The 120,339-nt window shown below is 57.1% G+C and overlaps 3 protein-coding genes across 4 annotated transcripts; 1 reads left to right on the top strand and 2 right to left on the bottom strand.

Moving 5' to 3' along the window:
- Nucleotides 1-3,895: 3,895 nt before the first annotated feature.
- EVA1C (eva-1 homolog C) lies at nucleotides 3,896-40,468 on the top strand (the record flags this gene model as incomplete). 2 transcript variants are annotated; one of them, XM_081087170.1, is made up of 9 exons in its annotated part: nucleotides 4,004-4,157; nucleotides 16,861-17,019; nucleotides 22,267-22,460; nucleotides 23,056-23,179; nucleotides 25,749-25,898; nucleotides 32,942-33,085; nucleotides 35,894-35,980; nucleotides 37,494-37,583; nucleotides 39,264-40,468. In XM_081087170.1, the coding sequence occupies 9 exons, from the start codon at nucleotides 4,004-4,006 to the stop codon at nucleotides 39,638-39,640; spliced, it is 1,479 nt and encodes a 492-aa protein (XP_080943296.1). In that variant the 3' UTR covers nucleotides 39,641-40,468. The 2 variants fall into 2 exon arrangements, with proteins under 2 accessions (XP_080943295.1, XP_080943296.1); XM_081087169.1 differs by lacking the exons at nucleotides 16,861-17,019; nucleotides 32,942-33,085 and having other exon boundaries at nucleotides 3,896-4,157.
- Nucleotides 40,469-47,692: 7,224 nt separating this feature from the next.
- Nucleotides 47,693-53,886, bottom strand: LOC308516274 (cilia- and flagella-associated protein 298-like). The gene is given in 9 exon segments (XM_081087171.1): nucleotides 47,693-47,978; nucleotides 48,248-48,343; nucleotides 49,073-49,204; nucleotides 49,927-50,085; nucleotides 50,407-50,474; nucleotides 52,046-52,213; nucleotides 53,056-53,166; nucleotides 53,169-53,177; nucleotides 53,602-53,886. Coding segments are annotated over 9 exon segments (993 nt in total). The 5' UTR covers nucleotides 53,741-53,886; the 3' UTR covers nucleotides 47,693-47,867.
- A 2,044-nt stretch (nucleotides 53,887-55,930) lies between these two features.
- On the bottom strand, nucleotides 55,931-115,934 carry SYNJ1 (synaptojanin 1). Its single transcript, XM_081087172.1, has 30 exons — nucleotides 115,867-115,934; nucleotides 114,774-114,915; nucleotides 102,739-102,825; nucleotides 102,289-102,556; nucleotides 101,375-101,600; nucleotides 100,330-100,413; nucleotides 99,473-99,534; nucleotides 98,647-98,743; nucleotides 96,598-96,767; nucleotides 95,116-95,197; nucleotides 92,788-92,940; nucleotides 90,119-90,275; nucleotides 84,828-84,851; nucleotides 82,146-82,337; nucleotides 81,404-81,488; nucleotides 79,566-79,706; nucleotides 79,201-79,393; nucleotides 78,818-78,976; nucleotides 77,620-77,776; nucleotides 76,734-76,851; nucleotides 76,431-76,646; nucleotides 74,503-74,581; nucleotides 71,709-71,871; nucleotides 69,320-69,529; nucleotides 68,389-68,541; nucleotides 67,563-67,601; nucleotides 65,213-65,283; nucleotides 63,993-64,119; nucleotides 63,705-63,895; nucleotides 55,931-58,672 (listed from the first exon to the last, which is right to left on the bottom strand). Exons 2-30 carry the CDS (start codon nucleotides 114,895-114,897, stop codon nucleotides 57,881-57,883), a joined length of 4,620 nt encoding a protein of 1,539 aa, XP_080943298.1. The 5' UTR covers nucleotides 114,898-114,915; nucleotides 115,867-115,934; the 3' UTR covers nucleotides 55,931-57,880.
- Between the last annotated feature and the right edge of the window lie 4,405 nt (nucleotides 115,935-120,339).

Here is a 120,339-nt window from a genome sequence, read left to right on the forward strand (position 1 = left end):
AGGCTTCCCGCAAGGACGCCACCTCTCGCCCACGGAATGGGTGTAGTGGGTACAGAGCCGTGATACCGCCCGGCGGGGCCGCCGCACAGAAGGGAACGCGGCCACGTTATTCCACCGGCTGGCCCTCCCTGATTTCGGTGATTTTGCCGGTTGAGGGTGTGGAGTCCTGCCGCAGGTGGTCTGTGTGAGTCTGTGCCGCCAGTGTCAGTCCCGTCGGGGACAGGAGACGGGTGGCACCAGCCTGGCGGGCCTGTGGCCGGCACAGGAGCTCCGAGCCCTGCCGACTGGCTCGCTGGGAACTGCTGTCACTTGTGACCGAGGGGCTCCCAGCCCAGGTTGCAGTGAGCGGTGGGGCTGGTCCTGTGGGCGCCCAGCTCACAGGGCTGTGGGAGTGGTGGTATGTGGGGCGCTTTACTGTTCGGCTGAGGTCCCAGCTCCGGTCACTGTGCCGACCTAGACCTACGACTGAGTTCAGTTCAGTAAATCCCACCTGAAGCGGAAGGCGTGGCGGAGAGGGTCACCCCTCTCCTGCCCCCTGGGTTTTACGAGGGTTCTCCAGCTTTGAAGTGGGGCTCCCTCCCCCGCCTTCCTGTCCTCCGAGTTCTTACAGCGCCCGGGGCTGGGCATTTGGTTGCATAATAATTACAGACAGAGAGTGGGAGGGTGGTAATTGGTTTCCATTTGGTTGGAGGCACAGGCTCTTGGGACCAAGGGCTCCAGAGAGGAAGATAAATGGAATTATTTCATTTTCTCACGTGACTCAGAAACCCTTAAAGAGATCAGATTAGGACTAAAACCTGATTTAACGGAGAGCCGCTGAGGGGCAAACAGAGGGAAGCCAGGCCTCCTCTACGCCCCACAGCTGCCTGGCCGCACTGCGCTGTCCACCCTCCATCTCCCCCACTCGCCCCCGTCCTCTCCCCGCTGGGCCTGCACAGCCCCAGCCGGACACAGCCACAGCCCCTGGCTACACTCGGACTCAATCCCGTCCCTGGGCCCCTTCTGTCACTGTTATGGTTTGATTTTTTTAACATATATTTTTTATTGATTTTAGAGGGGAAATCAATGACGAGAGAGAATCATTGATCGGCTGCCTCCTGCACGCCCCATGCTGGGGACCAAGCCCGAAACCCAGCATGTGCCCTTGGCTGGAATCGAACCCGGGACCCTTCAGTCTGCAGGCTGACGCTCTATCCACTGAGCCAAACCAGCGAGGGCTGTTACGGTTTGATTTTAAGAAAACACACCAACAGCTTTATGGAGATAGAATTCCCATGCCGTACAACTCACCCGTGTCAAGGGTACAGTTCAATGGGTTTTGGCACATTACCTCATTCCCGTTCTGAAGTTGTGGCAAACACATGCAACATGCAATTTGCCACTTTAAGTGTAGAATTCAGTGGTGTTCGTCACATCCACAATACTGTGCAACCATCACTCACCACTGTCTATTTCCAGAACTTTCTCATCACCCCAAACAGGAACTCCATTTTTAAAAGGAATGAACTTCCAATAAGACAGGCTCACCCATGCTGTCTTTTAAAAATATATATACATATTTTTATTGATTTCAGAGAGGAAGAGAGAAGGAGGGAGAGAGAATCATCAATGACGAGACAGAATCATGGGTCGACTGCCTCCTTCACGCCTCCTACTGGGGATGGAGCCTGCAACCCAGGCCTGTGCCCTGACTGGGAATCGAACCCGGGGCCTTCTGGTTCACAGGTTGATGCTCAACCAGCGAGCCACAGGCTGGGCACTCCATCCTCCTAGGGAGCCACGCTTCTGTGGGTTTCCCGAATGCTGGCCCCTTTCCCTAAACGGTCCCCCTTCCCAAGCACCTAGCTTTTGCTTGGCCCCTCCTTCCCATCTTTCTCATCCATCTTGTCCTGGAAACGGTCCCCCACCCCTCCCTCCCTCCCTCCCTCTGGCTCCGGGCCCCCTCTTCTGCCCCTTCTGGCCCCTGTTGTTCATGACTCTGGCTCGCCTGGCATTGCCTGTCCAGGTCTGTCCTCCTGCCTGTAATGGTACTGATACTGACCAGGCACTGTAAGTCCCAGGCCTCCTGCCCAGGCACCTGGGTCAGCTCACTAGAGCCTCACAGAGGAGGCAGCAGGCTGCCACCCAGTGAGCGACTGTGCCCGCGCATCTGGGAGCCTGGGTGCCCACAGGACTGTGGGGCGCAGCCCCTGTCTGGGGCCCAGTTCATCTCTCAACCGGGTGGTGAGTGGACGGGTGGGGTGACAGCCCACGAGGGACCTGAGTTTGGGGCAGGTGTGACGTAGGGAGTGGCTCCCAAGTGCGAGGCACCCTTACCCACCACCCAGCCTCAGGTTCCCCGGCCGAGAGAGCCCACACGACTCAGGCCGGCGCGTCACTGGGAAGGTCCGCCCTCGCCGGCTTGGCTCCGTGGACAGAGCTCCGCCTGTGGGTCCGGGTTCCATCCCGGGCAGGGCACAGGTGCGGGTTGGGGGCCCCATCCCCAGTGGGGGGCGTGCAGGAGGCAGCCGACCAATGATTCATCATTGATGTTTCTCTCTCCCCCTTCCTCTCTGAAATCAATAAAAATATGTTTAAAAATGAACAAAATCAATGGAAAAAATATCCTCGGGTGAGGATGAACAGCAAAGGTAAATAAATAAAAAAGAAATGAATAAATAAATAAGAGGGCTCAGCACTGTAATGCAGACTTTAAACATCACTGCGCCTCGCAGGCCCGTCCCCTCAGCAAACACTAATGACGGACCCTCCCGCCGGCTGCCCCGGGAGGAGTGGACCGACGCCGTCCATCCGTCCGTCCGTCCGTCCGGGATCCTCGCCGCCGCGCCCCGAGGAGGGTCGTCCAGGTGGGCGGCGCGTCTGGTCCCGGTTTCCCGGCTCCGTTTGCCCGGGCAGCGCCGCCGGCCGCCGGGGCAGCGCGCCCGGTCCCGCCCTCGGGCCTCATTATCTGCGTTTCCGCGTCGGGCCCGGCGCTTGGCCGGCCTCCCCGCGCGTCCGGAACACGCCGTGCCGGGCCCGCCGCCCACGGGGCCCTCCGCCCTCTCCCGGCGCCGCCGCGGTCCGCGAGGTGTGGGTCCCGGCGGTCCAGGTACCCGCTTCCGCAGCCACAGCCCCCTCGCTGGTCCCGGGCCCCCCTCCTCCCCGGCCCGGCCGCTCGGTGCGCCCCTCGCCCGCGGGACCCCGCGCGCAACCAAGAGGCGGGGCGGGCCACCCACTTTCCGGGCGCGCGGCGCGCGTGGGTCCCGCCGGGTCCGAGCGCTGCGCACGACCGGCCGCCCGAGGAGGCGTGAGTCGGAGGCCGAAGAAACCGGCTCCGGGGCGGCCGCCCGCTCGCCGCCCCCCGCCCCCAGCCCCCGGCGGCCGCGACCTGGGCGCTGCGGGGTCTCGTCCCGGAACCCGGGAGCCGGCGCGCCGGGGGCTCTGCACGTGGGGAGAGGCGGTGCCGGGCGCCCGCGTCGCACCTCCGGGACCCGCCTCCCGCGGCCCCACCCTCCGCGGCCCCCGCCTCGGCCCCGCCCCGCCCCGGGCGCCCGGGCTCGCCGCGCGGCGCTGGCTCCAAAGTGCGTCACGGGCACCGGCCGGCTCCTCGGAGGCCAGGGCGAGGCTGGCGCGGGGCCAGCGCGGGCCGGGCCAGGGGTGCCGGGCCGCCTCGGGGCGGGGACCGGGCGTGGAAGCCGCTCCGGTGGCCCGGCCCTCGGCGCGCGGTGGGGGGCCCCTCGCGGCGGGCAGCGCGCCAGGCACCGGCCCCCCGGCCGCGGGGCGCGCGAAGGCGACACTGGCCCTGGGCCCCCCTCGTTTCCTCCCGGCGACGGGCGAGATTTCCTCCCGGGGAAACGCGCGGCTCCCTCCCGGGGGCCCGCCCCGCCCCGCTCCGCCCCCCGCCCCCTCCCAGGCCGGGAAGCCGGGGCCGGGAAGCAAGTGGCAGGGGCCGCGGAGCGCTGCCGCCCACTCACCCGCCATGTGACGCCGCCTCCGGCCGGCAGCCCCCCGCGCCCCGCGCACCATGCTCCCGCCGGGCCCCGCGCGCCCGCCCGCGCCCCCGCCCGCGCCGCACCCGGGCGTCCGCAGGCAGGTGGAGCCCCCGGGCCAGCTCCTGCGCCTCTTCTGCGCCGTCCTCGTCTGCTCCGGGGAGATCGCGGCGCTCGCCGACTTCTCCGGTAAGACGCGCCCCCGCCCTCGCGTGCGCCCCGGGCGGCAGGTGCCCCGGTGAGCCCTCGGCCCGGGGCAGGCGCCCGAGGGGGCTCGGCTGGGTCGGATGAAAGTTGGGGTGCGCTCCCTGCCAGTGTTCTTGCCCGCGGTGAGCCTTTAGCATCTGGTGGCTGCGTGTGAGGCGGGGCGGGGGGGCGCCCCCACCCCCCCACCCCCACCCCCATGGAAGGGGGGCACCTGTTTGGAGCTGGTCGCCGGCTGCGGACCTGTTTGCCGGCGTCAGCGACGCCTCCGAGGGTGCTGTGGGCTTGCGGCTCCTGGAGCCCAGCCTGTGCCCAGCGCGGGAAAGGCACGTGCGGGGCCCGGGTGCACTGGGCTAGCCACCCGCACCGTCCGGGGCGCATCCAGGGAGACCGGCCCGGGCACACCTGACCCGAAGTCTGCCTGCCAGCGGCGAGGGGACCCCCAGGGAACGGAAGGTCGGGGGAGGTGAGCAGAAGCTTACAGAGCAGAGAGGAGCCTCGGGGTGGGCGCGGGGGCGGGGCCTGACTACCTCCGAAAGGTACCAGCACCCCTCCCTTCCCAGTCTCCCGTAAACCTAAGGACTTCCTCCATCCAGCCACCCACGCGGCTGCTCCTCCGGACACTGGGGCCGGGGCTGTGGGTTGGCACCCGAGGGAGGGTGGATGAGGGTCTGGCGCGGCCTCTGTGACCGTCCGTGCCTGGAGTCACCACCCTCCTCCCCTGTGGCCTCCCTCGGGGAGCCTCTCCCAGCCCAGGAAGCAGCTCTGAGCCCCTCCCCTTTCCAGCATCTTCCGCAAGCCCAGGTCTGCGCGTCCTGGAGGGCCTGCGGGCTGGGGCTTTTGTGGTTAACTGGGGGTGAGGGGAGCTGGAGCCCCGGCCTCCTGCGGGCGCCCAGGACCAGGCGGGCGGGAGCTCTGGAAACCAGAGGCGAGTTGGGTTTCTCGTTTACTCACAGAGCCGGTCATTGTTAGCCCAGAGCCCTCTGGTCAGAGGTTCTTTTCTCTGAATATTTAATATCAGGGCAGTGTTTCCACCTGGCAAAGGAAGCCAAGATATGCCAATTTGGCAAGCAAGCCTCGGTCCTTAAAAAAAAAACAGCCGCTGAGGCGGAGGGCAGGGAAGGCTCTCCCAGCGAGTGAGCCATGGACTTTTTTGGGAAAGGACTCCCTTCGCCGCTCGGGAAGTCCTGCGTGTGCCGATTGCAGCGGGGAGAGCAGCTCTGCCTGTTGGAAGGAGAGAGCTGAGCCCGCAGGCCCCGTGACATCACCGCGAGGGAACAAATACCGCCGCGGGGAGTGCGTGTCACCGGGAGACTGAGCAGATCAGGGACACGGTGCCGGCGGGTCACCACCCAGGCGCGGCCCACGTGCGGCCACTGTTCCGAGGGTGGACCTGAGCCACGGACTGGAGGCTGCTCCCTGAGGGCGTGCTCGCCGGACACCCGTCCTTCTAAACGGCCCGCCTGTGTGAGAAAAGCCATTTCCTTCTGCTCCTGGTGGGAGCCTGCATGGGGTGGAACCCGCCCCAGCCAGGGGGGGGGAGTGGGGGGAGGGAGGGCCGCCAGCCTCACCATCAGCCGGGCCCCAGAGATCCCAAGACTAGGGAGAAAGGTCAGGGCCCTTTTGTGGAGAAGAAAACGCCCCCCCCCCCAACCACAGAGGCACTGAGGCTCTGTCTGAATTCTATGGGGCGGCATCAGACACGGGAACAGGGGCTCCTGCAAAGTGGGTTCATGTGACTTGAGCCTCAGGGACCCCCGACCACGTGACGGGCAGCCGCGAGAAGCATCCTGAGCTCCCAGGTCGCAGGCTGAGTGTGCCGTGGAGGCTTTCACTCAAAGCGGTGGGTGCAGACGTCACCCCCGCCCCCCCCCATGCCAGTCCCGTGGCCTCAGCCCGAGGCCTGCTTTCCTGGGGGCGGGCAGCCCTGTCCCTGGGCATGAACTTGGGGGGGGGACAGCAGAGGGGGAGGAACGGCGGCCCCGCCCCCTGGGGGACGGACGCTGGGGGACAGGCAGGCAGCTTTCCTACTGGAGGGAAACGCCAGAGACCAGCCCAGGGAGGCTCGAGGGAGCCGGGGACCCCTTGACTTGCGAAGAGGGGGATGCAGGAAGGATGGTGTGTCCGCGTGAAAGAAAGTGCCGGAACATCCGGTCCCCGGGGTGTCTGTACAGGAGGGAGCAGTGCAGGGCTGGGGAGTTACTTAAGCCTTTCTCATCTGCACCTCCCCCTGCAGCCTCTGCGGGCTGTCAGCTGGGGCAGCTTTCCCGGGTCATTGATTTTCCCTTTGCCCGGGGGATCCCAGCATGGATCTCGCTGGTCATAAGCCCGAGGCTGCACTGTGAGTCTTGCTCATCCCCTGAGCCTGCTGGGAAGGGCCTCCGAGCCTCTCTCCCTCGCCCTGAGGGCAGGATGCTGCCAGCGTTAGAAACACCCCCAGGAAGGCCAGAGCGGCTCCTGCATCCCGCACCCCGACCCTCAGCCCTCAGGTCCACACGCAGACCAGACGCACTGGGCGCCAGCCATGCCCCCCTGTGGGCGGGCTCTGCTCCTTGGACTGCGTTCCCCATTGCGGGTTTGGCCTGCGAGGTTCGCATTGACCACGATGAAAAGAAAACACAGAAATATCCCAGCAGCCGCATCTTTGCTCCAAGATCAAGGCCAGGGTGAGGCTGAGCGGAGGGAGCAAGGGAGCCTCTAAGTTTCGCCTTAAAGGGCGATGTTTCAGCCGCGTCTGCACACTTTGTTCGCCGTCCCCGGTTCCGTTTGTGTTCTGGGTGTCTTTGGTGGATTTTTTTTGTGTGTGATGGTTTTAATCTCGTTGTCTCTCTGCTGAGGACAGGCGGGGTCCTCTCTCCCTGCTTCTGCTCACTCTGTCTCTCTGGCCTTTCTCCTTCTCACAGAAGGCCTGAGTGATGGATGGGCTGTGGAGAGGGTTGGGGGAGCAGGGGAGGGTGGGGGGAGCAGGGGAGGGTGGGGGGGGCAGGGGAGGGTGAGGGGCATGGGAGGGTGGGGGGAGCAGGGGAGGGTGAGGGGCATGGGAGGGTGGGGGGAGCAGGAGAGGGTGGGGGGCATGGGAGGGTGGGGGGAGCAGGGGAGGGTGAGGGGCAGGAGAGGCTGGGGGGCATGGGAGGGTGGGGGGAGCAGGGGAGGGTGGGGGGCAGGAGAGGGTGGGGGGCATGGGAGGGTGGGGGAGCAGGGGAGGGTGGGGGCAGGAGAGGGTGGGGGGAGCAGGGGAGGGTGGGGGGAGCAGGGGAGGGTGGGGGAGCAGGGGAGGGTGGGGGGAGCAGGGGAGGGTGGGGGGCATGGGAGGGTGGGGGAGCAGGGGAGGGTGGGGGGAGCAGGGGAGGGTGGGGGCAGGAGAGGGTGGGGGAGCAGGGGAGGGTGGGGGAGCAGGGGAGGGTGGGGGGCAGGAGAGGGTGGGAAACCGTTCTTGTTCCCACTTGGATTCCTCAAGAACGCCAGACTTCAGACAGAGCGGTCGGACGGTGTGTTTACACACTTGGCGTGATCCTGGGGCGCAGCTGGGAGTGTGGGAAGAAGAGGGAAGAAGATGAGGACCAAGGAGGGGGCGGGGCCGCTGAAACCTTCCCGCCTGGCCTGCCCGATTGTCCCCAGGCCTCAGCGGCGCCCTCCGCCCTCCAGCGCAGCCCCTGCAGGAAGTGATTCCCGTGAGCAGACACAGGTACACAGAGAGGTTCCGACTCCCAGGCAGCCAGCTGGGAAACAAGCCACTGGGGCCAGGCTGGGCCTCGGCCTTGTGGGTGCTGAGTGCAGGGCCAGCTGCCTGACCGTTCTAGACGGTTCATGGGGTGCCAGCCCTGTGTCAGCTCCCCACCGAGCAGGCTGGCCTTTTCCGGTTCCTTCTTCACTCCTTTCCTCACCACTGCCCAGCCTGGGCTCGGCTGGAGGACAGTCCTGTCCCTGGCGCGTGTGCCCACAGGCCTGCCTCTCCGGCAGCCTGGGCTCGGAGTCCACGTCACCTTCACCAGGAAGCCAGGCTGAGACCGACCACGCTCCCCCAGGCGGGTGGTGCCCGGGCACTTGGCAGAACCAGACACTCGAGTACTCCAGCGCAGCAGCGTCACCAGCACAAACCCCGCGAGGTGCTTGGGCGCGGCAGCCTGTTGGTAGGAACACACAGTCCAAACCTGCGTTGTCGGGGCTACAGTCGCGGTCAGAGCAGCCGAGTTCTCACAGAACCGCGGGACTTTAAACGCGGGGACGGGAGGAGAGGCCGTGGAGTGGGCATACTGGAAAAAGAACCAAATAGATCTGCTGACTTTACTGAAACTGCGTGTTCACGAAAACGGTGTTGGAGTTGGAAGCTCAATGGACAGATGACACTGAGCGGAAGAGAGACATGGTGAACCGGGAGGGGAAGCGGGAAAAGTACCCAGAGTGCGGCAGGAGAGGTAAAGGCGGGGCGCACGTTGGTCAGGCCTGGAGGGTGGAGGAAAGGCTCGGCCCCCTGCAAATCCTGGGACGCGAGGTGAGGAAAACCAGGACGAGGCAGCTCCCAGAGCGGCCCTCTCTTGGAGTCAATTCTCAAGAACGAATGAAAGGTTCCGATTCACGCGTCCCAAGCAAGTAGAACACGTGGACGCCTGTAACATTGATGCTATAAGACCCTGAAAACGAAGTGCTGGTCTTGGAACCATTGAAGAGGGTAGAGCACATAACTAACGAAGCCTTTGCAACAACAGCGAGAGCAGAAGCCGATGACGTATTTCCCAGGTTCTGAGAAAACAGCCACCAACGCAGAACTGAGCCCCTAAGCCGGCTCTCGCTGCAAGGTGCGCAGGAGGCGCCGACCGCTGACGCGTCCTCCCTGAGAGATGTGCTAACGGTGTGCTTCAGGAGGACGGACACGGGGTCTGGAAGGACAGACGGAGATACAGTGGTGAGCACAGAAGTGGTACAACTTCGGGTGCTCTGTGCGCACGTCCTGGCTGCCCTCCCTCAGCGGCTCTGCCATCCCCCGGCCTCGAGGCCGTCTCTAAGGAACCCAGTCCTTCCAGCAGCTGCAGCCAGAGACAGGTGTGTGTGTGTGTGTGTGTGTGTGTGTGTGTGTGTGTGTGTGGTTTCTTTTTTTTGTTAATCCTCACCCGAGGATATTTTCCCATTGATTTTTAGAGAGAGTGGGAGGGAGGGACAGAGAGAGACCACAACGTGAGAGAGACACATGGATTGGTTGTCCTCTGCATGGGGCTGCAACCGGTGTGTGCCCTTGATGGGAATCGAACCCAGCACCCTTCACTCTGGGCTGTTGCTCCATCCACTGAGCCAGGCCGGCCAGAGCAGGAGACAGTGTGTGACTCAGTTGAGCTCTTCCGCTGACTGACGAGCTCCACCGGCGATACACCCCCCCAGGTGGGCCCCGTGCCCAGGTGACGACACTGGGGCATCTGTATGAAACAGCAGGAAATGCCAGGGCGCCCAGGAATCCGAGGCTGTGCTAACCGTGAGCCAAGTTACCCTGAGAGGCAGCCCTGTCCTGGGCAGACTTCCTTCTCCGTGGGCTGCGGCCACACGGATAACAAGGGTTTGAGGCGTGACTGATCGCCTGGGCGGGCACAGTCTGCAGGTGTGTCCAAACCACAGCGCTTGGCACCGAGCTGTGGGAGTGTGTCCACAGACCTGCCAGGCAGCAGGGCCCCGGCCTGGGTGCCACATCCCCAACCTGCATCCCGGACCCCGGGTGTCCCGCGCTCGCGGGGACCCTGAGGTTGAATTCTGCACCGCAGGCTGGGGAGTGAGAGGACGCTGTGGTCAGCTTCACGCTGAGGGCCGAGCTCCGCACGCACCGGGGCCAGGCCACGCTGAGACTCCGCACGCAGGCCGCGGCGTCTGGGATGTATGTTTGCAAACCGTCTGACTTCCCGGCGGCCTCAGATGTCCCGTGAATACCAATCGCCTCGTTCGGGGCGGGAAGAAGAGGGAGGACGAAACCCAAGAAGGCTCTGTGAGGCCGATCTTGAGTCCGGAGGAGCACAATAGCGGGCAGTCCCGTTTCGAGTCCGTCGGCATTCCTGCGATGACTACACACGAGGGGCTCCCCCTGTGATGCGGGGGCGTCTTCGGGGGAAGAGCCCTTTCTGTCTGCACGGCCTCCGCGGCCTCCCAGCAGCCTTGCCGTCCGAGACGGGACCCTGCGCCCGGCCCTCTCGCTTTCTCCCGACTTGGAGGACTTTTCACTCTTTTCGGGCTCAGAGATCATAAATTTCCATCCCCTAGAGCCAGGAACGGGGGACCAGCCCGAGCCCTTCCCTCTCCGCCTGCGGGGGGCCAGGTGGGAGCGGGAAGCCTGATCTCATCCGGCCGATTTGTTGGGCTTGTGAGGCTGTGCTGCAAGGCGTGCGCACGGCGCACAGTCCCTTCTCCGTGAGAAATACCGCGCACCTGACCCAGGGTCAGGCCGACACACCTCCTTCTGTCAATACGACCGTGACCGAAGGGACGGTCCTTTTGAAACACCTGCCTCTCTTCTCGGAGGCCCGAGGGACTGACACGCCTCCCAAAGCTAACAGGCCCGGCGCTCTGGGGCAGGTCGCCCGCCCACGGCCTCCGCACGGAGGGGGTCCCAGGCCCCGGGGCTGCGGCCCCCGTGGGAACGGGTCGCACACGCTGTGCAGAATGTCACAGAGCACACCTGTGGGCCGTTTTGCCTCCTTAAACCCCAAGTTCAAGTCCTGATTCACCCCCCCTCCTTTTGTTTTTGAGCGAGGCGCCCCAGCATTTTTTCCAGGATTATTTAAAAACAGCTTTATGGCTCCCGAAAGCCATAAACCCACGTTTTGAGGTAAAAGGTCTGTCTTTGTCTGTTCAAGGCAGGGAAGGTGGCCAACCTCCACCAAAAATGCCGCCCGGCCGGCGTGGCTCCGTGGTTGAGCGTCAGCTTTTGAACCAGGAGGTCAGGGTTCGATTCCCGGTCAGGACACAGGCCTGGGTTGTGGGTTCGATCCCCAGTGGGGGGCGTGCAGGAGGCAGCCGATCAACGTTTCCCTGTCATCATGGATGTTTCTCTCTCCCTCTCCCTTCCTCTCTGAAATCAATAAAAATATATTTAGAAAAGGAGACAGTGGGAGGCCCAGAGCCCAGAACCTTCCTTCACCTGACAAGCCAGGGCTGCCTGGCTGCTCACATCCCTCTGGCTCACGCGGGGACCTCCTCGCGACGCTGTCCACGTGCGCCCCGTCTGCGCTCCTCCCAGGCGGGGGGACGGAAGGGGAGCCCCGGCGGGGCTGGGGAACCGGCACCCTCAGCCCTCCGCACGCTCAGTAAACAGCCATTTCCCAGACACAACGTGCAGGAATGGTACAAAGGCTTCTTCACGCCCTCCCCGGATTCCCCGAATGCCTCGTTTACTGCCGCGGCTTTATTGTCCTCTGAGTTGCCAACGGTCCTCCGCTCCTAACCCTAAGAACAAGGGCTCGCTGACCCGCCCCGAGCAGCGCCAGACTCCGGGGTTACGGCCCTGCGCCGTGTTCTGAGCCACAGGCCCCGCGCCGTGTCACTGGGTCCCGGGACGCACGGCAGAGCCCGGGGAAGCCCCCCGCACCGATCTCCGTCCTCAGGTCTCCATCTCCGAGACCCAACCAGCTCCCGGGGCCTGTCCGCCGTGACCCGCCTTTTTGAAGGCGGCCAGGTGGTCCTTTTACCGACTGTCCAGCTGGGGTTTGGTGGGGCTTCTCGTGGTTCTGTTCTTAGGCGTTTGCACAGGACCCGCCCGGATGGGATGCTGTGCCCCCGTGTGCATCGCGCCCCACGAGCCCGGGAGCCCCGGAGCTGGGAGGACTGACCGGCTTCGCCCCATTACTTGGGAGCCACGCAGATGCTGTTTGCTTGTTTGTTTAGTTACTAGGGGTCCAGTGCACGAATTCATGCACCTAAAAAGGAACTGTGGGCTGCGAGGCTGCTGTGGGCACAGGGGCAGGTTTGGCCCATCCTCCTGGTCCCTCCCACCGTGGCCCCTGGTCCCGTCTGCCGGCAGCCCCACTCCCACCACCGCCACTCCCACGCACTGACGTTGCCGGTCCTGCTTGCACCCATTGACGAAGCAGAGTGATTGGGGCCAGCGCCATCAGCGGGTGCGAGCAGCGGGTGCTGCCCCGATCACCCCTCAGGAGCAAGGGGAGGTGGAGAAGCCCCCAGGGGCAAATGGGGCCAGCAGCCGCTGCTCGCCCCTGCTGACGGCTCCGGGCACTGGCAGGTGTGAGCTGTGGCTCCGGCGCCAGCAGCAGGTGCGAGTGCCGGGTGGGACTGTGGCGCATGGGAGCAAAGAATGTTCAGTAACCACCAGAGGCTCAACCAATGACAGTGACCGGTGCCCCGCCTTGGTCTGGCGCCCCCGCTCACCTCCACCTCCCGCCTCGGCTGACGCCCGCCATGTTCCCTGCGTGCCCCCTGGTGGTCAGTGCATGTCATAGCGACCAGTTGTTGTTTGGTCGTTCCACTGTTTGGTCTATTTGCATATTAGCCTTTTATTATATAGGATTTATTTATTTGTTTATTTTAATTGTCACCCAAGGAGTGAGGACATTTTTTCCCCACTGATTTAGAGGGAGTGGAAGGGAGGGAGTGGGGCAGAGAGAGAAACGTTGATGTGACAGACACACATCGATTGGTTGCCTCCCGCATGTGCCCTGACCAGGGCTGGAGGTCAAACCTGCAACCGAGGTACGTGCCCGGGACCAGGAATGGAACCCAGGACCCTCCGGTAGGAAGGCCGGTGCTCTAACCACTGAGCCGCGGGCCAGGGCCGCGGGCCTCTTAGATCACAGATGTCGCCGTCAGCCACGCGTGCCCAGGGTAGTTAACTGGTCCCTTTAATTAACAGCTTACCTGGCGAAGCTGTAATGTGGACGCAGGAGAAGCAGGTCTTAGGCAGTGGAGGGAAGGACCAGGGTTCTGGAGCCGGGAGCATCGGCTGGGGACCTGGTGCGGGAGGGCACCGCCATGCGGGTTCGGGAGCGCGTGGGAGGGGGACTGCGGGGTCCCCTGTGGCTTGGCCGCTGCAGGGCGGGGTTCTCAGTGTGCCCTCCAGTCCTCCGCCCTGGACAGAGCAGCTCCTCCCAAGCGCTGGCCACCTGGCAGCCCGTCGCCTTTTGGGGGGACGTGAGGGGGTTGGTTGCTGACTTCCAAGTCAGCCCCCGACAGCGGCTGTCAGGACGATGCCGGCCCCACACGCTGGGAGCGAGGCTGTTGCCACCTGTTGTTTATCTCAGATCAGAGGAGTCTCACCGTCTCAAACGGCGAGAGCTTTGCTTTGCTGCCGGCTCACAGCTTCCACCTGTCACGGGTTTAATACGTTATTAGAACTTTACACCCTGTGCCTGTTCCTTATCAATTAAGATGATTGGGGTGACACCGGCTCATAGGATCATATAGGTTTCAGGTGGAATGTCTTGCTTTTCTTCAACTTTATTTCCCAACTAGAGGCCCGGTGCACGAAATTCGTTTACACCCCTCCAACCCCCCCCCCCCCCCCCCACACACACACACACACTCCTGTGAGGGAATGCTGTCGGTTCTCTTAAAGTGAAACCAAAGAAGGCGCTCGCTCAGATCCTCCATCCAGAATCCTCCCCTGAGCCCGCGAGGAGGCGGAATGGAGACCGGGGGTCACCAGCCCGCGTCTGGCCCGGCCTCTGGGACAGTGTTTGCCCCGTTTCCGCTTTAGAGACTCCTGCTCCGGGAGCTCCTAGGGAACAAGGCACACGTGCCTGGCCGGTGGCTCAGGGGTTGAGCGTCGACCTATGAACCAGGAGGTCAGGGTTTGATTCCCGGTCAGGGCACAGGCCGGGTTGCGGGCTCGATCCCCAGTAGCGGGTGGGCAGGAGGCAGCCGAGCCATGATTCTCTCTCTCTCTCTTTTTTTTTTTTTTCATGATTCTCTCTCATCACTGATGTTTCTCTCTCTCCCTCCCTTCCTCTCTGAAACCAATAAAATATATTTTAAAAGAAATAGAAAGAAAAGGCGCGCTGGCCCCTAACAACTCGCTGTGACCTCCCGAGGAGCTGGCGGAGGGCCGCGGGCCGCTCTCCGAACGGCCTCCGAGGTCAGAGGACCCGGCTTCACTGTCTGGAGCGGTGACGTCCCGTGTCCTTTCCCACGTGGCGGGTGAAGCGCCCGGCGCGGCCCGGGCCCTTATTCCCGCCGGGAGCGCATCGCAGGTGCCGGAGGCCCCGGCCTCGGGCGGCAGGTGGGGCCAGGCCGCCCCCACACCGGCTGCGGCTGCGAGCGGGGTGCCGGCCCTCGCCTTCCGGCGGCCAGCTTGCCGGGCGGTTCTGAGAGCCTTTTGTTGTGCCCGGGGCCGGAGCCGCCGGCTTGGCCGAGTCCAGGCCGAAAAGATCAAGTGTCCAGCCCGGACCTGCGCCTGCGGGGCCGGTGAGAGTCGCATCAAGTTACCAAATGCTCCGCTCGTACCCGAGGTTCAGGGTCACTCTGCCTCCAAAAGGAAAGAGAAAGCGACCCGTCTCGGTGCGCGGGGCGAGCGGGGGCTGACGCGGTCACGGATGGGTGTCCCTGAGTCACCGCGTGGGCCTGGAACCGGGTTGCCCGACGCGGCGGTCCCTCCCTTTCAGGAGATTTGAACCCTGTGGTGGAAAAGGCACGAAGGGCTCCTGGCAGGCGTGTCAACAGTGAAATAGTGAGTGTAAGTCCTGAGAGGCCATTCAAGCCCCGGCCGGTGGCCCAGTGGTCAGAGCACCGGCCCTCTGGACCTAAGGGCTGTGCGTTCGATTCCGGGGAAGGGCCTTTGCGGGCTCCATCCCCGGCCTGGTTTGGGGTGCGTGCAGGAGGCAGCCAATGGATGCGTCTCTCTCACAGTGATGTTCCTCTCTCTCTCTCTTTATCCCCCCTCCCCATTACGCTCTAAAAAAGAAAAAAATCAATGGAAAGATATCCTGCGTGAGGATTAAAAAAAGAGAAGATTGCTCCTGGGGTCCAACACCGAGCGTTTAGAGAAGTTTTTAATCCATGGATCGCTCTCCCTGTGTATGGGCTTGTACACACATGTATGTTTCCATGTGTTGTAAAGTCCTCTTCGGCGGGTCTTCCAGCTTCTCTCTGATGTGGCCACGGAGGTGCCCCTTGGAGAGGCGTCTGAGGGGAAGGGGGTCACTGCCCTCACCCGCCCGCAAGGGCGGGGACCCCCGGGCAGCGCCGTTCAGGGCGCAGGTGTCCCCCACAAGCAAAAGGCGTGAGACGGTTATTGGTGGCTTTGAAGGCCCCGGTCACAGTCGGGGGAGCCCAGGAAGGGGCCTCGCCGCAGGGACCCCCTCGTCCCCCTGGCCTCCTGGTCACGGCTCACAGCCTGGCAGTGGGGACGTCGAGGCATCAGGAAACCAGGAAGTCTTAAAAATGGACAATACAGCCCGGCCACGTGGCTCGGTGGTTGAGCATCGACCTGTGAACCAGGAGGTCTGGGTTCGATTCCCGGTCAGGGCACAGGCCCGGGTTGTGGGCTCCATCCCCAGTGAGGGGCGTGCAGGAGGCGGCCGATCCATGGTTCTCTCTCATCGTTGATGTTTCTCTCTCTCCCTCTCCCTTCCTCGCTGACATCAATAAAAATAGAATTTTAAAACACGGACATACAGTCGCAGAGAGAGCCCGTGGGTCCTGGCGGTGAGGGCAGCGCTCGTTTCTCAGGGCGAGTCACAGAGCCAGTGGTCAGCGCTCGCAGTGCAGGCAGCCCCTCCAGGGCCGCTCTCTCCGGGTGGACGAGGACTGTCCCCCGCGCTCTGGCCTTCCCGCACCTGCTCCCGAAACGGTGGCAGCGCACGTGCGGCAGGTTGTGGACTTGGCCTTGGAAATGGCGTGCGTGTGGCTTGAAGAAAACCAGGGAGTTTGACTGTCAAAGAGAAGAGCCGAGTCTGAGAAAAATCGGCCAGACTCTGGGGTCCGGGGATCTGTGGGCTGGAACGCGGGTGCCAGGAGCCAGCGGCCTGTCCGAGCGGCCCTGGCGGGTCCTGCAGGCGCATCTCGCTCGTTCCGTGCACCCTCGGACCCGGGCACGGGACCCGCGGCGTCGCGCCAGCACGAAGACGAGCCCTCTCCGGGGCAGAAACGTGTAGGAAACGAGAGCCAACGTCACCTACCGTTCCCCAGCTCTTCGTCCTCAGGCCAGACCCCGGCAAAGCAGGCCCTTGCCCTCTTCTGGGCCCCTTCTTCCAAAGTTGGGGCTCCCGGTCACTCTTCCTCCCCCCCCCCTCCTCGGCGGTGACCTTGACCGCCCCGTCCCCACACCAGGTGCCTGCTTCTGCTGTTTCTACCGCCTGCCCACCAGCCCCGTGAAGCAGGCCGAGCTCCCGTTCTACAGACGAGAAGACTGAGGTATAAAGAGGTTGTGCTCAGCGTGTCCAAACGCATCTGCCCCGAGGGGTTCCAGAGCCTGATCCCCTGCATCGTGCCTGCGGCCACCCCCTGCTTGGACACTTTTGATCCTGGGCCAGCGCCTCTGGCGAGCCACACCGGCCTGCCCCGTCCCACCCCCTCCCCCACACCCACCCGTGTGCGGGCGCTGCCGCCTGTGAGGCCACCCCAGCAGGGCCCGCCCGCCGCTGCCTTCCACTTTCCCTGATGCAGTTTTTAAAAGTCAGTTGGGGAAGAGTGAGGCTGATGAATGAGATCCCTGGTCCCTTTAATCTCCTTAGTAATTGAACTCCCTTCAATTACGGCTTTTCAGTAGCAATGTCTTCAGGAAGTGACTCCCCCAAGGAGGAGCGAAGGAGGCATGAGATGATGCCAACTCCACCATCACAAACCAGCAAGATGTGTTTGGCGAGTCTTTGGTTCGCCTCGAAGTCCTGCCAGCCTTCCACTCACCACAGGAACCTGCTCCCTGGTCAGGTGGATAAAGGGTTATTTCCTGCTCGTGCCTCCATCTGGCGTCTTTAGAAGATGGGGGAGGCTGTGCTCCAGGCTGTCTCTCAGGGACCCAGGCTCCTTCCATCTCCTGCATCCCCAGAGTCTGTCCTTGTCCCCTGCATCTTCCCCCGCGGCCGCAGACGGAGAGAGGGAGCCGAGTGTCACCGGGGCCTGCAAGTGGCAGATGCCATTCTGCCCTCTCCACTGGCCGGACTCCCGCTGTCCCCTGTACTGCAAGGGGGACTGAGCCACAGCTCCTCCCGGGGGCTCCCAGAGAAATGTGTGTCGCCGCCCCATGGAGACTCTCGGGTCCTCCCGGTGGGCTTTGGGGCCAGGATCTGAGCGCATCACTTAGGAGCTGTGAGAGCTCCCCTTGGCCGCCCCATGTGACCCCCAAAGTGTCTGAGAGACAGGCTGGTGCTGTCGTTCCAGTCACAGTCGCCTCCAGGTTCAAGTTTTGGTACCAAACCTGGGATGAGAGAAAGGCCTTGATCCGAGGTCTCAGTTCACTTTCAATGCTCCTGAGTCGGGGGGCGGGGGGGGGGCAGCCACCAGCTCTTTATCTGCTGTGAGGCCGGTCCTGCCCCCGCCCGCCCCCCGCAACACTGACTCACCGCGCCCGACGCGTGGGCTGCCCCCTCCCCGGGCCCTCGCCACTTCTCTAAACACGCTCGCAAACACGAAAGAAAAAACACCCTTTTCTGGAAAAGAACCTGAAACATGTAGCAACACCTTGGAGTATTTGAGAATAGAAGGGTGTGGCCTCTTATCTGAACGTTAATGGGGGGGGGGGGGGAGGCGCCGCTTTGTCATTTCTTTAAAGAGGGGGAGGCAAGGACAATAGGATTGAATTCCACCCTCTTCCCAGAAGCCGTTGCGAAATGGGCCGGCGGTTCGGGGACTTGGCAGGGGCGTGGGCAGCGCCGATGTGCTCCCTCCTGCGCGCAGCGGCCGCGCCGCCTGGCCAGTGGCCTTCGTGGGGTCCTGGCCTCGGAGGAGGAGGAGGAGCGGGAGAAGGCCAGCCGGGGCCTCTTCTAAACAGCGACTTCTTGAGCCTCGATCGTCGGGGGTCGGCCATGGTGCCGGCCGTGCCCGTCACTGGGCGCTTCTGTAGAATGGGTTTTCCTTGTGAATGTGACTCCCCGTGTCGGTGTGAGGACGGAGGGGAGCTCCTGCCGTTCCTGGGGGTCTGTTCCCCAGAAAGTCTCCATCTGCCTTCAAAAAAAGGGAAACCTGGCCCCAGCCGGTGTGGCTCAGTGGATAGAGCCTCGGTCTGTGGACTGAAAGGTCCCGGGTTCGATCCCGGTCAAGGGCACAGACCCGGGTTGCGGGCTTGATCCCCAGAAGGGGCCGTGCAGGAGGCATCTGATCAGTGATTCTCATCACTGATGTTTCTCCCTCTCTCCCTCTCCCTTCCTCTCCGAAGTCAGTAAAAAATACATTTTTTAAAAAGTAGACCCCTCTAAGATGTGCCTTTTGGGACAGTCCTTGAGCTAAGTTCTAGCCGTGGCCGTGGCTGTGGCTGCAGAAGTTTCACTGACAGGCAGTGGGGGTGGGGGGGGTGTGGCCAGGAAAGAGAGTATCTTGTGTTAAACGCCAGCTGCATCGAGGCCTCTGAGCCACGGAGCTGATGGTGGGTCCCGTCACCCCCTCCCCCCCAGTTCGACACGGTCAACAGAGCGTTTCCAGGCCGTTCCAGGCTCAAGGATGGGTTTCCTAACAGCGTGCCCGTCTGCCTTCTCTCGGGAGCAAATATTTGCCCACAACTGTAGTGTGGAGACTGGCCAGGGGTGTTAAGAAATAAAGCATTTCCACCACCACCGGGACGGGCCACGTGGTCCAGAGGGAACATCCACAAAACGCTGCGCACGAGCCAGCCGAGGAGCCAGGTGGGGAGGCCCAGGGCTAGGGTCTGCGTGCTTGCCCCCACCCCCGATTCGTGGTTTAAAACCGTAACCCCCAAAGGTGATGGTGTCAGGAGGTGGGGCCTTTGGGGTGTGATAGGTCAAGAGGGAGGAGCCGTCATGAATGAGACCACTGCTCCCGTTAATGTCACATAAATGAGTTTCCCAGCCCGGCCGGCGTGGCTCAGGGGTTGAGCGTCCACCTATGAACCAGGAGGCCACGGTTTGCTTCCCGGTCAGGGCACAGGCCCGGGTTGTGGGTTCCATCCCCAGTGTGGGGTGTGGGGTGTGCAGGAGGCTGCTGATCAGTGATTTTCTCTCATCCCTGATGTTTCTATCCCTTGTTCCCTCTCCCTTCCTCTCTCAGAATCAATAAAAATACATTAAAAAGCAAACAAATGTATGCTGCCATGTGCCCACCATTAGAGTATCAGACAGCACAGACTCATCGCCCCAAAAATCCTGTGCTCCCCCGATGGAGCCTCCCCCCAGCCCTGGGGCCCGACCCGCTCACGTCCGCGTGGCGCAGCCTTTCCCAGGTCCCATGGCTGGACCCACACGCCTGGGGCCTCCTAGACGCCCCTTCCACTTGGCCACGTGCCCTGCGGGTCCTCGTGTCTCTCGTGCCTTCACAGCTCATTGCGCTTTAGTCCCGGACGGACCCCTCGTGGGTTGTGGGCACAGGGTCTCAGGAAGAATTGGACTGAGTCTCGAACCGGGTTTACAGCCGGAGAATCTCGTGGACCCGCCTGCTAGGCCTGACCCCGGGGACGGCCCCGCCTCGGCCGCCAAGGGCCCGTCCTCTCAGAACAAGAACGGGGCCGGGGGGGGGAGGGGGGGGCAGTCCTCTCGTTCCGAGGGGAATGGTCCCGTGGAGGCCCAGCCCTGTTTCCCGGGACGGACGACACGACAGACGGAGGAGAAAGGCAGTGGCCCCACGCTGGTGGCTCAGCATGGCCAGGGGAGGATGGGGAGACGAACGAGACAGCTTTGCTGTTAATCCTCCCCTGGGGGTATTTTCCCATTGATTTTAGGGAGAGAGGAAGGGAGGGGGAGAGAGAAACATCGATAGGTCGCCTCCTGCATGAGCCCCACCAGGCCCCGGGCTGGGGAGGAGCCTGCAACTGAGGTACCTGCCCTTGACCGGAATCAAACCCAGGACCCTTCGGTCCGCAGGCCGATGCTCTATCCACTGAGCCCACCGGCCAGGGCCAAGGCAGTTTTAATGGCAGTGTGCAGAGCCGTGTAGGGGCGCCCGGCTGGGAGCTTCAGGCGGGAGCTGGCCGGGGGCAGCACCGGGTGACCCTGAGCTCCCTGAGCGGCCGCCGTGGGTGCGGAGGTCCCACGCGGGAGCTGGCCCTCGGAGCTCCGGCTTCGTCGGGACCCACCGTGTTCCCCGTGAGGACCCTGACCATCTGCCGGGCCACGGGGTGGGGTGTCTGCCTGGCCCTCCTGGTCCTGGCGGGGGACACGGGGGGGGCCCACAGGCGGGACCCTGACTCCCGCGCTGATGTCCGTGCGGCCTCCCCAGGGAGCTGACGCGGGGCCGACTTCGTGGCGTTGAGGGCGGGCTCCGTGCGCGGCCAGGGCTGGTGAGAGCTGGGTGTGGGCCGTGGCCGTGAGCTCGCCGCGTTCAGCCTCGGACTCGCTGGCTGCGCGTGAGGCCGGGGGACACCGGGCCGTCCGGTCCCTCCTGCCGGGGCTTCAGGGGACCCACTGGCCGGGCCTTGGCCCAGAAGTGGTTCTGGAGGTTGTGAAACCGACGGGAGTGACTCGGCACGGCCGTCTCTGTGGGAACCCGGCGGTTCTGACGCTGCCTTCCTCCCCACCCCCGGGGCCGAGGGCTCCCCCACCCCCACGCCTCCCAGAAAGTCCCTGGCTCCGCTCCCGGCCCCAGGGACTGAGGTGTGAGGAGGCGGAAAGGAATCCACGTTCCGGCCGGACCTCCTTCCTCCTTCCTGAGAGGCAGCCAGGCCGCCCGCTGGCCGGGCCGTCCACCCTCAACCCTCGGGGCCGTGGCCCTGCCCACCAGCCAGGCCGTCCATCCTCGGCCCTCGGGGCCCAGGCCCTGTCCACCAGCCGGGCTGTCCACCCTCAACCCTCGGGGCCGTGGCCCTGCCCACCAGCCAGGCCGTCCATCCTCGGCCCTCGGGGCCGTGGCCCTGCCCACCGGCCAGGCCGTCCACCCTCAACCCTCGGGGCCGTGGCCCTGCCCACCAGCCAGGCCGTCCACCCTCAACCCTCGGGGCCGTGGCCCTGCCCACCAGCCAGGCCGTCCATCCTCAACCCTCACGGCCATGGCCCTGTCCACCAGCCAGGCCGTCCACTCTCGGCCCTCGGGGCCCAGGCCCTGCCCACCAGCCCGGCCGTCCACCCTCAGCCCTCGGGGCCCAGGCCCTGCCCGCGGCGGGCTGAGGGGGAGCGGGAGGAGCGCCGGGCGGCTCGGGGCCGGTGTCGGAGGCTGAGGCTGTGACGGCCACACCGGGAGGGGAGACACGGGAGCTCCTTCCCTCCCAGACCAGAGGCTCCGTCTGAACCAGGGGTCGCAGGGCCGGCTGCCCTGAGGGCCGGGAGGGTCCCCAGCGCTGGTCACTCCCGTCCTCACACGCGTCCGTCCTCTGCGTCTTCTCCTCCGAAGGACCCGTCGTGGGCTGTAAAGGCCCGTCCACCCCGCACCCCCCCAACAGCGACCCCTCAGGGCCCGGTCTCCAAACAAGGACACGCTCTGAGGTCCCCAGTCAACATGGATTCGGGGGGCACATTTTTTAAATATATTTTTACTGATTTCAGAGAGGAAGGGGGGGAGAGAGAGAGAAACATCAGTGATGAGAGGGAATCATTCATCAGTGCCTCCTGCAGGCCCCACTGGGGATCGAGCCCGCACCTGGGCCTGTGCCCCGACCTTAATCGACCCGTGACCCCCTCCCGAACCGTGACCCCCTCCCAACCCATGACCCCCTCCCGACCCGTGACCCCCTCCTAACCCGTGACCCCCTCCTAACCCGTGACCTCCTCCTAACCTGTGACCTCCTCCCAATCTGTGACCTCTCCCAACCCGTGACCCCCTCCCGACCCATGACCCCCTCCTGACCTGTGACCCCCTCCTGACCTATGACTTCCTCCCGACCTGTGACCTCTCCCGACCTGTGACCCCCTCCTGACCTGTGACCTCTTTTGACCCGTGACCTCCTCCCAACCCATGACCCCCTCCCGACCTGTGACCCCCTCCCGACCCGTGACCTCTCCCGACCTGTGACCCCCTCCCGACCCGGGGAGGAGCGGTGAGCCCCCACCTCTGGTAACCGGTGGCTGCCTTCCAGGCTACCTGACCAAACTCCTGCAGAACCACACGGCCTACGCCTGTGACGGGGACCACCTGAGCCTGCAGTGCCCGCGGCACTCCTCCATCAGCGTCCAGTCGGCCTTCTACGGGCAAGACCACCGGGCGTGCAGTGGCCAGGGCCCGGCCGCCCAGGGGGACAGCCTGACCTGCGTGGCGCCCACCACCTTCCAGGTACTGCGCCTCGTGGGTGTTAGACGGGCCCGTGGTTCTCTCCCGCCTGTCTCTCTCTCTGTCTCTCTGTCTCTCTCTCTCTCTGTCTCTGTCTCTCTCTGTCTCTGTCTCTCTCTGTCTCTGTCTCTCTCTCTGTCTCTGTCTCTCTCTGTCTCTCTGTCTCTATCTCTCTGTCTCTCTCCCTGCCTGTCTCTGTCGCTCTCTGTCTCTGTCTCTCTCTGTCTCTGTCTCTCTCTGTCTCTGTCTCTCTCTCTGTCTCTGTCTCTCTCTGTCTCTCTCTCTTCTGTCCCTTCAGGGTGGGAACCTGCTTTCCGTGTCCACCTGTCGGCTGGGCTTGGGGTGGGGTCGCTCAGGCCCCCCAGGTGCTAGCTCTGCTGTGTCCCTAAGGGTGCGGAGCTGTGCCCGGGCCTCCTGGTCCCAGAGAGCCCTCGGCCTCCCAGCCTGCAGCACGAGGCCGGTGGGCAGTGGTTCCGACGCGGGGACGCGGGGCTGCTCGGAGGGCCGCTGGGCCCGCTGTGCGCTCCCCGAGCCCGAGCCCGGCCCAGGTGTGGGCCCCGCAGCCGCCGGTCACCAGCCTGTGCGTCTCCTCTGCCAGAAGGTGTTGGACGAGTGCCAGGACCAGCGCGCCTGCCGCCTCCTGGTCAACAGCCGGGTGTTCGGGCCGGACCTCTGTCCCGGGAGCAGCAAGTACCTCCTCGTGTCCTTCAAGTGCCAGCCGAGTAAGTGCCCGCGGGACCGCGGCTCCGGGCCTCCGCCCCCCGTGCCGTGAGCCTCAGCTCACGCGGAAACACCCTGGCTGCGACGTGGGCCCTCCTTCCGGCTTTTCCTTGGGTGTGGGTTTGCGTGGGTGCGAGTGTGAGTTCACAGCCAGGTGCGTGCTGACCGTGCCCGCGTCCCTGTGCGTGCTGATCCGTGCCAGTGCCCGTGCCCACGTGTGTGCTGACTGTGCCCGCGTCCCTGTGCGTGCTGACCCATGCTGTGCCTGTGCCCACGTGTGTGCTGACTGTGCCCGCGTCCCTGTGCGTGCTGACCGTGCCCGCGTCCCTGTGCGTGCTGACTGGTGCCCGTGTCCACATTCATGCTGACTGTGCTCGTGCCCACGTGTGTGCTGACCCATGCCGGTACCCGTGCCCATGTGCGTGCTGACCGTGCCCACATCCACATGCATGCTGACCCATGCCTGTGCCCACGTGCATGCTGACTGGTGCCTGCGTCCCTGTGCGTGCTGACCGCGCCTGCGTTTGGAAAGCCTGCCCACTCTGCACCCAGCTGCCCTGATGCTGTGGGTCTCGGGCGAATGCAGGACCAGCGCTCCTGTCGGGAAGCCCTGCCCGAATGAGAAGGCGGCCTGTGCTTCGGGCCCAGGGGCACGGCTTTGGGTCCCCGGGACCCGCTGCTCCTGCTCCCAGGGGGCCCGGCTGCCGTGTAGCTGCCGTGTGGGCTCGGGCAGTGACGGGAACCTCCCTCAGGCCCCAGGACTCGGTGTGAATGGCTGAAAGGCAGGGACATGCGCGTGGCTGGGAGGGTGGGGTACGGTCTGGCCTGGGCGCAGCAGCAGCCGGGCGCGCTGCCTGTAAGAACTTAAACTCTCTAAAAGCCACTGAAACGGGCTGCGCGGTCCTCTCGCCCGCACTGGAGCGTGAACAGCGGCGGTGACGACACGTCCGCACCCGGCAGGTCCCCGAGGCTGGGCCGCGTCGCACGCACTGGCCTCCGACCGGTAACTCCGTGCGGAGCATTTGCTGCCGTTTTCCTTTAAAAAATGTATGTTTTCATTGATTTTTAGAGAGAGAGGAAGGGAGAGGGGTAGAGATAAACATTGAGCAGAGAACATCATGGATCGGCCGCCTCCTGCACGCCCCCCACTGGGGATGGAGCCCACAACCGGCCTGTGCCCTGACGTGCATCGGACCGTGACCTCCTGGTTCCTGGGTTGATGCCCAACCACTGAGCCACACCGGCCGGCCGGGCTGCTGTTGTCCCTTAAGCAGAGTCTTGGCTCCGCCTCCTCCCGGCCCGGGCCCGTTGCTCTCCCCATTGAGCCCTGTTGGGGCCGGTGCCGCCCGCACCTGTCTAACCCGCACCCAGTGAGCGCTCCCTGCCTCTGAGACAAGCGCTCGCTCACCTAGAAAAGGAGCCGTTATGTCCGTGGCCCCATGGTCCTGAGAACCCAGAAATGTCACTCTCGGGCGACGGTGACTTAGCACATTCCCGAGGAACAGGGTGAGTCAGCGAGACACACCGTCACCCCCGCCTGTCGGGACACCCCGGCCCCCAGTCCAGGTGGCGATTTGCCCGTAATCGGGGTGATCGCTGGAGGCCGCCCCGCGGGTTAGTGTTACCGGGAGAGCCTGGCTGGCTTCGGGCTGCCTCTCGTGAACGGCCTTGAACTTCGGGGAGGTGGTGCCTTCAAAATAGAACTTATCACTTAGAACATTCTGGAGGAGACAGGGAGGAGGCGCAGGAAGGCGCCCATCCTGGAAGCATCTCCAGGTGCCGAGATCGGCCGGGTTGGCATCCTGCCCTCTCCTGCCCTCCCTCCCGGCCTGCTCTGCCCCGGGAGGCATTCTTCACATTTTTGGGTGTTCTCCCGGCTGGGAGGGCGCCCGCCTCGAAGCCAGTGTTCGGCCCTTTGTGGTGTGGCTCAGTGGTTGAGCGTCGGCCTGTGGACTGACGGGTCCCAGGTTTGGTTCCCGGTCAGGGCACCGGCCTGAGTTGCAGGCTCCATCCCCAGTGGGGGGCGTGCAGGAGGCAGCTGATCAGTGATTCTCTCTCATCACTGATGTCTCTCTCCCTCTCCCTTTCCCTTTTTGAAATCAATAAAAACATACTATCGATAAAAAAGAAAGTGGAATTTGTGTTGGAAATCATGTTCTTTCGTGCTCCTGTTGGGGCGTAAGCTTCATCCGCTTCAGGTCTCGGGGGTCCCACCTGCCCAGGGCCCGGTGTTTGCTGCTCAGGCCTCCTCGGCCGGGAGCCTCCCAATAGCTTGATTGCAGCCGAGTCAGGAAAACATTTGACCTTTGACCCGATCAAATACACAATTGAAAAGAAATCCTAAATGGTGAAAACAGGGCTTGTCCGTCCCTGGCGTGGCCGCCCCGGGTCCCTGGGCCGTTCTCCGTGTCGTCAGACCGCTGGCCGCAGCACCTGCCGGGCCCACGGCCGTGGAGGGGGCTCCATGAGGGCCGCGCAGGTGGCCCCGAGGGTGGGGGCCTGGGATCCCGGCGCCCCCTCGGGCGGCGCTCCCCGCGAGCTGACGACGCCCCGGTTTTGTTTCTGCCCCAGATGAACTGAAAAACAAGACGGTGTGCGAGGGCCAGGAGCTGAAGCTGCACTGCCACCCGTCCAAGTTCCTCAACATCTACGCGGCCGCCTACGGCCGGCGGGCGCAGGACGCGGACCTGTGCGCCTCGGGGGCCCGGCCGCCCCCCTTCGGTAGGTGGGCTCCCCGCAGGGGTGGGTCCCGCCGTGGCTTGCATGGGGTTAGAGGGCGCGTCGAGGGCAAGGAGGTACCAGCCCCCCACACAGGGCCTCCTGCCGCCCCATGTTCCTGCCCCGGCCATGGTCCCTCATTTCTCACCGAGTAGTTACTGAGCGCCTGCTGGATGCAAGGCCCTGCTCCAGGCGCGGGCGTGTTCGTGGGCCCACACGAGTCCACACGGAGCAGAGTGGACCTCCCAGCAGCGGGCGAGGGGCGGTGAGGAGGCAGACAGCGGTGGGCTAATGGGTCGAGTTTCAGGTGTGGACGAGCGAGTGCTCCCGGGAACAGTGCGTGGGGGAGGGGAGGGGAGGGGAGGGGAGGGAGGGGCTGCAGGGAGGGGAGGGGAGGGGAGGGGAGGGAGGGGCTGCAGGGAGGGGAGGGGAGGGGAGGGAGGGAGGAAGGGGAGGGGAGGGGAGGGGAGGGAGGGGCTGCAGGGAGGGGTGGGCCAGGCAGTGAAGCCAGAGCAGAGCAGGAGGAGGAGAGGCTGCAGGCCCCGGGAAGGTGCAGGGCAGGGACCCAGCGCTGGCCGAGGCTGCACTCAGGTGGAGGGTCAGCAGGCGCCCCCTCAGGAGCCGGCGGGTTAGAGCTGAGACCAGCACGGCCCCTCCGCCATGGCAGCCGGGTTCTCCGGGAAACGGCCAACAGCAGACACGGGGAGAGAGGAGCCGCTGACGGGGTGAGGCCCGAGTCTGACAGGCCCAGGGCGGCCTGCGGGCAAGGAACGCGGAAGAGCCGTGTCCGCCTCTGACCCGGCTCGCAGGACGCCGGCCGGAGGCCCACGGAGACCCACCTGCCGCCCGAGAACGTCCTTTTTCTAAAACCTCGGGCTCCGCCCTCCAGGCCTCCACTGCTCGGGCGGGCGAGGCCCCCCACTGGAGGGCTCTGCGTCAGGCACAGTCTCCTGGTTTAAACGTTAGTCACACAAAATATGTAAAAATAAACTTTAGTCACAGTTTAAAAAGTACCTTCCTGCCCTGGCCAGTGTGGCTCAGTGGACAGAGTGCTGACCTGCGGACTGACGGGTCCCGGGTTTGATTCTGGTCAAGGGCACCTGCCTGGGTTGCAGGCTCCTGGCCCTGGTCGGGAGCACGTGAGAGGCCACCAGTCGATGTGTCTCTCTCACATCGGTGTTTCTCTCTCTCTCTTCCTCTCCATTCTGCTCTCTCTAAAATCATCCTCCAGTGAGGATTGAAAAACCACAACAAAAACTGCCTTCTCCACAGCATCCAGACGTGTCTGACCAGACGACCGGGCACTAGAGCCCAACAACTAAACTGGCACCTAAGATTAACCGCCACCCCCCCTGTGATGCTTAACCCCCCACCTGTGATGGTTAACCCCCCCTGTGATGGTTAACCCCCCCTGTGATGGTTAACCCCCCCTGTGATGGTTAACCACCCCCCCGTGATGGTTAACCCCCTGCCTGTGAGGTTAACCCCCCCCGTGATGGTTAACCCCCCCCCGTGATGGTTAACCCCCCGCCTGTGAGGTTAACCCCCCCCCCCGTGATGGTTAACCCCCCGCCTGTGAGGTTAACCCCCCCCCGTGATGGTTAACCGCCCCCCCGTGATGGTTAACCCCCCGCCTGTGAGGTTAACCCCCCCCCGTGATGGTTAACCCCCCCCCGTGATGGTTAACCCCCCGCCTGTGAGGTTAACCCCCACCTGTGATGGTTAAACCCCCACCTGTGATGGTTAACCCCCCGCCTGTGAAGTTAACCCCCCCCCCCGTGATGGTTAACCCCCCGCCTGTGAGGTTAACCCCCCCCCGTGATGGTTAACCCCCCCCGTGATGGTTAACCCCCCGCCTGTGAGGTTAACCCCCACCTGTGATGGTTAAACCCCCACCTGTGATGGTTAACCCCCCCCCCGTGATGGTTAACCCCCCCCCGTGATGGTTAACCCCCCGCCTGTGAGGTTAACCCCCACCTGTGATGGTTAAACCCCCACCTGTGATGGTTAACTCCCCCCTGTGATGGTTAACCCCCACCTGTGATGGTTAACTCCCCCCTGTGATGGTTAACCCCCACCTGTGAGGTTAAACCCCCCGCCTGTGAGGTTAACCCCCCACCTGTGATGGTTAACCCCCCCTGTGATGGTTAAACACCCCCCTGTGATGGTTAACCCCCACCTGTGATGGTTAACTCCCCCCTGTGATGGTTAAACACCCCCCTGTGATGGTTAAACCCCCACCTGTGATGGTTAACCCCCCCACCTGTGATGGTTAACCCCCCACCTGTGATGGTTAACCCCCCCTGTGATGGTTAAACACCCCCCTGTGATGGTTAAACCCCCACCTGTGATGGTTAACCCCCCCACCTGTGATGGTTAACCCCCCACCTGTGATGGTTAAACCCCCCGCCTGTGATGGTTAACCCCCCACCTGTGATGGTTAACTCCCCCCTGTGATGGTTAACCCCCACCTGTGATGGTTAACTCCCCCCTGTGATGGTTAACCCCCACCTGTGATGGTTAACTCCCCCCTGTGATGGTTACCCCCCCCCCCTGTGATGGTTAACTCCCCCCTGTGATGGTTAACCCCCACCTGTGATGGTTAACCTCCCCACCTGTGAGGTTAAACCCCCACCTGTGAGGTTAACCCCCCACCTGTGATGGTTAAACACCCCCCCTGTGAGGTTAACCCCCCACCTGTACCTCACCAGGGAGACTTGCCCCCTCCCTGAAACGCCCAAGGCACTGAGCTGCATTCATCAGCATCTGCAACGAGCTGCTTAACAGGCTAAATTGCTACAATGTATTCATGGGCCCCAGTGAAAGGGAACATTGAGCTAAAAGGGACGCCTGCGTAGTAACATGTCTGATCGGGAAAAGCCCTGAACGCCCTCCCTCACAGGCAGGCTCCCCGGGAGCAGCGAGCCGTCACCGGGCGGCGCCCAGGCCCAGGCCGTGTCCGTGGCGTGTCACCCGCCGGGCGGGATGCTGGGCGGAGTTGGAGGCAGACCACACCCAGGCCGGCCGAGGGGGCCGCCGGCCGTGCTGCCTTAGCTCTGGGGAGAGGGCTCTGTCCCAGCTGCCCGGCCGCCAGGTGGGCAGAGGTGAGGGGCACCCCAGCCGCGTGCCCCAGGAGCGACCAGCGAGTCCCACACCCCTTCCCCTCCCAGGTAACAGGCGTGTTCAGAAGTCACCCCTCCTCCGGCCTCTGTCAGGACAAGGGACCCTCCCTGGTCCTCAGGGCAGCGTCCCTGCGCCGGGCCGGCCTGTGCGCCCAGGTGGCCGAGGCCGATCTGCTCAAGGCCCCGGACACCCGAGGGGCCACCTGGTCTGTCTGGACACGGCGGCTGATAACGCGCCTGGGACTCGGACCTCTTTCTGCAGAAGGGACTCCATTTCTTTCTCTTTTTAAAGAATTATTTCAGAGAAGAAGGGAGAGGGAGGGAGAGAGAAACATCCGTGAGGAAAGAGAATCACGGATCGGCTGCCTCCTGCACGCCCCCCACTGGGGATGGAGCCCACAACCCAGGCCTGTGCCCTGACCGGGAATCGAACCTCCTGGTTCATAGGTCAACGCTCAACCAAGGAGCCCGCCGGCCACGGGGGGTGGGGGGCTCCATTTCCTCAGGCTGAACCCCACGCAGCCCCGCCAGGGCCACCGGAGCATCTGGTTTAAGCTCCTGGTCTGAGCGGATGAATCAGCCCCAGGAGGTGCCCCTGCGGCCAGAGGCTCCCCTTCAGGGGGCGCCACGTGCGTGGAGCTGAGCCCCCAGTAGTGCCGCCGGCTGCCGCGGTGGATGGCCACGGTGGGTGGCCGCGGTGGGTGGCCGCGGTGGGTGGCCGCCGTGGGTGGCCGCGGTGGGTGGCCGCGGTGGGTGGTCGCCGTGGGTGGCCGCGGTGGGTGGCCGCCGTGGGTGGCCGCCGTGGGTGGTCGCCGTGGGTGGCCGCGGTGGGTGGCCGCGGTGGGTGGCCGCGGTGGATGGTCGCCGTGGATGGCCGTGGTGGGGTGGCCGCGGTGGATGGCCGCGGTGGATGGCCGCGGTGGGTGGCCGCGGTGGATGGTCGCCGTGGATGGTCGCGGTGGGTGGCCGCGGTGGATGGTCGCGGTGGGTGGCCGCGGTGGATGGCCGCGGTGGATGGCCGCGGTGGATGGCCGCGGTGGGTGGCCGCGGTGGATGGTCGCCGTGGATGGCCGTGGTGGGGTGGCCGCGGTGGATGGCCGCGGTGGGTGGCCGCGGTGGGTGGCCGCGGTGGATGGTCGCCGTGGATGGTCGCGGTGGGTGGCCGCGGTGGATGGTCGCCGTGGATGGTCGCGGTGGGTGGCCGCGGTGGGTGGCCGCGGTGGGTGGCCGCGGTGGATGGTCGCCGTGGATGGTCGCGGTGGGTGGCCGCGGTGGATGGTCGCCGTGGGTGGCCGCCGTGGATGGTCGCCGTGGATGGTCGCGGTGGGTGGCCGCGGTGGATGGCCGCGGCCAGAATGCGGGCCGGCGTGGTCCCAGCTCCTGACCTCCCGGGAGATCGGAAACCCATTTCTGTTTTCTTTCCATGTGAAATGTTCCAACTTTCAGAACACTGGGAGCCAAACCAAACATGCCTGCAGGCCACATCCGAGCCACGGCCGTGTGCGTGTGTGTGTGTGTGTGCGTGTGTGTGTGTGTGTGTGTGTGTGTTCCGCCCGCAGCTCCCACAGGACCGCAGCCCCCGTGGAGGAGGGGGCAGGGCGCGGGTTCCCCCCGGAAGCAGGGCCTGCAGGTGCCTGCCCGGGGCGAGGGGCAGGGCCTCTCCCGGCTCAGAAAGGTCACGAGGCCTCGGGAAGGTCACGGTGCTTTCCCTCCTGCTCAGCGGCTCCAGGGGCTCAGGGGGGCCTGGTGGTGGGGAAGCAGCGCCGAGCGGCTCCGGCCCTCAGACCCAGGGGGGGGGGCGTGTCCAGGCCTCGCTGAGAGCCGGTCACTGTGGTCACCGGGTCCTCCTGTGCGACCCCCCCCCCCCCCGCCCCAGGCAGCAGGAATGAGAGCGAGGCCGCGATCCCCGTGGAGGAAGAGATTTCTGTTCCCCTTTCGTTTTGCTAATCCTCGCCTGCGGGCTTTGCCCACTGATTCTCAGAGAGAAAGGAAGGGAGGGAGGGAAGAGAGAGGAACATGGATTCGAGAGGCACATCCATTGGCTGCCTCCCCCGTGCCCCCCACTGGGGATCACACCCCAGACCTAGGCATGTGCCCCAACCGGGAGTCAAACCCGTGACCCTTCCAGGCACAGGCCGACGCTCTAACCGCTGAGAACTGGCCAGGGCAAGATTTCTTTTTGTTTTTAAATATATTTTTATTGATTTCAGAGAGGAAGGGAGAGGGAGAGGGAAATAGAAACATCAGTGTTGAGATAATCATTGATCGGCTGCCTCCTGCATGTCCCCTGCTGGGGATCAAGTCCACTACCCGGGCCTGTGCCCTGACTGGGAATTGAAACCTGACCTCCTGGTTCACAGGTCGACGTCAACCACTGAGCCACCCGGCCGGGCCCACTTTAAAACTCCAGGGCTCCAGGCAGGTCCCTGCTGGGCGTCCCCTGGGACACTCCGTCCGGCCGCAGTTACATTTCCTGGGTGGATGCCTGGGACTCGGCTGTTTCCTTAATAAGAGAAGGAGAACCCGCCGTGGCCTCAGAGGGGGAGCGAAGGGCATCCCAGGGCCAAGTGCGGGCAGGCCCAGGGCTTCTCAGGCGAAGATCCAGGCGCCAGGGCTCCTGCTGCCAAGACAGCCTGGGAGCAGCCGCCATCACCTAAGGACACGCAGGTTCCGAAGGCGCTCGCTCAGAGCCAGTGTCAGGCAGCAGCCAGGAGACCAAAACGGAGGGCCACCTCGTCATCACATACAGGGGGGAGGGGCACCTCGTCATCACATACAGGGGGGAGGGCCACCTCGTCATCACATACAGGGGGGAGGGCCACCTCGTCATCACATACAGGGGGGAGGGCCACCTCGTGTTCACATGCAGCGGGGAGGGGCACCTCATCACATACATGGGGGAGGGGCATCTCGTGTTCACACGCAGGGGGGAGGGGCACCTCGTGTTCACATGCAGGGGGGAGGGGCACCTCGTGTTCACATGCAGGGGGGAGGGGCACCTCGCCATCACATGGCCGGGGGTGGGGGGCAGGGAAGGTAGGTGGCCAGGAAGAGAGCACACAGAACCAGGCTGGGAGGGAAAGACGGCTTTATTTTTTAAAAAATATTCTTAAAAATGTCCTTATTGATTTCAGAGAGGAAGGGAGAGGGAGAGAGAGACAGGAACATCAGTGATGGGAGAGTCACTGATCACTGAGCCACGCCGGCCGGGCAGGTTTGCGCCCTGGTCACCGAGGGAGCGAGGGGCTTCATCCTGGTGAGAGTGCGGGACCCAGAGTGGTCTTCAGGCCCCAGAGGGCCACGTACCAGAGGAGCAGGCCCCAGAGGGCCACGTACCAGAGGAGCAGGCCCCAGAGGGCCACGTACCAGGAGGAGCAGGCCCCAGAGGGCCACGTACCGGAGGAGCAGGCCCCAGGCCGTCGGGGCTGACACACCCTGGGCCACACTGAGCTCGGACCGTTTGTAGGAGACAGCGTTTTAAAGTGGGCTGCCCGTGTGGCTTGGTTGAGTGTCGACCTAGGGCCCAGGAGGTCAGGGTTCGATTCCCAGTCAGGGCACAGGCCCGGGTTGTGGGCTTGATCCCCAGTGGGGGGCGTGCAGGAGGCAACCGGTCCATGATTCTCTCTCATCACTGATGTTTCTCTCTCTCTCTCTCTCTCTCTCTCTCTCTCTCTCTCTCATTCTGAGGCACGCCGTGGTACTTGGCCCGCGCTGGGGGTGGCTCCTCTGTGGCCCGTGGCCCTCCGGAGGCCGGCTCCTCCGTGGTAGGTGGCTCACGCTGGGGCCTTCCTGAGACAGGAGTCATCAGAGCCACTGTCCACATGAGACAGCCCGGCGGTGTACTCATTCCCCGGACACAGCATGGGCCACGGGGCGCCGTGTGCCGGACGCAGCCTAACGCTCTCGCTGCTGTTCCGCCTGCAGACTGCTTGTCCTACTCGGCGTCGCACGTGCTGGCCCGGAGGTGCTACGGGCGGCAGAGATGCCGAGTCCTCGTCGACAACCACCACTTCGGGAGCCCGTGTCTGCCCGGAGCCAGGAAGTACCTCACCGTCACCTACGCCTGCGGTAAGATCATCCCCTCAACCCGGGCGGCCTGCCCGGAGGAGGTGGCCGTGACAACCAGCACAGCTGCCGCCAACCAGCCCAGCGGCTCTGCTCCTGAAACTGTCGTCCCCCCAGAGGGCCCAGGGTCCCTTGTCGGGCTTTATTGCTGTTTATGACGCGCTCACCAGATAAGCAGCTGAGTTTGGTCCAAATCCGCGTTAACGCTCTTTAGCAATCGGATCCGCAGCCAAGGGGGAGGGTGGGGAGGGAACGAACAGGGCGAAGCTGATGTCACGGAGAGCAGCGATCTTCATCTGGGCTCGTAGGAGGCGCCGACATTTGGAGGGGGCGTGCGAGGCCACGGGAGCATAGCTCCCTCCGGCCGTGCTCTTAGGCCCCAAATGACGAATTTCCGGGGCTGCAGCCGCCGTTCCAGCCACAGCCCCCGGCGCCGAGTCAGCAGGCCCCGTGCCGGCCCTGCCGCAGTGAAATACGACAGGACACGGTTGTCCTAGTGTCCAAGGAACCACGTGCAGGGCTGGGCTCGCCAGACTGCGGTTCTACAAAACGACTTAAAAGGAAAGCAGCAGCCGGTCTTCTCGGGGGTGAGGCGGGTTCTGGTCCTGTGAGCCGGCCGCGTGGACTGTTGTTTTTAAGGAGCATAAAAGCAAAGGGTGAGCCCTGACCGGTGTGGCTCAGTGGATAGAGCGTCGGCCTGGGGACTGAAGGGTCCCAGGTTCGATTCCGGTCAAGGGCATGTACCTGGGTTGCGGGCACATCCCAGTAGGGGGTGTGCAGGAGGCGGCTGATGGATGTCTCTCTCTCATCGATGTTTCTGGCTCTCTATCCCTCTCCCTTCCTCTCTGTAAAAAATCAATAAAATATATATGTTTTAAAAAAGCAAAGGGTGAGCCCAGCCTGCAGGGCTCAGTGGTTGAACACCGACTTAGGAACCAGGAGGTCACGGTTCGATTCCCGGTCGGGGCACAGGCCCGGGTTGCGGGCTCCATCCCCAGTGGGGGGCGTGCAGACGGTAGCCGATCCATGAGTCTCTCTCCTCATTGATGTTTCTGTCTCTCTCCCTAAAATATTAAATATAAACATATTTTTTAAAAGCCCAGGTGGCCAGGTGCTTCAGGAAGCCCCGGTGGCCCTTCCCTGGGGCCCAAACTGCTAACTGATCGCAGTGGCTGCACGCGCCTGCGCCGTCTAAAGGGGCCTCCCCACTGACGGGGACGTTGGTGCGAGGAGCCCAGAGGCTGTCAGTGAGGAATGTCCAGGCGAACCCCTCAGTGAGGGCTCGGGGTGGGCCCGGGAGCAGTTGGAGCTGGTTGAAGCCGAAAGGGGTGGGTGGGAGGTGGGGAAGTTTCCGTGGTTCTCACAGCCTACAGGACAGATGCAGGGCATCGGGTGCTGGGGATTCAGGGCCTGGAGGGCTTCCCGGGGGAGGTGGCGTCGGAGGCCAGGGAGATGCGGGCGTGTAGGCGTCAGCGCAGTGATGCAGGAGGAGGGCACACGGCACACGCAGGGCTGGGAGGTGAGAGCTGGTGGGGGGCTGGGTGGGGTTAAGCCTGGCTCTGCAGGGTACGGGCCACGGAAGGACTTCCTCAGGGGACACGCCATTTGCATTTTAAAAAGAACAGCCTCCCTGTTGGTAGCTTCCTTCCACCTGCTGCTCCGCCTCAGGCTGGGCAATTTCAGCGTCACTGTGAGCCACACTCTGGATGGGCTGGCTGTAGGCTTTCCTCCGCAGAGGCCTGGAGGCCGGAGCCCTGGGCCAGCCCCCCTCAAGGCTTCTCACCAGACCTGTAGCCACGGTCCCAGGAGTCACCAGCTCAGGGGCACGGCCAGCACCCCCCCCCCCCCCCACCTCCTGGGAGCACAGAACTCACGGGGCCCCAGCCTGGGCAGCTCTCGAGGATCCGGCCAGGCAGGCGGAGGGGCCGGGATGTGGGCAGCAGGGAATATGGTGCCAGGTTTGCAGGCGCCGCCGCGACCCGCCGAGGGGGAGGAGCAGGTGACAGAGTAGAGTCCTTACACGCAGAATTCTTAGGGCCCGAGTTCATCCTGCGACGCTTCTCTCTTTTTTCTTTACTGTTTTTTTTTAAATCCTCACCTGGGAATATGTTTATTGGTTTGAGAGGAAGAAGAAGAAAGAGGAGGAGGGGGGGGGTAGGAAGAGGAAGAGGAAGAAGAAGAAGAGAGAAACATCCATCAGTTGCCCCCCCACACCCCCGACCAGGGGTGGAGCCCGAAGCCTGGTGTGAGCCCTGACCAGGACCCGGACCGCGACCTGGTGCACCGACGACGCTGCAAGCACCGAGCCCCCGGCAGGCCAGGCTCCTTCCCTAACGGCTCCGCCGACCCAGCTCGACACAGAGTTTTCTTCAGGGTCCGGTGCCCTCCAGACCCCTGAGACACACCGCGTCTGGTTTCACCCGCGGACGCCAGGGGGCCGGCCTGGGGGCGGCCGATGTCCTAACCCTTTAAGGCAGCGGGTTTCCACGGCTGCTGCCGTGCTGGACTCTGGTTGGGGCACCAGCCTCTCCCGTGGGCTGTCCCCGTGGCGTGGCTTTTTCTGGCGGGATCCGTGGGATCCACGTGTCATGTTTCTGAGGTTCGTCCCCGTGGTGTCAGGTTGTTCTGCAGCGAGAGAGGCACCAGGCTCTGTTGACTTCCTCTCCGGCTGTCGTGGTGAACGCTGCACAATCAGCCCAGGACGGCCTCTCTGGGGTCGGGCGGTCACTGGCGTGAGTGCCCCTGACGCGCCGTGACCCACGCCCCGGTGGGAACTGAGTGTTTAATCTCGTCTCTCTCTCTGGCTCGTAGTGCCCAGGAGCATCCTCACAGCAGTGGACCCCGCCCTCGCTGACCAGGACCCTGCCCTGAGGCAGGAGGACGAGGACGGCGGCCACGGTAACGGGCAGGGCTCGCTGGGGCCTCTCGGCAGGGCCGGCCGCGGGCGGAGGGAAGGGGTGTCGCGGGCCGTGCAAAGGCGGCCAGTGGCGGCCAGCACTTCATTTCGCTTTTTAAGTTATACCCAGAATAAGTCCTCCCCCCATTCCACTCTCTTTCCTGAAAGAAAAATAAAATCGAAACAGACACGTGCACAGAACACACGCGGGATCCTGCAGGGGCTGCTGGCGAGCGGATGGCTCTGATCGCGCTGCTCCTGGGCGCCCGCGCCTCCTGGAGGCCCCCAGGGCTTCTGCTCATCGTGGGCCGAGCCTCCGGTCTGCTCATCAGACCCAGGACGGAACTCAGCCCTGGGCTCCCGGTAGAGCTGGCCAGCCCCTGTGGAAGCTGCGGAGCTCTGGGCGGGGAAAGGTGTTTTTTTTTCTCATATTTTTATTGATGTCAGAGAGGAAGGGGGAGGGAGAGAGAGAGAGAGACGTCCATGATGAGAGAGAATCATGGATCAGCTGCCTCCTGCACGCCCCTCACTGGGGATCGAGCCCGCAACCCAGGCCTGTGCCCTGACCGGGAATCTACCGTGACCTCCTGGCTCATGGTTCGATGCTCAACCACGGAGCCACGCGGCCAGTATGTGAGGAAGGTTGTGTGTTGCATCCATAACATGGGTGAGGTCTTTGCCTCCTACATGTGAAAACACGCCGGATGTGCCCATGACAGGGCAGCACCGAGCAACAGAAACCCTCTCTCAGCTCACGTTTGGGATCATTATGGGCCGCGTTCCCCAGCCCCCAGGCTGCCCCGCCCACTGCTCTCTCTAGTCCCGTGCCCTCCTTCCTCTGAGGCTTGGGCCCCGCCAGACATGCCAGAGCTCCGTGGATGCCCCATCGGGAGCCCCGAGCCGGCGCCAACGTGGAGCCAGGATCCGACTGTCATTTCCGAGAAACGTGACCCAGCACGGCCGCCCGTCTGACCGGGGCTGGCTTCCCGGTGCCCACAGAGCAGCCACAGGGCGAAGTCCGACGTTGCTAGACGCGACACGCGCGTTGCCGCTGGGACAGGAAAACAGATTCGCTCCCGTCGGCAGGGGCGGCGAGCGGCTTAGCGTTCCCAGGCCCTTCCTGTCTCACGTCTGCGGCCCCTTAACGCTCTTCCTGGCTTAGCCTTTGTTTGATTTTTGTTTTGTTTTGTTAATCCTCACCTGAGGGTATTTTTTCTCCATTGATTTTTAGAGAGTGGAAGGGAGGGAGAGAGGGGGCGGGGAGAGAGAGAGAGAGAGAGAGAGAGAGAGAGAGAGAGATCCATGTAAGAGAGACACATCGCCTGGTTGCCTCCCGCATGCGCCCCGTCGGGGCCGGGGATCTAACCTTCTGGCCAGGCTCGTGCCCCTGACTGGGAATGGAACCCATGACCCTCTGGTGCACCGGCCGACGCTCCAACCACTGGGCCGCACGGCCAGGCGGCATGGAGGTCTGTGGCCGCTGCGCCTCACGTCCTGCACGTTGTTATGACCCAGGTGTCAACGCCGACCCCAGCGAGTCGCGGGTCCCGAGGAAGGACGGGGTCCTCGTCAGCAGCTCCCTGGCAGCCTTCGCCTACATCAGAGGTGGGTCGGCGGGCGGGCGGGCGGGCGCCCTCAGGGAGCTGGCGAGTCACTGGGTTCACAGGCTCCGCTGGCCGGGAAACGACTTCACACCTCACGTTGGCCTGTGCATTGTCGTCTGCTGGGATCTGGAAACACAGGCCTGGATTCAGGTCCAGCTCAGCCGGGCGACCAACAGGAGAACCGCTGGGGGCGGGAGGGGGTGGCAGACGGGAGAGTCACGTGTAGGGACAGGCTGCAGGGGAACCGCTGGGGGGCGGAGGGGAGGTCACACTGTGTAGGGCGGGCTGCAGGGGGGGCGGGGGGGGGGTGGCGGGAGAATCACCGTGAAGGGGGCGGGCTGCACGGGCATCCTGTGCTTTGAGACGCAGGCGCCGAAGGAATGCGCTTCCAGCTGGAATCCTGGGAAGGGCCTGGGATTAGCGCGTTCCCCCCTGGGCTGGGGGACACTGGGCCAGAGATCGCTGAGTCCAGGAACAGGTCGTGCCCTGTGAAGGCAGAGCCCCTGTCTGAGTCACCCCGCTACCTCGCACGGCTGCCAAGTTTCCCCGGATAATCTCCCCTGAGGGCCAGTGGGACGCAGCCTGCTGGTGGGCAGAGCCGAGCCTGTCCCGGCGAGGGGAGGGCACGGCCCACCTGGGCACGGGCCGCAGTTTGGAGCGCTGGCTGCAAGTTCTGGCAGCACCCGCCCGCCCGTCCCGGGAGCCACACCCTCCGGGGCCCTTTTTTTATATAAATATGTTTTTATTGATTTCAGGGAGGAAGGGAGAGGGAGAGAGAAACCTCAGCGATGAGAGCGAATCATGGATCGGCTGCCTCCGCACGCCCCCCACTGGGCTTCGAGCCCACAACCCGGGCCTGTGCCCTGCCCGGGAATCGAACCCGGAACCCTTCAGTCCACAGGCTGACACTGAGCCAAGCTGGCTGGGCTGTATTTTCTTTTTAATCTAGAAGGACTTAAGCTTTGCTTACATCACATATTGGTTCTTACATGCACATTTAAATTTTCCATATAAATTAATTTTTCAACGTTTATGACTACTGATAGCTGACAGTTTACTGAGTGTCACTATACATCACGAGTGTTCTGGTAGCTTTATAGGAATTAGTTCACTTCGTCATGAGAACTCTAATGGGAAGGCACTATTGGCCCATTTTACAGATAAGGAAGCTGCGTCACAGAGAGGGTGTGTGTCCTGCAGGAAGTCACACAGCGAATGAGAGGCAGACCTGAGTTTGACCTCAAGGGGGGGACCCCCTCTGCCCGTGTCCTCTCACGGACATACACGCAGTGACTCTGCTCCAAACCTTTTATTTATTTATTTAATATATTTTATTGATTTTTTACAGAGAGGAAGGGAGAGAGATAGAGAGCTAGAAACATCGATGAGAGAGAAACATCGATCAGCTGCCTCCTGCACATCTCCCCACTGGGGATGTGCCCGCAACCCAGGTACATGCCCCTGACCGGAATCTAACCCGGGACCCTTCAGTCCGCAGGCCGACGCTCCATCCACTGAGCCACACCAGTCTCGGCAAAACCTTTTTTTTTTAATCCACGGGGGTCTGTGATCGCCGAGGACGCGTGGTCTGCGGGACGCTGTCCAGGCCTGGCTTCGGTGCTAGCCTCCTGCCTGGGCCCTCCCCGCCCTCCCCGCCCCTGACCTGCCCTCTCCCCCACAGCCCACCCCGACAGGGCCGCCCTGCTGTTCGTGTCCAGCGTCTGCGTTGGCCTGGCCCTCACGCTGTGCGCCCTGGTCGCCCGAGTGTCCTGCGCCAGGGACCTGCGGGCGCTGCGGGGGGCGCGGGAGCGCCTGGTGGCCGGAAGCGACGGGGCCTCGGAGGACAGCGAGGACGCAGAGGGGAGCGAGGACTCCTCCGCCTCCAGCTTCCCCGGGGAGCTGTCGGGGTTCCGCAGGACTCCGTACCCCGCGTACACGTCCATCGAGGCCGCGGAGCTGGCGGAGAGGATCGAGCGCAGGGAGCAGATCATCCAGGAAATATGGATGAACAGCGGCCTGGACGCCTCGGTGCCGCGGAGCGCGGGCCCCTTCTACTGAGCTACTGAGCGCGGCGCCTCGCTGCCCCTCGACGCCCCTCGACGCCCGACCTGAGCAGGCGGCGCCGGCCCCGGCCTGGCTCACTCGTACCTTCTGTGAAGGAGACTCTGTGGTGTCCCCGGACCCGGAAAAGCCGGATGCGACCACAGGACCTTTCCGGTGTCCGCAGCACATTCCTCATAAACCGGAGGGCGGCTTCGATTTCCGTATTTATTGAGGTTCCCGTCTACACGGGACACGATTACCGTTCACACCGATTGAGCGATCACACCGCCTGTCCCACGCTTTCCTGGTGCCGTCACCACGCCCACGGCGACCGCAGGCACCGGGGCGCGACACCTCTTCCCGGTGGGCAGACGGCCACCGTCCAGCCAAGCAGCTGCACTGTTGCCAGGACGCACGCGGTCACCGCTGGTGGGTTTTAAACAAATATTTTTATTGATTTCAGAGAGGAAGGGAGAGGGAGAGAGAGAAACATCGATGATGAGAGAGAACCATTGATTGGCTGCCTCCTGCACGCCCCCTCCTGGGGATCGAGCCGCAACCCGTGCCTCTGCCCTGACCGGAATCGAACCTGACCTGGGTCGTAGGTCGATGCTCAGCCCCTGAGCCACGGCCGGGCTTGCCGGCGGATTGAAGCACTAACATTACTTGACAGAGCAGGGGAGGCGGCGACATCATTCTCCAACAGCAGATGCTAGAAGGCTGGGCGTCTGCGTCCCGGCAGGTGTCTGCCGACCATGCTCTGGGGCTCAGAGGCAGCCGTAGCTGATCCATGATGAAAACCACCGTGTTCCAATAAAACTTTATTTATACACAGTGACGTTCGAATTCCTTGTCACATGTTGCATATTATTCTTAAGCTTCAAGTGCCCCCTGTCTTGCCCTTTACAGGAAAAATCCACCTGCTACTTTAGAGGCTAAGACGGCGGGACTTCCAGTGGGAAAGGGTGGGCCGGGCTGCCTGGCAGCTCCGTGCCCAGGGCCAGGGGTTACCTTCAAATTGTCACAAAAACCCCCAACCACACGCGCACACACACACACACACACGCACACTCACACGCTCACAAACACTCGCACACGCACACACACGCACACGCACACAAACACACATGCACACACAAACACATGCACTTGCACACTCACAAACATGCACATACACATGCTCGCATGCACACGTGTATGTGCATGTGCATACATGTATGTACATAACCCCTTTTTCCCTCTGAGTGCAGGGGTGGCGTGCGAATAGGATGACACAGGCGTGAGGTTGCATGTCCATGGCCCGGAGTGACGCTGCCTGTGCAGTGATGGGACCTCCCGGGTCCGCTGGTCCCGCAGGAATGGGGCTCCCCGTCCCGTCTCCCCCTGCAGATGCTCCCACCGCTAGTCACTGAGTTGCTGTCGATGATGAGATCGGCTGTTGGGGTGTCACCATGCTGTGTGCATGTGGCCCCTGTTTTTCTTAATGACGCCCCAAAACACAGGAGCAGCGAGGCTGGCGATGCGGAGCCGCCCAGAGAAGCCGGAGAAGCGCGGAGCGGGCAGGCGTGGAGCGGGCGTGGTGGGCGTGGTGGGCACGCTGCCATCGGGGTCAGACACCCGCGGGGGGTCTGGAATGCCTCCCCCATCAGTGCGGGGGGGGGGCTGTGCTTCTCCTGAGAGCGGCCCTTCAGGGAGTCCCAGGCCAGGACCCCCTCTCGGGAAGCGGCCTGGGGTGAGGGCTGTGGACGGGGTCCCGCTGGCACTGTCACCCCAGCCTCAGGGGGCGCCAGGCCTGGGGGACGCTGGGCACTGTCCCCGTAGCAAGTGGGGTCAGGGAAGAGCCAGCTGCCCAATGGCGTCTGCTGGGCTTGGAAAGCAGTGCCCGCACGGCCCTTTCGGGCTGCCCTGCCCTGCCCCACGGCCCCTCCGCCCAGGTGGGGGCACCCAGGCCAGCTGCCGAGGCCCTGGCACGTGGGCAGGCGGACTGAGCGCTCTCACCCCCTCCCCTGGCTGCTCCTGCTCCCGGCTCGTTAGTTACATCAGCCACACTGACCTTGAACTCCACGGGCTTGAGCTTCCAGGGGCCACTTCTACGCAAAATGTTTCCAATAAATGCATTTTCTCTTCATTCTGATTTTTAAAATATATTTTTACTTGATTTCAGAGAGGAAGGGAGGGGGAGGAGAGAGATAGAAACATTAATGATGAGGGAGAATCATGGATCAGCCGCCTCCTGCACGCCCCACACTGGGGACCGAGCCCACAACCCGGGCCTGTGCCCTTGCTGGAATAGAATCTGGGACCCTTCTATCCACCGAGCCAACCAGCCAGGACTTCCTTCTGATTTTCGTAGTTCATATCTTTTCCTTTCCCGGGTTTACTTTGTTGTAAGGACACAGTACATGACACAGGCACAAGACACGCACCATCGCCGGCTCCCGCTTGGCGGCGGGGCTTCCAGTCGGCGGTAGCCGGTTGGCAGTTACGGGTCGGGGGCGTCAACGGTCATGCGCAGACTTTCAGCGGCACCAGCGTGGGCGCCCCTCAGCCCGCGCCTCGCCAGGCTCAGCGGATGACGCCTAAAGGCAGCCCCGCCTCACCCTGGTCACGTGTCAGGGCTCAGCGGGCCCTGCCAGCGGCCATGGCGGCAGGTGCTTCTGCGCTCGGTACTCAGTCAGCCCCGGAGACCCCTGCCCAGCCCTGGGCCCCGCCAACCCTGTGATCAGCTGGAGACCCCGGGCCAGGGGGGCCCCGGGGCCCGCCCCCTCCTCTGCTCAGCTTCCTGGGGCCCCACACGTCCGAGTCTTCAAGCCCGAGGCCTCTATGCTCCTGTGCGCCTCGGTGCCCGTGCCCACGGCCGGAGCTGCAGCCTCGCTCAGGCGGGCCCCACCTGTGCAGCCCAGCCCCACCTGTGGCCCCTCATGGGCGGCCTGTCACGGGTGGCCCCGTCATGGGTGGGCCGTCACGGGCGGCCCCGTCATGGGTGGGCCGTCACGGGCGGCCCCGTCATGGGTGGCCCCGTCACGGGCAGCCCCGTCACGGGTGGCCCCGTCATGGGCGGCCCCGTCACGGGTGGCCCCGTCATGGGTGGCCCCGTCACGGGCAGCCCCGTCATGGGTGGCCCTGTCATGGGTGGCCCCGTCATGGGTGGCCTGTCACGGGCGGCCCGTCATGGGCGGGCCCTGGACTAGTTGCGCCTGATTGTAGGTGCTGAGAGCCACCAGCTGGTCCTGATACCTTGGCAATGAGCCAAATGCAGCCAAACCCTGAGGGAGAAATGAGCCCAGCGCCCCGGAGGGCGTGGCGCACGTGGCGCGGGGAGAGGCATGAGCACCGTCAGCGCGGACAGATGTCGAGGCCCAGCGTGGCCTGCCCCGTGGGCGGGCGGGACCCTCTGTGCGGCCTTTGCCCGGAGACTCCCCGCCTGGCCGGTCGCTCCCGTCGGGCCAGCAGCGAATTCAATCGGGAATTATCTCGAGCGAATGAGGCCGCCTTCCTGCTGTGAACTCGGGCAGGCCTCGCAGGACAAAGAGAGGAAAGCCGGTCACTTCCGACGGCCACGGCCCAATTCCAGCCCTTTCCCTGTCCCAACGCCGAGGCCGCGGCCGGAGCCCTTTCGAGAAAAGAAAAATAGAGCCTGTCATTTCCTCTTGTTTCAAAGACGAAGGCGGCCGGGGAGGCCGGGGAGGCCGGGGAGGCCGGGGAGAGGAGGGGCCATTCGCCGTCAGTGACTCAGCGGCCTGACCCGGAAACGCAGGCAGGGCGGGGGCGGCCTGTGTCCCCGACGCCTCCCAGCGCAGGGAGAGGAGCGCGGGCGACAATGGACCGCAGGAGGACGTGCTGCTAATCCACCAAGAACTTGCCAACCGGGAGGTGCCCTGGGCTCTGAGCTCCTGGACTTCCTTCCTGAGGCGCGGCCCCTGATGGGAAGGTGCCGGGACGGGGTGGGGTGGGGGGGGGCGAGGGGATTCGGCTACACGCGTGGGGCCTGCATCGCCCGCTCACGGCGTGGCAGCTTCTCCCCCTGCAAAGGCTTAGGAGGAACCCCAGCTGCTCTGGGGAAGTCCTGTGCTGTGTCTTAAGGCAGACACATTCTTGAAGTCAGATGGTTAAATAAAAAGTGCAAATTAGCCCTCGCTGGTGTGGCTCAATGGACAGAGTGTCGGCCTGCGGACTGAGGGGTCCTGGGTTCGATTTCGGCCAAGGGCACAGGCCCGGATCGCAGACTCCATCACCAATAGGGGGCGTGCAGGAGGCAGCCGATCAGCGATTCTCTCTCCTCATGGATGTTTCTATCCCTCTCTCTTCCTCTCTCTGAAATCCATAAAACGTCGCCGCTCTCCTTGGCAGAGACGCCTGGAGAGTGACCGTGAAGGCCAGGCTCAAACGTGGACTGCTCTGGCTCTCAGGGTTTGGTGCTGAGACGCGGCCGTGTGCGGGAGATGGGTCAGTGGTTCCAGCCTCGGACCCCTGTCCCTTGTGTGAGGGCTGCGCTCCATGCGTGCAGAGTGAACAGCTCGGTCCGCATGTCCACGCTCTGCCTCCACCCCCAGGCGGCCAGCGCTCCACTGGCCTCGGGAGGCAGCCCCGCTCACCGCCCGAGCTCGGCACCAGGAGGGAAGGGTGCACAGGCAGCCGGGCCTGGCAGGCGCTTACACTGACCCCGGCCTCACCTGCTCGCGCCCCCCCCCCCCCCCCCCCCCGCACATACGCACAGACACATGGTCACCTCCTCGGGCTCCCGCGTCAGGAAGCAGCCGGCTGAGCTGAGCTCTGGGCCACGCGGCTCAGCCTGCTCTGCACGCCGTCAGCGGTCCTGAGGCGACAGGGCAGCCAGCTGGGGGGCGGGGGGTGGGGGGAAGCCGGGAGTATTTCTCGAGCCTCTGGAACCCCCGCACTTGGCCTGTGGGCAGCTCGGTGTGATGCCCCGTGAAGTTGAACTGACAGGGGCCTTGGCCACCTGGGCTGGGGAGAGGGGTTGGGGAGCTGATCACACCCAGGGGGCCTCCCCCAGGTGCCTCCCTGTTGGCCATGCAGGGCTCCGAGGCCAGCGCCAGGGGGGCCTGCGGAGTGGGGGGGCGGGGGGGGCACTGGCTTCCCCTCCGCCCGGCCTCGCAGTGGCGGCCCGAGGCCTGCAGGGCAACCTCACTTTCCTGAAAAGAATCGGCATCGCCTCCCTCCGTCCCTCATCAGACCTGTTGAAAAGTAGCCGTTCCTTCCTGAGCCCCGCTTTCACTCTCCTTTAATTTTCTTTAAAAAGGAGAGAGAAGAAAGGCGCCGGGCATGAAACTTCAAGGTTTGGCCGAAACCCAGAGGGAATATTCATTTCAGCAAAATCCACTCCGCCCGCGTCAAGGTGTGAGTGTGAAACGCCCCTTCAGCCTGAAGTTCCCCCTTCCTGCGCGTGGAGGGGGGGCCGCGGAATGTCGGGGGGACACATGGGCGCCCAGGAACGTGACTCCCGAAACAGAGAGCGGGTGGTTACGGAGACGGGCTCCTGGGGGGGAGGGGGAGCTGCCGGGCTGGTGTGAACATGAGACCCGGGAGGGGTCGGCGGCCTCGCCCGCCCCGTGGGTCCCAGCTTGTCCCCGGCTCTGCTGGGGGAGGGGGTGTCACTAGTTGTCACCTGCGCCCTGATTGCAGCTGGCGGCGGTGTGACTGCCTCTCACACGGGTGCCTCGTGGGGCGGGGGCGGGGGATCCATCAGCGCCTTCCAATTCCGGCCCGGCAGCCCCGGCAGCACCGACAGAGCGTCTGCGCTCCGCTCTGGGGAGCGGCCGGGAAGGCTCCCTTTCACTGCTCGCTGTTCATCCCTCCTCCCGGCCTCCGGTGGCTGTTGAGGGACAAGCAGAGCACATGTGTCTGTGCGTGTACCTCTGTGTGCATGTATCTGTGTGCATGTATGTATGTGCACGTGTCTGTGTGCACACGTGTGTGCATCTCTGCGCATGTTCCCATGGGTGCATGCATCTCTGTGTATGCACGTGTGTGTTCATCTGTGTGCGCATGTCTGCGTGGCTGTGTCTGTGGTCACGTGGGGCCATTTCAACGATAAATGGAAATCGGACACTGAATGTGTCGTCGCGTCAGGGGTGAGGGCCGGCCTGTCGGGGTGGCTCCCTCTCGGCAGAGGCCACGCCCCAGAGACTAGGCAGCAGGGGGCCGGTCACAGCCGCGGGGGGCGAGGCGGGGCACCAGCCAGTGAAGCAAGCGGGTGGGGGGTGCTCAGGGCGGCCCCGGGAGGGACGGCCGCTCCGTTGGTGGGAACGTGAGGCGCATTGATGGCCATCCTCACGCCGCTGCGGGGGGACCACACCATGGCCCGCGGGGCTGCTCCACTGCCGGCCCATCCGCAGGGCCCCAGGCCTGGGCTTTCCCTCCAGAACGAAGACTTTGGCCTGAACTCTGAGGTCAGAGGGGAGCCCTGCAGGCGACCAAGGCTGGAGGGCCTCTCATTCCCTGGTCCCCCCAGGATGAAACCCCCTCCTCTGATCTTCGGGGCGCCCACCACGGTGCGAGTCTTCACAGCCTGATCCAGTCACAGAAGCAATGAGGTGGCTTGTACCCCCCTCTGCCCCCCGCTGTCTGCTCCGTCCCAGCTCGGCCCAGCGGGACGGGCAGCGGGGGGTCGGTTGCCCCTGCCCAGGGCTGAGGAGCAGGAGAGGAGTGGGCGGGCCGGCAGGCACAGGGCCTGCTTGGCTCACCGGGTTCCGGCAGCCGGGCCTGGGCCCTGCCCTTCTCCCAGCCTCCCGGACGCCCCGAGCTCCGCAGGCCCCGGGCCCTTCCGCTGCTGCTGGCGTGTATCAGTCCTCCTGTGGTCGATCAGCAGCGGGCTCCCGGGACTCGGCAGGACGAGACTGGAGGCCGCGTCCACCCGGAGCCGAAGGCCGTGAGACTCCCCGCGCCTTGTCCGTCTCCCAAGGCGAGTGGTGTGCTGAGGTGCTCCTGTATTTCATTCTAACTCCTCAGCAGTGGCCTTGTAGCCCTGGCCGGTGGCTCAGTGGTTAGAGCGTTGGCCCAAGCAGTTAGGACCAAAGGGTTGTGGGTTCGAATCCCGATCAAGGGCACGTACCTAGATTCCTGGTTCGATCCAAGGCCCTGGTCCGGGTCCGTGTGGGAGGCAACCAGTGTGTCTCTCACATCGATGTTTCTCTCCCCTTCCCTTCCACTCTCTCTAAAAGGCATCAATGGGAAAATGTCAATGGGTGAGGCTCCCTGCATCCCCCCCCCCCCCCCCAGTGGCCTCCCGAGCGCGGTCTGCAGCGCGCCCTGGCCCTGATGCTTCGGGCCCACGTGGAGGAGCGTGGGTTCACCCTCTGGCGTGAAACGAATGAGTAAAATGTATGAAACAACGTCTTCAAGTCACTGGACGGTGGACAAGGAGGCCAGGGCTCGGGCCGCAGGGGCGGACATCCCAGGGGAGCCGGAGCCGGTGGGTAACAGGATGGAAGCCGGGAGCCGAGGGCCCAGGGAGACCACGCGGCTGGAGCACCCAGGACGGGGTGAAGGACAGGACAGGCGCACGGGCACCCGCTGGCCTCCCAGCCGAGGCCCAGGGCTGCGAACCGGCTGCGTCCCGTCCACGGGGTCCCAGTACTGACCCTCCCAGTGACGAGCCTGGGCTGGCGGTGGGGCCGGGTCTGCGTCCAGGGAAGTGTCCACTTCCCACGCTCGGGAGACTGAGCTGAGAGCAGGAAGGGGGGGAGCAGGGGGGAGAGCAGGGAGCTGAGTTGGGGGGTGGGGGGTGGGGACACTGCCTGGGGACGCGTCAGGTTCCGGGTCAGACGGCACCGACGGCCCCTCCACCTGGTGGAGCCTCAGCGGGGAGGTGACCTTCACCTCTGACCTGAGCTGCCAGGCTCCAGCCTCGGACAGACCTGCAGCCCAAGAAAACGGGAGGCGACGGCGCCCTCTAGTGGCCACGGATGCTGAGCTCTGCTCCAGGGCAGCGGCTGAGAGCAGAGGCTGAGAGCAGAGGCCAGGCCCCGCAGGACGGACAGACGGAGGGACCCCAGGAGGCCCCCACAGGCAAACAGCCCGGGAGGCCAGGCAGACTCCGAGGACGTGTTTAAGTTCTATGACCTTTAATACATTTTATCGTAAAAACTCAAACTCAGAAACTAGGAAACCTGGAAATCCCAACGTCCTTCCGTCTGTCGTGAGGGCTGTGCGACCGTCACCTTCATCACTGTTGCTATGGTTACTGCTTGCCTACAGAGAGGAGCTAGGGCTTCTAGAAGCTTCATCTTGGTCTCCACCTGATGTCCTTCACGCCTTGAAAATGTCTTTTCAGAGCAGTGTTGTCGGCCCACGGAGAGTTCAAACACGAGTCGTCATCATTTTCCTCCAGTTTCTGGAAAGAAATGTTTTATTGAGACGGAAGATGAGCCTGTAACCTCCTCCAGCCCAAGCAGGACGCTTCCGGACTCTATGGGGGGCGCGGGGCGGAGGGCGGGGGGGGGGGAGGGGCTGGCAGGACCCACAGCCCAGGAGAGGCCGAAGCTCTGGAAAGCCCCCCTGCAGCACTGCTGACCCCTGGGGGAAGCGAGTGTGTGTGTGTGTGTGTGTGTGTACACGTGTGTGCATGTGCATGTACATGTGTGTGGGCACGGGCTCCCGCACCTTGAGCTCCTCCTGCCGGCGGTGGTAGAACAGCATCAGCTGCTTCTGCTCCTCGCTGCTGATCACCGGCTCCCGGGCGGGCGCGCCCTGCCCCCTCTGCGAAGACGGGAGAGCACGGTTAGGCCTGCGTCAGGGACGGCCAGGAGGTGACAGTGAGCGTGTCACCTGCAGAGGTTACTAGGTCGACCGCAAGTCCCATGGAGGACAGACCAGGGCTGGCCCCCGTCAGCCTGCCGCCCAGGGGGAGGGCAGATGGGGGATGGTTGGGTGCCGCGGCCACAACCGCCCTGCAGCGCCGACCCTCCTCCCAGACGGCAGCACCTGGGGGCTGGGCCGGGCGCTCAGGCGGCTGTGCATTTCGACAAGTATTTTCACTATTATGGCCCTGGTTCTTTAAAAAAAATATATATGTCTTATTGGTTTCAGAGAAGAAGGGAGAGGGAGAAAGATCAATAATGAGAGAACCACTGATCGGCTGCCTCCTGCACGCCCCACACTGGGGATGGAGCCTGCAGCCCCGATATGTGCCCGTGACTGGAATTGAACCTGGGACACTTCAGCCTCAGGCCGATGCGATGCGCTATCCACTGAGCCAGACCGTTAGGGCAGCCACGGTCTTAACGTTGAAACGAACATGGCAGCCCGTCCCCAGGAGAACAGCTCCAGACGCTGTCAATTGCTCCGATTCCCTCCAGTCGGGGGGGGGATGAAGGGGAAGTTTGCCTGAAGTCCAGGCCAACGGCGTTAAGAAGCTTCAACATGGAGACTCGTCCTAACGTGGGTCAGTGTGAAAGTGAATGGGAAACGGCACGTGGACGCGCTCACCTGCTGAATCTTGACGATGATCTTGGTCTTCTCGTTCCGGCCCACGTAGTCCGACAGCGTCTTCGTCCTCCGCAGCTCCTTGGCGGCCCACCACAGCTGCGCGTCCGGCTCCGCGATGACGCTCAGTGCGGCCTGGGCCGCGGGAGAACCGCTCAGGTCAGAGGACACACGCGCACGCGGTCTCCCCGGCGCCGGGAGCCAGGCCGGTGCCCTGTGAGCGTGCGGCCGGCTTCCAGGACCTGCCCTCCTGCCCGCGCCCCGGGGGCACGGACTCCCCACCTCAGGGCCCTCCTCGGTGAGCGCCCTCCGTCAGTTTCAGCCCTGACGCTGAACTCCCTGCGCAGGGAAGGGGCGAGCCCTGTCCCATCTGCAGCCTCATCGGGATGCATGGCCCCTCGGAACGGAGTGAGGCGGCCGGGGATCCGCCGGGTCTTCAGTGGACCAGTGGGGTGTCTGCCGGCTCCTGTGCACCCCCCTGTGGGAGATGCTCAGGGAACGCTCTCCCCACAGAACAAGGAAGAAACGAGACAGAAAGGGGAGAAAAGAACACGAAACAAGCGGAAGGGCTGGAACAGAGTTCACGCAGAGGGACCTAAACGTTGGGTGCAAACAGGCACAAGGTAGGGTTCCGGCTTCCGGTGGCCCCCAAAAGGCAACGTCTCAGTTCCTGCCGAGGGGCAGCCTCCCAAGCCTCTCTCCACCCGGGTGTGAGCCACGCCCTCGGCCGTGCACACCACCCTCTGGCCCCCCTCCCCCCAGTTCAGAGCTCCCCTCTGAGCAAAAGCTGCCCCCGGAAGAGGAGGGTGAAGGCCGGGCCCTGCTCGGGGTGAGCTCGCTGGCGGAGAGCCACACACCTGAGTTCCCGACAAGTCTTCCTTATTTTCAAACTCCATCCGGATGGGGTCGTAGGGCGGCAAGCCCATGGGATACACAATCATCACTGCCCCCCGCAGCTGGTCCAGGGCGTCCTGCACCATCTCCATGGTAACACAGACACCGGCTTCCACTTGTTTCTGAAAGCGGCAGCCCATCAGGTCACAGGCACCGATCCAGCTCCTGGACCCAGCGCGGGCCACCTCGGGGCTGGCTGCTGGCTTCTCAGTTCATCCCAGGGCGGAGGGAGGAGGCAGCACGGCCTCATGCCCACGGGCTCCACAGGGAGCCACCTACTCGAGCCGCGCATCCTGCTGACTGGGGACGGGAGGGGCAGGGCGAACGGCTGTGCCATGGGAGGAGAGGAGGCCAGGGCCCCTCACTCGCCCCTGGAGGCTTAAAGGCAGCAGGAAAGGGAGGCTGGTGGGCGGGGACTCGGCTGCCTCACAGGACAGGCTCACCTTGGAGATCATCGCTTTGGCTTCTTCTATCGTCTTCTTCAGGACGTCCTTCATCTTTTCGTTTGGAGCTGCAGAAACAGGGAGGGGGAGACGCCACCGTTAACACGTAACACGCTCCGAACGTCCCAGCCTTCGTCGGAGGCGGGAGCAGGCGACATGAGACGAAACCCGGCTTCGTGGGGGCAGGGGGGGGTGCGAAGGGACCGATGGCTGGCCGTGCAGACGGGTGGGTGCTCCACGCACAGGGGCAAAGGCACACAGAGCAGGAGCTGTGAGGCCCAGCACACATTTCAGCCGCGTGGTGAGTCTCTCTGGCCACCACTCAGTGTGACGGCAGCCACAGGCGCTGCTGAGACGGGTGGGGGGCGAGGGGGGCAGCTTTACAGAAGCAGGTGCAGTGGGGCTGGGCTCGGGGCCCAGAGCTGCTCAGCCCTAACGGGGAAAAAGTCATAACTTGAAAAACAACGGAGAGGGAACGTCCAGACCGAAGGGAGACGGGCAGTGTCACTCCTCACGGTCGTGGGAACAGTGCTAACGAGACACGGAAAGCACCGGACACGCAGAGCGCTGTCTTCAGGACTGTTTTTTCACTGATGCCATTCCTTCAAAACGCAAACTCTCCAGGGTGAGAGCGAGTTTAGGCCTGAACAGGTATGGAAGCCAACCAGCCACTTCCCAGGCCGAGGCACAGGAAGTGCTAGAAATTCCTATTATCCCCCAAACACGTGTTTACATATGAAATGAAAAACATACGTGTCTAGGTGAGCACACGCACACGAGGCTAGGTGAGCGCACGCACACGTCTGGGTGAGTGTGCGTACATGTCTAGGTGAGCACACGCCTCTAGTGAGCGCGCACATACTAGTACACGTCTAGGTGAGCGGGCAGAGACCACGCGTGCAGGACGTGTTATATCTCTTTGCTCCTGTGTTGGGCGCAGCGGACAGTGTTTGCTGGTGACACTCATGTAACTGCTGCTGCTGGGCAGGTGCAGGAGTCACCGCCCCTCGTCATCAGACCCGCAGGCTCAGCCACCCACTGACCGGGCGCGTCCTGTCCTGGGTGCACCCGAGCGGGTGACGGAGACCCAGAGCTGTCACTGCCTCTTTCCCACAAACCTCTACGTCAGCGGTTCTCAACCTGTGGGTCGCGACCCCTTTGGCGGTCGAATGACCCTTTCACAGGGGTCGCCTAAGACCATCCTGCAGATCAGATATTTACATGACGATCATAACAGTAGCAACATGACAGTTATGAAGTAGCCACGAAAATCATTTTATGGTTGGGTCACCACATGAGGAACTGTATGGAAAGGGCCAGAAGGCTGACAACCACTGCTCTAAATGAAGCCGGTTCTGCCCATCGTAACAAAACACCCTCCATACGTTTTCAGAGATTCCCCCCAAAACTCAGGCTGTACCATACGAAATCGCCAATGTTCAACCATTTGTGACCCACAACAATGGCAACTGCACATGGCTCATCCGAAATGTTACCAGCCAGCTGCGGTGAGGGAGACCGGCGCTTTCCTCACCCCTAACCCACCGGGGCCAGTGCTCCTGGCTTCGCGGACACGCTGAGCTCCGCGCCTCAACACGCCCACGGCCGTGGGTCAGGCCCGCGGCGGAAGAGCGATTACCGTGGCCGTTCCTGCGCCCGACGTCGTCCTTCTTGAACACGGCGCCTCCGCTGGGCACGCACTTCTCGCCCCACTCGTCTCTGAGCTTCAGCTCCTCAATCTGCTCGTCCGTCAGGCCTTGCATGTTCGGAGGCAGAAACACGCCGTGTTCCGCCAGCTCCTCCATTTCTTACAAAAGAGAAAGACAGCACGTGTGCCCGATCGGCAGGACACCCGGCGCCTCCTCGGTGAGGGGTCTGCCGGTGGCTCAGCTGCCGGACGAGTGCCAGCCCCTATGAGACCTTTCGCACATGACCTTCCCGTCCGGGAGCTCGCCCGGTCCCGGTGCCGGCGGCGGGCCGAGCGTGGCCTGTGCGCTGTGCTGTGCTCCCCGGGGCTCGGGAGGCACAGGCTGAAGTTCGCCGCCGTCTGCACACCCCCCCACGGGCGCCCCTCCCGGTGACTTCCCAACACCCACCTCCCCCGCTACAGCTGTGGCCCGAGGTCGGCTCAGGTCCGGCCGCTGTTTCACAGACGACTTGAGAAAAACACTTTACGAGTCATTTATGCGAACCCACCAGCGGGAGGACTGCAGGCAGCTGGCAGCTGGGAGTGGAGACAGGGCCAGTCCCGGTTCTACTCAGCGGCGGCTTTATGTTTTCTATTCCACGGTCCCTCCCAAACTGTCCGCATTGGAACCTGACGGTATTTCCTTCCTTCTTCCTCCCTCTCTCCCCCCTCCCTTCCCCCTGAACTGGAAAGGGGCCCAGGGACCGCGGGGCCGCAGGCGGTGGAACTGACCCCCCGGTGGTCATGACCCCCCGCCGGAGCCCCGGGCGCCGCCCCCGCGCTGTCTGGCTCAGGCCAGGCCCGTCCGGCCGGCGGTGGACAATGGCCACGCGTAGCGTAAACGCAGGGACACTAGTGCTCTACGTGCCCACACTCGGCGCCACATTTTCAACGGCCATTTTATAAAAATAAGTCGAGTCCCCTTTCTCCCCCAAATGCTTTAATTTTAAAATAACATTTACTGTGGAGCTTGTTTTGGGATAAGGACATTTTACGGATAAGCGGTAAGTATTCTTCATAAAGACAGACCACGCCCCTTCCGGCGCTCCCCAGGGCACCCCAGCTCCGTGCTCTAGGAAGGCAGCTACGGAATTAAAATGAAATACATTCAAATGCCGCTCCGGGGCCCCTGCGGCCGGTGGACCCCTTAGGGGCGGCGCAAGCGGGGCCAGTGCCCTCGGACGGCGCCGCCCAGTGTGCGGAGGCGGCGACCAGGACATCGCGCGGGGTGGGGGGTTGGGGGGGAGGCCCCGCGGGCCTGGCTCGCACCCTGGGGGGCGGCCCGGGCCGGTCTCCCACCGCAAAGTGCTCTACTCGGGCCCCCAACACCGTCTCTCTCTTCAAACGCCCGCGCTCGCCCCGTCCCACCTGCTCTTCGCCCGGCCTCTGGGGTCCCGCCTGGGCTCTTCCCTCTCCACCCGGAGGCTCCAGGGGGCCCCCCGCAGCGCCCCAACCCTGGCCGAGACACCCAGGGCCTCCTCGGCCCCCGGCCCCGCCGCAGGCCGCACCTGAGCAGACGCGCTGCACCTTGAGCCGCGCGTTGTAGACGCGGGCCGCCTGCTCCGTGAGCGCCCCGAGCCCCGCGCTCCCCGGCGCCCGCAGCAGGAACTGGCTCTCGTCGCCGCGCTTCACGTGCAGCAGCACCATGGCCGCCCCTCCGCCCGCGCGGGCCGCCGCCGCCCGACGAACCGCCGCGCCGTCCGGAACCCAGGCTCCGGGGCCGCGGGGTCGCGGGAACTGCACTGGCTCCCGGAAGTGACTGTTGCCAGGAGCAACGAAGAAACACAGCGTCTTGGGGGGGGGGGGGCGGGGAGCGGGGAGCGGCTGCTCCAGTCCAAACCCGGGTCGGGAGGCTCAGTGCGCGGGGAGCCGGCGACCAGGCCTGGGCCAAGCGCCGCCGCCGAGACACGCACGGAGCCGCGGCCCGACCAGCCGGCGGGCTCGCCCCGCCTCCGGAAGTGACTGTTGTCCGGGCAACGCTCCCAACAGACGGAGCCGCGGGGGCAGCGGTTCGTCCAGTGAGTCCACTCGCCCGGGCCGAGTCCCGGAGGACGGACGGGCGGAGGCTGTCGGGTCGGAGCGGGCGGGAGGTGAGCGCGGGCAGGTCCGGCCCCACGACACCTTCCTCGCGCCCCGGTTCAGCAGCACTTCCGCCCCCTGCAGCACCGACTTCCGGAAACGCCCCGCTGCTTCCGGTCCGGACGCTCGGGTAGCGAGCGCGGCGACCCGGTGGTGGCCGCTCCGCTGGTCCGGCCCCCAGGCGCCGGGGACGTGTCCGTAGCTCCAGGGGCGGCCGCCCGAGTCGCCTGGCCGGCGGGGCCGGTCACGGTGGCCTCGCAGCTTCTGCGCCGCGAGTGACCGAGAGAAGCGGCCGCCACGAGCCGGGACGAGGCGCCTGCACATAGGGCGCCAGGGAAGCGGGCGGGCGCCGCTGCCTGCGTCCCTGGCAGCCAGGCTCCCCCCTGGTGTCCCCCGGGAGCGGCCACGCCGCGGTGAACGGACTGGAAGATTCCCAGCGCCTGCCACGCCCCTTCGGAAGCTGGGGCTCCCCCCCCCCAATCCGCACCCTGGCGGGCGGGGCAGGGGAGGGGTGGCCTCAGGCCCGGAGCAGGCGGGGCGCTCACGGGGCCAACTCCTCTCCCCTCGCGGGGACCAGCGGGATCCTTGGCGATCAAGGAAGCGGACTGTTGACACACGCTCTGCTCCGGAGGGCTCTCCAGAGACCTGTGCGGAGTGAAACGGTTACATGCCGTGTGGACCCATGTCTGTGTTTTTAAAAGTATATTTTTATTTCAGATTGGGAGAGAGAGGGAGAGAAACATCAGAGATGAGGACCATGGGTCGGCTGCCTCCTGCACAACACACACTGGGGATGGAGCCCTCAACCCGGTTATGTGTCCTGACCAGGAATCCAACCGTGACCTCCTGGTTCATAGGTGGATGCTCAACCACTGAGCCATGCTGGCCAGAATCCATTTATATAAAATTCTCCAAGTGGCAAAAATTACAGAAACGGAGAATAGATTAGTGGTTACCAGAAGTTATGGACAAGGGGAAGGGTGATGGGACTGGAGGATGTGGGAAAAGGGCAGTGTGAGGGAGAACCTTTGCAGAGATGAAAATGTTCTGTACCCATGCCATATCCTGTTTGGGGTGCTGTACTAGAGTTGTGCAAAATGCATCCACTAGGGACAACTGGGTAAAGGGTACCTGGGATCTTTTATTTCTTACAACTGCATATATATATTAATAAAAGGGTAATATGCTAATTAGACCAGGCATCTTCTGGACAAAGCCATGGTGGGGTGGGGGGGGCAAAGCAGAGGCGGTCTGGGGCAATCAGGCCAGCACGGGAGAACAGTTAGGGGTGATTAGGCAGGCAGGGGAGCAGTTAGGGGCATCAGGCCAGCAGGCAGAGTGGTTAGGGGTGATCAGGTGGGCAGGCAGGCGAGCGGTTAGGAGCCAGCAGTCCCAGATTGTGAGAGGGACGTCTGACTGCTACAAGGATCAGGCCTAAACCGCAGTCGGACATCCCCCAAGGGGTCCTGGATTGGAGAGGGTGCAGGCCAGGCTGAGGGACACCCCCCTGCCCTGTGCATGAATTTCATGCACTGGGCCTCTAGTATACAGAATAAGTGCACGGGCTTCTTGATGATGATCACTAATCTCAATATCTTTCTTCTCAGAGTATTGAGAAGTAAAATGGATGAAAATAAGATCTTGAACAAAAATACCTGATTTGACAACAAGAGTTAATCCTAACTTGTACATGTCAAGTAAAGGTCAAGGAAGACAGCTGAGAAAAACTCTTCCCTTCTGAGCAACGTGGTCGATATGGTAAAGAAGGTCTATTTATTTCATATGACAGCACATCTCACAGGATATGTACAGAATGTATACCACTGACTGTAATATATACTTCTATAAAGTAGTTATAAATATCATAGGCCACATAAGCAATAAAGTTCTTACATATAAACAGCAATCTATTATCGAGAACAAAGAATTCACAGAGAGCCTTAGTGTCTAAATCCTGCTCTGCTTTTAATAGAACTGGTGGGTATTTCAGTAAGACACAGAATAATGGCCAGTTATTGGCAGCGTACCTTTAACTTCCGTAGCTTTGTGCACTTTCAGCAACTTGCCGAATATAGTTTCTGATAAAGGCCACGGTGCCGCACGGTGTGTGTGTTTCAGGCAGTAGTTCAGGTTCCCCGGGAGACTGCTCACGGAGCCGCTGTTGTGGGTAAGGAACTGTTTGTCTAATAGAGAGCAAATACCACACACTAATCACATAGAAGCTAAAGCCACAGTTGGGACAAGTTAGTTCACATTTGAAGCATATCGCTGAGAGGAATACTGCCGTTTAAGGTATACTGATGCTGAAATGCTTAGAACCCCGAAAAGCACAACAGAAAACTCACAAGTTCCTGGCTGTTAACAGGATGACTTCTGTAAATAGAGTGTGATAGCATTTAAGCATCTAGGGAAGAGCTTTGCCTATGGATTTGCCTTCTGTGGGGAAGTACAATGCCGTTCTGTGCTTTTCCACGTTCTTCCCACGGACCCTGCTTCCTGCCACCCCCCACGCACATCAGTGAGGTCCAATGAGGACGCGGGGTGTCGGTGGACACACACAGCGCTCTATAGAAAGGAGCGCTAACGTAAGTCTTATGGGTACAGATGACTTTCGCTTAAACTGACAACAAAACCACTGCTCACGGATTTTCTGACTGGGATTGCTTAATGATATCAAAAGACTACATTCTTAAAAATTCCGTGTACTTCAGAAAACGAACAGAAGCACGGTCAGTGGGTGCAGCCGAGCAGGAGAGGAAATCCGCGGCCAGGAGGCGCCGGAGAGCTTCCAGCAGCTCTGGTGGGCCCCAGCCCCTCCGGGCAGCCCCAGTTCAGAGCAAGCCGCTCCCCCTGCTCGCCCTGCTGAGGAAGCCTGGAGCAGGGACTGGGGGTGGAGGAGGCAGCAGGCAGCACACACCGTCACGTACAGAGAGAGAGGGCACTTGGCGCTGAATTCCTCCCTGAACCCCTGGCCTGTGCCTCGCAGACATGGCCATCGGCTCCTGGGAAAGGGCTGGAGTGTGCGGGACAGTGTGCTTCCAGCTGCCAGGAGCCGTCCCAGAGGGAGGGCCCGGGGCCTGGAGTGGGGAGTGCCGAGGTGTGCGCGCACACGTGCAAGGAGAGAAAATGCTGTTTCAGGAGTAACGGTTATTTTAGTTTTGGAAAGAAAATTAATGTCCAAATTTCACTTACAGCGGTCCATCTGATAATGAAATACTGAAACAAGAACTCTCAGAACTTTTAGATACAGATTTGGTCTGAGTCACGCCCTAGAGTTTAGGTGAGTGTTAGACTGTGTGTGCGCATGTGTCACGCACTCTCTCTAGCAATGCCTCTCAGTCCGGTTCAGCGTCCACCCCGAGGACAGCTCTTCGGTGACTGCTCGTGAGGGCGGAGCCAGGCCCGCGGGGAGCTGCGAGTCTTTCTGAGATTCTTGGGGGCCTCACGAGGATCTGAGTGGGGTCTACTTCCCAGAGTAGTTCTGAGCACTTTTTATGGCTACTGCTCTCAGTTATCCAAACAGAACACACCAGAACTCCAGTTAATAATGAGAAGGGTTCCCCTATTTCCAATCTACACATACTCCACTCTGTACACGTGACAGTGGTACTTCTTGACATCAGTGCAGGAACAAGGACTATTGCACGTAACGAGTAACAGTGCTCGGTTCTCGCTCTGCCCGGCACACGGAGCGCTGTCCCCTGTGGGCTATCTTTCCGTGAAGTCTACAGCGGGAGCCACGGGGGCCAGAGCGGTGAAAGGGTCGGCTGGAGGGGCGGGGCCTGCGGGGAGCGCAGAACCGGGAGGCGGGGGTGGCCTCCGCGAGGGCAGCACACAGGTGGGAACACCTGTGCCTTGACACCAGTCATCTCCAAAGGTCACGCCTGGGCCGGAGGACGGGCCTGGCCGAGGGCCCAGGGAGTCTGGACAAGCTGCCTTCAACTTGGCTCTCACACCAAAGTCCTCCTCTTCCTCGAAGGTGACCCACCCCCTCGGGGGGCTGGCGCTCGCTGTGGCCGGGGCCTGCGGGTCGGAGCTGTCCTGGAAGCCGGGGGGCTGAGCAGGAGGCTTGCTGCTGCTCTGGCCCCGAGGCCCAGGAGGAGGGAGGGGAGGGCAGGGGACGGGCTCCACAGGCTGCGCTGCCGCCTCTGCATCCCTGGACGGGGCTCTGAATGGGTTCGTCCTGCTGGCGAAGAGGTCGGTGCCAGGGAAGGTCGGGGCAAATGGGTTCGGAGAGCAGCGCATGTTCTCCTGGGATTGGCTCCGCACGGGAAGTGGAGGCAGTGTCGGCATGCAGCTCACAGAACTCAAAATGCTGATGTTACTTGATGTTGCAGGAGGCAGGGGGACCACCCCCCTGGGGCCCGGGGTGAGGACAGGGGCGGGGTGCACGGGCGGCTGGGCCTGGGACACGGCCAGCAAACTAAGTGACAGGTCTTCAAACGGGTCGCTCTTTGACGGTGATTCCAGTCTGACCGCAGGGACGCCGTTGGGTCTCACCTGGAAAGAAACAGCACCGAACCGTCAGAAATACATTTAAAGCGACACATTCTCTGTCCCTGGTCCCTGAGCTGGCCCTGTCTCAACTGCTCTTGATTTGGGGGCAGGGATACAATTTAGAAAATAGGACGCAGCTTGTGTCCTGCTGCTCTGGTGGGTTAAGATAACACAGCTAACATCTCACTCTTGAAAAGCTCCCAGCTGAGGAAGCCCACTATAAATAGAGCTTATTTCGTTCATGCAAGTATTGATTTGGTAAAACGGAATGGTACGGGATTAGCCAATAGTTTGGTCATGCTCTTAGACGTCAGCACAAACTGGAGAACCCGCTGATGCTAAGCCCTGTAAAATTCAACACCATCTGTGATGAGGACGTGGTTTCACTCTTCTAAATCTGCGCTCAGGGCTCATGTGACCATGGAAAGGCAGCCGCAGGGATGAGCATGAAGACTGGCGCACGTGCATTCCTGAGCGAGCAAGGCGCCTCTCCTGCTCCGGGGATGGACGGCCCGGCATCCTTTGCTGTTTGATGCAGGTTCTCCTTTGTGGAACCAGCGGTGAGTGACGGGGTGACTCCTTAACTGACCTGCCTCATCTGTAAAAATGTCCCCCAACGCCCAGGTGTGCTTGTTAATCATCAGGCCCCGGTTCCTTGACCGCCATCACTTAGAAACCCACTTCTACGTGGTGTATTAACTATGACCGCAGCGCAGCTGAGCCGGCGTGGTCCGCGGTGCTGGCACACGCAGCTGTGCCCGGGCTGGAGGTCAGAGTCTGGGCCTCAGTGCCACAGTCGCTCGGGCCTGTGCACAGGACGCCGGGGAGGGGAGCGCAGCCGCACTGAGCTCGGCACCTTCTCCCAGGGAACAAGCTTCGACCCCAGCCACAGGCAGAGCAGCTCACCAGGCACTCGGTTTTCATGGGAAAGCAGGTGGATGGCGGGATGTTGACGCCTAACGTAAAACAACAAACAGGCCACTGGGTTGGCAAGAACAGGAGAGGAGAATTCCAGCTCAAGGCGCGCCATGTAACACAACGGAGCGCTGCCAACGTGAACTTAGCTGTTAAGCCGACAACTAAAGGCTCATGGCCGCTGCAAACCAGGGCGGCGGCCCCCCTCCCGCGTCCACGGGCCTCGCGAGCAGGGCCTCGGGCTGAGGACAGGGAGGGAAGTGAGCAGCTTCAAGTATATGAGTGTCTTATTCAGTTGGCCCACAGCATACTTTACACTTGAATAAGTGTGTTTTTCCTCAAACAATGACAATAAATTTGTAGAAAATGAGAGTGTGAACATGTCTGACTCTAAACTGTATTCTGAGTGAGTAAAGGTCAGCGAGCTCGTACATGGAAATTACTTCAGAGACAAATTGATCCGAGGCATCGGGAAGTCAGTCAACCCCATAGGCCAGTCACGCCTGGGTGGTTTATGGTTAACCCCACAAAGCAGACCAGGGCCCGGGCCGGTCTCCATGGCGACACCCAGTCCACACCAGACGCCACAGGGAGGACTGACGGGCCGAGCCCGCAGCCGGCGGCGTGTTCACAGAGAACGGTGTGGGAGGGACTTTAACTCACCCTGTTATGAAATTAACTTTCCATCTCTCTATCGAGTCTTCCTTACTAAAAACAATCTTGCAACTAAAATTATTTGAAAACATTTTTTTCCAAAAGAAACCCAAGAAAAAATTTAATTATGCCAAGAATCAATTTAGTTTTGCTAAATAGACTTTCATATACATAAAGCTTACCTTATTGAAGTTATAAGTTTTAGTCTTGTTAATTTTCATTAAAAAAAACAAAGCAAAATATCATAAAGCATAAACAAGAACTAAAATGGTTCCTAAAAATTCAAAACACTAAGAAAAAAAAGCAGGTTTGATGATATGAGAACAGAGTTTATTAATGTGACAGGTGGCTTTAAAAATGGGTGAAACTTAGATGTATGAAGCAGAAAATCCATACATCTATGCGCTACGACAGATGAGAAGCAGGTAGGAGGTTGAGAAACAGTCCGATACCTGTTACCCTGACGGCCGCTCCTGCTTGGAGAGAAGGAATAGACAGCAAAGGAAAGAGTTAGGAGGACGTCCGGAGACAGCAGCAACCCTCGCGATGCGCTCTCCAAGCCGTGACGTTTGCAGGTCACAGCGAGAGTGCAAGCAACAGTTCCAACTTACTTTGTCATTTTGAACAAAAAATGTGTTGCTGAATTAGGGCTCAAAGTTCAATTTTATCTGAGGTTGATTACTAATCAACGTATTTAAAGTTTATTCTAAAAATAATAATCCAAATAGGTTTTCAAAGCTCTAAAATATTCTAAGCAGCCCATCATGGATGAAATGTTTGCACCCCCCGCCCCCCCATTCAGTGAGAGAGAGTCATGGATTGGCTGCCTCCTGCACGCCCCACAATGCGGATTGAGCCCGCAACCTGGGCATGTGCCCTGACCGGGAATGGACTGTGATCTCCTGGTTCATGGGTCGACACTGAGCCACACCGGCCGAGCTCACTGTGCTTTTATGTTTCAAATACTTTGCAGATTTGGGGCAGAATTAATAAAGACATAAAAGTTACTAAATGTTCAATTCTAAAGCTATTTCATATTATCAAAATATCAAATATTGTATTTAAAAACCTCATATTTTTAAACTTCTAGCCACTGCAGAAGATTTTTAAAGTTATAAGTGTTATTATGTTTTGAAGAGGCATTATTCTTAAGGTCCCAAATCCAAAAGGACACAAAGTAAAACACTTCCCCTTCCTCCGGCCTCCAGCATGTACGTCCTGGGAACCGCTCTGCGAGCCTCCACAAGGACAGTCTACAAAGAGCAGGACCCTCAGCCCCCAAGAGAGGGTGGCCCGGCTGGGGTGGCTCAGCTGGTTGAGCATTGTCCCATGAAGTGAAAGGTCGCCGGTTCGATTCCCGGTCAGGGCACATGCCCAGGACGGTAGGCAACCCATCCGTGACATCAATGTTTCTCTCTCTCCCTCTCCCTGCCTCTCTCTAAAAATCAATTAAAACATTTAAAAATATATATACATATATATACTTCATCGATAATAAAATATATTGTTCATTATCAGAAACTTAAAAACAAAAGTGTGTCTGTGTATATAATGTTCACAGGAATTAGACATCAAAGACTGAGGCAAAAAGAGCATTTAGAATTTAAAACTAACGTCTTTGGTAGTTTTGATGAACCAAATACAAGATTCCAGAACACAATCTCACAGGCCCCACAGAGCATGTGCTGCCTGCCACGAACCACGAACCACGGCCACTCCCCTGAAAACCAGGCTCGGCACAATGGAGAGGACCCTGAAAATGACCTCCAACCCCCTGCTCTTTTGTCACAAGACGACCTTCTGCTAAAACTACCTCTTCCCTGACAGTCTGCCCCCAGGCGTTTTCCGGAGCAGTGAGTCCTCACCAACGTGTAGTCAGGCTCTGTGACTGTAAGCGAACGGGGTCAGAGAGACCAGTTCTAGCCGCCACAGGCCACGGATACGCAGTCAGGTGCACAGGCGCCCTGTGGGCGGGAACATGCAGCCCCACCTGCAGCCCCGGACCTGCTTTCACGCTGTCCAGGAGCCTTACTCATCACAGAACTTTAGGAGTGAAGTCACTTTACCCTGGAATGGACGTGCACTTTCTGTCCTAAAACAATCTAGAAAGCTCCGAGACGACGAGTTGGAAAGATTAAAAAAATACAATAGTACATCGCACAAGAAAATGAGAAAAAACTCAGGACCACTGAGTCTCAGAGAGGAAGGAACAGTGGACACAGCATCTTCAGGACCCTCCATTTTCTGAACAAAAAGATACAGCCTACTTTTAGGCATTAATTAGCTTAAGCGAAAAGATTATTTTCTTGATTATATGTCTTCCTTCAGCTTTTACAGATGTGACCCATAGTCTGAGTAAATGCTAACTGCTAACAATATTTACAATTTTAAGTCACATTTACTTTAATATTTTTTCACTATGTAGAAGCATACTCTTAACTTCCGTCACCTAGGCAGACGCACTCAGACATCTGTCAAAATAAACGCCAACTGCAGCCATCAGTGTGCCTCAGGGACGGTGCCAGCACGTAGCATTTCTGTACCAGACCTTCCGAAGTTTAAATGCAGACGTGAATCTTTACACATTTCTTTGGCCTTCATGGTATTCCCCAGTTAAAGCTTTAGGATAAAATGTAAGGCCAGATACAAATGTACTTAATATAAATTCTATTTTAGTAATTTTTCTGAAAAGATGTAACAAAACCCAAGTAAAACAGCACCCAGATAAAAACACAACAATTCAACTCGCGCGACTGCCCCTGCGCGACAGGAACTGGGAGGGACACGCAGCCTCGCTGCGGGCGCCGCCTCTCAGGCACCCGCCCGCCCCAGGCCAGAGCGCTGCTTCCTGGGCGGCTCCACGCCGTGGCCGTCGGATGGTGTTCCCTCGGACAGGCCTGCTGCCACACCCGCCACGGAAACTCCAACAGGAGCTGCCTCAGCCCGAGGACCCAGGGCCTCCCGCAGGGCACCGGGGGCAGGGGCAGCAGCAGCAGGAGCGGAGGACCTGCCGCTGAGAATCATCAGCCAGACAGGAGCTGTCTCCTCGGGGGACAGCAACCCCCACACGGGCGGGGCTGCGCCAACTGTCTCCTCCAGGAGTGAGAGCCCCAACTGATCCGCCGGCTGTGAAAAGCCACACGGAAAACCCACTGCTGCCATCGCCCGACGACTGACCGCCCGCAGGAAGTGACGCACCGAGACCGTCACGAAGGCTTCAAAAGCCAACGAGCCACCTGCAAAGTCCCTCAAGTACCCCCCGTAGCTCACTCTCCGAGAAACGCTGATCTAAGCAACAGGCTAAAAAAAAGGCAAACTCTTACATATCCCTTTGTCACGTGACTATCTGAGCTGTCAAATGACACTCACTGGTTGAAGTTGTATCTTAAGATGCTATTTCTACTCACAAGAAAGAGACAGGGAAGCCGGATGTCTGTCTGTCACCGAGAGCCGCCGAGGGACTCACCTGCTGGGCCGAGGGCTCGGAGGGCAGGCTGTGGGAGGACCTGCTCCGCGGCGGGGGCTGGGGCGGCGTCTCCAAGCCGGGCTGGGGGGCAGCCTGAGGCGGCGGGGCTGCTGTCGGGACGAGGGGCTCCTGCATCTTTGGACCAGGCGCGGCGGCCTGCGGCTTCAGGGGTTCAGGAAGGAGAGGTGAACCTAGAAAGTCATTTTCCGAGTTAGGTGTTTCCTGGGAAACCATGTCGAACCCTCTTCACAGAGGCTGGGGCCTCGGAGACCTCGAGGCCGTGCCTACCTCTGGGGGCTTCGGAGGCTCTGCCCTGGCTCTCGGCAGCCGGCCTCCCAGCAGACGCCGCGGACGCCCGGGCCTGGCTCTGTGGGGCGCTGATCACCCCGGCGCGGGGCGGGATGGCCGGGATCGTCTGCACGGGGAGAAGCACAGGCATCACCTCAGACACGCGCTGCTCTCCGCGGGGAGATGGAACCCGCCCGCTCTCCTCTCCTTCCTCTTCCCCTCCCTCCTGGCCTCCCCAGCCAGGCGGGCTGGCTGCCTGGACGCACAGCCACCCCCTCCCCCGCTTAAGGTCGGCATTTGTGCTTCTCAGTTGACAATGGGCCGCGCTGTGTGGATGAAGCTCATAGAGGCATGCCCCTCGGTGGTAGGCATCGCTTATCGAGAGCAGGCATGGCTGCCCTTCTCAAGGCCACCAGCCAGAGAACAAAGCCAGGGCACCAGCTGCCGGCGGTCCCGCCCCACAGGCCATGCCCAGGACAGAGCAGGTGCCGAGGCTGACGCTGAGGACTGCCCGAGACTTGGTGCCGCACAGAAGGAAGGGCTCCCATGACTCCCCGGACTGGTGAGGACATTTTACACAGATTTGGGGGGGGGAGTTAGTAAAGGGCACAGGAGAGCGGGGACAGGAGTCTGCGGGAAGCTCCCTCAGACATCAGTGGGACCTTTAGGTTGGATGAGAGATAGAGCGATAAGAGAAGACAGAACATCCCCAGCTCAGAAGTTTTATGAGAAGCCTAATTAGAAATGAGTCGTGGCCTGTTAATTTCTAGTTATTGTAACAGGTCCCGGTTCCCGCTCTCCGCCGAGGGCTCCCACAGGCCAGGCCACTGACCACTGTCCACGTCCTTCCTTCTTCACATTACTCCCACCCGAGGGCATGCTCTTCGGGTGAATAGTGGACGACTATGCGAGTAAGGGAAGGCGTGAGGAGCGCACGGGGCCAAGCCCTGCCCTGCTCTCTGACACCCCGTGAGAACCAGTTCTGTCACGGCTCCTTTTCCGGAAACCTTATTACAATGATGGACTTCAACATCCTTCTTATTGAAGGGCGACTACATCCTCACTAGCCCCTCAGGAAGCAGGACCAGAGCCACCCGCACACCCCCTCACAGAGGCAGAGGCCGTGATGGGCCACACGCCTTCCCCAAGGCAACCCTTGTGGCTGGAAGCAAACTGGGACCTCGAACCCAGACCCCCCGCCCCTGGCAGGTGCTGCCTACCGGTCTGGGCGCGCCGTGTCCAGCGGGTCCTGGGCCCGCGAGTCCCGCTGGAGGGAAAGGCTGGCTGTGGCCTGCAACAGAGTCACACGTGCATTTGAGATTGAAAACAGAAATGAGAAACCGTGCACTGACACCCCGTCTAGTCACGGTCTCGTTCTAAGGAGAGCGGCTCAAGCCACGTGCCTTTGCCCAGGTTTTCTCTCCGCGGCGCTCCGGGGCTCTGGGGTGCTTGGAAGCGGGAAAGAAAACCAGTCGTGAGTGAGCAGCACAGGGCCCGGGGCGGGGCTGCTGTCTCTGGTCACAAGGACTGGCTCTGGTAATGGTGACGGTCATCGGTCCTGAACACACAGACCGCTGACAGGGCTCCAACCACACGCTCGGGGCGGCAGCCGTGGGCTCCCGATGGGCAGAGGGCCTGGGAGGCGCCCTGTGGGGTTTCTGTAACAATCCCACGGCCTGGCCTGGCCGAAGGCAGGCGGCCTCCTTGCTAAGTCTCTGCCTCAGGGAAGAAGTGGGCCGGTGCAATGCAGGCCTCAGGCTGACTCTTTTGAAAGGAAACTGTTATATGAGACTCACCCGCCCCTTAACGACCGTCATCACCATGAGCGGCTTCTGCTCTTAAGCGTCTTTTAAGCAAACTTAGTTCAGCATCATTACAGATAGAACTACATTATGTGAAATCACTCACAGATAATTCCTGGACCTGAATTAACAGGGCTTTTCTATAATTACTAAAAGCTTAGGGTTAGAATAGTACATTTCTAAATATTTGACTTATTCTGGAAAGGATTTTGAAAGTATTTTCCTTAAAATAACATTGTACAGTAACTTCACATCCTCAGCGCATATGAAATAGATACAGGACAGCATAACACCGCAGAGGAGTCGCAAGGAAAGGAAGGGTGCCCATTGGAAACCAGACACACAGAATGAAGGGAAAGGAGGCTTCAAGGTGCACAGAGGCGGGTGTTCGTGGCTGGTTTGCCTCCTGCACTGGAGGGGCTCCGACACCTTCTTAGAGAAGGAACAGAAGCTGAATGTTGTTTGGGGCCCGCAGCACGGAGCAGACGGCTGGCACACAGACAATGTCTGCGTTAAACTTAATTTTGCAAAAAGACTCTTCGTCTACGTGAAGCTCCTCCTCCTATTTAATCAGGACAAACCAGTGACATAGACGCCTGCCCACCCGCCTCCCTCCCTGGGAAGAGGGGAGGGACTGGGCCTCCTGTCTGCACGGCCGCTGCAGCGGGAACAGGTGCGAGGAAAGCTTCTGCCACCTGCTCACCTCGCCCCCGAGGGTCAGAGCTGAACCACTGGTAAGAGCTCAGGACGCAACGGCCAAACGGAAAAACTCCATTTGAATTTCATTTTAATTTCTGCGACGACGTTAGCCTCTCAGAAGTACATTTTGCTTCCTTATTTCTAAAAAACTCTAAGAGCATAGAGTGACTTTCTCTAAGCTCACTGCCTTAAAGAGTTACTGGTTTACAGGGGGAAAATGCGCACATACTGCCGACAAAGGGTCACTAGAGGCAATTTAAAAAAACTAAATCGGATTTCTAAGTTGGTAATATGACATACCTTTTCACAAACTCATTAAAAATTTACTATCTACTGGTTGTTTTCCTCATTGAAGGAGAATATAAATAGAATTACCAAGGAAATAAAACTAAAAGCAGGAGTTTGAAACAGGAAAAACTAACATTTCTCTGAGTCCATGGGAAAATGACCAGCTAGCAGTGTTTTGCGGCTGTAATGCTGAAATAATTTAGCAATCAAATACATACCTCCAACTGAGCTCTGGAGTTTTCACATAAACCAAATAAACTACATTTAAACCCAAAGTGATTCGGCTGCTAATAAACACTGTCCTTATGTTTAGAAAACGGAGGCGTAAGGTTCACGGCAAGTTAAGACAAGGCCACGCAGAAGGCAGGCTGTGTCCGCGTGGCGATCCTGCTGGAATCAGCTCGGGGCGCCCTGCCGCCACGGCGCATGTGGGCTGCTGGACGAGGCGCCGGACGGAGCGCCGCCGAGCCAACGCTGGGGCTGTGCTGAGCCCGCGGAAACCAGAGGGTCCTGGGAAGTGAGCCTCTGTGGCCACTGACTCTCCTGACTGAGGCCAGTGCCTGAGGCTGGCGAGCAGCCCTCGCTGTCCATCGGGAACGGGCAGCCTACACTGAGCTCCAGGCCTAACTGAACAGGAGGAGAGTGGGAGTTTGGAGCCATTAAAAATATGAATGTCGTTCGCTTTGACTTTCACCAAACAAACCTAATGCCTTTCAGTTACAGGGATCAAACTCCAAACTCCACGGCCACGTGCGCAAGTGATAACAAACAAAGCGGTTACCTCCAAGCTCCTTCCTGGCCAGCGCAGGACTCCTGGCCCCTGGGCCCCAGGAACACGCAGCAGAGAGGGAGGGACAGAGTAAGGCATGAGATGTCAGATGCGCGAGCCGTCCGCCGCCAGACACCATGCAGGAGCTATCTGTGAGCATCTTGCTATCACAAAAGCTGTTATTTAATGCCAGCACTTCTAATAACTCCAGTAACAACACATACTTATTAAAGAGAACATTGAGCCCTCATCGTTTGGCTCAGTGAATAGAGCATTGGCTTGTGGACTAAAGCAGCGGTCGTTAACCGGTGGCCCCCGGACCAGTGGTGGTCTGTAAGATCCAAAAGGTTGGCGACCACTGGACTAAAGGGTCCCAGGTTCGATTCTGGCCAAGGGCACATGGCCTGGGCTGCGGGCTCGATCCCCAGTGGAGAGCGTGCAGGAGGCAGCCGATCCATGATTCTCTCTCATCATTGATGTTTCTATCTCTCCCTCCCTTCCTCACTGAAGTCAATAAAATAAAATGAAATAAAAAGAACATTTACACAAACATGTAAAGCTTCATAGTAAGTATGTATGTTCTCCTGGGTCTGACTATACAGTGAACAGGAGTTAGCACGCTGCATCCGTCAGCAGCAGCGACGCAGACTCTTGCACACTTGGAGAGGCAGCTACGGAAGCCTAGTGGGCAGACTAGCCATGGTTGCGCCTGCTGCGTTCTGCAGAGAACAGCGAGGAAGTAGCAACGACTGAAAGACAATGACATCTAGCAGCTGAGACCTGATCCGTGTCGCAGGCAGGGCTTTCTGTCCAGCAGGGGGACACGGTGGTCTGTTACCTGAAGGCGGAGGTGGTCGCTGCGGGGGCGCTGGCCGCGCGGGAGGGGCCCCCGGGCGGGGAGGCGGCGGCCGCTTGGGCTCCAGGACCTGCGGAGCATCCTTCTGAGGCTGCGCGGCTGACGGAGCGTCCACGGGAGAACCGGGAAAAGCGCCTGGGGAGAGGAGAGCAGGGTGCAAGGGGTGTGAGGCGAGGGACGGTGCCTCCTGCCTCCGTGCTGTAAACTCTCTATCCTGTAATTTCCTCAATTCGCACTGTAGCCAGATGACATGCACATTCAGTGTCAATAACATAAGCAGTTGTGCCTGTCACAGCGCTCTGGTGCCACGGGAGCAGTAATGCTCGCTCCGCGTGGCTGCTCACTGGCCCCAGGTGCCGCCCCGTCCTCAGTGGCCCGGCAGGACGGCCCAGCTGTGTACGCTACTGGCAGCCGCTGACCAGCAGAGAGAAGAAAGGGAGGCAGGCTTTTCTCTAGGCCTTAACTTGAACTTCCTTAGCGAGTGGAAGGGGCAAACCAGAGACGCTAACGCCACGGAGATGCTGGTCACGTGGACAGTCATTGTTCATGAGACAGAAACAGCTTCCAAAGACGGACCTTCCAACCTCGGAGGGCTGACTACAATTCCAATGCAAACGTCCGCTTGTCTCTTCCCGTTTCACATGGTAGCAGAGGCCACGTGCGGCTGCAGTGCTAAGCTAACAGCAGGCTCCTCACCACCACAGGGACAGGCATCGTTGAAACACGGGGCCAGCCAGGCACGGGACAGGGATGAAGACCAAGTCTGGAATTGTTTCCACATAGGGCGCCTCCTGAGAGCTTCCCCTTCCTACACGCGAGCCCCCGCCCACCTGCACAGGAATACAGCCCCCCGACTCTCCCCGGGAGCTCCAGGCGCCAGGGAAGGCCGCCTGAGCCCGACCACAATACACACTCTGTGGAGGCGGCTGCCCCGGAGTCCTGGACGGGGTCCGGCTTGGCCTGATGGGCAGGGAGGGCAGGGGGACGTCCGCTATGGTGGGCGACTGGCAGGGGCTGGTCCGCGGGGACGAGCTGGGGGACGCACTGAGGCCGCAGCCCGGGGACGGCTGCAGGTGCTGGGGAAGGGCCTCCTCCACCTCGGCGCTGTAGTCGTCCACGTCCCCTGGGGAGACAAGGGCAGGTCAGCGGCCCAGCTTTCCAGACTGTGCTCACCGGCCTGGGTTAGGGGGCAGGTACAAAAGCAGCGTTGCTATCTGACACTGACGCAGGCGTGGGCTGTGTGGGCATGGATAGAAGTTTATGGCAATGGACTAGATCAGCACAAGCACTCGGACAGAACACGCCTCTCAGAGCCACAGGCCGTGGGGACCAGACTGGGAGCTGGGCTGGCCTGGGCTTCCACGTTCCACTGGGCGATGACCATCTACTGCTGTCCCCCCACCTCCCACTGCTGTGGCATGGCCCCTCGCCGCCCCCCCCAGGCGCACCTCCCGGAGCCTCCTCCCGCCCCTCAGACTCTCTTTGCTTTAACTGAACTGGTTCTCCAGGCCTCCTCGTCTCCTGACTCAGCGCTGGAAAGCGGGGCCAGGGCATCCCTTGCAACCTCATTCGAGCTCCAGAGCATGAGTCTTCATGGACTAACGGCTACTTCTCTGCGGCTCTGCCATGGGAATTTACTTCCCATCCTCCACCTCGCCTGCTGCCGCCCTCTCCAACCCCCACCTTTCCTCCACACGGAGCCCACGCAGGGCGAACTGACAGAGAGCAGGACTGTGAGTGACATCTTTCTGGGTGAATCAGAGGCCACGTGGACAACCCTCCAACCTAAATACCCTGGTCTTGTCCTTCCTCCCCCACAGACACTCTCCTCCACTCCAAACATGCCCTCCCAGCCCCGCACTAACTCTGAAAACGGACTCCCCACACCTCCTCCGACCGCCACCTCCCGCTTCTGTCTCCCAGTCTCTCCTTTTATTTTATTTTTTAATCCTCACCCGAGGATATTCTTTCCATTGATTTCTAGAGAGAATGGAAGGGGGGGGGGGGGAAGAGAAAGAAAGAGTGAGAGAGAAGCATCAATGTGAGAAAGACCTCACATTGGTTGCCTCCTGCACATGCTCCAGTGGGTCTGGGCTGGGGATGAAGCCTGCAACTGAGATACGTGCCCTTGACCAGAATCAAACCAACCATGCAGCCAATCTGGCTAGGGCTGAGCCAAACGTCCTTAAAGAGCATCTGCAGCCGAAACCGTTGTGGTTCAGTGGATAGAGCGTCGGCCTGCAGACTGAAGGGACCCAGGTTCGATTCCGGTCAAGGGCATGTACCTTGGTTACAGGCACATCCCCAGTGGGGTGTGTGCAGGAGGCAGCTGATGGATGTTTCTCTCTCATCGATGTCTCTAACTCTCTATCTCTCCCTTCCTCTCTGTAAAAAATCAATAAAATACATTAAACAAAAAAAGAGCATCTGCAGATACTGCACGCCCACCTCCGTCCACCTCCATGCCCACCTCCGCCCACCTCCATCCATACTTCCACCTCCACCCACCTCCACCCATACTTCCACCTCCACGCCCACTTCCACCCACCTCCACCCATACTTCCACCTCCACGCCCACCTCCGTCCACCTCCACGCCCACCTCCATCGACCTCCACGCCCACTTCCGCCCACCTCCATCCATACTTCCACCTCCACGCCCACCTCCGTCCACCTCCACCCATACTTCCACCTCTACGCCCACCTCCGTCCACCTCCACCTCCACGCCCACCTCCGTCCACCTCCACTCCCACTTCCGCCCACCTCCATCCATACTTCCACCTCCACGCCCACCTCCGTCCACACTTCCACCTCCACGCCCACCTCTGTCCACACTTCCACCTCTGTCCGCACTTCCACCTTCGTTCACCTCCACGCCCACCTCCATCCACACTTCCACCTCCGTCCACCTCCGTCCACACTTCCACCTCCATCCACCTCCACGCCTACCTCCGTCCACACTTCCACGCACCAGCACCTGCTCCCCCGCCCCCCAGCGGCTCTCAGGAAGGCCCCCAGCTCCTCTGCTGTTTGCTTCGGGGACCAGCTGCCGCCTTCGCGCCTCCTCTGTGACACAGGACACACTGACACTCCCTCCTCGTTACCATTTCCTTCCTGACTCCTCAGCCACTGCTTTCTCTCGGCTCTGACACTCCCAGTGGCTTCTTCACATTTTCCTTTCAGGGCAGCCCTCTCTGGCCCTCCCTTGGTCTGTTTCTCTGCTCGCGATTCCAGGGCCAGTTCCCTCCGTCTCTGCAGTCCCTGTGGCCTAGAAGCACGCCAGCGCGTGTTCCATAAACAAACCTTCCAGGTCGAAGTCTGCCGCCACCTCCGCGTCCTCGCCCAGCAGCGTGGAGCTTGTCGACGAAGGCAACGGGGCGTTAATCTTCTCTAAACTTATTTCTTCTTCCAAATTCTTGATCCAGTCGGGACTTTTCAAAGTAATCGTTATAGTCCGGCCCAGTAACTAGCGGAGTGAGAGACACACACGGCAGGTCACTGGCCTGGAAACGAGCTCTCGTGGGACACAGGGGCTGCCTTGCTCACACAGGTATAGCACAGACGAGGCAGCAGACTGCTCCACACACTGCTTTTAACCAGTTCAAACGCCCCACGCTCCCGTCAGAAGCACATGCTGCGACAGCGAAGGCCTGTTCCCAGGACACAGAGCTGTGTCCTCTGCTGCAGCCAGTGTCTCCCCACCGGTGCAGGTTCACCCACACCTGGCTGCATAACATGGTGCTTCCTCTGACTTGGATCCACATGTTAACTGTCCCGTGTGGAACAGCCACAGCAGAGACAGGAGCCCATCTTCTCCTGTCCACGCTGGAGCTCCTCGGCCCAGGAGGAGCATGAATCGTCACACACGCTCTCCACAAACAGTTTTACAAAACTCTGAAAGCCTCGTAAGGGCCTAAGTGTGGGTACTTTCTAAGAGGATAACACAGACGACTAGGCTTGAGGGTGAGGGACAGAGCTGAAGGGGGGTGGGGAGGGGAATTAAATTGTCAGGGAAAGGCAAAAGGAAAACTCAGAAAGGGAGTGAAAGTTGACAAGAAAGGCCGACACAGGAGCTGCCCTTAAACATCACATGGGATAAGAAAGGGTTTTTAAGAGACAAAAGCTGGAACGACATTTAAAAGTCAGAAGTTCCCAGATGGCGAGGACACGGCGGTCACCAGACGCGCTGGGGAGAGCGCAGCGCGCAGCACGCAGCAGGGGCTGCAGATGTGACGCCAGGGGTCAAGGCTAAGAGAGCCACAGCTCCTGCTCCTGCTGGGCTTCCGGGCTGTCAGAGTGGAAGAGCTTTCCTGGGTCTCCTGACTTACTGTTGCACGAGAATGCTACGATTACATTTGGGAAAACAAACAAGACCGTACAAAACCTACTGCAAAAGCAACGTATGTGGGGACATGTTCTCTCTAAGGAAGCCAAGTAATGGAACCGAAAGGAAGCTCAGGAAATGCGTATGAAGCTGCCCCCATTGGAGAAATCAAGCTTGGATTTTCGTCCATCCGACCTAGTGACCATGCACTCGGACGCTTAGGGTCTGTCCTAAAGCACTGAGAGAAATGGAGACTCAGCCCTCTGTGGAAGTAAACTCTCCAGGCACGGACACAAATCCCCCACATGACATGTCAATCACAGGGAGTGACATCCCCACTAACTAAAACATTTCTAAGCTGGCTCAATGGGATGGATTGTTACCTAGGGGAATTATTAGTTATAACTTTTAATTATACTTGACATTCAATAGTATGTTAGTTTCAGGTGTACCATACAGAGGCTAGGTATTTATATACCTGATGAAGTGATCATAAGTCCAGTACCCACCTGACACCATACACAGCTACTGTAATATTACTGACTATATTCTCTATGAGAATTACGGTCCCTATGCTTGAAAAGGGGGCCTGGGTACCACTATCTAAGCCAATCCAACAAATTCCTAGGAATCATGAGTATCTTCTTCCTTGTTTCCTTGTCAATGAAGCATTTTATTCATTTGATAGAAATCTTTCCTACTATATAGATGAGCCAGAATACGATTCAAATTTAAGAATTTAAAAAATTTTATATAACAACTAGTGGCCCGGTGCACAGAATTCGTGCATGGGGGTGGGGGGGTGGTTCCTTCAGCCCAGCGTGCACCCTCTCCAGAGACCCCTTGGGAGATGTCCAACTACTGGCAGTCAGGCATCCCTCTTGCAATCTGGGACCGCTGGCTCCTAACTGCTCACCTGCCTGCCTGCCTGATCGCCCCTAACTACTCTCCCCTGCCTGCCTGCCTGATCGCCCCTAACTACTCTCCCCTGCCGGCCTGATTGCCCCTAACTGCCTCTGCATGCCTGCCTGATCTTGCCCCCAGTGGTCCTCCCCTGCCACCTGATCGCCCCTAACGGCCTCTGCCTTGGCCCCCACCACCATCGCTTTGTCCGGAAGTCGGACAACCGGTCTAAATTAGCGTATTACCCTTTTATTAGTATAGATAGAGTATATGGGATAGGATTGCTTAAATGGAGGAGAAAAGCCTTTTTTAGCAGGAGGAGATGCTCTTGGCAAACAAAAATACATAATCCCTATATCTGGACTGATAGCCAGCCATATATACTATACTGCCAAACCAGTCATTAAGAAATTGAACCGCCTTCTTATACCTTACACCAAACAGCTGTTGCCCTAAAAATCCCTCAGCCCCCACCTTAGGTTCTGCCTTTGCAGTTCACCCAGATTAGGTTCTGATTGGTCAGTTTCTATGCCAGTCAGCATCAAAAGCTCCGCCTCCTAGGCAACCATCTTGTGAGGTGAGGGTTAATTTGCATATTGCCTCTTTATTATATAGGATAATTAAAATCAAATTAGATGGTAAACACGGTTTCTTCTTAATCTAGATCAATGGTTAATATCTCTACGGACAGACCAAAATAATCCTGAACTAGTCAGACACCTAGTCTTAAGTAATAAATATTAAAGTTCTCCATAAGGTCTTTCCTCTTTTGGAACTGGAAATTCATTTAGATAATCTTGCTGCATTTGTATAAAAGCATAACCCTTGTTCACTTAATTACAGAACTTAGAGTCAGCGAAAGCTACTCACCTCTTTACCACTGAGGCTCAGAACACTCAAGGCAGAACTTCCCTCCAAAAATGTAACCCACATTTTATCTTCTACAAACCTTCAAGAGAGAGAAAAACGAATAAAAAAACATAATTAATACCGCAGACATAACTAGCCCAGTGACTCGTCTGAGGATGATCGATGAACAAGGGCCCGCGGAGGCCGGGAAGTAAACACTGGGGAGAGCAGCAGGCGGGTGGCCTGGTGGGGGCGCTCTGCCCCCAGATTCCAATCCAATGGCTTTCACACACGGCTAACAGGCGGCCGGAAGCCACGGGCCTGTGGTGAGGGCCACCTCCCACCCGGGAAAGGGCCAGCGGCTGAGCAGCTCGTCCCAGTGACCTTACAAGGCACATAAGTTACAGGACAGAGTCCGAGTCTCCTGACCCCACAGACTGCGGGAGGGATGACGACTGCCCTGAAGCAATGTCCTCTGACCAAGAAAGAAGATGGGGTGTTCATTACACCAGCCTCGGACCTCCCCAAGGAGCCTGAGGTTACGGTCTTGTCTTTGCTCACTGACAGCCACTTACTGTCTGGGGACTTCGATGGCCTTGGCTATGATTCTGTTTACAATTTTGAAATAAGAACCCCAAGAGTAAAAAATAAAGGACATGAGGATAAGCCCTGAAGATGGTCACTGAGATGTAATAACGTTATCACGCAAACAGGAACTAAGAAAATCACGGCACTGCCAGTCTGACCTACAGACACAGCCTGATGAGTTCAAATAATCCCAACTGTGGAAGTTCAGAAATCCTTGCAGATTTTTCAAAGATGAGAAAATACATACGCGCATTGAGGCACACACACACACACACACACACACACACACACGCAGTCTCCCTTAACTAGGATTCAAAAGCATGAATTATGGACATTAAGAGGAAAAGACTAAAATAAAAGCACATGTGCGCAGTTACTTTGCCAGCTTAAAGCAAAGGCCGGACAGATTTCCACAATCACTCAAGGTGCCCAGCTTCTCTGGCCCAACGCTATGAAGCTGCAGGATCCTATCCTTTCAAAGACGGAGAAGCCATCCTACCCAAGTACAAGGAAGACCTCCCCTGCTGACGGTGGGGAGTGCCCTCCTTCCTGTGGCTGCACTCAGACCCATCCCCGCCCCCACCGCTGTTCTCTGGCGGCTCCAGGCTCCGTGGCCACGGGCAGGGCTAGTGCTTGGTCCGATCCTTCATCAGCAAGGCGCCCCTCGCACACGTCTCTCTAACAGACTCCGGTTCTAACGCCCAGGGATTTCTGTAGGTCCTTCCAGAAGCTGCATTTTCTTCCCCTTTTCACTCCAAGGGTAAAGCTTCTAGAGTTTCCCCTGGTGGAGATGTGTCTACGCGCACCTAGCCGAGTGCCGTCCACGTTTCCAGGAGCCCCCTGGTTACACGGAAGGGAGCTTAGACTTGTCACTCGCTGCTGGAGTCCTGCTCTAGCCCAAAGGTGAGAGTCAGTTTAGTCTTCCTGGTGACAGGAGTCCTTTCCTTGTTCACTTACTTTTCTCTTCTTCTTAAGACTCTCATGTTTTATTTTATTTTAAAAATATGTTTTTATCGATTTCAGAGAGAGGAAGGGAGAGGGGGAGATACAAATATTAATGATGAGAGAGAATCATTGATCAGCTGCCTGCTGCACGCCCCCTACTGGGGTTCAAGCTCACAACTCAGGCATGTGTCCTGACTGGGAATGGAACCCTCACCTCCTGGTTCATAGGTGGACGCTCAGCCACTGAGCCACACCAGCCAGGCTGAATAACGTTCTAGAGCATGGATCTCCCACAGCTTGGAAATAAAAACATTCAACATTCAATACTATTCAAACCCTAGGCAAGGCCCTTTCTAATACAGAAAATGTGATTTAGGAATCATGAGCTGCTTCTGAACGATAAATAGTTCTCTCACCTTATGAGAACCACTTCACCAAAATTCGCAAACTGCTGCAGAAGCTCGTCGATCAAAGTGTCATCGAAGAAGCTGCTCTCTGGCCCCGCGCTCCGGACGGAGACCAGCACCGTGGCGTCGGGCGGGCCCTGCTCGGCCAGCACTTCCCTATAGACGCTCTGCCTCTCCTCGGCCTCCACCTCGAAGATGTCGATGTCGATGAGGGCGACCACGGGCCTGAGGCGCGAGGAAGACAGGGTTAGATGCTTCCGGAAGGACGTGTGTCGCCCTCAATGGCGAGCCCAGCGCACGCAGACGCGGCACCTGTGGTCGGAGGTCTTCAGCTCGGCCCGCCCGTAGTGCAGCAACGTGCCCGGGGTCCACGTGTAGAGGATTTTGCTTCCGTCTTGGAAACTGGCGTTGAGGAGGTCCAAGTCCTCCGCTGCAGCAAGACAACAGAACAGAGGGCGTGAGCGGCAGGATGGCCGGCCCCTTCCTCGCGCCTTCCACCTCCGAGGCTGCTGCGCAGACGCCCTCGCGGGCAGGCAGCAGCTCGCACACCTGCAGGCCAGAGAGGCTTGTGGTGACGTTACAGCCTGACGTTTACGTAACAGCAAGTGAGAGGCGGCTTCACCTGAGGTGGCTCCGGGCCGGTGCCCAGACAGCGCTGCGCACGCAATTCCAGAGCGGCAGCGGCTCCCAACAAGCGCACCTGACGTGTCGGCGCCTCAGCTGGCGGCCAACTGAAATGCCACAAAGTGCTTTCTCGCTTTCTTTATATGAAATAAGCTCACTGAGACAGACTGAAAAATTCATTAAGTTATTAAAGGCAAATCTGAGAATATTTTTAAAAATCTGTTTTATATTTAAATTTTACTTATTCTATCCTAGGTAACCTTTGCTAAGAAGTAGTAAAGGGTGAAGGGGCCAAACATGGTGATGGAAGGTATTTCTGTGGGTGGTGGGCACACAGGCGGTACACAGACCGTGTACCATAGAGACGGACACTTGAAACCTCCATGATCTCATTAACCAGTCACCCCAATAGATGGAATTAAAAATAAACAAAATAATTAGCAAAGTAAAAATAAATACATCCGTCTGTAAGGAGCCCCTCCTCTGACACTCACACTCCTCCCTCCTTCCCTCCCTCCCTTCCTCCCTCCCAGAACCCGCACCAACTCAGTGACATGAGGAGTCACTTCCCGACCTGATCGATCAAAAGGCCACTTCCTCCTCCTCCAGAGGACACGGTCGGTCCATGCAGGGGTGCGGCACTTTTCGCTGGTGTCATAGTCTTCAGAAAACAAATCATATTTATATGTCGGAGCAAAGGTTACTTTTCCTTCTAAAAATCCTCTAAAAATCTACAATAAACATATACAAAGGAAGTTATTTATATACAAAGTAAGTTGCTTACAAAGCAAAACATTTTCACTGAGGCAGCATTCACTACGTCTAAGCACTGAGGCCTCTCATGACATCTGTGTGCATCGGATAAACACGTCCGATGCGCAGAACAAAGCGAGGGAAGAACCCGACCCGTGGCCTCAGGCGCCCGCTGACCTCGCACTAAGGAGCCCACAGCCCCGTCGGGACATGGAAGTCATCTGGTCGCATGTCTGTTCTCAGATGAAGACCCAAGTGCTCGAATGCAGGTCTGACCCCCACGAACAGCAGTCACCAACCCTTCGGACCTCACAAACCCCAGTGGTCTGCGGCCCACTGGCTGGTGACAGCTGCCCATGAAGGCACCAGAGCAAGTGGCCACAACTGCCTGCACTCTGGAAGAACTTCTACTTAACTCTTCCAAGATGCTGTGGCCATACATTTTAAGAAATAAGTTTCAAAAAGGCAGATGAGCCCGGCTGGTGTGGCTCAATGGTTTAGTGTCAACCTATGAACCAGGAGGGCACATGTCCGAGTTGTGGGCTCGGTCCCCAGTGGGGGTCGTGCAGGAGGCCGACAATCAATGACTCTCTCATCATTGATGTTTCTATCTCTCTCTCCCTCTCCCTTCCTCTCTGAAATCAATAAAAAAATATATTTTTAAAAAGGCAGATGATATAATAAGAGAAAAAAAATAAAGCATATTATCCCATGATCTTAAGTTAAAAAACAGTAGCCCTGAAGATGAAGATTCTAAATTCATTATTACTAAAAAAGTATATTCTTCTACTTAAAAGTTAATCTTATTGAGACAATATATTTTTCTTCCAGGGAGTTAATGTGGGTTTTCCTTTTCTCTCCTTTTCCTTTTTTAAAGGGAAGGTAAGTCTGCACCTGTCAGACTACAGCTATGTATTCATTAGGTGTAAAGAGACCCCGCGAGATTGACAAGGCAGCACGCGGCTAAGAAAAGCGGCTGCAGAGCCAAGGCCCCTTCTCCGTGGTCCCCGGGGACGCACCTGCCCGGCGTTCTTCTGGCTGATCAGCTGGTCCCCCGCGATGAGGGCGTCCCAGTTCTGCTGCCTGATGAGCTCCTTCACCTCCTCATTGGGGAGGTCGATGCGGTAGTTGAAGTCGCCGCACCAGAACACGTAATCGTGGGAAAAGAGCATCCTTCCCTAGAGCCAGGAGGGGGGTTCCCAGTCAGAGCGCGACTCACAATGTTCAGGGCGATGGCTTTGCCGCCCGCCCGCCCCTCCGCTGCGCGCACACGTCCCCCGCGGTGAGAACACGTGCGGGATCTGTCTAGGCGGGCGCTGCGGGCCCTTCCAGGCACCACGTGAAACCCTCAGAGGCCGCGCGGCTCCCGGGCGCCCCCTGCCGGCGCGGAGCGCGGGCTCACCATGGGGAAGCTCAGCTTCCGCACGATCTCCGCGAAGTCCTCGTTCCGCTCCTTGACCTGGGACTGGCCCGCGGCGAAGTGGCTGCACACGAAGCAGAGGCTGGTCGTGTGGAACAGCAGGCGGATGGCAACCGCTCCCTTGTTGCCCGTGGCGCCGCCCATCCCCGTCTTCACGGTGTCCACGGCCACATCCCTGGGACGCAAAGAGCCCGGAATCAACGCTGCCACACCGACAGGCCCCGGGGCACGAGCCATCGGGCGGGCGTGACGTCATGACAGACAGGAGCGCGCACGGTTCCCCAGTGCCCGGTCCCTCCTTCCTCAGACAACGGGGACCAGGCGGAGGGCGCTGCCGGGGCACCAACCTGATGAAGGGCGCGTGCTGCGGGCGGATGAAGACGAACAGGCAGACGCCCACCAGCTGCTCGGAGGCCAGCAGCACGTACTTGTTGTCCCGGGAGACGGTCTTCTGGAGCTCCACGGCCCAGAGCTTCTGGTTCGTGGTGCTGCGACGGAGCAAAGACACGGACAAGGGCGCCTGCTTAGTAAGGCAGTTGTCAATTACACTTGATAGTTTATATATGTACTCAAATTTTTAAAAATGTTTTTATTGATTTTGAGAGAGATAGAAACATCGATGAGAGAGAAACATCATCGACTGGCTGCCTCCTGCACGCCCCTACTGGGGATGGGGCCCTCAAGCCGGGTATGTGCCCTGACGAGGAATCCAACGAGTGACCTCTTGGTTTATGGGTTGATGCTCAACCACTGAGCCACACTGTCTTCTTACAGGGTCCAAACAAGGCCCACACTCTCGTACCATACCATTTCACCCACAAGTTTATTCTGAAAATCTTTTTAAGTCATCAAAGATGGGCAATTGCTCAACTATAAAAGCAGACACACTTGGTTAAAATAAAGCTGTTAAGCTCTGGGTTGCACTCAAATAATTTGATTTGTAATGAGGCTTCAGAACAGCAATTCCCAGAGTGTGGTCTGGGAACATCCGTGGGGGTCCCCAAACCCACGAGCTCGAAGCCATTTCCATGCACTACTGAGACACTGCTTCCCTCACTGACGGGGCGGAAGCAACGAGGCCCGAGTGCCGGCGCCCTGCACGGAGCCAGGCCGGGCGCCTGGTGGGTGCCCTCCTCACTGCCTCGCACTGCACTTTAGAGAGTGCACTTCACTGAGACGGGCCTGATGAAGCAGCCAACACTGACTGGATCAGAGCGCACCCCAGCCCCTCCCGTGGGCTGTGTGACAAAGGGATACACACAAAGCATCCGCCTGCTCTGTGACAGTGGCTGTCATTTCTCGGAAAAGCACCTGACAGAGTGAGCTGAGAGATGAACTGCCACTTTTTTCATAGAAAACAATTTGTACTTAAAGAATTAATCCCAGAAAGACTGGTTATTCAGACTTAGGTTATTTAGCAAATCCTTTTTGGACCAATCCTATCTTTTCAAGGGAAACAACCTTCGGTATGTGCTCCCAATGATAAAATTTGAGTTTTTAAGCAAAACTGAGAATTTTGGAAAACGTGTGGCTGCTCCTGTGACCTTGACAAGTCCCCGACCCTCCACAACTGCTGATGAGGTCAGTGACAATGGCACCGATGCGTATTCTGAATGTGTAAGGGCACGGCCAACATTTGAAGATCTCCCTAACTGAGCGAGCTAATGTCTTCTCAGTGAACAACATGCGGTGTTTCAAAATCATGCATCAAAGACAGACCAATAAAAAATAAACATTCGCACAAAAAGTTCATTGCTGTGTGTTTCAGATTCCATATTGCAACTACACTTTAAGAAGCTACTCTACTTGTTGAGTTTTGGTGTAGTCTCAGAGAAAAAATTAACGGAAAAGGCCATTAAACTATTTCCATTTCCAGCTACATCCTTATGTAATTTTCTTCATATAGTTCAACCAAACAACACACCACAACAGACTCCTGCAAAAGGAAACGTGAGAAGCCAGCTATCGTAAGCCAGATATCAAAGAGATTTGTCAAAAATTCTTTAAGATTTTCAACATTCTTCAGAGTGTAGAAAAGATGAGATACCAAGTCTGAGACCTGCTCTTTCACAGTTTAAAGGGACCGTCACATATTTCCTCTCCATCTCTGCAGACAGACACGGCTGACCTGCGTATCTGCCCTCCATGCCGCCCCCTGGAAGCCCGGGGCTGCCTGCCCGCTTACCTCGCATTCACAATGTTTCCCGCATTCAGCTCCACCATCTCCTCAAACCCGATCGCAAATATGTCTGTCGGCTTGCTTCTTCTCTCTACAAGCACGCATTCAAGAAAGACCATTAAGATGCAGCCTGTCAAACGGCACCCCTGCCTCCAGCCCCCACACGAACATGACTGGGATCACCACCAGGTCTCATGAGATCCACGTTTGTTTCCAGTTTAACCGATTCACACCGAAGACAAAAGCCCGGGAGTGGACATTACTTTACATTGACTTCGACGCAGGCGCCCCAGGGCTGCTTCTCTCAGACTGTTACTCTGGGAGACCCTTAGGGCCATGCACAGATCATCTGAAAGGATTCTTGCTCGAGTTCATACCATGGACAGGAGAGAAACAAGCCCCGCTAACAGGCTGACCTGAACAACACTGGAGGGGAAGCGGGTCTTAGAAAAGGCTCAGACAACAAGCGGCTGAGAAAACCGCAAATTCGAGGGAACTGTTGGGAGAGATTTTTCACATTCAAATTCGAAAACCACAGGCCTGGTCCTTTGAGCTTTTCAGAAAGTAAAAACCTAGAAATAAAAAGGAGGGAAGCCTCTGATGGATTTGGTCTATAAAATGTTGGACTTCCGATTTCTAAACCCAAGCTTCCTTTGTAAGTCACGCATATTGAGAAGGGCTCCCTTGTTTTCCAGGTTAAGCAATCAGTCGGGACTTGTCAGTTACACCCACATCATAAAAGGCCAACCTTGAAACTCCTGGATGCCCGCCAGCCTGGGTGCATCAAGAAGCCAGTCGGTGAGGGTCTGGTTCTTAAAAGCTATGCTGCGGAACTGCTTCCCGCCGTTCACATTCCAGGTGCCCACACACACGCGGATTTTCTTGGGCTTTGAATACTTGTAGAAACTCTCGCACATGCTCTTCAGAACTTTAGAAGAGGCTAATCAAAAACAAAACACAACAGAGTTTTAATTGCATTAAAACGATGATGAAAACGGATTTTCACCGCTGACAAGTGGCGCCCGCAACGTACAAGCATCACGGTAAACAAGCACGAAGCACCGTGGGCACATGCAGAGGCAGAGAGCAGCCCTGAGCAGAGCCCAGCCCGATGCGATCCACCAACACAATTTAAAAGTCGGCCGCGTAGACACGGTGACCAAAATAAGAGAAGCTACGGTGAAATTACTGCAGCCACACACAACATGCGGAGGAACGGTTCTTTTCAATTAAATGCTAAGTTGTTTCTATAAGGCACAAAATTAGAGACAGGACATTTTTTAGAAGTAAGCCATTGACCTTCACATAACTGTCATTCAAAGGCTGGCAAAAATACAAATTTACTTTCTCCCCAAACAAAAACCTTTAAGGACATTTACATCTAAGATTCCAGCTACTAACAGGTGGTTGATGAATTAGGGCTCCCTGACAAAGATACAAAGTCTGGATGACAAGGAGGTGCCGGAGATGAAGTCACTGATAAATGCTTCCCATCCCACTCAGAGTGGAAGCAACTTCCTGGAATCATTTGCTTTGCCTGTGCCCTCACCTGCTAGCCATACCCCGTTCACTCACTGCTCAGCCACTGCCCTCCCGGTGGTGTCAGGCCCACTCCTGCCACAGGGCCTTTGCACTGGCTGCTTCCACTGCCAGCACACGCCTCCCTCACATCCTTCAGGTCTTCACTTTGTTGGGAGGTGCCTCATTAACATCCACATTCTGTGCCTAACCTCCTCCTTGGGCTTTGAATACTCCTCCGTCCACTCCTTGCTTTTTCTCTATAGCATTTCTCACCATTCACAAACTACACGTTTTACCTATTGATCTGTAACTGTCTCTCTTCACAAGAATGAAAGCTCCAGGAAGGCAGATATGTTGGTCTACTGTACTATCTTAGTGACTAGAAGCTCCTGGCACAGAGGAAGTGCTCAATAAATAATTGGTGAATGAATGAATGCCCCATACACTTGAAATCCTCGATCTCTTGCCCTATTTTCCTTCCTTCTAAAGCACACTTCCTGTCGGTTAAGTTAAATTCTCGGTACTTAAGAGTGGATGGAACTGTACAGGCCCTTCATCTAAAACAGAGATGATGCACTCAACTGGCAGCAATGGGTCAAAGGAAAAGAAAAGCAGAACAATTCTCACTGTTCACCACAGGACACTGTTTTATCCTATGATTTATTGTATGGAACCAGGACACCGCAGTTTGGTGAGAGAATGAGCAAAAGAGGGAAATAAGCTGTGAGTACAGCTCTGACCCCAGGGCAGGGTTCCGCCCTCACTGCCTGGCCTGACTGCTTGCGCAGAGGTGTGTCCCGGCTGCTGGCCTAGGTGCTGGAAGCTGGCGGACCCCAATACAGACGCTGGTCTAACTGAGGCCACTGCCATTGTTCCTACTTCGCAAACAGCTGCCACCCTTTCTGTATCTAAACACCAGTCCTTCACGGCCTGCTGCTGAAAACCATCAGCCAGCCCATGAGCTGTGTGAACAAAAACGTGCCCACATTGTATGAACTAACAGTCAGTCTATAAACGGAACGGGTTTTAAAAATCCTCGCTTTTCTCCACCGGCCGGCCCTTAGCCTCCACGTGCAGAAAGAAACGAGCCCCTGCTCAAACGGTGTCCACCCTCAGCACCACACTGCCCCCCGGAAGTGCATCTCAGGACGAGCCCAGCGAGCTGGGGGTGTGCTCGGCCGCCGTCCCTTTCAGGAAAACGCCCACGTCTCTCGAAGCACTCGGCACCTCTCGGCCAGACAAGCCCTAGTGACACCGGATCTGAGTGAAGGGGAAAAGGTGTCTTTTCCACTAAATTTCTGGCACGAGTTTAGCTTCTGTTCCCTTCACCACAAACTTGGGTTGAAAGACAAGATCACCAACTCTGACCAGAAACGAAGGCATGACATTGCTATGAACAGCAAAGGCAAGAAATAACCACTGTTAGGTCGTATGTGCTCAACGCTCCCAGCCTCGGCGGCGACCTCGACGCTTTCCCACCGACTTCGGTTCAGGGGAGCTCAGGGCTGGGAGAATGTCTCCCCCAGTGTGAGGAGGAGCCAGTGCCTTTTCACACATTGTGAGTGAGAAACACCGGGCGCATCACAACGTCACAGAGGGCACTCTGGCTCCACCCCAAAGGCCCCCCGGGTCCCCACCAGCAACACCTGCTCCATGAAGCACGAAGCGGCATGAAACTAGGGGAGCTCCATGGACCGGGTGGAACAGCCGCTACGGGGCAGGGAGCGTTCTAAATGAAGATACTGCGTGTTCTCAAGCCTACAATCCCTCAGGTTCCAGTGCGGTGCCCGGTGTGCTGCTAGAACCGGAGGGGAAAGGGCGTTTCCACTGACAGGGCTGCATCCGTTCACAACATCACCCTCAGGAAGGAAGGACACAGCTGCTGTGAGGTGGGTTCTCTGTACTGTACCTGACTGCAACGTCTGCTCAGAAACTACGGATGCATGCGGAGGAAAACAAAGTCTCGTTAGTAACAGCAAGGCGAGGGCGGCCCTGGGGGGGACGAACCACCCTCGGGCGGCCTCCCTCCTCTCCAGCCCCTCCGATGCCCTGATGTTCTCAGGAGGCCGCAGGGCACAGACACTAACCATGAACAGCAGCTGAAGCCAACTGTCTGCATCTGAGGGAAACCGGACAGCGACTCTGATGTCAGGCGCTGGGCCTGCTCCTCAGGCTGCTCGTGTGTGTGTGCCTGTGTGTGTGCCTATAAGTGTGTGTGCACACATGTGCACATACATGTGAATGAGAACATGCACCTGAAAACCTGAGAGGCTGGAGGATTCTGAGCGTGGGAAGATACTGCCCTAACATACACCTTTTAAAATTCTTTCTGGGACTCACCAATTGATCAGCTCAATCAATTCAGTTATAACAAAACACGTATTCCAAAAAATCACCGTGCTGTGCAAAACTGCAATGTCCCAGCCACAGGGCTTATGGGAAAATGGGGCTAGGGCAGCCGTGGGCAAACTACGGCCCGCGGGCCGGATCCGGCCCGTTTAAAATGAATAAAACTAAACAAAAAAAAGACCGTACCCTTTTATGTAATGATGTTTACTTTGAATTTATATTAGTTCACACAAACACTCCATCCATGCTTTTGTTCCGGCCCTCCGGTCCAGTTTAAGAACCCATTGTGGCCCTCGAGTCAAAAAGTTTGCCCACCCCTAGGTTAGGGCCAAACAATCGCTTTGGCGGTGACGTACCAAAAAAGACAGGAACCTAATGAAGACGACACAGTTTTACACGTGTTCGTGGTTCAGGGGGCCTAACTGCTCCTTCATCATGACCCGACGCCAGCTCGCAGCCACAGCCTGGGAGGCTGCAGCCCGAGTCACCGAGTGTCGGAGGCAGGTCCCTGAAATGGACCGAGTGGCAGCACCAGTGGTGGGAGTGGCTCTCAGCACAGCTGGGAACCCGAGGCAGAGGGGCGAGAGGTGTGTGTGTTTATTCTTTAAAAATTTTTTTTTATTGATTTCCAGAGAGAGGAAAGGAGGGAGAGAGAGGCAGAAACATCGATGAGAGAGAATCATTGTTCAGTTGCCTCCTGCACATCCCCTGCTGGGGACTGAGCCTACAACCCAGGCATGTGCCCTGATGTGGAACTGAACCAGGCATCCTCCTGTTGCATAGGTCGATACTCAACCCCTGAGCCACACCGGCTGGGCTGTACGTATGTGTTTTATATCCTACTCGTCTTGCTCTGCTGGGGGCAGTTTTCTGTGTGTACCTGGCATTACCGCCAGTGAAATCATGCAGAGACGAAGGCAGAATTGGCATACGCTCAAGATGGTCCCTAAAATGTCACCCATCTTAGGACAAGGCGACGGCAGAATTGGGTTTGCTTTTTAAGGCCTATTTCACACACAGGAGAATGTGCAGGAAACTAAGCTGGAGACTACGCCTAGGAAACGCGGGGTCCCGCGCTCTTCCTTTCCTTCCCTTCGCTGCTTACTTTCGGTGGCTTAGTGACACCTTCGCATCAAGGGCGGCCCAGGGGGCACAGGGGGAAGAGGTGAGAGGATGCAAGCAGCTAAGTCTCCACTGCTGGAAGCAAGAAGGAAGCTTGACATTAAAAGCATAGGTATAGCAGGTTTTTAAAAAGGATGTTTTTTATTGATTTTAGAGAGCGAGGAAGGGAAAGGAAGAGAGAGAGGCGAGGGAGGCATCAGATCCATTGGCTGCCTCCTGCACCTACAGGGTATCGAGGCCCAAACCCGTGCAGGTGCCTTGACCAGGAATCGAACCAGCAACCTATTGGTGCACATGACACCCAACCACTGAGCCACAACGGCCAGGGCCAGATTTTGTGTTTTAAAGCTTTAGTGGGCCTCAGCCCCCAGCCTACCTACAGGCTGACTGTATTTAACGACCTCAGCACCATGAACAATTCTAAAGAATCCAAGTAATTATCCAACAGAACACTGCCTGATGAGGAACAATTTCTCCTACGTGAACAGGGAAAACTGGAAGGTTTGGCTTGGAGATAACAGAGGAAATAAAAATGTTGAGTGCTAAGAAGTTAAAACAGAAAAAAACGTAGAGTAAGGAAGTCTAATTTATTAAGTTTTACAATGAATGCTGAGTTTTCTCATGATACTGCTTAGTACATGTTCCTGATATGAGCTCAAGTTCTTGTGGTTTAAATTAAAGGCACAATGAAAGATAACCATATATTTATGTCAAATGTTAAGATGGGAAATAGTGAGGAGAAACCAAGATGGCGGCATAGGTAAACACCAGAGATTGCTGCCTTGCACAACCACTTCAAAAATACAACTAAGAGACGGAACGGACATCATCCAGAACCACAGGAAGGCTGGCTGAGTGGAAATTCTACAACTAGAAGGAAAGAGGAAAGCACACTGAGACTCAGAGGAGGTGAGGTGTGGAAGTAAAGTGCAGAGGTACAGAGGTGCACGTGGAAAGGGTTGGCAGCTGAGGACACGGCGCACGTGGAACGGGCTGGAAACTGAGGACACAGTTGTCTTTTTCAATCGGGAGGGAGTCTCAAGCTCCTGACTGCTCTGAACTCCAGTTCCGGGCGAGTCTCTGGGACCCAGACTCATACAGGAGAAACTGGACTGTCTGGCATCGGTCGGAACTCGAGGGTGGCTTTCTCTCAGAGGTGCTTGCAGCGATTACTGATTATTGGGACACTGAGAAGCAGGGCCTCTTAGGGTAGGACTGAGGAGCAGCTGTGTGCAGAGTCTTTTGCATATGAAAGGCCTGGCCCTTTGCAATCTGAAAATTACCTAACAAACGCAGTTGGGTCAGAGAGACCCAGAACTTCCAAAAGAAGGCCCAAGGCCCCACAGCAGCTTGCATTGCTTCACAGCTGGGCTCCTGCTGGGTAGCCTCAGGCAGAGGCTAAATTAGCACCTCCTTAGAGATCCAAGAGCCAGTGTACCCAGTGGTCAGAGTGGGACCATCCAGATTACAACTCCTCAGATCCATAAGGGACACAATCAGGGGGCAGACTCACTGAGCACCAAAGCCCCACTGGAGCAAGTCTTGCCCCAGAAGGGTGTCTCCAGCACAGAAGTTCTCCCACTGCAGACACAGCTGATTCTCACAGCCAACTGGCTTGGAGGTCAATTCCTCCCAGTGATACCTACAACAATCAAGGCTGAACTACAACAAGACTGTGCACAAAGCCCACAAGGGGGTGCACCAAGAGTGTCCACCTCAGGTAATTGGGGAGGCTGAGCCACTGGGCCCTATAGGACACCTAACACAGAAAGCCACTCTATCAACACAGGGAAGCATAAAAAATGCGGAGACAAAGAAACAGGTCACAAGTGACAGAAATGGAGGAAAGCAAACTACTGGATATAGAGTTCAAAACCACACTTTTAAGGTTTTTCAAGAATTCTCTAGAAACCGCCGATAAACTTAATGAGACCCTCAAGAAATCTAGTGAGACCCTGGAGGTTATAAAAAAGGACCAACTAGAAATTAAGCATACACTAACTGAAATAAAAAATATTATACAGGGTTCCAACAGCAGACTAGAAGATCGCAGGAATCAAGTCAAAGATTTGAAATACAAAGAAGCAAAAAACACCCAACCAGAAAAACAAAAAGAAAAAAGAATCCAAAAATATGAAGATAGTGTAAGGAGCCTCTGGGACAACTTCAAATGTACCAACATCCAAATTATGGGGGTGCCAGAAGAAGAGAGAGAACAAGATATTGAAAACCTATTTGGAGAAGTAATGACAGAAAACTTCCCCTACCTGGTGAAAGAAATAGACTTACAAGTCCAGGAAGCACAGAGAACCCCAAACAAAAGGAATCCAAAGAGGACCACACCAAGACACATCATAATTAAAATGCCAAGAGCAAAAGACAAAGAGAGAATCTTAAAAGCAGCAAGAGAAAAACAGTCAGTTATCTACAAGGGAGTACCCATATGACTATCAGCTGATTTCTCAACAGAAACTTTGCAGGCCAGAAGGGAGTGGCAAGAAATATTCAAAGTGATGAATAGCAAGAACCTACAACCAAGATTACTTTACCCAGCAAAGCTATCATTCAGAATTGAAGGTCAGATAAAGAGCTTCACAGATAAGAAAAAGCTAAAGAGTTCATCACCACCAAACCAGTATTATATGAAATGTTGAAAGGTATCCTTTAAGAAGAGGAAGAAGAAGAAAAAGGTAAAGATACAAATTATGAACAACAAATACACATCTATCAACAAGTGAATCTAAAAATCAAGTGAATAAATAATCTGATGAACAGAATAAACTGGTGAATATAATAGAATCAGGGGCATAGAAAGGGAGTGGACTGACTATTCTTTGGGGGGAAAGAGGTGTGGGGGATGCGGGAAGAGACTGGACAAAAATTGTGCACCTATGGATGAGGACAGTGGGTGGGGAGTGAGGGCAGAGGGTGGGGTGGGAACTGGGTGGAGGGGAGTTATGGGGGGGGGGGGAAAGAGGAACTGTAATAATCTGAACAATAAAGATTTAATTAAAAGAAAGATTGGAAATAGTGGTGTCCAATAATAAGCAATATTTTAAATTATTAGTTAATATGATTTAGTATTTCTTCAAGCAATAGCAATGAAAAGGTAAGATTAAGTTATAGAAACTTTTGGGCGGTGACTAGCAAAATACCCAATATAGCATATAGGTACCGCTCTCTCAGTAAAGCATGTGTTGTCTACATAACTAGGCTATGGAATGCTCTACTAACTGCATGTTCTGTGAAACCCTGCCTTTTAGTTAGTGTGAACCATTTACCCTCCATCATAACCTATCAGAGAAACATGCATGGGCCTCAGCTTACAGTTTAATAACACCTCTGATCCCTGGCCGGTGTGACTCAGGGGTGGAGCGTCGACCCAGGAACCAGGAGGTCACAGTTCGATTCCCGGTCAGGGCACATGCCTGGGTTGAGGGCTCGATCCCCAGTGTGGGGTGTGCAAGAGGCAGCGATGGATGATTCTCTCTCATTGTTCATATTTCTAACTCTTTCCCCCTCCCTTCCTCTCTCTCTAAAAATCAATAAAAACATACTAAAAGAAAAAATATATTTAAAAAATCATGTTGATAGAAAATCCTTCCAAACCTATTTTAATCAACTCCATCTAAAAGTTATTTATGTAACTAAGTTTACATTTCTCTCTTGGACTTCTAGAAGGAATATAAGTAACATAAAGTAGGTAGAATATAAAGTAAGTACGCATACCACGCAAACTTCCAGTGGTTAAAAGTGCTCGCGCTTTGTCAGCTAAGTCACTATTTAGAGTGTTTCCCAGGAGCAGAACGTCAATGGCCTCTTGCTTGGAGCTGTCAAAGAAGTTATTCTGAATCGTCCTAGTGACAGAGCGAGCACCATCTTTTAGCTTCCCAGCCTGTCGGGGGAGAAAGGAGCAAGGACTCTCATTCTAATCGTGCCATTTCCACGCAGCAGGTATTCTGAAACGTAAGGGTGACATAATTGTACTGCAATAAAGGACCTAATCATTCTATTTTGATAGCGAATCACCACATTAAAATGGCTCAGGATGCCACTGTTTCTCTTCCTCTTTGGACCACAGCACTGCCCAGAGTTGGAAGCTCAGTGCCACCACGTGAGGACACCTGGGGCGCCGATCGTCCAGCACTGTTCACGGGAAGAGTGAACTGAGTGCACTCCAACAGGAAGTCACTTCTACATCATCACTGCAGACTGGAGAAGGGGCGGGAGAAGCAGGGGGAGAGAGGAGGACACACTGCACTCACAGGCTCTTACGAAAGCTGCAAAGGGCTTTAATAGAAAATAAAATGGAAACTATTCCCTAGTAACTTCCTTAGTTACAGCTATAACTGAACAGAAGAATGAAGGCCTAGTCTAAAAAGAAATTTATTAATATAGATTACATATAAACTACCATTTACATTTTAGGCCATTGTATTACCTGTGTATATGTAACTAACAAAAATAATAAACTTGGACTAATTCCTACAGGGAGAGAGTTTATATAATGTTCAATGAGCATATAATTACTTAGGTATGTTAGTTACCATAAAGACTTATTTTGATCTTACAGATTTTGATAATTGCTTTAAAAAAAACAAAACTTTGCCTTTTAGGAAAATAGTTTGCAATATATTATTTTTATTCCTTAAAAAAACTAATAGTAATTGAGGCTTAAAATGTTATTCCCTCCCATATAATTTCATACATAAAGGACATTATTTGAAAAGACACTCACCATTCACATTATCAGGCAATTAATCAAAACGAACCCAGAGAAAGGAAAAGAAAGAACAGTGCAGATGTTAGATTTTAGTTCAATGCAGACAAGTAATTAACATATAAAATTTCGTATCGATCAGGTCAGAGTAAAAGACCACTGACAACATATGTAACCTCTGTACGTGTATTGTCGCAGTCACTGCAGAAACAAAGAGGCAAGAGAACACTGGAGAGGACTTTAAGCAGCAGTGGGAGAGCATCAGGTTGTAACAGCAAGAATTATGTTCTTTATGTAACTGAGTAAAGGACAGTTTAACAATTTTAGGCTTTAAAAAACAGGATCCCTGAGAAGACAATATTGAAACGTCAGGACGTGTGATTCTATGAGGTGAACAGAAGGCACTGGCAGGCAGGGCCCTCGGCCACATGGCGGCTGTGGCGCGGGAGGCAGGCAGGCGCGGGAGGGACAAGCACTCGGGCGGTGCGTGTCTTACAGAAGGTCACTGGCCGCGTGGAGGAGGAGGCTGAGTGGGAGGCAGCGCTGACTGTCCTGCTTCTATGAAGCAATCTGCGGAACTGCAGAGATTTAAAATTCACCTGGGGCCACGAGCCTCAAAATGTCCCTATTGTATGTAAAATAATGAAAAATATCTCAAGTATGTTTCCAAAGTCCCTCAATATGGGCCCAACATTAGAGTGGAAAATAGTCTGCAGGTCATGCCAGCAATTAAAATGCAACGATGAGGCCCAGAATTATAATTAAGTCCATAGCTCACACTTCTTTTGCACATTTTCCTACGTCTCATTTTCAAGGTAAAGTAAGTAAAGCATAAAAACATAACCATTAAGCCCTAATAATGTTGGGCTCACAGCAGGTGCTGCAGAAACTGTCCACTGATTTATCTGTCCATCCAGCGTTTGTCGTAAGTTTATTAAACGGAAGGCACTGTGTTAAGTGCTTGGGACCCAAAGCCAAGTATGAGAGGACCCTTTATTATGAAGATCATGGTTAAAAACATCCTACTTATAATAAAAACTAGAGGCCCGGCACACAAAATTCATGCACGGGGGGAGAGGGGGTCCCCTCAGCCCAGCCTGCACCCTCTCGCAATCTGGGACCCCTTGGACATCCCTCTCGCAATCCGGGACTGTTGGCTCATAACCGCTTGCTTGCCTGCCTGCCTGCCTGATCACCCCTAACCACTCGCCTGCCTGCCTGATTGCCTCTAACTGCTCACCTGCCTGCCTGATCACCCCTAACTGCCTCTGCCCCCACTGCTGTGGCTTTGTCCAGAAGGACGGCCGGAAGGTTGTTCAGCTGTCTGGTCTAATTAGCATATTACGCTTTTATTATTATAGATAACAGTATAAAAAGTAAAACAAATATGCAAGGGAAGAGTCATTTTTTAAAAATGTAAGCATGTTACATACAGGCCTCAGGGATTCTCACTAAATGACTACATATGTCTGTCATACAGCCGCCTCTGCCAACCTGGGGAACAAACTACCTCCTGCTCGATCAGGGCCCCGAGAGGAGGAGGACTGAAAGAGGAGTAAAGGCATGATAAGGCAGAATTCTAGCGGGAACTTGAAAACCCTCTTAATTAATAAAGAGGCATGGAAAAGCCTTACCAAGAGGGAAGGGGGGCCTTGTCTAATTCCACAGAGCCACTCACCTTGGCCTTTCCTTCCAGGGCCCCGGTCCCGGCATAGATCTTACTGATGGAGTCACCGTTCACCGACCACATGGAGCGGAAGACCTCCTGAAAGCGAGTCACCAACTGGGGCTTCTCAGCCAAGCCGAGGGCTTCCAGCTGCTTCGCCAGCATCTGAAACCGCCAAGAGCGACTTCTGTAAGTGTGTTAATACGTTCATTGTGATGTGACTTGTTAAGAGCTACCAGGAGTAAACTGAAAATGTGCAGTGCTAGGACTCTGTAGGACTGGATTCTAGGCTGTGTTGTTGCCCACCACTTCTATTTTTAAAGTAAATACCACATCAATGACACTTACAAGCAACTGAATATTCCCTTGTAGTAAGAAGAACATCTTTCTGGCTAAATGATAAAATCGTATTAAAGCATCCCTAGAAATCATACTACTTTACCTTGTTCATCTAAAAGAACTAATTATTCAACAGCATGGAGCAGAGCAGAAAAAATATTTACCTAGTTTATCTAAATGTATATAGAATAACTAAGTTCCTTTAGTTTTTAGATTTAGTTCTGTAAGTTTGGGTAATAAGGTCCGGAGATTATGAGGAAAAAAGAGCTGCTCTTGAACTGCCACAAACCAACACTAATACCGGTGTTGTGTGCCCGGGCCCTGGAGGAGCGCGGCGGGCCAGGGTCTCTGGCCACACAATCCCCTCATCCCAGGCGCAGTAAGTGTGCAGAAAGCCATTGCTCTTTACTCAGGATGAACTGGGCCTCGAAACCCGGCAGTCAAAGCAATGCACAACCCGTACCTGGCCCTTTTCTCTCACTTGGAGTCCAGTCATAACGTATGCCTGGAATTCACTGAACTCCGTCCTCTTTGGGCTTTCTTCTACCTTATCTATAAGGATGGGTACTACCCACAAACCTCAAGGGATCAGAAACTAAAATCCTATGATAACCCTCACCCGGGGTTGACTGCCAGGGCTGGTGCCAGCGCCGTTCCTCGCTGGCAGAGAATGAAGCAGACCAAGCCAGGGCCGCCTTCATCACTCCGACCGCTCTGTCTTCAAGGTGGGCCAACTGGTCTTCACTACTAGGTTGGCTCTGCCTGCTTTACTAGGAAATTTGGTAACCGCTTAACCAGTTTCTCACACCTGACTATCAACAGTGGATAACCAGCCGAGTCAGATTCTGAAAAGTGAAACCTGTTGCACTTTTAACAAATCTTTAAAGTGCCTCAGTCAACTTGCTCTCAGAACCCACATCAATGCATCCAACCAGCTAAAAACAGAGTTAGCAGCACCGAGCCACACAACACACCCCATCCAAAAGGCCAAATGCCTGCTTTCGCTTTCCTTGTCTGTCATATTTTCTAAGTACATTATATATATATATTCTAAGTACATTATAATGATAAATCTCAAACACAGACTTCAGAAAGGGCAAACAGTAAAATGTATTTAGTTACTTGAGAAATGTCTCAAAAGACATTTCTGCAGCAGAGAATTCTACACACTGTGGTTTCATTTTTGAGACAGAAAGAACCGCAGCTCCGGCAACTAATCAACCAACATTCCGGCCCCAGGTCAGACCATGCAGGAGGAATAGGAAGGTGGGACTTCCTGTTCCTGTTTCCACGGCCTCTGAGAACTGCTCGGTCCCTGCGGGAGGAGTAAGTGAAGACCCGCCACAGCCGCGGCCCTCACCGCGCAGGACGGAGGACTTTGCCGGCACGGAGGAAGTGTGTCCGGCACTGACACTGTGTCTGTATTTGACTGGCCCTGATGGTTAAGAGGCAGAGAAAAAAGAATCTTTACACAAAGACCATTCGAGAAGCTGAATCTCATTCACTTCCATTCTTGCTAACACAGTCCAGTCCTTCAGAGCCACGGACTGGCAGACGCCATGCAGGCTGCAGTGGGTACAGACCGTCCAAACGCACCCTACAGGCTGTGCATGGTCACAGAGCCTCTCCATCCAAGGAACCTTTCAAGGACCACACCGAGAACGAGGACAGTACAGATATACACGTCTTTCTTCTTCTTCTTCGAAAGGAGGCGAAAGAGGCCGTTATGGACTAGGAGAAGCAGCAGCGCTGGGTTATAGGGAAAGTTAAGGAGTAACGGAGGGAGACACAGCTACACATGGAGTGAAACAGGCAAAGGGAACTGAAAAGACGAGGGATGTTGGGGGGAAAAAAGAGTAGAAGGGAGATGCCTTTACTGAACCTAACTGCTCTGGGGGCGGTCATGAGCGCCACTGAGAGGCGCCGCACGGCCACGCACAGGACGGCCACACACAGGACGGCCACGCACAGGACGGCCACGCACGCCCGCTGGCTCCGTACCTCCAGGCCCAGGAAGGCCTGCACGCTGTTCGTCCGGTCCAGGCAGTCCAAGCAGTTGGTGCGGACGGTCCCACTCTGGCACCTGCAACAAAGTCACTCAAGTTAAAGAGCTTGTTTGAGAAAAAAACAACAGAACTCAAACAAACCGAGAAAAATTAAGGTGATTAAAAGGTAGCATCTACTTTCTCCCCCCAACTTTTTATCATTACAATTTTCAAACATAGAAGAAAGGTGGAGGAATTCTACAGTGAGTATCTGTCTACTCACCAGGTCCTACAACTGTGACCATTTTGCCACCTGTTCTTTATCACATATCTGCATGTTCCTCCACACCCACTATTCTTAACCAGCCCAGCAGTTAAGAATACATTCAGACTTACAACACCATAGTTCTCTGCACATAAAAGATATCAAACATTTAAGGAATATATTTTGAAAATCTAAGATTGTAGGGAGCGGCTACAGGGTTAAGCCTCGGACTGACCTGTTGGCAAAGCCACAAACAAGTCCCGGCTTAGAGGGCACCGTTCTCTTAGCATAATGAGGCTTGACCTTATGACGCTCCCTAGATCCTTCCTACTTGCTAATGGGCTGTGGGAGGTGCAGCAAGTGCTGCCAAAACAAGTGAAACTCACAAGAACACTGTAACTATGGTGACCACTACCTTGTTTACCTCTGGCTATAAAATAAAGACTCAGCTTGCCTCTGGATCTCTCTCTGTGGCCTCAGCCAGGCACAGGAAGACCCACCTACACCCAGCTTATTCTCTTTTCTTCAATCCTTCACCGCCCTCCCTCAAGCTCGCCGAACCCTTGGCTGAGCTGGCCTGGCACTTAAGATCTCTTATCTCTATTGACTGTCCTATGAAGTTTCTATAGCATTAACATATAGTAAATACTGTACACTGAAAAAATGTGAGCTTCGTTTACCAAAGTTTACCTCAACCTATATTCTTAATTTCAATCTTTCAATACTTACTTTTCTCCTCTACTTCATATGCAAAAGCTAACTCTAAATTACACTAAAGCAGACAATACGCAACGTCTTTTACTTCTATTTGCATTTAGTTGTCTTTACGAGGCAAAAATATTAAAACATCATTTTAAGAGAGAAGGGGAACAGCCTCTCAGTACCAGGCTGGGGTCGGGAGCCTGAAGGGTTCTAGTTCTCACACACCCTGGTCACATGACGAGGGGCAGGCTAGCCAGTGCCTCCATTTCCTCCCCTGCGAAGAGGGATAAAATAGGGCCTCGCCGCTGTCGCTGACACGTGGAAAACCCAAGGGCACTGCCTGGCCACAGTACGCACCCAATAAAGCAAGCTATTGTTTTACCGGCTGAATTCTGAAAAACAAACCTCAAATCAAGTATAGTCATTATAAACTCTCAATTTAAAAAGGACATTTAAGGGTGTAATGTTAAGAGTCATTTTTAAATTATAGCGAAGTTCCAATTTAAAGGAAAGAGAGACGAGCAGGCGAACCTTCGAACGTCACTTCCGTCGAAATGAAAAAAGCCGTAATCGAGGAACCTCTGGACCTGAGGCCTGAGGACGCTGTGCAGCTTCTCGGCCTTGCCCCCCTTCACCAGCTGGTGGTAGTCGAAGCTCACCATCTGCACGTCGGCGGCGTGCTCCGAAGCCTTCAGGTGGCTCTGGGAGGGAAAGACAGGCTTCACCAGGGGTCGCGCACGAGGCCCCCCGTGTACCTGTGATGGGAACCTGACCCTGAAATGCAACACTGACGCGCAAGGCTTTCATCCCCGCAGCAGCCAGTTCTAATGCCATGCTTCTCCCAGCCCTCCCGCCCGTCCCGAGAGGCGCGGTGATGGGCGACCAGAGGACTTAAGTAACATCTCATCCGGTTTAGAAAATGAAAAGCTATTTCCACCCACTTGCATTTCATGTTTACAATCCAAATTTAACTGTTTATATCTACCATAAATCTCAAAGTGGCTCTTGTTTTAAGACAAAGACTATAAAACATAAAATTCTTTTTTATATCTTTGTCCAATACATACAAATGCTTTGAAAGTTTACCATAAAAAGTTATTCTCTAATGTATAATCTGTTTATTAATAATATTTATTTCACAAAGTTAAAATAGCTGAATAATTCTGGAGCTCATTAGATTGAATTTAAGGAAATGTTTCTAACCATTTTGTTTAAGCTTATAATTCTATATAACATCATAGTTTATATTAACTATTAAACTGGTGTTTATGAAGAATGTCTTCTTTAGAAGGCTTATCTTTTACTTGAAATTCTCATATTCCTCTCATCAACACAAGAAGGTGTGCTCCTGCTGTACATCAAGGCATTCATCACCCCCTCAAGGGCTAACAGTGACTGGTTTCCAGCAGTGGGCAAGCGATTGCAGGTGGAGGAGCAACCAGGAGAAAAGCGCACAGGGGGAGGAGCACACCAGGGGGAGGAGCACACCAGGGGGAGGAGGACACCAGGGGGAGGAGCGCTCCAGGGGGAGGAGCACACCGGAGGGAGGAGGACACCAGGGGGAGGAGGACACCGGGGGGAGGACACCAGGGGGAGAAGCACACCAGGGGGAGGAGCACACCAGGGGGAGGAGCACACCAGGGGGAGGAGGACACCAGGGGGAGGACACCAGGGAGGGTAGGCCACCAGGAGAGGAAAACATCAGGGGGAAGAGCACACCAGGGGGAGGAGTGCACCAGGGGGAGAAGCACACCAGAGGGAGAAGTGCACCGGGGGGGAGGACACCAGGAGAGGAAAACATCAGGGGGAAGAGCACACCAGGGGGAGGAGCACACCAGGGGGGAGAGGACACCAGAAGAGGAAAACATCAGGGGGAAGAGCACACCAGGGGGAGGAGTGCTCCAGGGGGAGAAGCACACCAGAGGGAGGAGCACACGGGGGGGGGGGGGAGGACACCAGGAGAGGAAAACATCAGGGGGAGGAGCACACCAGGGGGAGGAGCACACCAGGGGGGGGAGGAGCACACCAGGGGGGGTAGGCCACCAGGGGGGGTAGGCCACCAGGGGGCGGAGGACACCAGGAGAGGAAAACATCAGGGGGAAGAGCACACCAGGGGGAGGAGCACACAGGGGGGGTAGGCCACCAGGGGGGGAGGACACCAGGAGAGGAAAACATCAGGGGGAGGAGCACACCAGGGGGAGGAGCACACCAGGGGGAGGAGCACACCAGGGGGGGTAGGCCACCAGGGGGGGGGGGACACCAGGGGGGGAGGACACCAGGAGAGGAAAACATCAGGGGGAAGAGCACACCGCCTTGGTCTTGCCCAGGACAAAGAGGCACTGGGGGGGGGGGGGTGGGGGGGGGGGGAGGAGGACCTTCTGCATCTCCACCACAGCAACAAGCCACTTCAGGAAAGTGTCAACTGCCTTGACAACTTCCCACAGCCCCAGGCTCACAACCTCACCCTCCACCGTTTCCTAACAGCCCGAAGGCTAACTTCTCACAGCACCACCCTTTCTCTGGGAAGCCATTGCCTCTGGCAGATCCCAGGACTAAACTGCATTGTTACACCCTCCCTACCTGGAAGGCCTTGCTGAGCATATGTTCACCTTCCTTAGATCCAAGCAGATTTATTACTATTTGTTTGCCATACAGATTCTTAAGTGTTCTAAAATGCCTGTTAAAGGAAGAAAATAAGCACATGTCAAGTGATAAAGTGACATTTTTATTCAAGAAATAAGAATCCATTATTAATCAGAACTTACATGGTTCTGTTTAAACTCACAGAACCGGCAAAACTGAATACAGATTCATTCCACGTGGTCTCAGGAACGGATGAGAACTCAGTGTCCTCTCTGATCTGGGCGCTGAGCCCCCCGTGCGGAGCTGCGGGATCCCCCTCCCTCCCCCCCGGGAGCCCGGTGCTGGCCCAGCACAGAGAACACACGCTGGGCGGGCAAGGGCGCAGGGGCCCCTCACACCCGAGGACATCACAGCCTCCGTGAGCATTTAACCCAGTGCAACCAAAACCTCATTGCACGTGATCAATATACTATAAAATGTTAATAGTGTCACAGCCACTTAAATTCTTTGCTTTGCACTAAGTGCTTGAAATCCAGTGTATACTTTACACTCCAGCACATCTCAATACGGGCCAGTTATGTACCCAGCAGCGACGCAGGGCTCAGGGCTGTGGTGCTGGGCGGCCGCCCGCAGGGAGTCTTAAGGCTGAGACCAGCGCTGCCACTGCTAGAGGTCGTAACATTGTCTCCGGTTAAGTCAGGATCAGAAGACATTTTACTTGGGAGCCAAAAACTGTAGAATGAATCTGTCAATGTAATGACCACAGGTCTCACCGCTTAACAATTTCAAACCCGAGAGCACCTGTACACAGAACCAGCCCTACCTGTCAAAGGCGGGCGCATTGGCTTCGAAGCCCCTGGACATCCGGACACGGTGTGAGCCCACCTGGGACAAGAAAGATGTGGTCACACCAACAGCCAACATGAGACCACAGACAAACCACCGCCCTGCGCAGTCACACATTCGCTGAGCACAGAGCAGGGCGCCAGGTCACTGACCACTCACCACAGTCTCTTAAAAAGACAAGTTCTAAAAAACAAAAAAAGGCAAGTTCTAGGAGTTTCTCCTCCCTTTTATTTTTTAAAATGCAACCTCATAACAAAAGAGGTAGAAGTCAGGCCATTATAAAACACTTGTAAACTAAGAGAAAATTTTAGTTGTGAAAGATACGCGTAAGCAGCGACCCCTTACACAGTGCCGACCGCGTGTGCCAGGCACTGGTCTGCGCACCTCCATTCCGTCCACACGAGAACCCTCAGCAGCAGCTGCCCTGCCACCGTCACTCCCTTCACAGACCCGCCAGGCCCAGGGCAGCGGCGGGAGAGGGAAGGTTACTCAGAGCGTAGTTTTCAGCGGTGGCATTTTCCGGCCCAGAGGCTAAGTTGTTACGTACTAAGCTACTGAGAAGCAAATATGGAAACCCTAACAATCAGTGTGCTAGGAAAACATCCAGATTTTACTATCAAACACGGCAGCTGAATTCCTACGGATGTTGAAAAAACATCACAGGGAAAAAATACCTGATACAATTCCAGGAACTCTGCACTCAGATCCTTGTTTATGAACCTAGCTGATATTATTAGATTGAATAATAGAACTCCCCAATGAACCAACAAACGATCCTGGAAACTTAAAACATATGGGAACTTTCAAGAGAGAAAAACAACGTCGAACAACTACCTGCAAGCCTGGCTGCTCCCAGAACAACGGAACCGAGCCCCGGATTTGGATGAAGGAAGAAACGGAGTCATCTAAGTACACGACCTGTAGAGAGAAGCACCGATAAAATAGTTCCGCAGGCACGGCTGCCACCTCTACGTCAGGAGACAAACTGACTAATATTGGTTGCACAGGTTGTATCTTATGACCCACCTCTCATACACAAATTGTCCTAGCAAAATATCTCCTATATATACAGGGTGGGGCAAAAGCAGGGTTATAATTGTTTGTGTGGAAAATAATACGATAATTAATAAATAATAATAATACAAGGTTAAATTCTGTTTTGCATGTACTCCTAACTATAAGGCACTTTTTCCCCAACCTGTATTAACCAGAAAAATATCCTATATAATAAAAGGCTAATATGCAAACTGTCCCCTCGACCAGGAGTTCAACCGGGCGTTCGACCAGTGGGGCGGGGCCAGCTGGCCAGCCACCCGTGGCCCCACCCTCCGGCTGACCAGCTCAATTGGCCCCCACTGGGGCAGGCCAGCCAGACCCCACCCATGCACAAATTCATGTACCAGGCCTCTAGTTAGAAATATAAGCATAGGAATCACAACTTTTAAAAAGGAATTCCTGTTAAACAGTATATACTTTTCTATTTTTTATACACATACCTTTCTATTTTCACATACTTTTTTCTTTAGTTTTCATATTTTTAAAAAATTAATTTGAAGATGTGAGCTGGGCTTGAGGTGTGGACTAAATTTGCAAATATATAGTTTCACAGCAAAAAGTATCACAATTTTTAGGTTTGGATGGTTCAAGTATCTACAGATGAGAGTTGGGATTGACTTCATTTCACAGAAAAACACTTTTCCCAAGTTGTCCAGCTCTGTCAACGGAGATTTTAAATTCACCACCAAAGTGGAGGCCCTGGCGGGCCACGCTGAGCAGTGAACCGCCTGCTCCGATTCGGAGAGCGTCCCACCCTGCTGCTGCCCGACTGCTTCCCGTGCGTCCCCCGCCCACAGGAGCAGAGCAACAAAACCCCGGGTACCTGCTCCGTCTCTACAAAATTGGCGACGTGGCCGTCGTCGTTGGTGCCCCGGACATTGAACCTGGTCCCGGCGCGCTCGCAGCTCAGCCTGGAGATGAGGCAGGCCTTGGCCTGCTTGTGAGCCGCGTAGATGGTCCTGATCTCGACGCCGCCGCACATGAGACGCAGCAGCCAGTCGTCACAGCTCACGCCGTAGTGCTGGAGGTGCAGGTGCAGAGACTGGTTCCTGGGAGAAAGGCGGGCCGCCTCAGCCCCGAGCACAGGCAGCACAGCGCCGTGTCCTCCCGGACACGCCGTCAAACCGAGGACTGAGAGTCTGCCGGCTCGCGCACGTCTCCCACGCTAGGCCTCAGGAGGCTGGCGTGAAACGAGATCCCGGGCAGGTGACCTGCGCCCAGCGCGGCGCCTTTCTTCACCTTTCCCGGGACGTGTGTCTCGTCCCTCAGGGAGGCGCAGGGCTGGCGCGAGCAGCAGAATCTGCCCCTCACCTGCGCCCCCCCGCCCCCCCTCACCACCTCCTCCTCTGCTCCTTCCACTTACTCACAGCACTGAACGTGACCCGCATCCCATTCCTACCGAGCCAAATAAAATTAAAATAACATGGGAATGTTGGCTTAGAAGGGCAATACTGCCAGAGACAAGGTCTCAAAACTAAGTACAATAAAATGAGTAACACAATCCTATTACAACGAATTCATTCCTAATTTTAAACTATAGATCTGAAAGATACTTCTGAAATGAGAGGCCAGTCGAGATCAGGGAGAGCAAATAGGTTTCATGACAACTTCTATGAAGTGACAGTGGGCGACTGCCTTGCCCGCTGAGGATTCTGGGGCAGAAGGTGTGCGGCTGCACGCCCGCTCCGCCGTCTGAGAGTCAACGCTGGCCCGCAGTGGCCCGCTTCACGGACTCACCAGAAAAACCGGTTGTCGGTCGTGTGCTCCTGCATGCGGCGATGGGCGTTAAGACTCAGGTCCAAGCTGACCCCCGAGGCAGACCACGCGAAATAGAAGTTCCCTGAGTTCAGCACCTTGCGCACTTCTGAAATGCGATCCTCATCTGAAGAGTCAGCTCGTAGGGATATAAACTCCGTGGAAGTCACTCGGAACACTTCCGATTCTTGAATTTTCCCCACAGACATGCACCCGGTGACGAGGACCAGATAATGTAGCGTGGTGTCACCTGCGGAGAGCAGACTGCAGTGACTCGAAGGATTTGAGAGAGAGTGTCAATCATTTCAGACTCCACATGGGAGCTGCCCGCGTGGTGACGTCTTTCAACCCTGACCAATCTAACCTGGGATGATGTCGGCTGACGGGAGGCTCGCCGCCTGCTCAGGTTCATTATGCTGATGATAAACTTACCCAGATTGAGTCGTAAAACACCTAGGAGTCCATAGGCATCCAGCACTTTGGAGTATGTACTCTTGATTGCCTCCTTTTCTGCAGAAGCTACAAAAGAAAAAAGTTTTAGGATCAGAAATAAGACCTGATACATCAGGTTTTATTTACCTATAAAGTCAGAGTTTCAACCAAACATTTCTAAATCTAAATGTGATATTCTTAGCAAAGGCGATGCAAAAGCACTTCCTCCGACTTGTAGCCTGAATGCTCCTCCCAAAGGGTGAGCCCAGGCGCCAGCGCAACCGACTGACCGTCCCTCCCACCGACCGCGTAACCAGGCCTTCAGCAGCTTCGTTTGGGGCTGTGCTGGTTTTTCTTTCCTCCCCGCTGACGGGTTTGACTGCTGTACGACTAGAACCACCGCTCTGACGTCCTCTCCAGGGTAACACAGGCCCGAACCAGAGCTCTCTCTGAACTGGCCTCCAGGCACCCTTCCTGTTTCGTTTCTCATCACCCCCACTCCTGCATCCCCTGCTCTCACCACACACTCTCACCAGTGCTCTCACTCGCCCTTTCACAGGCTGCACCTCCGCACAGCCTGGCCTCCTGCCTGCAGGGCTCTCCCCACCGCTGCCTCCTGGCAAATGCCCTTCACCTGACAGACACAGGCAGAAGGTCACTTTCTGGAAGGCTTTCTGCACCCCCAGCACAGCTGGTCAGAGCTCCGTCCTCGTGTCACCGACACTGTATCTGTCCTCACGCCCTTCCCTTCGCCAGGCTGCCCTCCTCGAGCCCTTCCATCCCCACACGCAGGCTAGGGTTTCACACTCAAGGACTGAGCACCGTTTACAGAATGAAATAACCACCACACAGCTTTGCACGGGAATGGGAAATCTTCCGTCTGCCTTGTCTTGTTTCTCCCACAATAAAATCAATGTTGTCTTGCTAAGGACACAGCCCACAGAACCATTTCTGTACGGCAGGCTGTTTGATTGATATACTAAGAAAAAAACAACAAAAAAACCCCACCCTCTGGAACTTTAAAGGAAAAGTCTTCCTAGTTCTTATAAATACATTGATTAAAAATTTGACAGAGAACCAAAGTAACCCACAGCTAGAATCTCAAAGGATAATTACAAACACCACCTTCTCACACCTACACATGCAGAAAGGCACGACCCTTGCTCCCTCTGCCTCCCTCCAAATCCTTTCCTCTCCCTCCCGCCACCGCCCCCAGCCCGCCTGAACCTTCCCGGAGGAAGCAGCGCTCATCTCCAAATGGCGCTGCGATGATAAACTCTGATAATACCGTGTGAGCCCCGCCCTGTGCATTCTTCTTAACGAGGAAAAAAGATTCCTTTGTTCTATGAAACTCCATGAAATACGCAGAAATATATGGTGTAAGAGAGAGAGACCTAATTGAATTATTGTCTCATTTCTCAGCAATTTAGTTCTGGAAAATAAGGTGAGCATCTCCACTGGGAGATGAGTTAGGATAAGAAAGCCAGGCCCCTTTAACACACCGTGCAAACCGGTGAATGGCTCAGGGCGCCTCCCCCCTGCCCTTCCTCTCCCACAGAGTCCCGGGCAGCCCTCTCCCCTCTCCTCCTCGGTCCGTTCTTTCTGTTGGGAATACCCGTCAGTCATCCTTCCAAATACTCGCGTCCCCCCTCCAATACCTAACGCAGACGCCACCCCCCCCCCGACCCTCTCCCTGACCCCTCTGGCTGCAGGTCAGCCAGTGTCTGAGTCACACAGCCGCACAGCACACACTGCGTCCGACTCATTTCTCTGCATCTCAGCCCAGCACCAGCCCACGCGGAGACGCCGTCCCTGCGGCTGCCGAGTGTGCATCTGCTAGACCAAGACGAATCGAGCGGCTCAGCACCAGAGGAATTGTTTTAAAATAATACATAAAACGAGGTACTTTTTTTATCCTCACCCAAAGATATTCCCCCCCCCCTTTTTTTTTTGAGAGAGAAGGGCGGCGGGGGTGGGGGGTGGGGGAGAGAGGAGAACCATCGATGTGAGAGAGACACATCGGCTGGTTGCCTCCCACACGTGCCCTGACTGGGTCCAGGGGTCTAACCTACAACCCAGTCCATGCCCCGGCAGGGAATGGGACCCATGACCCTTAGGTTCTCGGGCCGACGCCCTAACCACTGGGCACACCAGCCAGGGCAGAAGAGAAACACTTTCCCCTGGCATGGACAGTACCTGAATGCTCTCTTATTGAAATGTAACAATTCCTCACGGGGACGTCTGGAAATGCAAAGGCAATGCCGGGTGTCTGGTGGGACGTGAGGGTGGGCGTGGGGAGACAGGCGCTGTTCAATTACTTCCAACCAGGTTTAAACCAGGGGCTTGTCACCTGCTAAGGTGTGTGGGGTGCTGGGCAGAGCCAAGTGCAAGGATAATGGAAACGGAGTCCGGGCGTGTGGACAGGAAGCTCAGGTCCCTCTCCTGCCACAATGAGCTTCTGCTCACCACTGTCAACTCTCTGCTGAGGCCACGCCGCCCAGCTGGGGGACAGCCTGCCTCTCGGGCTGGCAGGGAGGGGAGAGGGAGCTATGGGGACAGCCTGCCTCTCGGGCTGGCAGGGATGGGACAGGGAGCTATGGGGACAGCCTGCCTCTCGGGCTGGCAGGGAGGAGACAGGGAGCTATGGGGGACAGCCTGCCTCTCGGGCTGGCAGGGAGGGGAGAGGGAGCTATGGGGGACGGCCAGCCTCTCTCAGGCTGGCAGGGAGGGGACAGGGAGCTATGGGGGACAGCCTGCCTCTTGGGCTGGCAGGGAGGAGACAGGGAGCTATGGGGGACAGCCTGCCTCTCGGGCTGGCAGGGAGGAGACAGGGAGCTATGGGGGACAGCCTGCCTCTTGGGCTGGCAGGGATGGGACAGGGAGCTATGGGGACAGCCAGCCTGCCTCTCGGGCTGGCAGGGAGGGGAGAGGGAACTAAAGAAAGTTAGCGAGAATGAGAGAACAGGATGACAGTGAGCGTGACCTTCCTAGAACCACATCTTGCCTGTGGCTGCACGCCCCCGTGGTTTGTGGGCAAGGGATTTGCATGCGGGCAGCACCGGGGGAGGCAGACCCAGAGCTTCGGGGCAGAAACGCTCAGCGATGAGGCGGCACAGCCGCCGGGTTCCAGATGAGACTGGAGGCTGGGTGATTCACCGGAGATCACAGAACCGGCTGCAGGAGAGCCGCTCTCCATCTCAGCACACACCAAGGGAAGAATGTTCTACGAGGCCAAGGTTTTCTCTGCGTAATTAAATAATTAAAACTCCAGCTGGAAGACATTAAACCATCCACAGTAATGTTCCACTTAAGCTACACATTTCAATCTTGGCAACAGGCCAAAATAAAAACCACCTTTCACACATGCAAGCAACAAGTATGCGCCGAATGCCTGCCTGCTCCCAGCGCCCATCCCTCTGTCAGGAAGACGGGCATCCCACAGCCATCCACACGGAGTCCCACAGACGGCACCAACTCACTCGCACTCTGCAGAAGAGGCCCCGCAGCTGCAGCCTGAAGCGTGACCAGGCGGCGAGCAATGACAAGGAGGCACAGCGTTCCGGGCAGCGCACACACAGCCCCGGCCAGCAATCCCATCGGCACGGTGTGCGCATGGGCACCGCCAGGCAGGCACAGGACGCGCACACCGTGTCATTCCTAACAGGACAGACGCCGGGAGAGCCACACACGAACATGACACGGCAGCAGAAGTGAGCCAGCTACTGTCACAGGCTACCGCATGGTGGTCTCCCACGCGGGCTGCTGACAGAAAGCAGACGCGACAGAAGACAGAGTGAACGGCTCCACTTCTGTTCAGCTCAAAGCCGGACAAGGAGGTGGGACCAGGGACCGCCTTTGCGGGTCAGGGGAGGTCACTGGGAAGGGGCAGAGGGACTCTGGAGAGCGAGCCACCATGTTCCACTTCTCCACCTGGGGCGGCGACATGCGAGTGTCACTCACACTTCATCAAGCTGAACACTGACGCATGTACTTTTCTACACGTGGGAAGAAGTTTATTTTTAAAAGTAAAATGTTGAGCAGAGAGAACAGCATGTGTAAGACCCTGAGACCAGACAGCATTCGGCACATTCAGCACCAAAAGGTCCGTGTGGCTGGAACACAGAAACCCCGGAGTGCTGGATTCTAGACTCAGTGCCAACCACTGAGGTATTAAGCGAGGGGATAATATGCCCAACTCGTGTTTTCAGAGACCGGAGCGTGGGTGGGGGAGTGGGGGCAGGAGACGGATTAAGAAGGCGAGCAGCATGGTTCATGAAAGGGGCCCCGGGGGCTGGCTGGGACAGAGCCGTAGGGGTGCGTGCTGCTAGGAGGCTGAGCGGCCTGGCCCGGGTGGAGTGAAGGGGATGAGAGGAAGTGTGCAGGATGATGCTTAGGGCGTTAGGGGATGGAGTGAAGGGGATGAGAGGAAGCGTGCAGGATGATGCTTAGGGCGTTAGGGGGTGGAGTGAAGGGGATGAGAGGAAGTGTGCAGGATGATGCTTAGGGCGTTAGGGGGTGGAGTGCAATCCATGAGGTAAGGAGCACGGGACCGAGAGCAGGTCTGGAGCGAGGAGCTGGCACGACCCCAAGGCTCACCAAGGCCCACCTCGCTTGCTCCCCTTCTCTCGGGAGCAGCGTCTGTTCGTGCCTGGAAGTTGTTTCAGACACTGGGTTGGTTTCGTCCGCTGTTATTCATGGTGGGAAGGTAAATTCAGTTACTGTTACATCGGGTTAGAAGCGAACATCCTGTTATGGTCCTGGGCTGGTTATATCTTACAGGACAATTGAGAACATCTGCTAGACCTTAAATCATGTAATGAAGTCTCATGATGGGGTTTACTGCTCGGTCAGAGAAACTGCCTTCGCCTTCTATTTCCTGATGGCAAAGTGAGTGGCAAAAAGTGAAAGCAGTGGGAGCATAGCTGGCCCCACTCATCCGCTAACCCTGCCACCCAGGCCGCAATGGGAGGGTGAGGTTGATTACTTTTTTAACTCTTAGAGTGCCGGGAATGCGATCGCGCTCCTCCTGCAGTGTCCAGTTCTAAGTCTGCTTTTATTAGTGATGATGACATTGCCAAATATGTCAATGACAATTTTGTGCAAGATATTGAATATGTAACTCCATTTACTTGCGATTCATAATTTTTTTCCTAAACTGCTGTAAAATCAGCAAAAATGCCTTGGCAATTTTAACATAGTTCCTAGGATATTGGTTGGCACTCAAAGGGTTAAAGGTTGATATTTAAGTTGACATGTGCTATTTCTATTAAATATGAACATTACAAAAATAACTTACAAAACAAAAATGAATTTTTGCAGCTCTATCATGAAGTGATACACAAGTCTACACTTCATCATTTCTGTGCAGAAAAGTCAACTCTACACAGTCACGTCTTCTCTCAGCTTGAGCATTTTTCTTACAAGAGACAGGACACTACAACTCATCGAAAGGGCAGCCGTGAAGGCTGGCAGCACTTGGCAATGAAACAGAAAGAACAACGATGCACACTGCTTGTCACCACCCACGACATTCACACAAAATTCTAGAAGCCGACATTTAACTTGGCCACCAAAGAAACACGGCCTTTAATGGCCCGCCCTAAATCAAGCCACGCCTCCCTCTACTGTATCACTAGTCCACGGCAAGGACACGCCTCCTCATCAGAACACGCTGCCCTTCACGCCTGACTTCAGTCTTCCACTAGCACCCCTTTCTTTCCCCGTTCATCCCCACTCCCCAAGTAACCACCACCACCCTCACACAGCACAGACAATAATCACCGTGGAGAAAACCAACAGAAAGACTGTGCCACTGGAGCCACCATTTCATTTCTCCAAGCCTCAGTCTCCACATCTGTGATGTGGGGTAAAGCACAGCCCAGAATTAAACGAAATAACACGTCCAATGCCACATCTCCCCATGTACGCTGAGATGCTCTGGGACACTTCCACAAACTCCCAGCAGAGCTGCGGGGTATTTTATTTTATAATCCTCACCCAAGGATATATGGAGAGAGAGAGAGTGAGAGAGAGAGAGAGACGGAGAGAGAGAGAAACACCGAAAAGAGAGAAACACTGATCAGTTGTCTCCCATAAGTTCCCCAACTGGGGATTGAACCTGCCTTTTCACAAATGGGGACAATGCTCCACCAACTGACCCACCCGGACGCGGAGGATATTTCTTTAGAGCGGAAGGGAGAGGGACAGAGAGGTAGAAACAATGACAGAGAAACATCCATCAGCTGCCTCCTGCACGCCCTCTACTGGCCGGTGGATATTTTAAATTGGAGGAAACGTGGAGATACTCAACATGTTAGCTCAGAGTTTCAGCACTAGATTGCAGTGCAGTCCTTACGACATCCTATCTTTCTGGGGCTGGGTTTGCTGGGATAAAAATCAATGCAGGTCCTGATGAGCATGGACCTATGAACCAGGAGGTCATGGTCTCTCTCCTCGTTGATGTTTCTAACTCTCTCTCCCTCTTCCTTCCTCTCTGAAAGCAATAAAAAAATATTTTTAAAAAAATCAATGTGAGCCAAAACCGGTTTGGCTCAGTGGATAGAGCGTCGGCCCGCGGACTGAAGGGTCCCGGGTTCGATTCTGGTCAAGGGCATGTACCTGGGTTGCGCGCGCATCCCCAGTGGGGAGTGTGCAGGAGGCAGCTGATCGATGTTTCTCTCTCATCGATGTTTCTGGCTCTCTATCTCTCTCCCTTCCTCTCTGTAAAAAATCAATAAAATATATAAAAACAAAAAAAAATCAATGTGAAACAGGAAATGAGGTGGCAGTCCAATCTGATTCCAAGGTTTGAGAAGCTATCCAACACTCTAAAGCCACACACATCCTATATAATAAAAGCCTAATATGCTAAGTGTTCAGTCGGCTGTTCAACCAATCAAAGTATAATATGCTAATGATATGCTAAGGCCACTCAACCACTCGCTATGATGTGCACTGACCACCAGGAGGCAGACGCTCTGACTGGCAGGTTAGCTTGCTGCTGGGGTGTGGTCAACCGGGACTGAGCGAGATGGTCTGGACATGCCCTGGAGCCCTCCTGTGGTCCCTCCCGGGCTGGCCAACCTCCTGCATCCCTCCCTGGCTCCAATCATGCACTGGTGGAGTTCCTCAGCCCTCTCACAATCCGGAACCCCTTGGGGGATGTCAGAGAGCTGATAGCTGAATGACCAGTCGCTATAATGTGCACTGACCACCAGGGGGCAGATGCTCAATGCAGGAGCTGCACCCTGGTGGTCAGTGCACTCACACAGGGGGAGCACCACTCAGCCAGAAGCCGGGCTCACGGCTGGTGAGTGCAGTGGCGGTGGCAGGAGCCTCTCCTGCCTCTGCGGCAGCTTTAGGGATGTCTGACTGCTGGCTTAGGCTGTGGGGAGCAGGCCTAAGTCATCAATCGGACATCCCCCGAGGACTCCCAAACTGCGAGAGGGCGCAGACCAGGCTGAGCACCCCGCCCCCCCCCAGAGGGCATGAATTTTGTGCACCAGGCCTCTAGTTTAACAATGCAGCAGGAAATGGGTTGGAAAAGAATGAGGTGGCTTGTGAATTTAACGACTGTGTGCACCTCACTGGCTACTTGCCCTTCCCTGTGATGGCCTTTGTATGTCTACAATTGTAGAAAGAATAGGAAAACTGAACCCTACAGAAAACTAATAGATGTCTCTTCTTCATGCAGTTTTATGACTTGCTGACATCACACCTATGCCTGCCAGGGCCAAACACAGCACACTACTTACAGAGGACCCATGCGCTACACTAACCACTGCTCCACACACATCAAACTTCCTGTTTTAATGAGTAATGCTAAAAATGGGTACAGTATACAAACACATATTGACTTCTCTAAGGATAAAACTCTCCAGAAGGGGTTTTAAATAAATAAATGCAATGAAATTAATTAATAATGAAATTATTTTCCATTTAAAGAAAAGTAACTTTAGGACAAATTAATAGTATTTATTCATAGAAGACATAAATAACATTCCTCATTTTCTTTTTCTTTTTAATTTAAATTCTTTACATTCCTCATTTTCAATCAGCATTTCAGAAAGACTTTAAGGATGTGGTTATAGTTATTTCCATCAGTATTTTTCTAAACAAGACCAAGCAATATAGATATCTTTTATATCAGCAGCTCAGTCAAATAGTAATTCTTTAAAAGAGAGAAAATAAGTTTTATAGAAAAAAGTATTTTTTTTTTTTTTAAAAAAGGATCCTGTTCTCAGAATTCTGGGTGGGCCCTGCTCTGTTTCCTAGGTGATTTTATATATCTATATATCTATCTGTATCTATCTATATGTATAGATAGATATACACACACATATTTATTTATTATTGATTCCATAGAGGGAGAAGGAGAGATAGAAATATCAATGATGAGAGATAATCATTGATTGGCTGCCTCCTGCACGCACCACACTGGGCTTGAGCCTGCAACCTGGGCCTGTGCCCTTGACTGGGAATCGAACCGTGACCACCTGGTTCAAAGGTCGATGCTCAACCACTGAGCCACACCAGCTGGGCAAAGGTATCGACTTTCACATATAGAGAATATTGCATGTCTGTCAACTTTGTTGTCTAGTTTAGGTTGGTCTTCTTCCCTGTGCCACTTCTTTAATAACCATGATGCTGCAAGTGTGAGTGAAACAGTGTACTAACGCTAGGGGTACAAAGATTTCCAAGACATGGCGTTTCCTCAGAGAGTCGGCACCCAGACAGACGCCCGCCCACAGCTCCCTGTGCGGGCGCCGCAGGGAGAGTGCTGTGGGAGCGTCAGCCTCTGTTCAAGCTGTGGGCTCAAGAAAGCTCACTATTGGCCCCATGACAACAGCAAATGCACTATAATTCTGGAAACATGGTTATTTTCCATAAATTTTGCAAGCCAAAGTTGTCTGTCCCATTTTCTATCATAGAAAGGCCTATGTAAACTCTGCTCAGAAATTGTCATCCCACCCGGCCCGTGTAATTCAGTGGTTGAGGGTGGGCCCAGGAACTAGGGCAGCGGTTCTCAACCTGTGGGTCGCGGCCCCTTTGGCAGTCGAACGACCCTTTCACAGGGGTCGCCTAAGACCATCCTGCAGATCAGATATTTACATGACGATTCATAACAGTAGCAACATGACAGTTATGAAGTAGCAACGAAAATAATTTTATGGTTGGGTCACCACATGAGGAACTGTATTTAAAGGGCCAGAAGGTTGACAACCACTGAACTAGGAGGTCACGGTTCCCCTCCCAGTCAGGCATATGCCAGGTTTCCAGGCTCAATCCCCAGTAGGGGGCTGACAGGGGGCCACCAATTGATGTTTCTACCTCCCCCCTAAAGTCAGTAAGATATTTTTAAATAAATTATCATCCCAACCCAATTCTATCAGAATTTGGGGCGGGGGCTGGAGCCCAGGCCCCGGTGTGTGAAGCCTGCCCAGGTGAGTAAAATGCACTCCCCAGGGCCACTGATTCCGTCCTCGCCTCATGACTCATTTAAGCTGGGAACCCGGCCAAATACGCAGAGTCCAGAGCTGCATTAGAGGGCACTGGCCCTAAGAGGATCCCTGATCGGAGATTATGCTCCTTGCATTTTCACCTACACCCCAGTTTTGACATGTGCCAATAATATGAGATAGCATTTCATGTGGGTATCTCTGGCATAACCACTTCTGGCAGAACCCAAGAAAATTCAGTGACGGCCAATAGCTATTGCCCAAGATGTCTAATTTCCCAACTTTACTCATTAAAGCCAGGGCCACGGGAGCCTCCGGAAATCACCAGCTTTGGGTACATGAAGGCCAAGGCCTGCTAGCGTCCCTGTCACCACCTCCTGCACACAAGTATGCAGAGACCAGCACAACCAGCACACAGAAAGTGGTCATCTCGGGAGACAGACTGAGCTCTAGGAAAGGAAGGGAAGGAAGACAGAAGAGTGGGCTGGAGGGGTGGGGGCGGAGCCTCAGGAAGGAGGAAGAGGCTCGCCCTGGAAGGTGGGGAGGGCATTCTCGCAGTCAGGAGAGCGGGCACAGCCGGGAGCGGCATGATGGTGCTGGCAGCAGCCTGGCACTCGGGGAAAGCACGAGCGTTTCCTTAGAGATCAGCGGGGACAAACAGGGTGAGGAGTCTGAACTTAATCTCACGGAAAAACGGGGTTACACTTGTGTGTAATGTAAGAAATGGTTTGGGAGAGTCTCCTGGCGGGTGAAATGCAAGCCCCAGCCGCACTGAGCTTTCGGGGCCCCGGTGTTTTCCACGCTCGGCCCCTGAACACGGCAGCTTTTCAAAATGTGACGGTTTGTCAAGTGAGCACAACAGCCCCGCACACACCTTGGCATCACTCCAGACGGAATGTCAGGGTAATTTTGTAAGTCAAATGACTTATAAAAAGGTCTGTTAGCTCTTAAACATTAAAAGTTTATAACAGGAAAACATAACATACCCAAGAGATTATACATCCATTTATGCTAGCTTTACAGAGAGGCAATATTCAAGCTTTATTTTTTTCTCCTGAAAGAATTACTTACATAGTCTAAATCTAGTACAAGAAGTAGAATTAATAAATAATGAAGATAGTATTTTTATATCCTTTCTCCTTAGAATATCAATGCCAAATGGATGGTTGGGGATTTTTTTCTTAAATCATTTTTTGGCAAAAAGAGAGCTGCTGGAGGTTTGGTCGGATGGTTACCCTTAGGGTCCCTGACCTGGGAGTAAAGTACAAATAACCCTGATCCCACAGGTAACGGTGCCTGGGGGCTGAACATCCGGATCCCTGTCATTACCGGTAAGGACAATTAAATAAACATTTGAATTTAGACAAATTAGAAAATCGGGTAATGCCATCAAAAACACAAGCTGGTAAAAAATGTCTCACATGCTAAGCCAAACATTTCCCCCAAATATTTTTAATTAAGAATTCATCAGTATAATTATACTTGTAGTAGGAAAAAATATGCTATGCAAATTAACATAGCAAGTTAAGTTTGGCGTGTTTAAGTATAAAAAACAACCTGAGTAACGTAAGTCCACACTGACTGAGTATAACCCATATTATTAATACTTATTCTTAGGAGATATAGCCACTTCCTGCTCTATGTCTCTACGAAACAAAAACATAATAAAGGCTAAGCAGTCATCACTAGAACACTCTTACCAACACCATCACATTTCAAATAACCCGACACTGAACTTATTTGCCAAAATCTTATATTAAGATAAACATTCAAATTAATATTTTTATTTTTTATTTCATGCATTTGCCCACAAGATAACCCAAAACATATTAATCTAATGTTTAAAAAATCCTCACCCAAGAATATTTTTTAATTGATTTTCAGCGAGAAGGGGGGAGGGAGAGAGAGAGAGAGAGAGAGACCTCCATGTGAGAGCAGCATCAGTTGGCTGCCTCTAAGAGAATCCCCTGGTCCACTGAGTATCAGCTGGACGCCACCCAGTGGGGGATCAAACCCGCAACCTGGGCATGTGCTCTGCCGGGGAACGGAACCCTTTGGAGGGGACCATGCTCCAACCGGCCGAACCTACCATTGTGTGTGCGATAGTGTCCTTTTCTTTCCAAGAGACCATCAAAATGATTTTTAAATATGAAGTCAATCACATATTCCACATGAAATTTTAGAAAGCGCCGACAACCCTCTAAGGCGCTGCACAAACACTGAGCAGTCTAACAGCTCGTTACTGCGATGGCGCTGGAAGAACCCTCCATTCAGCACAAACGGGAAGCCAGCCGTTCTGGACGGGGGGCGATCGAACTGCGGGAGTCCTTCTCTGAAGGAGGGTTCACTTTTCCAAGCGGCAGAGAAACCCACGAAAGCAAGAACCTGCACCCAAGACCTGCATCCACCCGCCGAAACCCCTCAGCGGGGGAGGAAAATGAAAGTTCAGGACAAAACGAGGCCGGACTGAAAGCAAAGCCAAGCCTATGGGCTGGAAGGAATCGGGGCGGGGCGGGGGGTCCCCCCTGAGCCTGGCTGGACCTGAATGACCCCCGAAAACCGAGCCCCGGGACTCACAGAGCACGGCCACCGCCCCGGACTCGAACAGGAGACACTCCTCCTTGTGCCTGGTCTCCACCATGAGGCTGAAGGGCGGGGGGTCCAGCTTGTGGTAGACCCGGAACCCCTTGCTGAACGCCATCCTGTCCGCAGAGGCAGCCTGTGGGAGCGAGCAGAGCAGATGCGGCGCGGCTCCCCGCAGCCGGCTCCCCCTCCCCCGCAGCCGGTCCCCCTGCCCCCGCAGCCGGTCCCCCTCCCCCGCAGCCGGCTCCCCCTCCCCCGCAGCCGGTCCCCCTGCCCCCGCAGCCGGTCCCCCTCCCCCGCAGCCGGCTCCCCCTCCCCCGCAGCCGGCTCCCTCCCCCGCAGCGTCCTCCTCCCCGCAGCCGGCCCCCTGCCCCCGCAGCCGGTCCCCTGCCCCCGCAGCCGGCTCCCCCTCCCCCGAAGCTGGTTCCTCCCTCTACCGGTTCCTCTCCCGCAGCCGGCTCCCCCCCGCCGGTCCCTCCCTCCCCCGCAGTCAGCACCATCCCCGCCGCCGGTGTCCCTCCCCTGCAGCCGTCTTCCCCCTCCCCCGGGCCGGTCCCCCCTCCCCGCCGCCCCCTCCCTCGAAGCCGGTCCCCCTCCCCGCCGCCGGGCTGCCAGCGCCCAGAGGCCGTGCGCGGGGAGAAGGGTTCGCTCCACCCGCAGCCGGCACTCCAGGCACCAGAAAGCAACAGCGGAGCCCTCAGCGCCGGTTCCCGGTTCCCCGCGGCAGGACCGGCCTGTCCCCCGCTGGGAGCCGCTCACAGCTTCCTGCTCCGGGCGGCCGCCGCGGGGAAGGGGCCGATTCGGAGGCGGCAGGTAGGAGGGAGGTCGCACCGCCCGCGACGGGGGCGGGGAGAGGGGACCCGCCCGCACGGCTCCCCGGGCGGCGACCCCGGCCCAGGCCACGCGGGCGGGAAGCCACGACGCGGGGCGCAGAGCTGACCGGCTGCTCGCGGTCCTGGACAGCCGGGGCCCGAGGCGCCGAGCAGCCCGGCGCGTCCACGGCGCCCGAAGCCGTCCCGTCCCGGGGGCTGACAGCCGCTGTCACCACACCCGCCCGCCGCCCGCCCTCCGCGCCGCGTCCCCTCACCGCTGCCGCCGCTGGACGCGGACCCGCCTCCGGGAAAGCCACCCGCGGCCCGGCCGCCCTGGGTCTGGAAGCGCCGCTGCCGCCCGCAGGCGCCTCCCTCCTCCCCCGGTTCCCCTCCGCCTTCGCCCGCCGCCCGGGCCGCCGCCGCCGGAAGCGTCACTTCCGCCCAGCGGACCCAGTACTTCCGCATTGCACCGCGAGGGGCGGGACCAGGCCTCTGGCGGGGCGGGGCGTCAGAGAGGCCACGCCCACTCGGGGGCCTTACTGCCGGGCGCGGGGGACTGGGAGCGGCCTCCGCGCGCAGCGGGCGTCGCCTGGGCTGGGTCCGCGACAGCAGCGGCAGGTCCCGCCGCCAGGGGTGCCGGGGGTGCCGGGTCATCGGCCGCCCCAGCCCCGCGCGTGGGCTTCCCGGAGCTGCCGGAGGGCCTCGGGGGCGGAGCCTTGCGGGCTGGGTGCGGATACGTGCGCCCGAGGTGCCAGGAGCACCCTTGTCGCCCCCGCGGGCCCCCCCCCCCCCCCCGTCCCGGGCGAGGGGACCGGAGGCAGCCGGCGGGCCGCGGCGGCGCCTGGAGAGCTGTCCATGGTGTCGCTCTGGGCGGCCGGGCGGTGGAAGGAAGGAAGATCCGCGCCTGTTGGAACTTGCGGGGCTCAGGGGCGGTGGGGAGCGCCGCAGGAAAGCCGCTCGGTGGTGACCGATGTCACAGCCCGGACGGCCCTGAGGCCCGGGCGGCTGTCATTGTCCCTGAGTGGCCAGCAGCCGCTTCTGGCTGTGGAGCCCAGTGTCTGAGAGGCAACCCACCCTTTCACCGCGCCCCCATTTCTCAGCAAGCCATGCTCCCCGGCTAATGGGATGTCACGCCTAAGGGCTTTACAGGGCTTCCACTTCCTAGATCTAAATATGGAAATGAAGCCAAAGCCAGCAACCCCGAAGGGGAATCGAGAACCTCAGAACCCCAGCACACCGGGGGGCGGTCCCCCTGCCGGTGCTTTTGCTCCTTCCCCTTAGCGCTTTCCTTGTAGCAGCACCAGCAGAATTTAAATTCCGCGAAGCACACAGAATCGTTTCCCCTCCGGCCTTGTCACGTGGCTCAATTTATCGTTTTTTCACCCATTTTGGAGAAGCTGGGCCCACCCTGGTTGCAGGATACTGAGTGGCTATAACTCTCAGAAAAGAGGCCACTTCTTTCCTAGGCGACCTGCAGACATGCGTGGCTTTCGGCAGGAGGAGGAAGGGCTTGCTCTCATGCGGTGCTGTCTGCGAGGACAGGGGAAGACTCTCTCCGGCTGTGGCCTCCGCCACTTATCGGAAGCACCTGGTCATTTCCCCGAGATTGTTGGCGCCTCTGATTCCAACAGCCCCCCTGTTCAAAGGCATGACAGGAGTGGCTACTCTCAAGGCTACATTCTTGCACCCCCCTCCTCCCCTCCATTCCCTCCTCCCTGCTCAGGGACAATTTTCACAGCTCAGGGGTAATCACCCCAAGGAGTCTCCCTCCTCCTCCTCCTCCTCCAACAAGCCTCTTTGAACTCTTCATAACTGTCACTCTAAGCACATCTTACAGACCCTGATAAGACACCTCTGACAGCTGCCTATCTCACCCCAAGTCCCCCCCCTTCCTTGTCGCCTAGCAACAGCAGCCATGGCCCTTTAAAAGAGCAGGCCAGTGTTTATTCCCCGCCCTGGGATCAATTAGGGATGCACCAGCCCTTTCCCTTCGGGGAAAGTAAAACAAACTCTCTCTCTGCATCTCTCTCCTCTCTCAGTTGTGCATTTTTTCACAGCCCCTCTCACCGGCCAAAACCCTAACACTATTTCCTTAGAAAAACTATTTGCTCTTTGTAGTGGTTACTGACGGCAGCCTCAGTTACACTCAGATTAAGATAATCTATTTACTGGTCGGTGAGTGCGGTTCTTGCTTCCCAGGAGAACCCTTTCAATTGGAGATTGCATTTGCCAGAGAAAACTACAGGAGAGTGGGTGAGAATGGAATTTTCCTATTTGTTCACATTGAGTGTGTGTGTGTGTGTGTGTGTGTGTGTGTGTGTGTGTGTAAGCAGGGCTCTTATTCCTAGAATCGACAGTAGAGAGTCACAGCTTTTCCAGATCCTTCCAAAACTGATCAGTTTAGTCATGAAACAAGCACATGCCCAAGGTTTGAAAACACAAGGGCCACTTTTACTAGGGACTTGTACAAACGGTTACTTTTCTTGTCCCCCGCTCCTGTTTATACTTCCTTGTTCATCATAATACTTGAAAACAGCGGGACAAATGTTCCCCGATCTGAAGGATGTCTCTGGGGCGGGCTGACAGGATGCAGTTAAGCAGCACACCCACACTTCTGGGCGAGGCTCCGAGGGCAGGGCCGGCGGAGATGGGCTACTTCCTTGAGCTAGAAGCAGCCCCAGCGGGTGGTACAGATACCAACTTCCACAGCTTCAAGGGATTGAAAGCAAACACCTGATTTACAGATGTTGAGTTTTGACCAAATTATTTCTCCTCTGGGCAAATCCTATCAGGTTGAAACATGAAATTGCCATTTCTGTAAGTCAAAAATAGCCCAATCTAATAGTATGTCCCCAGTAAACGACAGCTAGGATAAATAATTTAGAAATTACTAATGATTATCCCAAAAGTGACATAAAAACAACTATGTCCTAAGACTGCATTTTGGCAGATGTTTGCTTTTACCTTTTCCGTACAGCCGCCGTTTTCCTATCGAGAATGCTAGACGGTGTTGGGCAAATTGGAGAATATTAACGGTCCAATCCCATGACCTTTGCCAGCTTTTTCTTGGTGACACAGGCGAGACCTAACTTTTATCTGGGCTCTGCAGGGACCCAACAGCACATAGGAGAGCTGCAGGGTGTGCGCCCTTCACCCGGAGCAGGTGCCTCTGGAATTTTGACATCTAAGGTTAAATACATAAGGCAGCGGTTCTCAACCTTCCTAATGCTGCGACCCTTTAATACAGCTCCTCATGTTGTGGTGACCCCCAATTTGTTACAAACTGAACGTAAGTAAAGCATAGTGATTAATCACAAAAACAGTAATTATATATGTTTTCCAATGGTCTTAGGCGACCCCTATGAAAGGGTTGTTCGACCCCCAAAGGGGTCGCGACCCAAAGGTTGAGAACCGCTGGCATAAGGGAAGCTTTTGTGGTCAAAGTGTTTCTGTAAAGTAGCTTAAAATAGCTTCTATAGGATGTCAAATTCTGTATAGTTTACCATGTGCTTTGAATCATCAAGTAGAGGGTATAAGGTCTATTTTCCAACAGATCTTTTTAACTGGACAAGAGTTCCTCTGAGAAAGTCTGTGCTAGTCATTGTGGTGCTGGATGATTCTATTTAAAAAAAAAAATTTTTATTGACTTTGGCGAGAGGAAGGGAGAGGGAGAGATAGAAACATCAATGATGAAAATCATTGGTCAGCTGCCTCGTGCACATCCCACACTGGAGATCGGGCCCAAAACCCGGGCATGTGCCCTGACCGGGAATCGAACCATGACCTCCTGGTTCATAGGTGGATGCTCAACCACTGAGCCACGCCGGCCCAGCTGGACAATTCTAACCTGCACGCCTCTGCTGGAGTTAGGGGAAGCCAGGACAAACTGCCGGGGCCCAGAGGTGTGAGCAGGCCGAGCGTTGCACATCAGGACCCTGCCCGCCGTGGTGGGCACCCAGCGTCCACAGACAATGTCAGTTCAGGAGGACAACCTCCACGGGGTTTTGGATGGCAGCCTATTGGAGCCGGTGCCTCTCGCTCACTCACACATTACGTCGTTGCTCTCTGCAGGTAGAAATTGCTTCTTCGTTCTCACTCTCACTTACTTCATTGGAGACCAGAATGGCAACGTCCCTGGGCCATGGGAAGGGTTCTTGTAACCGAGAACCACCACCATGTAGCAACCTACATTCTTAGCTCGCAGTGTGCAGCTCTCCAACTCTGACCAGTCATGATTTCCAGGGAAATTAGCATTTTAAAAACGGATGCTAGAGAGAGGGAGAGAAACATCGATGGGTTGCCGCCTCCTGCATGCACCCTGACGGGGAACTGAACCCACCACCTTTTGGTGGACGGGAACGACTCTGAGCCACACTGGCCAGGGCAAAAGCAGCACCTAGAATTGGGCATTTGGCCTAAACGTCACTGTTTTAAATTGTACGTCAGTAACCCGGTGTTTGAAGATCAGGGCGTTCTACGGTTTAGTGTATCCTCGTGAGGAGGCACTTGCCTTGGAGCTTGGGCCTTTTGGGCCAGTTCTGGGGACTGGTCATCGCTGCGAACAGCTGTGCGCTGGAGCCCTGGGCGCGGTGAGCAGTCGCTTTCCCGATCAGGAAGCCGGTGGCAGACATGCTGCTCTCATCTCCTGCAGGAGGCCTGGGTCCTCGGCGGCTCTTCTCTCCGTGACTGCGGGCTCCGTCAGCCTCCCTGAAACTTCCTTAGACCTGCAGCACGTCTGAGACCTTCCG

Source organism: Myotis nattereri (assembly GCF_964212035.1).
Source record: "Myotis nattereri genome assembly, chromosome: 3".
Taxonomy (NCBI): domain Eukaryota; kingdom Metazoa; phylum Chordata; class Mammalia; order Chiroptera; family Vespertilionidae; genus Myotis; species Myotis nattereri.

What these genes read in the sequence shown, in the direction of transcription:
- SYNJ1 (XM_081087172.1), bottom strand. Translation starts at nt 114,897, where the DNA reads ATGGCGTTCAGCAAGGGGTTCCGGGTCTACCACAAGCTGGACCCCCCG. An exon ending in GGGCATCCAGGAGTTTCAAG is followed by an intron (nt 81,489 to 82,145) that starts GTTGGCCTTTTA and finishes GCGTGCTTGTAG; the next exon opens with AGAGAAGAAGCAAGCCGACA. An exon ending in GGCAGACTTCGACCTGGAAG is followed by an intron (nt 69,530 to 71,708) that starts GTTTGTTTATGG and finishes TTGTCTCCCCAG; the next exon opens with GGGACGTGGACGACTACAGC.